The sequence below is a fragment of the Pituophis catenifer genome, unplaced genomic scaffold (genome assembly GCF_029215685.1).
Source record: "Pituophis catenifer annectens isolate HBS135680 unplaced genomic scaffold, rPitCat1.0.hap2 SCAF_1, whole genome shotgun sequence".
Classification (NCBI taxonomy): domain Eukaryota; kingdom Metazoa; phylum Chordata; class Lepidosauria; order Squamata; family Colubridae; genus Pituophis; species Pituophis catenifer.
In genome coordinates, this window is record NW_027256881.1 from 132106342 (window position 1) to 132250520 (window position 144179).

The window sequence follows — 144179 nt, forward strand, 5'->3', positions numbered from 1 at the left end:
TTTACACACAATCCTTTTAATATTTCACACTTATTTCTTAATCTCCATTGTTTTCTAAAGATGGACCAGATTATCATGTTTTATTTCCTTATTAATCATTTTAACATTTTAACAATATATTTCTTCAAATTTGTTTTCCACATCATTTTTTAAAAATAAAAGTATCTTATTCCATTTCAATTTCATTCAAATTTCCATTGCACCTTCTAAATAAATCCCTTCTAATTAAATCATTTTCTATTTCACAATTTATATCATCATATCCAATCATCTTCCCTCCTAAGTAAATAATTTCAAATTATCATTTTACATTTAAATAAACCTATCTTCCATTTCCATTTGATTTCCATTTCTTTTCATTTTATATTTCACAATTTTATCATCATTTCCAATCATCTTCTCCTCTAAGTAAATAAATTCAAACTATCATTTTACATTAACTTAAGTTCAAGTTTTTCCAATCCTAATATTAATACAATACTTGAGGGGCTGCCACAGAGAGGAGGGGGTCAAGCTGTTTTCCAAAGCACCTGAAGGCCAGACAAGGAATAATGGATGGAAACTAATCAAGGAGAGATTCAACCTAGAAATAAGGAGAACTTTTCTGACAGTGAGAATAGAATAGAATAGAATAGAATAGAATAGAATAGAATAGAATAGAATAGAATAGAATAGAATAGAATAGAATAGAATAACAGAGTTGAAAGGGACCTTGGAGGTCTTCTAATCCAACCCCCTGCCCAGGCAGGAAAGCCTACACCACTTCAGACCAATGGTTATCAAACATCTTCTTAAAAACTTCCAGTGTTGGCAAGTTGTTCCACTGATTAATTGTTCTAACTGTCAGGAAATTTCTCCTTAGTTCTAAGTTGCTTCTCTCCTTGATTATTTTCCACCCATTGCTTCATGACCTGCCCTCAGGTGCTTTGGAGAATTGCTTGACTCCCTCTTCTTTGTGGCAACCCCTGAGATATTGGAACATTGCTATCATGTCTCCCCTAGTCCTTCTCTTCATTAAACTAGACATACCCAGTTCCTGCAATCGTTCTTCATATGTTTTAGCCTCCAGTCCCCTAATCATCTTTGTTGCTCTTCTCTGCACTCTTTCTAGAGTCTCAACATCTGAATAATCAACAGTCTGAACAATCAACCAATGGAACAGCTTCCCTTTGGAAGTTGTGGGAGCTTCATCACTTGAGACTTTCAAGAGAAGATTGGGCTGCCATTTGTCAGAAATGGTATAGGGTCTCCTGCTTGGGGGGTTGGGGTTGGATTAGATGACCTATAATGTCCCTTCCAACTCTGTTAATCTGTTTAAATAATTCTGTTCAAGTCTGTTTTTAAAAAATTGATTGTAGATAACACGCAGGTCCAAGTCTTCTTCAGCCATAGAAGCTCTCTTAGGGCGAGACCTTTTCTCCCAGTCCAACCCTCCTCCTAAGGTGGTTGTTGTGGGAAAAGCAGGAAGAGGGAACACTATGTTTGCTGCTTGGTTTATAAAAAAGGCAGGATATAAATCAAATTAATCTCTCTATAATCAACTTTTTCAGGAGGGAGAGAGAATAATTAGAATTACTTATTTCTAAGCCTAATAATATCCAGAAGTCTAAGCTCAAGTACACTCCGAGGCAAACAAAATTTAAAATGTAATTCCCTTCCAGAAACTTGCAAATTTGGGGAAGGCGGCAGGGTTAAATGAAGAAACTTTGTAGTTAACTGCTTTAAATTTAGTCAGACCACTAGCCTAGATGGACCTTTGATCTGTATTTGCAATTCTTGTTCTTAAATATACACATTTTTCTTATTAGAGTGCTTTTCTATATTGCTTTAGGGTCCTCCGTTGTTTTTTTTTTATTATTTGATTTATATGCCGCCCTTCTCCGGAGACTCAGGGCAGTTTACAGTGCGTTAAGCAATAGCCTTCATACGTTTGTATATTTATACAAAGTCAGCTTATTGCCCCCACAAACTGGGTCCTCAATTTACCTACCTTAGAAAGGATGGAAGGCTGAGTCAACCTTGAGCCGGGTGAGATTCGATCTTACTTTAATTGCAGACAGCTGGTGTTAAATTACAGTGCTTCTGTCTGAGCTTCTGTTGAGCTAAACCAGGCTCCGTTATTTTGGGATGGGGCATAAATTCTTTAGGTAAAGGTAAAGGTTCCTCTCGCACATATGTGCTAGTCATATGGGGCGGTACTCATCTCTGTTTCAAAGCTGAAGAGCCAGCACTGTCCGAAGACGTCTCCGTGGTCATGTGGCCAGCCTGACTAAACACCAAAGGTGCATGGAACGCTGTTACCTTCCCACCAAAGGTGGTTCCTATTTTTCTACTTGCATTTTTTACGTGCTTTCGAACTGCTAGGTTGGCAGAAGCTGGGACAAGTAACGGGAGCTCACCCCGTTACGTGGCACTAGGGATTCGAACTGCTGATCTGCTGACCTTTCGATTGACAAGCTCAGCATCTTAGCCAATGAGCCACCGCGTCCCTTAAATAATTTAAATAATTTAAAGAAATTCTTTGTCCTGCTGCAAAAACAAAGTTCAAATCTTTGTGATCCAGCAAAATGAAATTTAATGTAGAGAAAAGCAAGGTTTTACACTTAGGCAAGGAAAATCAGAAGTACAGGTACAGACAAGGTGAAACCAGGCTTAGTGGCAGTAACTGCGAGAGGGATCTTGGAGACCTAGTGGACAACCTTTTAAAGGTGAGCTAACTGTGCAGCAGCCCCCCAAAAAGCCAATGCAATTCTAGGTTGCATTAACAAAGGGTTAATCAAGATCACATGAAGTACTAGTACCGCTCTACAAAGTCTGCATCCAGCTTTGGTCACCCCAATGCAAAAAAGATGTTGAGACCTTGGAAAGAGTTCAGACAAGAGCAACAAAAATGATTACGGGTCTAGAAGCTAAAACATAATAAGAACTATTATGGAACTGGGTATACCTAGTCTAGTGAAAAGAAGGACCAGGGATGACATGATAGCAGTCTTCCAATACTTGAAGATCTGCCACAAGGAAGAGGGGGCCAACTTATTTACCAAAGCACCTGAAGGCAGGACAAGAGACAATGAATGGAAATTAACCAAGGAGAGAAGCAACCTAGAAATAACTAGAAAATTCCTAACAGTGAAAACTATTAACCAGTGAAACAAATTTGCTTTAAGAAATTATGGGTGCCCCAACACCATAGATGGACAGCCATCTATCAGAAATAATATAGGTTTCCTGTGAGAGCAGGGGGTTGGACTAGATGACCTCCAAGGTCCCTTCCAAAACTGTTACTGTTACATATTGTTTCTTCAGCCCAGTATAGGAGTTTCCCACCACACACAGTTGTGAGAGGAACTCATTACTGGTTTGGAAAAATCAAGGGCAGATGCCAAAGATCTGATCCCTGTTTCTGCAGTCCCTCAAAGAAGTTCCCTTCCATGCCTGGAGGGGAAGGAACTCCTCTGAAGGGCTACAGAAAGGAAGCTTGGAGCCTTGGTGGCACAGTGGTTAGAGCACAGTACTGCAGGCTACCTCTGCTGAATCTCAGCTGCCTGCAACTTGGCGGTTCAAATCCCACCAGGCTCAAGGTTGACTTGGCCTTCCATCCTTCCGAGATGGGTAAAATGAGGACCCAGATTGTTGGGGGAAATATGCCTACTCTGTAAACCGCTTAGAGAGGGCTGTAAAGCACTGTAAAGTGGTATATAAATCTAAGTGCTATTGCTATTGCTATTGGATTTTGATGATCTGAGCTTTGCTTCTGCAGTCCATTGCAAGAATTCCCTTCCACACTTGGAGGCAGCTGCCTGCCCTCCTTCAACAGGCAGCTCTTTAGCTTTGTACACTTAAAGTCCTGTTGCTTAACATCAAACCAGGAGAGCCGAGATTGTCATCATTGACCAAAGCGGTCATGTGGGTGACTCAGTTTATGACCACTTTGCTCAATGACTGAAATTCCAATACCAATTGTGGTCATAAGTTGAGAACTACCGGTACAGCTCCTAAAATACCTATACAGGTTGTTCATATACCACTTAATGGCTTAAAAGAAGCATTCCCTGCTAAGGAAGAAGAATCAGAATGCCGTTCTAGCAATAAGTGTAATTTTAATATAACACTAGTTATATTTAAACTGTTTTTCTCATATGCAAATGTATGCAGATCTGTAGCATAATGCAAACCATGTTTACTGTCATAATTCCACATAATAGGACATTAGAAGGCATAATTCTAAGCACATTTACTCAAACATAAATATAACCCAGCTAATTTCTCTGCAGTAAGTATGTTTAGGATTGCAAGTTGAATAATTACTTAACTGAATAATTGACAAAATCCACAAGGTCACTTAACTTGATTTCTTTCCTCAGTGGTACAAGTCTGGGTACAGATGCCAAGTGGGGGTGGTCAAAAGAAGACACTATGTCCTCTGATGAAAGCATCCGGCCAAGTATTTTGCCTGTATATAGGTAGACCTTCTTTAGCAGCTAACCTTGTTTAACAACTATTATGATGGTGATGAAAATGTAACTTTGAGATCAATGCCCTCATTGACCGTCTTTGCAGGTCTGTAAAGCCAAGGAAAGCTGAAGTAAGACCATAAGCACAGTTGTGATTTCAGTTTGCACCGCTTTGCTTAACCACTGTAGTGTGGGTCCCAATTATGGTCACCAAACAAGAATTATCTGTCTGGAAAGGATCTGTGACAGCTGTAATAATGTCTGACTTTTGTCAGTATTTAAGTTTTTAGGTTCTAATGATTCAAGGCCATTACTCTATAGGCAGCGGTCAAGAGAATGCTGTCATATGGCTAAACCCACGGGGTAGTGGTAGATGATTCCTGGCAATTGGAGAAGGGGCAGATGGTTGAACTTGCTCTCCTAGACCAGTAGTGGGTTTCAATTTCAGTCACTACCGGTTCGCTCGTGGGCGTGCTCATGCGCGCAGGTGTGATGCTTCTGTGCATGCGCAGACGTCTAGGCAGGTGGGCGGAGCCTCCTGCCACTGCTGCTACCGGTTCGCCCGATCCAGGGAGAACCTGTAGCAACCCACCACTGTCCTAGACCCTGTATGACTGCTGCACGGAGACACCTTACTCAGATATCAATGCATGGATGCAGAGTTCCTTTGAGGGAGTGGGTACCTGGGGACACCTTCCTCAAGTATACGCGTCAAAGCATTTCATTTCACCGCTAAAGAAAAGCAAGGCCACTGGGAGCCCCAGTGAATCCCTCCCATGTCTTTGCTTTCCATTAGGCATGGACTTTATATAAATTTGCTAACATCTATCGCTTGTCTGAGGCTTATGAGACGAAAAGGAGGCTACTCACCCATTGTTTATTCCTGGGAGCTATTGCCACCTTGTGGGTGCTCATGTTTTTCTTGTTTCCTAAATCAGTTCTTAGGCAACTGGGCCAATCAGCCAAATGTCCCTGGTTATAACTAGCAGTTCGTTCCCAAAGTCTTAGAGACCTTTCCTATGGCTTGAAATCCATCACCTAGAGATGCCTGCCATTGAATTTGTAACTTGCTGGAGGCTTTTAACAGTGCATCCTTCCTGCCTGTCTCCTTTTTTAGGCTCAGAATGAACATGGTCAAAGCTTTCTTTTTTTCTTTTCGTTGGCGATGAATTTAAGGGATGAACTGGGCACTTTAAAAGCTTAAGACATCCACTGTATTCTTTAATGCAGATGGTCCTTGACTTACGACCATTTATTTAATGATGATTTGAAGTTATGGAAAAAGTGATTTACCACCCTTCTTCGAAATTACAATTGTCACACAACCTCCACAGCCACAAGATTGCAATTCAGGGCTGGGCAACTGGCTCACATTTATAACAGTTGTAATTACAATCGGTCATGTGATTGCAATTTGCAGGCTTCCCAGACAGCTTTCAACCAGCAAAGCCAATTGGGGAAGTATGTTTCATGTAAAGGTCATGTGATTTACTTGCTAGCCATGGTAAAAATGGTCATATCACTGGGTCCAGTCACACGATGTCTCACTTAACAACCACATCGCTTAGTGATTGAAATTACAGTCCCAACTGTGATCGGAAATCAAGGACTACCTATGCAGTACCTCCAAAACAGGGGTGAAATCCAGCAAGTTCTGACAGGTTCTGGAGAACCGGTAGCGTACATTTTGAGTAGTTCATAGAACCGGCAAATAACACCTCTGGTTGGCCCCAGAGTGGGGTGGGAATGGAGATTTTGCAATATCCTTCCCCCAGGAATGGGGAGGGAATGGGGATTTTGCAGTATCCTTCCCCTGGAGTGGGGTGGGAATGTAGATTTTGCAGTATCCTTCCCCTGCCATGCCCACCAAGCCACGCCCACCTAGCTACACCATGGCCACCAAGCCACGCCCATAGAACCGGTAATAAAAAAAATTGGATTTCACCACTGCTCCAAAATATTCTCTAAACTAGTGTAACCCCATCCATTTTGGCAGTGCAGACTTGCTGTAAAAAGCTTAATTAGGCTTTCATTCAGTCTGATGTGTGTTGTTCACCTGAGGCCTGTCATATACAGAGTGAATATTCAGCCATTGAGGTAAGACAATCTTCTATCTATTGAAGAGCACATCTGTACCTGACTACTTTGCTTTAGCTTACCTAGCCAGGATTTCTCAGACATCCAGAGATGATTCAGTTATCAATTAGGTTGAGGCCCTCTGGTTTAAGATTTGCTTTTTTTCTGTTAAAAAGAAAAGGAACACTGGAACATGGAAATGAAATAAAGCACCCAAACTAAAGTAAACAAAAAATGACACACAACTTGAATAATTTTTAGTAAAACAGACTGAGCAAATATCTCAATATCCTCCCGGGAGTTTGAAGCTTGGCCTGTTCTTACTTAAACAGGAGAGCCTGAAATCCACTCCTCCAAGTCGTCGTACATTGACACACATTCCCCCCCCCCCCCCGTGACCCTGTCAGAGTTGAGGCAAGATAAGCAGCACAGTTAAAACCAAGTCCAAGGACAACTGGCCAGGAAAGAATATGGAGTGATTGCCACTTTCAATTACTGTTGACATTTCTACATCTATTGAATGCCCGATGGGATCGTAAGAATATATTTTTAAAGCTCTGCATGCAACATTTGGATTGTAATCTGCATCCTTCTTGATATCCATCCCCTTAAAGATGATGCCGCACGCACCAAATCATTTCGTTTTTTGCAAATTGCTTGTGCAGCTTCCCCCATTTCTTTTGCAGTGGGAGGAGGAGGAGGAGGAAGAGGAAGAAGAGTGGACATGCAGATATGTCACCTCCTTCCTGGCCTATCTGAACTTGTTAAACTTTATGCAAATTCAAAACTGTCTGAAAGAAAACCAAACCCCAAACTGAGGGGGGGGAGGGGGAGATGAGGGGGAGAGAAAAAAAAAATCCCACATGAAATGTGCTGATAATTAAAATCCTCTGACAATTACATCATGCACTATCAGGCTTAGCCAGATCCATTACTCACGATCGGTGCCTTGGACAAAACAAAGCTGCCTCACTAGGGACTGTCAGCTGAGCAGATGCTCCTATAGAAGAAAGCAGCCAAGCCCTGTTTATGTAATATGAGAAACCCGGGATGCGAAGGCAAGATACTGCTTCAGCCTGTGGACTATTTGGAAGGGGACAGGGGTTAAAATGTTGGGAAAGCCCCATATTTGCTGTACGCGTGTGTGTCCTCTTCTCCTGGCACATTGTTATAAATATTTTGTGTGTGTGTGAAAAATAAACATGATTTTCTCTTACGCTCTACCTTGTTATCTGTTTGTCGGTTTTCACACCCAGGCTAACAGACAAAAGATACACACGTGCATTCTTAGAGGAGTTTTTTACAAGACGGCTTTTAATGGTTTATGACCTATTTCACTCTAACTGTGGTTACCCTTGCATGCATGAATGGCTATTTAGGTACTTTCCCACAAGGCTGGGGTCGGGGGGGGGGGACTTACAGCCTCAAAACAATGCTGGATATTTATGTCCACTGAGTCACTCCAAACCAGAAACCTCCTAGATGAGGAATCGGTCCATGAGAGGGGGCTTCACCCCCGGGGACCCTTCTTTCCTCAAAATATTATCCAGCTAGACCCTGAAGGAAGATTAGACTTGCATTTAGACTTGCATTGTACCTTATAATACTTGACGGATGTATCTTGTCTTGTTATGTACACTGAGAGCATATGCATCAAAGACAAATTCCTTTTGTGTCCAATCACACATGGCCAGTAAAGAATTCCATTCCATTCCATTCCATTCCATTCCATTCCATTCCATTCCATTCCATTTTATTCTATTCTATTCTTTTCTATTCTATTCTATTTGCTCAAACATGAATAAAACATCTCATGTGATCCCTGAATGTTTATGGCAGGTCTTCGGAAAGTGTAGCCCTTCTGCTGTTCTGACTGACAGATGTCTCTGCCCTTTAATATTGATCGTGTCAATCTCTTGATTGACATTTAGAGAGCCATTGGCAGTTGAATGAAATTTAAGGCAACCAATAAGTTGCCTAGGAACTATCCAATAGTTTAATCAATGAATGGTCTGTCTCTAAAGTGAAAAGAACCCACCAACAACCAACTCATTGACCCAGCACCTTCTGCAGGCTTCTCTATTGACTTCCACAAATCCCTCTCTTTGGCACTGTTATTGGAAATGGAAAGAAGGTTATTTGGATGTTAGATATTTTTCTAATAAATTTGAATTGGATATAGATTGGGTAGATCGCAGCCTAGGTCTCCCTTCCTTCCTTGCTTTCTTTCCTGCCTTCTAATAATTTCCACCCAACTTCTTCTAGCTGCATTTTTTTTCCTTTGTTAAAAGCTTCCAGGCTTCCAAATATACTCAGAATCTGAATATAATCAATGTTCCATAACAGAAGAACAATTGAAACTCTCATAATTCGTTTAACAGGGATGAATTTAATAGCTTTAATCTGTGTTATGAAAGAAAATCTTATGCCAGAAAAACATGATGGTTCAATGTTTTTTTTTAATCCAGGGCCATTCAAAATGCACGATCTGATTACTTCTCTTTAGGGCTTTTGTGTCTCAGACAAGGAGAAACAAATAAGGGGTCCCAGTTCTTCCATCAGATGTCTGTAACCTGGTCCCATGTTTTTTACCCATAGGAATTAAATTGACATGACACATTATGTCTTCATTTTTAACCATAGTCTGCATAAAACCTGGTTTATCTATCTCAAGGTGAGTAGAACCACGTTCTACCATTCAGATGGCAAAATGGAATAACAAGGGAGGGAGAGGACAGACAAATCACAAAACAAGGGTTGCACCTTCACCATGCAAACTCGATTCCTTTTGCAAGTGTGTTGTGATGTAACACACATATATAAGGAATGGAGCTTGCATTGCAAGAATTAACCAGCTTTGAAGCCTGAGCAATTTTTGTTAAATTTTGTTTTTATGATGCAGGCATAATGCTTTATGGAGAAGGAAAATAAGGACTTAGAGTTTTGGATCAAAAAGTATGACTTAAACTTTACATTTGGCTAATCAGAATTGGTTTGATTTTTGATTAACGTGTTGGACAAACCTTCATAGCTTGTAAATCTCGATTTATAGTTTGTGGAAATCTTATGGAAGACTGACCTGTGTGATTTCTTCAATTAAAAAGGTTAAACCGGTGCACCAAATGCAATCCTAGGATGCATTAACAAAGGGATAGAATCAAGATCACATGAAGTAGTAGCATCACTTTACAAATCCTTAGTAAGACAGCATCTGGAATATTGCATCCAGTTTTGGTCATCATACTATAAAAATAGGTTGAGACTTTGGAAAAAGTGCAGAAAAGTTCAACTTAGATGATTAGGGGCCTGGAGGCTAACATAATGATTGATTGCAGGTGTCAGACTTTGATGCTATCTCAAAATAAATGAATTTCCAAACTGCCAATCTTTAAGGAAATCTTCTCTTTATTTGAGCACAGCAACCGGATCATGATGCGGACAAGACTGACCTTTTGCCCCCCAATCCCTCCCTTTCCGATCCCCAATTATCTGCTTCTCATTGGCTATCTTCCAAGTCACTCCACTGACTTTTTGCCTCATCATTTCACAGGAATGTCCCCCCCCCCTTCATTTCCACGACGACCCAGCTTCAAAGGGATTTAGCAGGCAAAAGTTCAGGGCTTATCTCTCTCCTCTCTATGCCAGCGGTGAGACACTGACATCAGGAATTGGGTATGGCCAGTCTAGTGAAAAGAAGGACCAGGGGAGACATGATAGCAATGTTCCAATATTTGAGGTGCGGCCACAAAGAAAAGGGGATCAACCTATTTTCCAAAGCACCTAAAAGCAAGATAAAAAACAACTGGCAGAAAACAAAGAGAGATCCAACCTAGAACTAAGGAGAGTTTTTCTTAGAGTGAGAACAATCAACCAGTGGAACAGCTGGCCTTCAGAAGTTGTGGGTGCTCCATTACTGGAGGCTTTTAAGAAGAGACTGGACAGCCACATGTCTGAAATGGTATAAGGTCTCCTGCTTGAGCAGGAGGTTGGACTAGAAGACTGCCAAGGTCCCTTCCAACACTGATATTCTATGTTCTACTGTTATAGAACATAGAATATCACTGTTCATATATCACACTAAAACAAAAGCAAAATGAATTCATCTCAATAAATGCAAATCGATCTGTGTATGGTTTCAAAACAATTTTGAAAAAAAGTCCTCCAGACATTGTGTGAACAGAGTCACAACACCTCTGTGCGCATCGTGAAAGCAGCCTGGCTTTTTTCAAGCTTCCAAGGAGAACCTAGAAAGCCTTCAAAGCATGAGGATGCTTTAAAATAGTCCTGTGTTAAACTTAATATACATAAAGCTGTACAGGTAGTCTTTGCTTAACAATGATAATTGGGACTGGAACTTCCATTCAATGGGGTCATAAGGCATGATGTCATGTGACCATGCTGCTTAGCAACGGTAATTCTGGCAGACCCCCCCAGTGAACCTACATATTGAATATGTGAATGGAAGAGACTGTTCTGACAATTTAGGCTTTCTAAATGCTTAGAGTCCAACTCATAAAGGAGTCTCAACCATAAAACTTTGAAGCAAGGAAGATTTGCCTTGCTTCAAATCCTACCCATGGTACCTGGGTGGTAAAGTTGGGTTATTTATTTGTTTGTTTATTTATTTATTTATTTGTGACCCACCTCATATTTCAAGGCAATTCTGAGCAGATTAAGAAGGATGTGAAGGATTTCAACCTCTGAATGTCACAATAAAGCTATCTCTTTGACCATAAATAAACTTACCATACTTTTTGGAGTATAAGGTACACTCCCCCCCCCCCAAAGAAGGTGAAAATGTTGGTGCGTCTTATACAGCCGAATACAGCCATTTTTGACCTCCTGAAGCCCTGCCCCACATGTCCTATTTTTGCAGAAAATGTTTTTCACAAAAACAGGGCACGCAGAGGGTTTGGGAGACCTGCAGAGTGCTTCTGGGGGCTGTGGAGGGCAAAAATGCCCCCATTTTTGCAAAAAATGGGCCTGTTTTTGGCCTCCCAAACCCCCCACGCATCACATTTTTGCCCTCCCCAGCCCCCAGAAGCACTCTGCAGGCCTCCCAAACCCTCTGCACATCCGTTTTCATGAAAAACAGGATGCACAGAGGGTTTGGGAGGCCTGCAGAATGCTCCTGGGGGCCGGGGAGGGTAAAAATATTTTTTCTCTTGTTTACCTCTTCAAAATCTTGGTGCGTCTTATACACCAGTGCATCTTATAGTCCGAAAAATACGGTATATGGGAGCCTCTAACCCTACAAACAACTGTTGTAGGTTTTTTTTGGAAACCACTAAGCCATGATTGGTTTAATCAGTTATTGTCTGGGTCTGCAAAGGCTGCTTAGCCCAAACCAAATGAAGCATACTATGGAGTTAACATATTACCTAAGACCACTCAGTATGATGTAACAAATCCCCAAATCCATTTTTTGGAAATAAAATATATTTAGAGGACCAACCAACTCAAAGCCTACAAAACAACATGCCAGTTTTCATTTTGCTTTCCATTTCGTGACCTTTGGGCAGGCCTAATGAAAGTGTTTCCCTTAGGAAAGAATGTTGACATTTCCATTATGGCCAGCATAACTATCTTTGCCAGTTGTGTGAAATCAAAGTAATTGAATCTCATTTGGATCATCCATGAGTTCAGAGGATAGCTTGAGGCAACTCACAACGTGTTAGCCTCCCTCCTCCATCATCTGTAATACTTCTGATAAAGTAAAGGGGCAGGGGAGAACTTGCAGCTGCTAAAGTTTGGGAGCCACAAACTCAGTTCTCCTCTCCATTGTCCATGCTGTCTGAAGACTGATAACTTGCTGACATCTGGAAGGTCCAAATTCCCCACTCTTAGGGTAAGAAGAATTTGGTTTAATTTCAGCTCCTCTTTCGGGAGAATCCTTTTTCCACTGATCACTCCCAGCATGACTGACTTTTCAAGTGAGTCAGCTCTCATGACATAACCAAAGTATGACAGCTTCTATTTGGCGATCTTGGCTTCATGAGATACTTTTGCTGAGGTTCAGTCTAAGACTTCTTTGTTTGTTATTTTTGCAGTCCACGGGATGTGTAATAGTCACTGCCAGCTCCACAGTTCAAAGGCATCCAGCCTTCTCCTATCTGCCTTTTTCAAGTCCAAATTTCAGAGGCATCAGTAGCTGCGAAAGTAAGACATATAAATGTCTTACAAGTAAGTCATGAGGTAAACCTTTTAAGTTGTACTGATATAGCAAGATCATCTACAAGCTATTGAATGACAATCTGCATGAAACTTATATCTCATAATTAGACAACATATAATAATATAACATAAAGTTTAATTATACTATATTACAAATAAACGTAATACACTGTAGCCAGTTTGCTGATAGTGTTAAGGCACCAGGCTAGAAACTGGGAGACTGTGAGTTCTAGTCCCACTTTTGGGAGACAAAGCCAGCTGGGTGACCTTGGGCCAGTCACGATCTCTCAGTCCTGGAAAGAAGGATTTCTGAAGAAGCTGCTTCTGAAATCTTACTAAGAAAACTGCAGGGATGTCATTCCGTTATTCACCAGGGGTCAAGACTGACTCATTAGAAACTCTCCCTCCCCCAAATTATCTACACTTGATGGAGTGGTTACCACAAGCAGCACTACTGATTTCTTCTTACTTAGGTTTTATTATAAATGCTGCAATTTCTGTATATAAAGTACCCCTTGAGAGAGGTAAGTGCTTTTCATTTTGTTTGGCAATGGCTTCTATTTATATGACGAGAATGACAATTATAGGAGTAAGAAGTGCATGCTCTAATTTTAATGCACATTTTGAAAATAGTGCATTTTGACACAGCTAGCCCAAGATCCCTTTTAAAAAAAACTCCAACCTTTTCTATGTCCTTGGCATCTCTCTATCCCTCTGTTACTTTTCTCTCTGCTTTTTTCTATATTTTTTTTTCATTCATCTCCTCCACCATCCTTAGATATATTTACTAACAGCGACTCTAAATCAGGGGGCTCAGCTGAGGAGCATCAGTGCCAACACACTGTAAAATCATTTGGTTTGAGACTGCAAATTGGTCTCTATAAAATATGCACCTAGGCATTCAAAAACCTGTGAGAACAAGCAACAAACAAACAAACAAACAAACAAACAAACCATAATTAACACATCCTTGACAGGATTCCAGAGAGGTATCCTGTTAGTCTTTTGAAGAGACTCAACCAATTTATTATCCTATAAGCTTTAATTAGACTATAGTCTACAAACATTTCCATGGTAATAAATTTATTAAGATGTAGTCTTTCAAGGAATCTTTGTTGTTGCTATTGAGAAAAAGGAAAGCGGCATAAATACAAGGGTTACAGAGAGATGCTTTCTGATGGGTAGAACACAGAACAAGCAGCTAAACTTGAAAAACTATGGATATTCAAACACAGCAATTTGTGCTCATCTGATATCTTTCTGTTTTCAGTTCTTTGCCTTTGGATTGGAAAGAATTTGGTTTGCAAGGATGTATAAATTACCTGAGATATCAAATTATTTGTTCTCATATTTGTTGAATTATTTTACTCAACAAATATTGAGTAAAATAATTTATTCAAATTATAATAAAATGTGTTACCATGCTTCTTTTATTTGGAACTGAGTTGCATTAATCAGATTTTTTTTCTTCCAAATCTCAGAAATAGCCAATGTGCTACAGATGGGTACCATGAGCTACAGTTAAGCATGGGTCAACTCTGCCATTTCTCTTCCCTCTTGTTCACTTTTTCTATGTACAGGAAGCGTTAGCAATAATTGCTTTATAATATGTTTTGTTTTTTCTTTTCATACAGAAACAGGGCAGTTAGTTATTAGTATGAAATCTGTACAAAGGGTTATCCACCCAGCCCACTACAGTTGCCTACAGCTAAAAGCTGAGGAGATCCATTCGTTCTGTCCCCTTTTTTTCTTCTTTTTAATCTTGAACTGATGAACTGACATAAATAGGTCTGCTGAGAACAACATCCCTAGTCAGATCAAGATATTGTGCCAGCAGTGATTTCAGAAGATCTTCCTGGACTGGTTTGAAGTCACCACAAATTATTACAATTAACTGAACATTTGACTTGGTACTAAGACCGGACGCCTCCACTATTTCTCCCCCAGCAATAATTGGAGAATAAGTCTGACACAAGGGGATTTGGAGATTTGGTGGCCTTGCGTATCCCATACTAATATTGAAGGAAGGAAGTGGTTCTTTCCATTTTTTCTATTTGCTTCGAGGAGCAAAACTTTCTTTAACCTGGTGTCCTCATGATTCTCTGGAACCATATTTCACTCAAATTCCCATCCAGCACAGATAGGGAAGACTGAGCTAATCCAAGTTGGGATTTCTCCAGCACTATTTAAAAAAAAAATCTAAAATATCCTCTCCTGCTGGGGGCCATATTTTCAGCAAGATTTTTCCCTGTTTGTTTTCTTCCCCCCTTTTCTTTCACATTTCTCTACATAATTTATAATTAAATGTGTCATAGCACTGACCTACTTTTTGAAATATAATCCCTCTTTTTATTTAACATTCCTTGCTGATATTTATAAGCTTTTCTGGTGAAGGACAAATAGGAACCACAGGCTCTTTCCCTGCTGTTGCCCAGGCTATGGCAGAATTTGCAGATCAATGCATTTTGACATAAGAATAATCTCTAATGGATTTCTGTTACATCCCTACTGATACCTAGCACATACAGCTTACTCCTCATTCTCTCAAGGTTGGGTAGGACTTTCTTCTGCCTGAGGTATTGGAACAAACCTATTAATGTTTTTTTAAAAAAATATCTTCCCCACTACAAAGCTGAAAAAAAGTTGAACAATCATTCCGCCTCCACTTTCTGCAGCTCTCTTTCCTTCATCTTACATCTCTTATGGTTACTTCCTCATGCTGTGGAAATGTTTCAAGGATTCATTGCACTCCCTGGAAGTCCTTAATGGACTTTGCTTGTTGGAAGACATCTAGGAAGGTGGCAAATCTCTGGCAGATCACATCACTGCAAGAGGCCACAACTGTCGTAAATGTGAGCCAGTTGTCCAGAGCCAGAGTTACGTAACCACATGTATGGTGCAACTGTCATAACTTTGAGAACAGATCGTAAATCATTTTTTTCTAAGGCTGTCATAACTTTGAACCATTGTTAAAGTTGAGAACTGCCTGTAGTTTTATTCCAGTTTTACAAATTTCCATGGCTGAAAGTGAATTTGAACCTGGGTTTCCCTATCCTGAATTCACTATCCTAACCTCTTTTCTCTTTTCTTGCCTTCAGAGTCTCCAAGACCTGTATAATTCAGACAGTTTTGCATACAATTTTCACAGCTCGCTTCTTTATTTCTCCAGGGATCTTCACATTGCAAAAGCATCAGTTGAAAAAGAGAGTGTAATAATAAAAACAATAATAAAAACAATATGAAACTTCTTTTGAATCTCCTAAGAATCTCCTAAGAAGTCCAAGCAAGTCCATTGTTCTCAATTCTTCATCCATCATGTATTTTCTCATCTTGAAACCAAAAGGCTCTAACAAAATCCCGCTCAGGCGACATCAGCGTTAATAAATTGGTAACATAATGATCGGATATTATCCAGTGGATTCAGAACTTGACCTCTCATTCTGGAGATTTTATATTTATTACACTCTTCTTCAGGATTCCTTTCCCTTTCATAAAATAGAAATGATTCTGGGGGGAAATAATCTCTTGTGAATTCTCAGGATAAAATTATAAAATAAATGGCATCCATTATTAATGAAAAGCTTGGATAAAAATAACTTATTTTGCCTGAGGTTTTCAAGTGATTTAGTGGTACTTTTTTACATTAACCTGTCTAATTTTCAGTTCCCAAACCATCGCATTCACTTATACCCGTGATGGTGAACCTATGGCACTATAGCCATATCACTGGGCATGCGAGCTCAGCTCCGGCGCGCACATGCTCGCCGGCCAGCTGATTTTTGGGCCTTCTGGGCCTACCAGAAGCAGGGAAACAGGCAGTTTCCTGCCTCTAGAGGGCCTGGGGGGGGGAAGGCCCATTTTTCTTTCTCCCCTGGCTCCAGATCCTCTCTATGAGTCTAGGGAGGGAGAAAACAACCTTCCCCATCCCCTCGGAGGCCTTCCGGAGGCCAGAAACGGCCCGTTTCCCAATTTCCGGTTGGACAAGAAGTGATTTTTTTGCTGCCCCAGCCTCCAGACTCCTAGAGCCAGGGGAGAAAGAAAAATGGGCCTACAGGGCCATCATGTGCCAGGAGGGGGGGGGGCGCATGCGTTGGGGCAGGGCACATAGAATTATGGGTGTGGGCATGTGCGTGCACGAACCTCCCCCGCCTCCCCCTCCTGGCATGCGATGGCAAAAAGGTTAGCCATCACTGACTTATACAGTACAATTTGAACTTTCTAGAATCTTTATGCAGTTTGCTATTTCAACAGGATGAACAAAAAGGTATATATTAAAGATAACTGTGCAGGAAATTAGAGAAAAAAACTGTATACAATCACTTTACATTATGCAAAATCTACATGCTAAAGCTATTTTTTTTTTTGAAAAAATAATATTGCTAAATGATGTGGATTCTCTTTAAAATGTAAAAAGAAAAACAACAACTTGTGAAACAAAACTGGACAAATTTGTCCATCCCTATTATCTTTTCTGAACCCAAATCTTTGCCAGAGAATTTGAATATCCCCAAATCAGGCATAGCACAATTGCAATTCAAACCCAGTTCCATCCCTATTTCTTCCTGCCTATTCTGCCAAGCCAGGAACAGCTGTTTAATTGCTTGCCTTTCTGTGATTCCCATGTGCTTTTATCTCTCGGTGCTCCCGATACACATTTTACACTCGACCCACAATTTACATGACTGGTGGAGCAGAGCCAGAGGCCTCCTTGGGATTTGTGGCGCCCTTTAGACGCCGCTACAGTCACCTTGGTTTCTTGGAGCTCATCTGTGGAGGGCACTGCTGGCCAGTGTGTCATTTTACTCCAGTGTGAGTCGTGAATCCTTCAGCTGAGGCTAGGCTGTTTGGTGTGATTTTCATTTTATTGTTGTCCCTTAATTAAACAGAGAATGATGAATTGTTGATGTCAACGGTGCAGTCTACAAATGGGTACTTCCTGGTTCATTATCATTATCATACGACACATGAAAAGGATAAGAAGGACTAGATTAATGGAGCTCCGGACTGATCACAGCCTTGGCTATGAAGCTTCCAATAGCTGTAATCGAGGAGCCCGTCATAAACTCGGGCTAATCTGGTGAGCCACGACTGCTCAGCTATGACCAGAGAACCCTGGGCTGTTTTGATGACACCACCACCCTTTTCAACAGGACATATCAAACAGAAGATTAGTTATTGTTATGTAGAAAATAGATGATTAGCAGAGGGGTGATTTTTGGAAGGGACTCAGAGAGAAGTCTCCACAGAAAACAAAGAGGCTGACTGAAGCCATGTTTTATATGGAAAGCCACCTGAATTTCTGCCTCGGAATGTATTTACCTATCAGCATCTATGAGACTCATCCAAGCATTCTGACAAAACGACAGTCGCAAGCTTTTTATCACTTTGGTGTTGGGTGTGTGTGTGTGATGGAGGGGTGTGTGTGTGTGAGGGCCGAAGCCATGAAAATGTCATGCCATTAATGGGGAAAAGGCCCGAGATTCATTTTAGCACTGCTAACAGCAGGTCTGAAATGGTTTGAGGGAGGGGGTCAGGGTGGGACAGGGTCAAAACCAGGTCACAAAAAATGGAAGATTTGTTAAGGGTACCTTGAATCATCTTTTATATTTGTTGCAGCGTTTGTCAGTTTTTGTTCATCTGTTTAAGGCCATTGGGTGGGCCTCTTCCCTGTTGCATTGGTGTCTGTATGTATAATGTGTTTTATTAGTGTTGTATGTCAGTGATTCCATGACCTCTGTAGATGCCATACACAAAATAAAATAAATAAAATTCCCAGTTTCATCGAAGAACAACCTTAACATCACCCAGAAGAATATTGTTTTCTGCCATATCCCCATAATATAGCCTTCGTCTTCCCCAGCATCCAGGTGAGACCAGGCTCTAGTTGGCCGTAAGAGCAGCTGAGTTAAAATAATATTTTCCCTCTTAATCTGATAACATACAAGGGCAACCTCAAGGTGTGTAAAATCTATTAGGCTTTGTCACTCATCGCCTTGGAGAAATTTCAATAACTGTAGGCCAAGGAGGCAGGGTGGACTTGGCAGTGCAGAAAATAAATTTCAAGCTGACATAATTTTCTGCCATCTAAAGGGTAGTTTATAGCTTAGGTATATAAGCCTAAATGTTATTGATATACCAGTGGTTTACCACATCAACTCAGCAGTGGGAAAAGCCCTATGATATCCCAGGAATAGCCTTTATGGCATAAATGGAAAGGGTGAAAAGAAGAAGTGGCTCTTGTACCCATTCTTATATAACTGAAAGAATGGAGGTTAGTGTCACCTTAGCTCTGTTGCCTGTTGGAGACCCCTATCTGTCTGCAGATGTCCAGCAGCAATCCACTCTTGGCAGAAACCAAAGGGTGCACTGGAGGACAGGTGTCCAAATATCAGGCTTTGAAAGTCATTTAGATGTGCTTTAGACCTAGAATGAGCATAGCACCTCTTTCCTAACATGAAAGCAGACCAACATTTTTCCAGCTGCTGTTTGAAGTAATTCATTCGTTAGAGTTCCTCGCAAAGCAGGGAGTCCTCTTTTTCAGGCTCACACAGAATACTCAAGAAAGACTGGTTGCTTTTATTAATAGCAGAGAGGTGCTAAGCTTGCATGCTTCATGAAGTCCAAGGCATTTATAAGTCACTGTAGATATATAAACGCTGCTACCAGAGATATTGCTATCTTAACTGCACATTCACACAAATGGTAGAAAATTAGAACCAAGGAAGATTTCTATTAATATTTCAAGATCCATCAGTTAGAACAAGGTATGAAATAGCAATAAATAGGAGCAGAGAAAGGCACCCTGTGCAAGATGATGAGTGGGTAGGTAGGTAAGTAGGTAGGGATAGATAGATAGATAGATAGATAGATAGATAGATAGATAGATAGAGATAGATAGATCTACCAGACTAAAAACCAAGAGACTGTGAGTTCAGGTCTTGCCTTAGCCATGAAAGCCAGTTGGGTGACCTTGGGCCAGTCACTCTCTTTCAGCCCAGTTCACCTCACAGGATTGCTGCTGTGGGGAAAATAGGAGGAGGAAGGTGTATTGGAGATGTTTGCCACTTTGAGTTATTTGTGAAAATAATAAAGGTGGGGAATGAATGAATGAATGAATGAATGAATGAATGAACAAACAAACGAACAAATGAATATTATATTATCAGTTTCTATGTATGGGACAGTATGAGATTATGAATTGGAAAAAAGTGAAATAATCATGAATTGAACTGAATTGGAATTAGACTGAATCATTCATCCTTCTTTTTGGGCTACAGAGCCAATTCAACACTGCTCCTGACTATATACAGATCACAGATTTCACTGCACAGTTCTAAATCTACCCAATAAAGATCCTTCAAAATCTAGCCAAAGGCAACCAGTGAATATATTTAATATATTTATTTAGTAATATAATGATGAAAATCTTGAGGCTAAAAAATAGGCATAGTAGATTTTATCTTTAGTTTTTGTTTAACATGCTAATTTTCTTGCTACGGTTAAACAACTTTTGCTGATCTGTGCCAAAGAACTACTTATAGATTCCTAATTGTCTCCTGTTCCATTCAGTTTGAACCGAATTTTACTAACATTCGTAATCTCCGATGCGGTGAAGTACAATTATCAGAAATCTCTGGTTCCGATCCAACAGAAGGATCATAAAAGAATCAGAGTCATGAGCTCATCATACCCCCTCCTGTGTTCTTTAAAAAGGGGAATGTTTTGTTGTTTCAGCCAGGAAGGAAAAACAGAACAATCTGGATCTATTTCACCAATCTCTTCCCCAATCAGTGGGATTTGAAAGAGAGTAAGCACATTGTAGAATAATAATAATAATTTAAAAAATTATATAAGCTTGACATTTGTTCCCTATCCAGGCCATGGTACTTGTGGTTTATACGTTGAATCCTGTCCTTGTGCAGATAAATTCTCCAGCTGTATCAAAGGCTGAAGTCCGAGTGCAACCCATTCATGCCACTCACTTAAGGATTAAAGCTAGCTGTGGGAAGGGATGAACTGGCTCTGAATTTGTGCTATGTTCTGCGTGGCACTCTAAGTTGGTATCTCTCCTGTTTATTTTAATGAAGTTTGTATCCCCGGGTCCTTCAGGTAAATGAGATTGCAAGCAGTTATAATCATGACAGTCATTATGCCTTTGGAAGTCTTTTCTTGAATACATTATAGTGATTTAAATAAAAAAGCTATCTATTCAATCGATTTTCGTTTTCTTTTTCTCTTCCTCTCCTCTGCTTTCATCTTGCCTCCATGTTCTTTCCGCTAGAGAAACAAATTATTTTCATGATTCCCATACCAGATCCCAACTTATTAGGTTTGCAAACTGTCCCAAATGGAAACTGAGTCCAGTATCTGAACTCTCTACATAAATCTTACTGTTTTCAGCCTGCAAAGCCCAAATGTCTATCTCTTCAAAGACAGAGGAAAAATTATCTGAATCTGCAATCAGCCATCTGATTACCCATACTACAGGTTATTCCTCCAAAGGGATTTTTCAGGATGGGACAAGGATGGTCAGCAGTGTTACAGCATTAAGCCCTGCCCATTTTCTATGGGTATCATGATGTCACACACAGGGCTTATCTACTTTTATCATTCTGATGCAAACCACATGTTCTTGCAGATATTGTGGTATTCGTGCTATGCACTTACAGTCACAGTCTGATCCGTTGCTTTGAATGATCCTACAAGTCATGGAGGCATCATGAAAGCATTATCATTTTCTTCCTTTTCCTTAAGAAGGAGGACTTACAAAAATGGTGCAAGGTCTGAGGGACAAAATATATCAGGAGAAATTGGAGGAACTGAATATGTACAGCCTGGAGGACAGAAAAGAAAATGGGGGCATGATTGAAACCTTTAAACATATTACTAGCAATAGCACTTAGACTTATATACCGCTTCACATTTTTTCAGTCTTCTCTAAGCGGTTTACAGAGTCAGCATATTGCGCACTTTGTCCGCACTGGGTGCAAATAAGCAATATTTTCAATATTAAGCAAAAATCAAGAACGGGGGGGGGGGGGGATAACCTCAAACCTACAGGAGGGGAGTGCAAAACTAATTATCAACTGTCCAACTAGTGAACCCAAAACAAGGAAACACTCTTGGGAGCTTTGAATTCCCAAAAGTAAAACTTTATTGTATTCACCATGAAGAATCAAAACCAGCTCTGGTTTTTCTGCAGATATGCTTGCTTACTTAAACAATAGCTTCCCTTTCTCCCCACCCCTGGATGATCACATGGTCCAATTATGAGACATCCTTTTGTTATGGGAACACTCAATCTCTTTCTCAAGCACCTGCAGTTATAACCTTGATAGCTTCCAGGCTGTCATGATCTGTACACAACTTCTCAGCATTTCATTTCACCCTTCCCTCTCCCCAGTTTATTGGCAAGTTGAATGGTGATAGAGTTTGAAAGAAGCGAAGCGGTTCAATCTTGACAGTAATGTTATAAAGTATTACTTCACAGAAAGAGTAGTGGAAACTTGGAACAAACTTCCAGTGGAGTAGGAGTCAATCATCAGTAAATGGGTTTAAACTTGCTTGGGATAAGCATTTGTCCATCTGACAAAAATTAAAAATATAAAGGAAAGAAAAAAAATTCAAAGGGAAGACTCAATGGATCACTAGGTCTTTTTCTGCTATCAATTTCCCTTGTTTCCATGTTTCTATGAATTATATAATTTCTGGCCTTGGATCCAGCCTTATTATTTGAATCTCTAGTAAGGCCAGTGGACCAGAGCACTACTTACTATCTTCAATTTATTTCTCAGTTATTGTCTTTCCTGGCCAGAAATAGTCCAATTGCAGTTCTTCATATACTGGAAATCCCTAAACTGGATTTCTGCACTGCCTATATAGTTCCTAGTCCTTTTCTTATGACTGATCGCTTATCCCCAAAAGCTACATACTTCCTCCATAGTCACATGATTGCATTTTGGGCACTTGGCAACCGTGCACTTTTATGACCAATGCACTTTTATGATCATATGACCATGATTTATGAACTTTTTTTGCTGGTTTCTGGCAAATAAATGCCTATAAAAATGCCCTGATTTGTTTAACAGCTGTGGTGTTTGCTTAACAACCAACACAAAAAAGGCCATAAAATTGGATCCAGTTATGTGGGTGACTCAACTTACGATCATTATGACTTATGATGGAAGTTTGGGCTCCATTATATAGTAAGTTAAGGACAGGGGTGAAATGCTACTGGTTCGGACTGGTTCTCCCAAACTGGTTTTACTACCAGTTAGTAGTAAAACCAGTTCGGGAGAACCTATCTAAACCAATAGTAAAAAATGCTACCGATTCGGGCGAACCAGTATTTCCGACGATCAGCTGGTCGACGATTTATATTAGCTAGAATCATCAGATTTCCTCCTTTCTAGCTAATCTAAATTGCATGGCACAGCGGATTCCTCCCCCCTCGCTGTTCTACTTACCTTTGCAGACTCAGAAGCCTTCAAAATGTTCCTTTTTTAATGCTGCGTGGTAGCAGACTCACAGAACCGGTAGCAGACTTCAGAGGATTTCACCGCTGGTTAAGAACTACCTATACGTAGTTTTCCCTTGAAAATGGTTCATAGGTTCATTGGAGTTGGCTGGTACAATTCCACCTGGTGTGCCTAATTTGAACCATATTCAATCAGTCCTGGAAAAACTACCGATACATTGGTTGCCTATTTATGATTGAGAGCAATTCAGATTGTGAGGTTTCCTATTAAAAGCTTAAATGATTGGAGGACCCAAACATCTAAAAGCTTGCCATCCTTCATATTAATCTATTCTTGCAGAGCTATAAGGAAATCCATTTACAAAAAAAGAGCTTTGCATTTGGAATTCCTTCTTGTGGGAGATAAACTCGGTGGGGGTGCCATGGTCTTTTTAGGTTCCAGGCAAGTGCAGTACCTGGCTCATCCTGTGAGGCCTCCAAAACTAAGCAGAATTTGTCCTGGTTTGGACTTCTGTAGGATTCCTCCAGAGAAGAAAGCAAGGTGAAAAAACAAATCTTGAAACAAAACAATGACCAATTGTGTAGGTTTTGTAAAATATTAATTGATCATTCATATGGTGATGCTGAGTGGCATACTCAATGAAACAAACTCTTTATTTTTCCCAGGAAACTGCATGGATGTGTCCCGGATATTGAGCTTCACTTGAAGGTGCCTTTGCTTTTTCCACCCTAGTGTTTTTCTATTTCAATGTGCATTTTTAATTGGTTGAAATCACTTCTCTGCCTCCTATTCTTATTTTACAGTTTTAGCTTTCTTCTTGCTATACTAACCATTCAATCTATAACATTTTGAAATCCCTTTTGGATTTAAAAATCTTTTAAATAAATTAGTTCATACGTGCTTTGCATCGTAAGATTTAAAAGAGTTGACTGAACAGCTCTACCCAGTTTTAATAGTCACTTTTCTTAATTATTGGCAGTGATTTTAATACGGGGCAGAAATAAATGGATTTTTTAGATATTCTTTTCCATTTCAATTTGCGGCATTCGTGTGAAATTCTTTTTTTTTTTGAAAGGGCCTTTTGTACTCCAAACTGCACTTTTTAAAAGAGTAATTCCTTTGCTGTTCCTTTCCCTTGAAACCTTTTTTTCCGAACTTCCTTTTACCTGATATGTCTCATTAGCCTCGATGAATAATTCATCGGATGCAATGTGGAAAAAAATACTATTATTAAAGGTTTATCATTAAGTGCAAACATCGATACATGCTGGGAACATTGCTAGGTTTTATATGATTATTTCTTGAGTTCCGTGTCTGTGACTAATGTTTCAGGGCTGCAACTTTCAATGACTGCAATCGAGAAATAATGACTTTGTGTTTACAAGAAGTGAAGTGGAAACTTTAAAGCAGAAGAGGGAAGGAAACTATAACATGCAAATCAGTTCTCTAACTGTTAGATGCTTGGGCTATATTGCTGTATCTCTCTATCCAGCCACTGGGGCCATCCGTCATGTGATTCAGCCATGTGGAAATAAAAGAATGGTGGGCCCAAGACCAATGCTGTTGCCTTTCTGAATTCAAACAAGAAAACTATCCATTGATCCTCCTGGATCTAATGGATTTAACTATCTCTGCTGATCTTGATTGACAGGAAGAAGAGCCCATCTTTGCAATGCGTTTAATTATACATGGTGCTGGGGAAGGACGTCTGGAGAAAGAGATTATGCTTTGTTTTTATTTGAAAAGGAGCCTGCTGTTCCTTTCTGCCACAGTTCACAGAGTTATAGCACTGCATGTTTAATCTTTGTATGTACTACTTCATACCGTGACCTGGCAATTGCCCAGGGGTACTGCTACAACAAAGCAAATTCAAATGAAGCACAGAATTAGTCATGAGCTGTGATGATCAGAGTCATGCAAAAAAGCCCTGTGCTCCTCCTTTGCCAAAGACCAGGGGCAATTCTTTGAGGCCATTTTCCTTCTTTCGACAGCTGCTTTTCCATGACTCTTAATGGTTGTCAACCATACGCAATGTACCGGCCGACAGTAAATGATATAAAGAGGGAAGGGTTTTGCATTTTAGACTCTGTAAACTTACCTTGTTCAGAGATAGCCTTCTGGAAAAAGGGGGTTTAAAATGCTTTACCAAAACATGTGGAAAGGAAGGACAGTAGGCCCTATGCATATTTACCTATCGAAATATCCAGTGGGAATTTAAAAGCCTATTTTAAAAGAATGAAATATATTTTGATTGATTCATGTAAGATGCACTGGTTAAATTCAGAAGCTTGTGGTTAACTATATTGACAGCTTAAAGAAAAATGAACTGACATGAGAGGAGGAAAGAATCAGTACATCACAAATGATTTGCTCATGTTTGAAAACTAATTTTCTTCAAATTTAAACATAACTCCAGAAGAAATCCAGGTATGTCGTTGCATGCAACTTTATGTACTAGAAGCAATTCAGTATGCAATTTTAATAATTATTATTTTAACCTTCAGCTACATGCCATTTGTTTATATGCCACACTCTCTTTGGTATATACAACTTTCCAAAATACAATGTAAAATTTCTGAGTCATGAGTAAGGAATGGTGGCTCCTTATATTACTACTGATAAGGTAAGGATTGAAGCTGGAAATGTAATTGGTTTCTTACATTATTACTGTTTTCATGCATTATTATTGTCTATGTTGTAACTGAGTTTCTATTGATGGAAATTTCTATCTTGTTCACTCTATTTCTATCTCATTCATACTAAAGAATACATATTAAAGAATATGACATTTCAGGAAGGACTTCAATTTAGAATATTGGCCTTATAGATTTCAAGGGAAGGAAGGAAGGAAGGAAGGAAGGAAGGAAGGAAGGAAGGAAGGAAGGAAGGAAGGAAGGAAGGAAGGAAGGAAAGGAAGGAAGGAAATATAACTTTCAGAATTACTAAAACTACTGTTTCTATGCCGGAGCAATAAAAAAAAGTCAGTAAGAGTAAATATTAGAATTCAAACCACCATTCCATTATAGAATTCAAGGAAACACACTTTTCTCTTAAATCTTACACCAGCTGTAATTTAAGTTTTGCCTTAAAATATAACAAAAGAAATCCAATATAAATTATTTTAGGAAGACAGCAATACCATTAGACTCATAAATGATGTTAGGCCTAAATCATGTTTGCCGGTTCATAACACTTTTGGGTGGACATAATCCTAAAATACACTGTCTGCATTCTCTTTATCAGATTCAGTGTATAGAAAGGTCATCTTCTGATGACGTCTGACTTTGATCTTGGTTTTCTACTAATTAAAGCACCCTTCCCGTGGCTGCAGATCTGTCACACAAAGAGCTGCATTTTGCTTCTTTTAATCATCTTATTTAAGAATTAGAGACTGGGAAAGCGGTGTTCTCTATCACAAAAAGATGTATAACCATGAATCGCTTCTAAAGCAGCTGATGCAACTTCTGCAAATGTTTCCAAACAATTTCATTTACTGTTTCTCAGAATTTCTTGAATGGTATCACAAATTTGCAACAATTTCGCATTCAGCATCAGGAAATCACAGCTAATCCTCTGTCTCTAATCAAGTTACCCAGACTCATATTGCTAAATATCTGTTAGAAAATGCCCCAATTAAAAAAATGATAGAAGACCTGTATGTATGTATACGCACATGTATATATGTAAAGAAACATGTATATATGTATACGCACATGTGTATACATATATACACATGTATATATGTGTATGTGTGTGTATAATCTATTTGTTGTTTCTGTAATCCTGAAGTTAACTACTAATAAATGAACCACAGTAATTTTAACTAGTTTGAATAATAAAGGATACTATGAGCCCCCTTATTTGCAGAAATAGCTTTTTTGGGATGACAAAATTAAACAGCTTACTGAAATTTTACATGTGTACATAGTTACTTCCAGCTTACTGAGACTCTTGAGTTACAATTGAGCAAATATATAGGTGGTCCTCAATTTATGACTGTAATTCACAATTTTGGTTGTAAGTCATGACAGTCCTAAAATGGATCACTATCTGACTATGCCTAATTTTATGATTATTATTTTTGTAGTGGTTGTTAAATGAACACTGTGGTCATTAAGCTAACCCACTATAGGCATTTGTTGCCAGAAACCAGAAGCAAACCCTGGCAAAATTTCTGGCAAAAATGTTGTAAAATTGTGGTCAAATCAGGTTGTAAGTCCCTTTTTTGTTTTCTGTCTTAATGATGGCTAAGTGACTGGTCATAAGTCAAGCAGGATAGCACATTCCAGACTCTCTGAAATCCATGCCAAAGGCCTGGAACCTCCCAAAATCACATGAAAATGTTTGCATGATTTTCAGATGTTCTAGAGGCCACACAAGAGCAGGGCCCTCTTGTATAAGGGAGGCCTGGTACGTCACCGAACATAACATAGTGTGTCTCCTGTAATGCACATGTCATAGATTTGCCATCACTGTTATAACCTCTTCTCTTCTTATCTTTCTTGCTCCCTTTCTCTCTTCTGTTTTCTCTCATTAACAAAGGGATAGAATCAAGATCCCAAGAAGGCTTTGTAAGACCACAGTTTGAATTCTGTATCCAATTTTGGACACCACAATATAAAAAATATGTTGAGACTTTGACAGAGTGCAGAGAAGAGTGACAAAAATGATGGGGGTGGGTGGGTGTCTGAAGGCTAAAACATATGAAGAACAGTTGTAGGAATTGGGTATATCTAGTCTGGTGAAAAGAACGAAGGGTGACATGATAGCAGTGTTCCAGTGCCACAAAGAAGGGGAGGTTGAGCTTGTCGATCAGAAAGATCGGCAGTTCGGCGGTTCGAATCCCCAGTACAGGTCTCCTGCATGAGCAGGGGGTTGGACTAGAGTTGAACCCTTCCAATTCTGTTACTGTTACCTGTTTTTTAAAGAACAACAGCAAGAGAAGAAGTAACGAATGGAAACTAACCAAGGAGAGATCCAACCTAAAACTAAGGAGAATTTTCCTGACAATAAGAACAATCAACCAGTGGAACGGCTTGTCTTCAGAAGTTGTGACTGCTCCAACACTGGAAACTTTTAAGAAGAGACTGGACAGCCACTTGTCTAAAATGGTATAGGGCAGGGATGGGCAAATGTGGCTCTTTTATAACCTGTGGACTTCAACTCCCAGAATTCCTGAGCCAGCTTGGCTGGCTCAGGAATTCTGGGAGTTGAAGTCCACAGGTTGTAAAAGAGTCACATTTGCCCACCCCTGGTATAGGGTCTCCTGCTTGAGCAATAGGTTGGACTGGAAGACCTCCAAGGTCCCTTCTAACTCTGTTATTCTGTATTCCTCCATTTCTTTCACCCTTCCTTTCTGGGGCAACATATTGTACATTTTTTGCTGGCCACATGCTTGTAACATGCCACATACATTACTAACATAATAAAAGAAACAACATATATGGAATAAAGTTTCCTAGCTATAGCTGGAGCATATCACCACCTTGATAAAGGATTGGGACTGTCCATCCAACAAGCTGTTTATAATTAAAAACACATAAATCCTTTTTCTTTTTTAATGGTACAAAAGTAAAATATGTAGCTATATGTAAGCTTCTAAATTCTTCAGCATGAAACACACATGCTTGACTTCAAAGCGCTTCAGCCTTCCACACCAGGTACTTTAATTAAATGATATTTTCAGGAAGAATCTAACCAGGAGGAAAAGAGGGGAAAGGAAAAGGGGGGAGGAGGAGAGAAATCTTTACACAACTCGTCCAGGGATTAGTGATTTATATTGCCTTGAGCATCTCATAAAGGCATTTGATGAGGAAATCTCGTGTTTGTTTTTTATTCCCTTTGAAATGCAGCTTTGATTACCATTATTAAAGCAACACACAGCTTAATGGCTTAGCAGCAAGAGGAAAGTACAGTGGCTGGAGAGGAAAATATTTATTTGATCTATAAGACAAATACATCTATCGGTATAATATTTGGACAGTTGTGCAGTTTCAATAAGATTGTTGCAACTGATCCTTGACTCAGATCAATATTGTATGGAAATAGAGGAAAGCATTTCTTTTTCTGCAAAGGACAGTTCTTAATTTTGAATTTTATCTCATGGGTTCTACAGCTCCCAGTGTCTGACCCCTCAAAATCTTAGTGGGGAAGCCTTCCAAATAATGTGGCAGAGAAGCCTGCCAAGAGTAGGAAGGATGTGTAAAATATGAATGTGCATTGAAGATGTAACCTTGCCTATAAATGAAATATCTGCAAGCAAACAAAAAAGCTCAAGGACTCCATAAATGTGAATGTCCTACTAACGGGAAACCGCCATCTTGACTTCTGAAGGTGGATTTTAAGGACTAATCATCATATTGTAAAGATAAGTACACATTTCTGAAAGGGATTTGGAGGACGGATTCTCACAATAGCATCATTTTTCTACTGCAAAACTTGAATTGAAAAAAAAATCTATAGTACTGGGAGATAGCTAGGTTTTCAATTAGTTGAATTCCACCAATCAGGGTCTTCTCAGTAGCAAAGATATTGCATTTTTGAGGTGATTTCTCCTCTTAGATCTTATCCTAACCAATAGGGAATAACTGTTTGACGAGGTAATAACTGTAGGCACTTTGGGAAGGAGCAACCATGTCATCCTGAGCTTCAAGTTAGTGTAGAAGGAGAAATTGGAGCATAATCCTGCATACAGATTCATCTTCAGGAGAGCTGTTTTGAAGAAACCTAGAAAGCAGGTGGGATCTGGATCAAATTAGCTAGGTCAAAGAAAGCAGAGAGAGGTAGGAAATTTTTTAAAGATAAGACACTTCACATATAACTTTATGTGGGAAGTCACAGCATTGGAAACTGCCATAAATGCATAGGAAAGTTTCAACCAGATTTATAACAACCCAGAATACACTGCTGAATCAACAATAGATATGGAGAACCAGGTGGTGGACTCTTTCAAGGCTGTTCCCTATTTACACTTAAACCGCATACAAAGACTGGCAAGCTTTTGATCTTATGTCCTCATTATATTGCCTTCATCTCTTCCTTAGCTCACAATCGAGACAGGCTTAATTCTTAGCTGCTGCTTAGTTTTAAAGCATTTGCATTCTCTCCAGGGGTGGGTTCTACTTTGCTACTGGTTGATGATGTCAAGGTCAGGGGTGAAGCCTCCCACCGGTTTTACTACTGGTTCTATAAAACCGGTACGAACCGGGGGCAACCCACCACTGATTCTCTCCTAAACCAGCACCACCCTGCAACTCTTTGCAGTTGTTTAAAATCTGACACACATGGCTACTTGTTCTGTCAGTGGTACACTTGCAGTGTATGGAGATAGTTTGGCCCAGTTCAAGCAGCCCTTTCTCAGGCCTTCTCCTCTGCTTCCATTTCCCCATTCCCTTGTTTTCTCTTCCAGGTGAAAAGAACAGAGCCCAATGGCTGGTACCACTGCTCTTGAAACATCTTCTGAAGGAGCATGAAGCCCATTGTTGAAGCAAGCCTACCAAGCAGTTGGCTGGCAGTAGTTGGAGGAGCCCAACTACCTAGTACAGTATCCTACTTTACTGTTTGGCTTTCCCAGCTGTTAATGAGCTGTTCGAATAGCTAATTTTTGAAAAATTTGCAAAAAGGTTGAGCCTTGTTTGATCATTGTTTGATCACCCTTGTCCCTCCAGTGTCTGTTCCTGCTTTGGCATGTGTGGTAAAACAGAACAGCCAAGCCAATCACATGTCAAAATTCACAAGGGATCTAAAGCTCTATCACATCACAGCCCTATCTTATTGTCCTGGTTGCTGGGTGGATGCCTGTTGGCTAATGACATCCATAAAACAGGAGAGGGTGAATTGCTAGGCTTAACATCACCTGTGTATGAAATCAGGATGCTAACATTCAGCAGCAAGCTAAAAGAGAGCCAGTTACTTGCCCCAACTCCTGCCAACCTAGCTGTTCAAAAGCATGCAAATGCGAGTAGATAAATGGGTACCACTTTGGCGGGAAGGTTACTATGTTCCGTACTTTCATGCTGGCCATATGATGATGGAAATGTCTCTAGGATAACGCAGGCTCCCTCAGCTGAGGATTAGAGATGAGCACCACCCCCTAGCGTCAGTCACAACTGGACAGGGGAAACCTTTAAACTTTTTTTAGAGGCAGGTGGGGATCAGCAATAGGGATAACAAATCATGCAGGGACAATGTTCTATGAGCACAAGGTTAGACAGCTAGCATTTTGTTTATTGATTAAATTTATATGCTGCCCGTCTCATCCTGCAAATTGACTACTCAGCAATGGGGAAAGGCCCTCAGCATCCTTTTTCTAAAGACTTCAGGAAATGCAGGTCAGCTTTATAATGATGACAACGTTTTTCCCCTGCATAAATGCCAATTGGTATAGGTGGGCACTGAAAATTAGATTTCTGAAATAGTAATAATACAGTAATTGGAAAGAGAAGGAGGCAGATGAACTAAGCATCGCCTGATTTATTCCAAGTCAGAAGCAAAACTATAAAACTGTGGCAAAATAATTTCTTTCCTTTGAATGAGAAATTTATTTTTACTTATTTAATTTATTAAATTTATAAGTTGCCCAAAGTAACTCTGGAGAGCTATAATAATACAAAAATCACAAGAGGATTATATTTACGTTTCGTACTAAGAGAATGAGTGAGACTACTACAGATGGGCAATATGTCCTTATATTCTTTTATGAAATGATTCGCAATGAAATTATGTTCTGTCCATACTCAGAAGCACTTTTAATTTCAAAGCCTAGCACAATAAATGGTGCTGTATGCTAGCTCAGAAAAAGCAATTAAAACAACGAAAATAACAATCCTTTTAAATAAGTAAATCTGGACTCCCAACTACAGAACTCTTGTTATCCTGCCTTAATATTGATCACTAAAAGGCCTCTGTAGTGCAATTCACTTAAGAGTGCTAGATTCTACCTTGATTAAATATCCAGAAGAAAAGAACTCTTTACTTCTTTATGGTGCATGTGCACCGGCTAGCTGGTCTTTGGGTTTCCGGCGCTCCGGCATGTGTGTTCTGGTTTGGGCACTCGGTGCCGAAAAGGTTCGCCATCACTGTGTTATGGAATGCAGTGTTGTGTGATCCTTAGCTGAGAACATCAGTCCCAAATCATGTAACACAGGGGTCCCCAATCTCCAGTCTTGTTCTGCCCCCGTCTCACACATGCACACAAACAGACAGCCGGGGGTTAAATAAACTGGCAGACAACCAATTCTTCTGATAAGAAGCTTGGCAGCAACCCAGTAGCTGCTTGCCAAGAACTTTACTAATAAACAAAATACACACAGTCAAGAATTGTCCAGTTCGTAAAATAAATCCAAGACCGATAATGTTGTTTCCAAAGATGCAATGTAACTCGATAGTAGTTAGTTTTGTCCGTCACAGAGTCTGAATGGCCACCTCACCCCCTTTTATACCCTGTGGGGTGTGGTCCAGTGACTCAGCTTAATCTCTGGCACGCCTTTTCTTCTGTTGCACGCGCTTATCTCTGCGACGCTGCCGAGGATCCAGCCAAGACTCATTTCCCTCATCACTGTCCACCTGTGGCTGCATGGACGTGCTTGGCCCCGGCCCTATCTCTTGCCCTTCGGCAGACACTGAAGGCATTGCCAGAGAGGAGGGTCCTGGAGAGGGAGGCCTTGCCAACTCCTCTCCTTCACTCTCGGAGTCCTCTCCTGCCGATGACACCGGCTCAGGGAACGGAGCCACAACAAGTCTGTAGACCGGCACTAGGCCACGGCATGTCCGAAACTGGGCCATGCTAACAAGGAAAGCCTCATCTGCGGGATGCAGACAACTCCTGAAATCATGCCCCCTACAGTTCACGGAAAAAGCTTTCTCCATGGAACCAGACCCTGATGCCCAAAAGGTTGGGGGCTGCTGATGTAGCACATTCAGCATATGGGCAAAGGAGCAAAGGACTTAGATTGCTCCTGCAGACCCCCACTGGCTCCAGAAGTGAGACAAAAAGCGTGGATCCACTTTTCCCCCACGTTTCCTAGATGTGTAAAGACATGCATAAAGTGCATTCAAAAATAATTGTTGTGTTTTGGAGGTGGATGTCTACAGCTGGGTTTCTCAAAGATGTCTACTTCCTGACAGGGGGACTCAGCTCAAAATTCTGCAAGCAGCATGGCCAGAGCTGAGGACTGTGGGAGCAGAAATTTACCCATTCAGAAATGTCAACTCTGAGAAACATGGGTCTATGCCAGTGGTGAAATCTAAAATTTGTTACCACAGGTTCTGTGGGCATGGCTTGGTGGGGGAGGTTTAATGTGACTGGGTGGGCATGGCCAATTTTTTTTTCTTTTAAAACCATTTTTTCTAAAACCTCTTCAGCGAAGAGGTTGTAAAAAAATGCTTTCAAAAGGCTCTGTCGATCCCAGCTGAGTTGCCTGATCGGCAGAGGCTTTTTTTCTTTTAAAAGCCTCTGCCGATCAGGCAACTCAGCTTGGATCGTCAGATGACAATCCCTTTGACGATCCCAGCTGAACCGCGCGATCATCAGAGGCTTTTTTTTTTTAACTTTTAAAAGCATTTTTTTGGCCGAAGAGGTTGTAGAAAAAATGCTTTTAAAAATTAAAAGAAAAAGCTTCTGATGATTGTGCGACTCAGCTGGGCATGGGGGGGGCAAGGATTTTTGCTACCGGTTCTCCGAACTACCTGCCTCCATCGCTACCGGATCAAGCGATCCGGTCCGAAAGGGAGCATTTCACCCCTGGTCTATGCAATGTGATTCTGTGACAAATATGTGGCCATGCCGCAAACTGATTTCAAAAGGTAATTTGAAGGATGCTGGTATACCTTAAAGCAAACCCCAACCCTAGCACAGAATATACATATGTGGAATTTGTCCCAGTGGGGTCCATCTTCTCTCTTTCTCTGCCTCCTTCCCGCTCTCTTTTTCAAAAGCTTCTATGGCAGAGAAAGCTAAACTGGAAATCTATAGCTCTACTTAGCAGGGGTGAACTCTGGAAAGATATTCTGAGCTGATGAAGGAGCTTTCTTGAGTATCCTGAATAGCACCTCATATAAATGAGCCAATTATACAGTAATGCAGTGTGTTGTTGATTCAGAATTTAGGCACGATATTTTTTTAAAAAAATCCATGCATGCAAGGCCCCAGTTACTAGTCTGTTGCTGCTTTTTACACACCATGCTGTCAGATGAGGAAGACAGGAAGAAACCATATTGACATGTTTTATTGCTGCTTGGTAGCTAATTTCTTTATGCAATCATTGCTATTTAATGAGAAAATGGCCTTGTCTGGGGTTTAACGCTAAGGTGACCAATTGTCCTCCTTTAGGGAGGACAGTCCTTCTTTTGTAAGTTCTGTCCTCTCTTGAAAAGCGTCCTCCTACATGTCCTCCTTTTTGATATTTGAAGACTAATCTGTAAATCTCTGTATTTGATCGATGCCGATCCGATCCGTTGTGTGTGATGTGACGTATTTTATTTGACATGACGATTCATCAAAGCTTGGTACAGTGCAGCGAGACGTGATTATGAGATGCATGCGCTCCGCACAGGAGAATTGTTTTGAGAGAGTGCGCCACATGCAAGTGCTTTTTTACTTCTTACCGAAACACGACACGGTACACATGCACGCATTAGACTCATTGTTGCAATGAATAAAATGTTTCTTTTATTTACGATATTTTTTTCTTCAATTTATTTGTGTCCTTTCTCATTGTAAAAAAGTTGGTCACCTTATTAACGTGCACGCACACGCACACACACCCCTTCACACACAGAATTCTACTCACTTCCTTGGAACGTTAGAAAAGGTTTGCTTGCTGAAGGAACCACGCACAATTAATTTTCTTCTGAATGGTAGAAATTTATATTTGCTCCAGACAAACAGAAGCTGCTGCTCATGCAGGGTAGAGTTGCAGCAAGCAGAAACTGTGCAGTGCCCTGCAAGTAAGAGATTTATTTGGTAATAATCAGGGTGACACAGAACAAACCTGCGCTGACCCAGCTCTTGGCATGGTGTTTCATGATGTGACACTAAGGAATCTGGCTCATCTTGAGCTTCAATCTTTTTAGCCCGTACACATGATATGCAACTGACCCACTTCACTATCTGCACAGACAGTGGTGAAGTGAGGCATGTCAGGCCCACAGCCAAGAATGTAAAAGGAGCTAAGTGGTGTCCCCTTGAAATCAACTCCTTGCTGGGTTGGAGCTGTAAAGTTGCAGCAAATACAAGTACAGGAGAGAAAATTTCAGTACAGTGGGAAGCTTCTCCAGCTCAGACTGCGACTCCTTGCCACTGCCAACTCGCTGCGGCCTACTCACTATGGCCAGTTCACTGTGGGACAACTCGCTGCGGGACAATTCAACAATTTAATGTAATTATTTAAAAAAAATTTTTTTAAAAAAATTGTCATTCACATTTTATTTTGCCCTTCCTTTTGCATCATTTGTTTAATGATTCTATTCCACAATTTATTTGATATTAGTGTAACTTTTGTCCTGCAGTGAGTTGTCCCACAGCAAGTTGGCCATAGCGAGTTTTCCCATGGTGAGCTGGCCACAGTGAGTTAGCCATGGTGAGTTATCCTAGACCCTCTGCAGGTTGAGCTGAATTGGTTGTTGGAATTGCATGTGAAAAAGACATGCACCATTGCCAAGAGAACTGTCGTATAAGAGACAGCATAGCCCACAGCTGATAGTGGGCAGGGCAAGCAGCTCAGAAGGGACTAGAGATGGAGGTGGGAACTGTATTTTCAGACTTGCAAGATTCTGCCAATATAGTTTTCTTATAAAGTAGAATGAACTCATCTGGTTGGGATTCTTGTCTCGTCTGCTCCACAAGGCCAACAGTCATAGTTCCATTTCAAAACTTTTCAGTCTTCTGTAGTAGTCTGCTTGACATTTCAGGTCACTTTCCTACCAGGTGGTAAAATGAAGGAGACTTGTATAAATACATCCACAAAATAGCTGCTTGGAGCATTTTACTTTGACTGCTTGAGGATAGGAGGCATCCTCTCTGTAATATTTTTTCTGGTGATGCTCCTACTGATATCAGGCCAGGAAAGCTATTAAGTATTTTGTTGATTCAACTTTCCCCATTTTGGTTATGAAGAACCAAACTGGGTATGTCTAGTTATGAAAAGGACTAGGGGAGACATGATAGCAGTGTCCCAATATTTGAAGGGCTACCTCAAAGATGAGGAGGGTCAACCTATTTTACAAAGCACCAGAAGGCAAGACAAGAAATAATGGATGGAAACTACCTTCAGAAGTCATGGGTGCCCCATCACTGGAGGCCTTTAAGAAGAAATTAGACAGCCTCTTGTCTGAAATTTATTTATTTATTTATTTATTTAATATAATTTGTATGCTGCCCTATCTCAGTAGGACTCAGGGCGGCTCACAACAAATAAAAACAAACCCAATAAACATAAAATACATAAATATGCATACATAAAATACATAAATGTATGTATTACATCTCAGTCTACTGGTGATTGGTCCAAAGCCACTCAGCCTGCTTTCATGCCTAAAGCGGGACTAGAAATGGTATAGGGTTTCCTGCTGAAGTAGGAGGTTGAACTAGAATACTTCCAAGGTCCCTCCCAACCCTATTATTCTATGTACTATGGCCCCCTCTAAATGGGTTGGGATTTCATATCCTAGAGTTCTGAGTATTGCTTTGGCAGGCTTGGGATTCTGGGTTTTGTAGTCTTAATCTACTTGGTGAGGGCCAGGTTAGACAATGAGCTAAATAAGTGCCAAGGAGCTCAGTGGTGAAATCCGAACCGGTTTGCTGCCGGTTCGCTGGGCGCGCATGCACATTGTGCGCCAACCATGCGCTGTGTGTGCATTCGCACTACGTGCCAAATGCACACTCTGTGTGCATGCTCGCATGCGCAGTACGCACCAAAAGGAGGCTTGGGAAGGTAAGTAGAAGCAAGGGGAGGGGATCAGCTGTGGTGCGCGATTTAGCTTCGCTAGAAAGCAGGATTTCCTGCTTTCTAACAAAGCTAAACCCCGCTGCACAGCTGATCGTTGGAAATACCGGTTCGGAGGAACCGGTAGCATTTCACCCCTGGCTCAGCCTTGTATAAATTCACATCAGTGAATGTGAAAATGAGCTTGCATGTAAGTAGCAAAATGTTGCCACACAATCTTTTATGAGGCATTTCATCGAAATGGAATGCCTGTACTCTCATTAGCATCGAACAGGCTAAATTATCCTGTACAAGCTACGCAGATATCTTTTTTCTTTCCATTTTTGTCATAGAAATTATTTAACTTCTGAATCATAATGTTTAAATAATTACTTATCATAATTACTTTAGGCAATGAAAGATATTTATACCTTTTAAACACTGAATCCTTAATTAGCATATTTTCATTAATCAGAAAAGTGAATAATTAAAAAATGGGTAACCAATAAATTATACAGAAGAAGGCTTTGTCTGGAAATTATGTTTCATCTAGCCTCTACGCAGGAATCTATTGAACTTAATCCCAAGAAGCTGTGTTGTCTTCACTCGTGCAAACGATGGAGTCAAACATCCCACCCCTCCTCTTTTTCTTAAGTCATCTTACTCATGACTAATCAGCTGAAAATTAATATTAGGACTCCTGCTATTGTTTATTGTTTTCCAATTGACTATTTTGCAGAGTTTTTTCTCAGGCACCTAAATAAATATATATAGTTAACACTGGGTGACTGTTCACATATGCACAAAAGCCCTCTATCTCAGCAGGTTGTAGCATCTGGCTGACTTCTCTGGGCTTGGAAGATAAACAAGGTTGGGCCCCGTTAGTATTTGAAATTGACCAGGAATTGAGCAGAAAAACTAACACCTCCCATAAGACAATGACAAACCTTTGTAGGCCTGTGTCATGAAAACTGCATGGAGGTGACCATGTAGTTCAGCTTGAGTAAAAGGGTATTTTTATTTTTTTAAATATCCTCCCAAAAACTTAGAAATTGCCTGTGGTTCGAACCTACATTGGTCTGTCAACCAATGAGCCGAGGTGGCGCAGTGGTTAGAGTGCAGTGCTGCAGCTACTTCAACTGACTGCTAGTTCAGCAGATCAGTGGATCAAATCTCACCGGCTCAAGGTTGACTCAGACTTCCATCCTTCCGAGGTGGGTAAAATGGGTAAAAAAACCCAGGTTGTTGAGGGCAATATGCTATTTAGTATACTGTCTTTGGTGTAAGCTGCCCAGAGTCTTCAGAGAGTGGGCGGCATAGAAATATGAATAATAAAATAATAATAATAATAAAAACATGGAAAAAAAAATAAAGAAGGGGAGTGCCACTTCTATTTGTCTTCTATGGCTTCTTTCATTCTTCTGGAGGGCTTTATTTCTCAAGGAACTTTGAAGAGGTTATTGTTATATCCTTTGGGCAGCAGCATCTGGTTAATCTTTCCTGGGTTTATAAATTAAGTACGGTTGGGCCTGGTTAGTATGTGAATGGGAGACCACCCAGATATCACAGCTGTGGTGGGATTCAAATAATTTAACAACCAGTTCTCTGCTCTAATGACTGGACGGGTAGGTGTGGCTGAGTGGGCATGTGACTGGGTGGGTATAGCCAATTCAACATCACTCACGTCGAGGGGTGCCTCTCCTCGCCTGGCCTCTCCTCGCCACACCTAGCTCCCCCTCATCCCTCCCCTCCCAGCCACTCCTTGTTATGCCCAGTCTTGCCTTACCTCGCTAAGCCTCTCCTTACGTCCACAATTGAGCCCAAAATTTATGTTGCTAAGTGAGAAATTTATTAAGTAAATTTTGCCCAATTTCACAACTTTTCTTGCCACATTTTTTAATGCAGTAGTTACGTTAGTAACATGACTGTTAAGTGAATCTGGCCTCCCCATTGACTTTGCTTGTCAGAAGGTTGCAAAAGGGGATCACATGACCCTGGGAAACTACAACCGTCATAAATGTAAGACAGTTGTCAACCATCTGAATTTTGATCACGTGACCGTGGGGATGCTGCAATGGTCATAAGTGTGAAAAACAGTCATAAGTCACTTTTTTTCAGTGCCATTGTAACTTTGAACAGTCACTAAATGAACTGTTGTAAATCAAGGATTGCCTGTACAGAAATATAAAAAGCTTTGCTTGCAAAAAGCTGCCCTAAATATCAATCATTAGATTAGAAATGGGGGAACACACACTGAAGATCAATTACACAATGGAAACCTAGACCATTTTGTCCGAATACCTCCTTTTCATCAGCAATACCTACAAGCCAAAGTTACAAATCAGGCAGGGTGCCAGAGCATCTTGAGGAATTAAAATAGTTAAAACGCAACAATAACTATCAGCAGCCAACTCTTGCTTATAAAGTGAAACCGTTTAACAGAGAGGTCATTTAAGCTCTCCAGAAAGTGGGTGGGTATACTTGGGCTAAAAAATGCCGAGCTAAAGAGACAAATGAACAAAGCATATAGGGGACCCAGGTTCAAGTCTCTGCCCTCCCAAGCTTGTCAGGATCACAATAAAATTAGTACATACCACAGATATCTAAATAAACTTCAAGCCTAGTGCCATGTTACTAAGCCTTATTATCATGAGAGAAAACTAAAATGAATTGGAGGGAGGATCCACATCCTTACCTCCTTTTTTTTAAAAAAAAATATCTTAGTATCAGTGAGCAATCATGTGCCTTGGCCACTCTGAAGCAATGCAAGAGACTCCTGCCTCAAAGGTGCTTTTTCAAGAGGCAACTGGACTTTCTGGACATCTGTCTGTCAACCATCCATCTTTAAACAACCCTCAGTCATCTGCAAATGTATCCCTATCTAAGCACACTGAGTTTATTGGGTTTAATGATATTGATGGGACATTGGTCTTCTTATCCAATCAAGATGCTTGTTTGATTTACCTATCTTGATTTCTCTGAATAGCTTTGTTTCCTTTAGGTCTTGAAGATCCTCAAGAACTGTGTTGCCCAACCTGTGCAACTTCCAGATGTGTACACCAGCTCCTAGCATTTCCAAGACATAGTTGAGAATTGTGGAATTGAATCCTACAAGTTATCTACAGGTTAGTCTACAAATTATTATTATTCATTATTGATATTTATTAAATTGGTATCGCCACCCATCCCACAAAATGTGACCCTGACTGGTGTACAATCGCCCAGATTAATTAAAAGAAACAATAACAATATAAAAACATTATTATTATTATTTTAAAACTACTAAATAAACCCACAAAAAACAAGAGAGGGTAATGTTGGCTGTAAGAGAGCCATCACAAGTGCCCTGAGACCACCAGGTCTGAAGCCAGATTTTGAGGGACCTTTGGAATGTTGAGAAATGGAACCAACCTTATTTTGGGGGAAAATTCCACCAGGTTGGCACCACAGCAGAAAAGGTCCACCTCCTGGGACAGACCAAATGTAATTATCTGGCAGATGGGACAGTAGCATGCCTACTCTGCCAGATCTGGTGAGACAGATATAATTGGGGAGAGGCAGCCCCTCAGATAACCCATCCCCATGCTATAGAGTTAAAATCCAAATTGGACCAGGTGCTTAGCCCTATAAAGTAGTGGCCAAAATTGTGGAAACCTCTTGGGAAAAGTGTATTTTTGAGGTTTGATGGCTAATAACACCGCTTTTTTTTTGGCGTTTCAAGATAATCATATTCCACTGCTGGAATGGCCTGGGAATAGCCCAGACAATAACCCAATTGAAAATCTATGGAGCCGACTAAAGAAACTTGTTAGTCAGAAGCGACCCAACAATAAAACCCAGAAACAATCATTCAATCTTGGTTTCACATTAAAACAGCTGCAGAACTAAAAGATTTGGTTCACTCCATGGGAAGATGTTGTTTTAAGACCGTAATTCATGCTAAAAGTTACCCAACTAAGTATTAACTGACGTGATAATTTTTGTATATCTCATTTTTTCTATGTCACTTTTCTTCTTTATACTGTAACTGCTATTCTAAATCCTTCATAAAAGTTATTGCATTACATTCTTGATTAAGTTATCTTTCCATTGATATATAATTTTATGTTACTACTCCAAAAAAAGTGGTGCTATTAGCTAGTTTTAGAAAATACACTTCCCAAAAGGTTTCCACAATTTTGGCCACTACTGTAGAGGAATCCTATGTGTGCTTATTCTGAAATAAAACCCATTCTGTATGATGAATTCTATTCCCAGATGACATATTCATCTGAAAAAAGTCTTTTTTTCTTACTTCACTTTTAAAATGAAAGAGTCATGTCGAAAGTATAGTAAGGCAGGAGATCTTTGTTTTTATTTCTTTTCCTTTCTTTTTGCAAAAGATCATCTAAAATTTTTCTTCGGTAAAGATTAGTGCAGATATGACTGTTGCCTCAGAACCAATATTTTAATTTTATTTGAAGTAAAATTCTGAATACGTACATGCACACACACACTTATACAGAGTCCTATAGCTGTAGCTTCAGATGGATTTGCCAATACTTTGTAATCCAGAAAAAATAATGTTACAATGGACATTAGATCTAATATACTTTGCAAAGAAGTTTTAACTAGATTGGCTGAAAGCAGTGAACCTGGTCCAACCTGTGCCAACACAGCAGGGTGCAGAGAAACTTTCAGAATAATGATTTCCCATCATTTCTTTTATATAGACCGTCACATTATTAATGAAAGCTGTTGCAAGCCATTATATAAGCAGACATTTTAGCAAACTCTGCTGCTGATGGAAGTCAAACATAAACACCATAGGGCACTAACATAGCTGTTTCTTACTATTTATAAGAGCAGATTTCACTTAAAGACACAGAAAAATAGTTTCGGTTCAGAGAGAGTTGCATTTCGTGAACATACATATAAATATAAAGCCAATTATCGTCTGAATAATAACATTCAGTAATATTGAATATGACATATAAAAGGAAATGTTATTATTACCATTATTGCAATATCTCCCCCCATACCCCCGCCAGATGCAATATCTCCCCCCATACCATATGATGCATTGCAGGAACCTGGCTGACCCCTGATCTACTGTTGTTCCAGATAGTGACATGTACTGGACATTTGCAGATGGAAAGTCTAAAGTAATTTGCATAGTGCTGAACAAGTTCTTGCTAGATTTGGTGCAGTTTCCCCAGCTGCCTTTATTATACCCAAAACCTTGCTATTGACTTCTGTAGCAACATTAGATTTAGCAAGTTGTGTGGATCCTAACAGTGAAGGGAAATGCGGCAGAAAATCCATGTAGTTGTAGCTTGTTCAGATTATGGAGGCGCATCAGATGTATTTTTTTAAGAAAAAAAAAATCTGTGGTGCTTTTAGGAATTGTGCTTATATTTTAACATGTCCACAGGGTGAGTCATGGTAAAGATGTCATTTGAAATGTTATATAAACAATAAGCGTAAGCATGAATAAATGCAAGTAAAATGAAACATCAGGAAATTTGATCCAGGTTTTAATACTGGATGTTAGTAATACACCATTTTTAAATAGACTCAAGGACTGGCAATGCCTTGAACAAAATCAGGTCCATTTCTAAAAATGTAGGATATAGTTTTAACAATGTAAGATTGATGCATTAACATTGCTATATTAATTTCAAACCATTTGAAAAAAAAAATATTTTTTTTCCTTTCCTTTTTCTTTGGAGGCCTTCAGCTTCTGGCATTAAGGAATTCAGCGATGAACAGTGCAAACTTTCAGGAAGGGCAGGGTAAAAATACAATTTACCACGTAGGATAAAACAAAAGACTAAGGTTATTTTTAGGGAAGCAATTTCCTGTACATTCGGCATATGTTATTTTGCTTGCATATGGAACTTACTTCGAGCCAGCAAATTAAAATGCATTTTATCATAAATAGAGTGGTTGTATGTTCCTTTCCATTTTCACATAATAAATCTGTAAAACAAAGATGCTGAAGGAAGAAAAAAATGTCTTTCTTCCTCATGTTTTAAAAATAGAGTGCAAGATGTACAACCTTTGAAATGTTCTTCTTGTGTGTGCCTCTTAGCGGTATATTTCAATAAAATGTTATAACAATAAATAATTATAAGCCAATATTGTCATTAATATGCCGTATGGTTTGGGTTTTAATGGACAAGATCAACATTCTTATATTATTGGTAGGTGGAAGGAAATTATAATTAATATAAATAAAATGGGAAAATGGGGTAAGAGTTTTCATATCATCCCAAAATTACTTCATTGGTTGAATTCTTGAACTAAGAAAGCAAACTATTCTATTCTTCTATTAAGAAATAGAAAACTGGTAGTTACCATATTAATTATGACAAGAACAGAAACTCTTTTTAAGCAAGAAAAGAAATGTTCATCAATTGATCAATGTTTAAAATTAATAGGGAACTTATATATTTTCTAGATACAATTGAGAGAAATGGGACTTCAATGTTGTACAACATAACCTTCCCATTGCACCACCAGAAGAAAATGTTGATGAGCACTCATGTACCTTGTGGAATAGCATGGGAGGTGGTGTAGGAGTCAGTTTAAAGGGGCAGATTGGTCAAAGTAGCATCAGCCAGATAGCAACAGCACTTAGATTTATATACCGCTCCATAGTGCTTTACAGCCCTCTCTAAGTGGTTTACAGAGTTAGCCTATTGCCTCCAACAATCTGGGTCCTCATTTTATCAACCTTGGAAGGATGGAAGGCTGAGTCAACCTTGAGCCGGTCAGGATTGAACTCCTGGCAGTGGGCAGTCAGTCTGCAATACTGCATTCTAATCACTGCACTACCATGGCCACCACACCACACTGATGTTTCTTTAAATCTTAATGGTGAAAATGAATATAGAATTCTTGAGAAATGAACATTTCTCCTTCAGGCAGGGAAAAGAGAAATGTATCAGGAAATATTCTGAATTGTGTACAGGCCATTTACTATTTCTTAAATAATGTTTTTAAACTTTCCCTTGAAATCAATTATTTGATTTCTTCCATAGGTGGGACTGGGATATTGACAGTGCTGCATTACTTGACAGAAACCTGGACAATAGCTTGAAATTATCTATCTTTAACTATCTTTGATAGGGAGCCCCCCAGAGTTGGCTGAAAGATGGGCAGCCATGTAACTAATAAGTAAAATAAGTAAATCAAAATAAATTATCCAACGCAGAGCAACTGAGAGATTCTTAGGATTTTTTTCAAGACACTCAAGAGTTCCTTTGCAAAAGACTGGCATGCAAATGGAATTTATAAATATGCCAAACTCTACATTTGACTAGCTATGACATAGATGTGAATTGATTTTTGGACTGGTTTCAGGGCTAATGTTCAAGACCATCCACTGAAGCCTTCTAGCTATTTGTAGTGAGACACCATCCACTGTTTGGGGAATCTGCCATTTTATCTTTACTTGGCAAGTGATCAGGCCTTGGCTGAAATTGGATGCGTTTCCCTTTCTTCACCTTTGAATGTGGCCAAGAGATTTTTTTTAAAAAAAAAAGTCTTCAGCTGTTTCTAGGAAGACTGTTTTCAATTTCCTTTAGAAAAATGTCATCCATTGCTTTATTTCTTTAATGCATTGTTATTATTTGCTGCAGTAGGAACATTCAATGCCAACTGACAAGAATGCATATACATTTTTATGGTATATGAGCATGGCATTAGATGACAAAATCATTACTTTTTTGAACCACACTGACAATATCAGCACTGATTGTGCACCAGATCCCTTCTGCCAGGCAGAAGAATCTGGGAAACCCCTTTGTAAATTCCCTTTAATGCTCTGGAGCATGTATGGGCTATATACAGTCATAAACTATGTATGATCCTCCTAAGCTTTCCCTTGGGCTTGTTGTAGATGGGGAGAAGTCAAAAAGTATGCTACGTACAAGAAATATGATTCTGCCTAAACAAATAATTAAACTCTGACCACACCAAATATTCACCCGTTCTTCCATTATGATAGTAGGCAGAAAGCAAACACCTAACTGTGATTCAAAATTGTAAATTGAATTGGTGTCTGATATTTTTGCTGTCCTCCCTATTCTTCTTGAAATGTGGACTTCCTATCCTGAATGCTGGTATATATAATCTCAGAAGTACATTCATATCCTCAAATGGTACTAATTTTTGTAACACCACATTAACAAACTGACAGTTATCTAAGCAAAACAGAACATTAATAAAATAAGCCCATTATGTGTATATAAGCATTTCCTCATCCAGCATATCCTTCCAACATAATGGAATTGAAGACAGCCCTTTTGTAACATTCTCTGAGAATCCAGTAAACAGGAGAAAAAAAATTGAGTTAATTTCATCTTAAAATCATAAGAAATACTTGATTTAAAAACAAAAAGACTTTCCTGATTTACTAATACAGAATATTCTAACTCATTATTCAAAAGTTCTTGCAAATAACTAATATCCAGTTGAGTGATAATCTTTAACTCTTTATAGAATAATATCCTAGGTTTAGGAATTGTTAAAGCATATGCCAATACCAAAAATTGAGGAGTTTTACACAATATATTTGGTGCAAATTGCAACATCAACATTTTAGGCAATCTAGATACTCTAAATGTCCAATGATGAAAGTAAAAATTATAAAATTCAAAGAGAAGCCCCTATCATCATATGATAATCATAAGTGAAAGAAAACTAGGGATACTACAGATTCATCCTCTAAATAATGCTTAGTATTTTATGAAATTGAAAGTATTAGCATTGATATACCTCTAATTAAATATAAGAATCTTCAAATAATATTTGCTAGTATTATATTTATGCTTCCTTAAAACCTCACTGGAGCTCAAATAAAGAATCTTAGTTTGAGATAATTATTCCCAAAAATTCAAATGACCAATATTTGTACAACTTTGCATAAAACATTAGAATGCATAAGAAGTAGACAGAATTTATTGCAATTGACAATCTGATGTTACTGAACTCCCACCAGATCCTCCCATGATTCCCACTCCACCAGGCCAAAAACCTCTTCCTCACTTACCGTTTGAAGAGCTCCGATGCCTTCCAGAGTGCTGGAAGAGATTGCTTTATTGCATGGCCATGTGGTACGATTCTGCAAATGGCAGTGTTCTTTACAGCTGCTGGAAATAAGGTGGCCGCTTCTGGAATGGTGCCTTGCACCCAAGGGGCAAAGAGACCCTATCTGCTCTGCCAACATGGTCTGCACAAACCCTTAGGAAACCTTCAGGCCCCTGCTGCCTTAATGCAATTTACACAGTGCTGCAAAAGCTTTCTGCACCTTTCAGAAGTTTTCTACAGCACTGTGCAACTTTGTTTAGGTAAGAAAATGGAGCTGTTTGTCTGGTGGGACAAAATGACTGATGCATCTGTGTTGCTACCACATTGCCTGTCCTTCTTCTGCAACAGGAAATCTGGAAATCTTTAAAAGGTGTGTGATGAGTGGCAGGTGTGTTGGGAGCAGGCTCAAACCCTAACCCTAACCCAGCAGGACAGAATTGGGGGGGGGGAGAGAATTGGGGGGAGGGCACAGTCCCTGTGGTTGATTGTAAGGGTGAATGGCCATGGGGGCACTGCAGCAGCCATAACTTAGAAACAAATGTCATTTTGGGGGACTCTATCATAACTTTGAATGGCTTTTCAGTGACCAGTTATATTTCAAGGACTACCTATATAGGTTTCAGTATAGAGGCTGAAAAAGGCATAATTATGACTTCTCATAATATAGTGGCACAAAAATATTTTATAGCATTCCATAAAACAACTACCTGAGATAGCTACTTTTTCCGTTTTCATGAATGTAATTGTATTTCTTGAAAAGCTAAACAGCCAACTAAATAATGTGCGATCTAAGAAATATCTATATTATGTAAAAATGCATTAATTTCTTTCTCTATTACAATTGACTCAGTATATAATGTTGAAAGTTGATTTATAGAGCCTGAATCACTTTATATTTTACTCCAGATGTTCCTAATAATAGTAATTTTAAATGGCTGCAGTTGTTTCAGCCAAGAGGATAATAATCTGCCAGGCATTTTATCTCATTCTCAATATGTTTGCATTGTACAACTCAATAATTATTCTGTTTCAGGTGTTTGAAAGGAATTAAGCTCTCATAAGCTTTAGCACTTGTAAAAAGCTTTATCTAATTCTAGTGCAGGTCATTTTGCATATTCATCCAAAAGTTCTTTAATTCTTTTTGCCAGATTTTTTTTCTTTCTCTTTTTATATGAAGCATAAGCATTAACATTATAGGTAGGCATCAAAGACATACTGAATAACCAATACATTTGCATAATGCCTACTTATACAGGAAAAAAAATATCCATTAAGATTTATCTCTATGGCAAGAGAAGAAATTTATACCTTTGCATCCTTATGTGCTGAAATAGGAAACTCTTTAGATGCACGTGCAAACATTTGCATAACATGGTGTTTATGTATATGTTAACCATGTATAGATCAATCTGCCTCCCCAAAGTGCATCAATCCATCTGAAGGCTTTACAGAGATTGATGGCTCTGCCTTAAGAAAAGATGAGCTGGTAAACAACAAACACTGAGGACAGTGAGACATTCTGTTGCCTTGCTATCCAGCGACTTTCTACTACCCAGAGTGAAAAGCTGTTTTACTCCATGGCTTTGCTTCAAGTTGGAACTTTGGTTTTTAAGCTTTCAACAAAGCATCCTTCCAAAATATTTACAATCCCAGTTGCATATGGAGCCCCCGGCCTTCACATCAAAATTTAAAATGATGGCTTCCCATGGCATTCAAGTATACTTAACATTACCTACTGCCTTGGTGGGGGGGGAGTAGATATTGGAGATCAGTGATGGCACCCTCCTGGCTGTTCCTCCTGGGATTCCAAACTGTTCTTTTCTTTAAAAAGAGCCTCTCCCTAAAAGAGGCTATTGCCTTCAGAAGGCTGACGGTGTAGAGAGCAATCCAACCATCAGCAATCACATGCTCACATGCACCCAACTGGAGGCTGCATGTAAGAAGGAAAAGGCACCATCTTGTTCATCACTTTAGATAGTGATGAAAATTATCTTGTGCTGGTCAAATATAATAATATGCAGCAATAACCTTGGGAGGCAGGAAGGAGAGCCACAGACAAGGCAACCATCAGGAAAGAAGCAGTTGAGACCACAGAAGGAATGGAGGTGGCTGAATCTATAGAAGGAGTGAGGGCATGGCAAATCTCTCAGAAGGGACCCTTCCTTGTTTTTTGGACTATAAAGCAGGGGTGAAATTCAGCAGGTTCTGGAGAATCGGTAGCGGAAATTTTGTGTAGTTTGGAGAACTGGCAAATACTACCTCTGGCTGGCCCCAGGAGTGGGGAGGGAATGGGGATTTTGCAGTATCCTTCTCCTGGAGCGGGGTGGGAATGGAGACTTTGCAGTATCCTTCCCCTGCCACACCCACCAAACAACACCATGCCCACCAAGCCACACCCACAGAACCAGTAGTAAAAACATTTGAATTTCACCACTGCTATAAAGGTGACGGGAGGAGAGATATACCCCCAGACTTGCAAGATTCTGTTAATGTAACCATAGACTAAAGTTAAGAGTTAGTACTTCTGGATGTGCTTCTTCTCTGAACTGCTTTACAGGTTTGACACCGTCGCTCTGTCTACAAGGAGAGCTACTTGAGCTCTTTGCTGAGGGTCCTTCTGCCACATAGCCAGTCTAAAGCAACACCCTTTTCTTCTGTTGCGCCGAATTGCTTAGGCAACACTCTTGTATTACAAGTCCTGAAACTCCTAGGCAAGCAGTGCCCCGATAGACAGGAATGAAAGGCATGCAGACTTGTCTCTAGAAGGTATCAGCCAAATAATATTCATCTCAAAAGCCGAGTTGCCATCGCTGAGGTGAAATGGTGATATGTTGGAGGCATTGCTGCTGACATTGCACACAACTAATGAATGACAGTGCCAAAATGCCAGCATTTACCTTGTCACCACCAAAGAGTTACAATTAAATTGCCCCTTAAAAAAACTGACAAGTGATGAAAGAGGTTTTGATGAAGGTCATGAGTATCCAGGATTCCTATTCCCTTTGAGCACGGCTGTAATTTCTGATTTCCCACAGATGAAATGGCAAGACAAACACCCTCTCATATTCGAGAAGGTTTCCAAAAGAAATACTAGATTACAGAGACAGATTTTAGCATCAAAAGTGTAGCGTCAAGGCATGTAGTATTGCATATGAGATAGGAATGTTGCTCCAACTATTCTTTCCTGTATTTTCAAAGCCTTCCTTCACCTGTTTATATCTCTACAGATACATACTTACTTACCTTGGATTTCTGAAAATTGGAAATGAGCTGGGTGTTTCTTTGTTAGGAAAAAAGACAGTTGCCAAGCCTTTCAGGAATGTATGCAATTCTTTAACAAAGGCTCTCAAAGGAAAAGGAAATTGATTACTAAAATATTTTTCTTAACATATAAGGTTTAAAAGGTATAAATTGTTCTGGCACACTAAACAATTCTGCTTCCAGATTCCTTATGTAGTCTGATAACAGGCTTCTTACATAAACAAAGTTAACACAGTACACAGTACAGTATATAAAAAAAATACATTTAGGCTTTGCACTCTACCTTTAGAACCATTCAAATAGAAGTATCGTTACCAAAGCATGACATGTCATAATACTAGCATTTGAGGAAGAAAATCTTTGTGGGATTCTTTCAGGCAACAATCAGATGAGCTATTTATTTATTCATTCAGTTTGAGAAATTCCAATTTTTCTGGGTTTACTATCTTTTTTTGAGATATTAGATAGCAATAGCACTTAGACATAAATACCACTTCACAGTGTTTTACAGCCCACTCTAAGCGGTTTACAGAGTGAGTATATTGCTCCCAATAATCTGGGTTCTCATTTTACCGACCTTGGAAGGATGGAAGGCTGAGTTAGCCTTGAGCCTGGTTAGATTCGAACTGCCAAATTACAGGCATCTGGCAGTAAGCTGAAGTAGTATGCAGTACTACATTCTAACCACTGCACCACCACGGCTCAGTAATACTCCCAAAAAGATTATTTCTAAATCTCTAGTGTTTCTAAATGTAATTTCAGTTTCATTTCCAGGATGTGTGTTTTTTTGTTTTTTTTTTAGGAAGTGTGCCTTCTAGTTTCTGTTGACTTCTGGCAACTACTGCCACAACCATTATTGCAACCGCTACTTCAGTTTTCTTGGGAAGATTTTGGAAGTGGTTTGCCTCCTCAGGGCTAAGAGTGACTTGCCCAAGATCACCCAGTTGGATTTGTGTCTCAAGTGGGACTAGAACTCAGTCTCCCAGTTTCAATCTTGAGGCCTTATCCACTATAACAAACTGGCTCTCCAACCTAATTATGTATTCACCTGAATAAGAGGAGAGATAAAATGTTGATGTGTATAGTTACATACATATTGATATCCTGATTTGGTTGAAATGTTGGATTAAAAAAAAATAAACTTTGTGCAATCAAAATTTAAAACGTAAACATGAGCCAGCAGTGTGTGGCAGCAGCCAAAAAAGCTAGTACAGTCCTTGGTTGTATAAATGGAGGCATAGAATCAAAATCACGTGAAGTATTAGTACTGCTTTATAAATCCTTAGTAAGACCACACCTGAAATACTTCATCCAGTTTTGGTCACCACATTACAAAAAAGATGTTGAGACTTTGGAAAAAAGTGCAAAGAAGAGCAGCTAAGATGCCTAGAGACAAAAACATATGAAGACCGGTTGCAGGAATTGGCTATGGGCAGTCTAGAGAAAAGAAGGGGTGTCAAATTTGTGTCGTCACAGCGTCATCATGTGTTGTATCACAACTTCCCCCCCTTTGCTAAACCGGGTGTGGGCTTGGTCAGCGTGTGACACATCCAGCCCCAAGTTTGACACCCCTGGACCAGAATAACATGATAGCAATATTCCAATATTTGGTGACTGCCACAAAGAAGAGGAGATCAACTTATTTTCTAAATCATCAGAAGGCAAGACAAGAAACAATGGATGGAAGCTAATCAAGAAGAGAAGCAACCTGGAATTAAGGAGAAGCTTCTTAACAATGAGGACAATTAACCAGTAGAACAGCTTGCCTGCAGAAACTGTAGATGCTTCATCACTGGAGGTTTTTAAGAAAAGACTGGAATGTCACCTGTCTGAAATGGTGTAGGGTCTCCTGCTTGAGCAGGGGGTTAGACTAGAAGACCTCCAAAGTCCCTTCCAGTTCTATTCTGATTGAAATATTAAATAGCTGGAGGCTATTTGTTCTCTTTTTCTTCTTGTGCCATATCTATCAAAGAGACTAAAAAGATGTTGAGAGGGAAAACCATTTTGAATCAAACCCAGAATACATGGATATGGGATATATTCGCAATGGGCTTGGAATGGAAGGAGGACTACATTGCAATAAAAATATCATCAAGATAGTTGCCTTATACTTCAAAGCAGAAGTATAATTTATTCTTATTTGATTGTTTTTAAAAGAATCATCTGCATTGATAAAAATATAATCTTTGTTAACTGAGAAAAATATCAGAGGCCATCTTTTTGTGCTTGCTTATAAAGAAGTTGGATTTGTGGGTATGAGAGACTGGGCCCTGTATCTGCGTTCATGTTGTCCAGCTCGTCAACAAGCAAGCAGAAAATACTAATTCGTTATAAGAACTACCATAAATTCTGCACATATAGCCCTTGCATTTTGGCTTGATTCATCATTATAAGATCCATGCAGATAGACTGATTAGCTTACAAGAAAAAAAGAAAGGAAAGGAAAAAGAAAAAAGAAAAGAAAAAGAAGGAAGGAAGGAAGGAAGGAAGGAAGAAAGGAAGAAAAAGTTCCAGATAAAAGAGAAGCATCACCTAAATTCCACTCAGAAGGGAAAATCACTATGTCACTCTGATTCACTTTTTCTCTCTTCCCTTAAAAATTATGCTGCACTAAACAATAAGAACTAAAAGTCATAAAATAACCCATGGAAACATCATAAGATGTAGCAAAAGAAATAACTGTCATCTGCCATAAACTCCTTCTCTAGATGCCATATTCACATCTATAGCTTCTAGAGTGCCACTTGCCAGACATCTGAATTTTTAAAAGCAAACGAACAAACAAACAAACAAACAAACAAACAAACAAACAGCAAAGTTAAAAGTTAATGCAAATTAATGTAAAAAGAGCAAAAGAAAAGATGAAGAAATTAATTTCTCTGAAGCTAAGCTACCAGTTCTTCTTGGTAATTCAGTTTGTATGAACCTGGCCTATGAATGCTAGCTGGAGAATTTTGGGAGTTAAAGTCCATACATTTTAAATTTGCCTAGGTTGGGAAACACTGCTTTAGAGGAACATAAGAATGAAAGAATAACTTGTTCCCTATTGCCTTGCAGAACCAGCATCATGATATTATAAGGTGGGGGGGGGAGGATCTGGGTAAATGTCAAAAGAAAAGATGGGGAGTGAAGGCATCCATATGTGCAAACATCTGGGACAGCTTCATAGGAAGTAGAAAGAATGGAACAATTCTTAAAAAAGAAAAGCCAGGTACTCGTAGATTGATCCACAAGAGCCAGCCTTGGGAAGAATAAAAAGCAGGGGGATGACTAATCAGGTTTTTTGGTGGCCCTAGTCCCACATTGAGCCCAGCTACACTATAACCTTCCCCCCAGCAATTTGGATTGGCATTTATGAGCAGAAAGGAGACCATCAGCTGAGGCTGCAATGTGGAAGTCCTTTGAGACAGGGATGAAATCCAGCAGGTTCTGACAGGTTCTGGAGAACGGGTAGTAGAAATTTTGAGCAGTTCGGAGAACCGATAGCAGAAATTTTGAGTAGTTCAGAGAACCGGCAAATACCACCTCTGGCTGGCCCCAGAGTGGGGTGGGAATGGAGATTTTGCAGTATCCTTCCCCTGCCATGCCCACCAAGCCACACCACGCCCACCAAGCTATGCCCACAGAATTGGTAGTAAAAAAAATTGGATTTCACTACTGCTTTGAGAGGACAAAGCAGTTTCTTCATTATTAACTCTTATTTATATTTTGATATTGCCAGCCCCCAACTGTCAATGCAGTAGGCCAAGCTGTCTAAAGCAGAGCAAGTGAGGGAGCTTATAATATCCAAGTTAAACTTACTAAACTATATTTAATTTCCATAATTATTGAAATGTTAATTGGATGTGTTTCTTTAAATTAGAAAGTAAAGTAAGCCTTTGCTTCCTGCCTATCAAAGAATTTACTATATAATCCTTAGGGCCAGTTCTGTAGTCAGCCAGGCCTTTTCACTGGAATTATTTATTCCGAAAGCTTAGTCTGTGTGAAAAGTGAGACATGTCTCCAAATGTGACTATCCTTAATTTTAAAAACCCTACTCATTAATTTACAGTAATGAGATATAATGAATATTTATAGAAGGTTTTATCTATTACTATTAATTTGCCAAGATATGATATGGGTTCCCCCTTTTTTTCTGAATTAGTGACATGATGGCAGGGGATGGAATGAAAAGCTGATTAAACTAAAGACATCCCGATTCTATTTTAAAAACTAGCATTTTCCGGATACATGGAAATTTACTGGAAAATGCACTGAACCTTTCAAAGCATACTAAGAAATTCTTCATGCATATGTCCTTTTGTGATCCCAAGCATTATCATTTTTTATGCCACTAGACTTGAAATTTTGGGCTTAGACAACTTAGAATTTCGCTGTCTTCGGTCTGACCTAAGCGTAGTACATAAAATCATCTGCTACAATGTCCTACCAACTAATGAATGCTTCAGCTTCAACGGAAACAATACAAGAGCACACAATAGCTACAAACTCAAGGTAAACTGCTCCAAACTTAATTGCAGAAAATACGACTTCAGCAAGAGAGTGGTCAATGCCTGGAATGCACTACCTGACTCTGTGGTTTCTTCCCCAAACCCCCACAACTTTAACCTCAGACTGTCTACTGTTGACCTCACCTCATTCCTAAGAGGTCTGTAAGGGGCGTGCATAAGCGCACCAGCGTGCCTACCATCCCTGTCCTAATGTTTTCTTTTATTCGTAACCTTTTCATGTATTTATAGTTATGTTTACACTTGTATCTGTCATAAAATACAGGCTTGACGAAATAAATAAATAAATAAATAAAATCATTTCTTCCCTTACCCTTTTCTTGAGCACTTTTTTCTTCCCACAAATGTTCTTAGTGCTTTCTGGAAACCAGAAGTTTTCAGCTCTCTAGGTTACTGGTGAAGATCAAGGAAGAATTGATATGTATATGTACTGTGTGTGTGTGTGTGTGTGTGTGTGTGTGTGTGTGCATTTATGTGCTATTTGTATTCTGGGTCTCTCAGGAATACAGGTAGTCCTTGACTTACAACAGTTCATTTAATGTCCATTCGACGTTATAATGGCACAGAAAAAAGTGACTTATGACTGCTTTTCACACTTATGACCATTCCAGCATCCCCATGGTCATGTGATCAAAATTCAAATGCTTGGGAACTGACTCGTATTTATGATGGTTGCAGTGTCCCCCTTTTGCTATCTTCTGACATGCAAAGTCAATGGGGAAGCGCGAGTCACAACTGTGGCAAGAAAGGTGGTAAAATGGGGTAGAACTCACTTAACAAATGCCTTGCTTAACAATAGAACTTTTGGGTTCAATTGTGGCTGTACGTCGAGGACTACCTGTAACTTATAAAGGACCTCATTTTTAAATCAGTGGAAGGCTTGGTATTGCCAGAGCATAGCTCAGGGATGGCGAAACGTTTGGACGTGTCAAAATTTTGGAAAAATTACCTAATTTGATTCTGCTGGCATGTCACCCCTGTCAAACAAAAGAGAAACAATTCTCTATCCCTCACTCCCTGATCTTAGCTACCATTAACAGTGACAGCATTGAGGCTAGGTCTGAAGTAGATCCTTGGGCCTCAACCCTATCATCACTGCTGACACTCAAAAAGGCTGCCTTGCGCCATTCCCCAAAGTGTGTGAGTGCTCCCCAGGGCCTGCCGTGTGCCACTTACCTTCAGGTAGTGTTTTGTTTCAGTCTGACAGGTCCCTGCGGCCTACCCGAGGCTGTTCTGGGTTGCACAAGGCCTTTGATCTTGAAGCAGCTTTAGAGAATGCTCTTCTGTAGCCTTTGCCTGAAAGCATACCCCATTCTTTGGGGTATGTTTAGAGATTCTTGAAGCAATGCAAGAGACTTCTCACAACTTCCAAAGGGTTTGGAGGCCGCCCACCCCATCCTTATGTGGCCTTCACAGCCTCCACACTATTTTCAGAGGCTGTGGAGGCCGCATAAGGATGGGGTGGGTGGCCTCCACAGCCTCTGAAAATAGTGCAAGAATGAAGCATGCTTTTGAAATAGTTCTTGGATGCTGGTGAATGTTAGCATATATTAACCGTATCTGCATTGCACCTTAAACTGCTCCTGTCCTGTGCTCATGCCTGGCTGACTCTAATCCAAGTTAAGAAAATTTGTTTGGCCTTAGACACTTTGGCAAAATCTTACAAGGTGTTCAGTCTGGACTGTAAGCTAAAGTATCCTCTCACTGGATAATTCCCCTGCTCCTAGGCTCTCCTACCTTTCTCTTCCAGGAAAGGAGCGGGCCATTGCTTCCCTTCCTGTGGGCAGATCTTCATGAACCCATACCATTGTACAAGTGTTTGTGTAAATCTCTCTCTGTATACTTTAGAGTATCAAAAATGCTCACTTATGCAGACAGAAGAAAAAGAAGATAACCCACAATGGCATGTCAAAGTAGCAACAATGGTGCATTGGAATATCTGTGACAAATACTGTTTGCCTGCAAGCAAGCGACAAAGTGAGAGAAAAATGAAGAAATTAAAGTGCTCTGGGACTTTAGAATTCAAACTGACAAGCACCTGCCACATAACATCTCAGACCTAATAACTGTTGATAAGAAAGACAAAAAAGCCTGGATAGTGGACGCTGCAATATTTGGAAATAGCAGAAGAGAAAGAACTGGAGAAAATCACAAAATATAAAGGCCTGGGAATAGAAGTAGAACAATTGTGGCAAAAGAAAGCAAAGATAATGCCAATAGTAAGAGGTGCCTTGGGCGCAATCTCAAAACATCTGGAACACCACTTGAACACCACTGGCATTGACAAAATCACCATCAGTTCATTGCAAAAGGCAGCTTTATTTGGAATCTCCTATATCAGGGGTGTCAAACTCATGTTGTCACGTGATGTCTCACGACTTTTTTCTCATTCGCTAAACTGGGCGTGGGCGTGGCCAGCACATGACGCATCCAGCCTGTGGACCGCATGTTTGACAGCCCTGCCCTATATCCTGTGATGATTCCTTTAACACCATTAAACAAGAACATCTACCTATCTCAGATCCTTAGGAAGGGCTTGATAGGCAGATATAAATGCCAAGTCCAGTCTAAACATCTGGCTGACTGTGTGACCAAACCAAAATAATCACCTTTCTTATTAACCTGTTGGTCTCTAATGTTTTCTAGAGAAGACCCATAGCTAAGAATAGGAGGCCAAGTAGCAGTCATAAGACATGATGAAATGAACTCCACGGTCGTTAAATAAATCCGTTGTTTGATATGGTGTGCTTTTGCTGAAAACCAGAAATAACTTCCTGTTTGCAGCAAAACTGTCATAAAATGCAGTCGCAGTCAAGCTGTAAATGGCCATAAATGCAGTCATGTTGCTGAACAACCAACGTGGTCATGTAACCAGATAGGAGGGGTGACCCATCAGAACATCGGAACTGGGTCATAACTCCTTTTTTTTCCAGGCTTCAAACAATTGCTAAGCAACCAGTCATAAATTGAGGACTACCTATAACTGAAACCTACAACAGGAGATTTTACCATCTTCTAAACAATAATGTATGTTTAAATGAAAGGATCCTCTCCCCAATGTTTCTTAAAAATTATAAAATACCCAGAGAATGAGATAAAAATAGATGAACCTCTTTTGTAGGATTAGAACATTTCTGAGAAAGTGTAAGAGATTGTGAGGCATTATTTTACAAAATCAATCCTTGAGGCAACATTATTAAATATCCAGCAATCCTAAAAATGAACAGATCAGGGCTTTCTGAATTTATTACAGCTCAGGAAATCCCTGTTCCATTTTCTTTGTAGAAGGCATCCTTAGAGATCTAATTTACTGATGTCATAGTTCCTCCAGGAAAAGTAACCAGCAGCATACCTTCCACACTGCTCTGATTAACTTCCAATTAATTGAAAAGTGTTACGTCATTGCTGCTTGAGAGAAACGGTTTACCACTTGTTGAAAACTGATAGAGTAGGGAAGAGCTCTATAGGATGACCTGAGCATCTAGAAAGCAAAGGTGTAAGGTCACTTCTGAATTAATTGTTTACCAATCCTTAATCCAGAAGGGCTTTGAAGCATGAGCCAAAATTGCTTAATGAATGCCTGGAAATTTTCCACGAGGCTTATCCATTGCAGGTTTAACTTTCATTGAAGCTCAACCAAACCAGGAGTTAAGGAAGAATTCGTGTTAAGCCTATGGCAAGGAATATGAGCAATGCAAAGCACATATGCTGCATAACTTAATTTAAACATCTCTTAAAGATTGATTTGAAAATTAGAACCAAGTAATGAATGAGGAGAGGAAGAGAGAGCCAGGAGGTGGGAGGGGGCATATCCTGTTGCTTGTGGCATGGGGGGATGGAAACATTCCCTCCCTCGGCCCTAAATGAAATCATTTGAGAAAAAAGGCAGCAGATTTAAAATGAAGCAGACGTACTGTACAAAACAATGCCTTTGCAAATAGGACTTTAATGAATGTCGCCGGTGGAGGGACAGGCATAATGACACAGCTGCAGGGAAGTCATGTAGTTAGGGAGAGCCCTTCTAAATAGAGTCTCTCCAGCAATTTTTATGCTTTCTCTCATCTAATCTCCCATCACCAACATCAGGTCTGACATATTGATTTCTTGCAGGGAGGGGAAGAAAGAAGGGGGAGGAAATGGTAAGGTGTCCTGCCTTTGTCAAGCCAGGCCTCAGTTGCCAGGCAACATATGACCTGACTCACTGGAGATCGGTTTAGTGGCCCGACTCAGTGCCCCAATAGCCACCTGAGAATTTTTAAAGAAAACCATGGGCAGTGTTGAATTATTAATGCAATAAAGCAAGTGTTATGCCTCCTGTTTGCCACTGACAAGAGGACAGTGTTGGAACGGATTGATGGTTTCAAAGAAATGATGAGGCCGGGATCTTCATGCCAATTAAAAAATAGCACTGTGATCCCAATGATGGACAGACCGCACTTCCTTCTTAATGAAATTGCTTGCAATGGATGCGGTATCTGCTGGCTGCCGCCAGTTAAATATATTCTTCTGCAATGTGTGATTGACCTCCCAGACAGCTGCAAGATCAGTCCGTAAAGCTGACACAAGGCTACCTCGGAGGGAAAGGCACTCCAGTCAGGTATTTATATATCTCCATGTGTGAGTGTGCACATATGTATCTGCAGCCCTTTCTGTCTCTCTCTTAATAAAACATTAGGACTCATTAATACTTTTCTTCTTTTATCCCTAGAAGACTGAAAAGATTAATTAAGAAGACCGCATTACCACTGATTTATTAACCATTTATTAGAAATGTGGTGCGCTGAGTGACACAGAATATTGTCCTCATCCGTAGGGGTCTTTTTGGGGAGGTATGAAGCATTCAAAGGAACATTTTATATGTGAGTCAAACATTCAGAGGGATTATCTAAATTACGTGACCAGCCATGCTTTGCCTACTCATCTTTGGTCTTAGTTTGCTGCATCTGTTTTTGTAGCAATAAAGAGGGGAAAATAGTCTCTGTGTTTGTGTGGGGAGCAGTAGAGACACCTTATGTCTCATGGAAATGGCAGCAAGCAAATTGCTGTGGTGACTCACAAAGAGAAATGTGAGAAGTGGGAGGCAGGAACAGGGAAGAAAGAGTTCCCAGCAATGGGAAACCCTCCTTCCACCAACTCTCAAGGAAATGCTCCTGTCTTTATTGAGTGGCAGCTGCAGAAGTCATCCCAAACATCATGTCATTGTGGGAACCTAGCAGCCCCTCCTTAGTATGTGAATGAGGCCATGGATTTGCTTAGGCCCAGTAATTCTCCCTTCTTTGGTCCCCCCGCCCCTCCCTCTATCTCAGATATCATCTGACAAGCCAAGGAACCTATCCATGCTTATTTCTGGCAATCCTTCAATCTCTGAGAATAAGAGAAATTCACGTTCTAGGTCTAATAATGTTGTTTTATTTGCCTTAATGCAAGTAAGAGCTCATACTGTGTCCAGATCAGTTCTGAGAAGATAAATTGCTGAGCTACTGGAAAAATCAGTACTTAATTATGTGGAAATCATACTTGGGTGCAAGATGCTTCCTGCTGTGATTGTTTACCATCATCCGATGAGAATCCAGAGCAGCGGTACACAGGATATGACAATATGAACTCAGAGTCCAACTATATTCAGAGTGAGTGTTTTGAATGAAGCAGCTTTGTCTGCATGCCCTCTGTCAAGCATATATTTGAATTTGCTTTTAAGGGATCCTAATATCTTTATCCAGCCTTAAAAAGATGAACGAAACAGTGAGAAGCATAACACATGTGACGACAACAGCTAGTTCAGTAAAAAATTGGCAAAGGAAGCCTGATGGCTGCTTAATGCGTGCCTGACTGCATTTTGAATGTGATGGTTGTTTAGTATGCGAGATATGCTGACTTGAAAGATGCTTGTTTATACTGATATCTCCTTGTAGCAGATTCTGTGCTGAAATGACCAGATAAATGTTGCTTCCCGCATCGCTTTTTACAAATAAATATTGCTTTTCCCATAAAATGGGTTATTTTGAAAACCTAACCGATTGTTAATTTATAGAACTCTGAACAGGATTGACTTGTATTTGCATTTTCAAAATTCCCATGTTGATATATTTGTATGTGGCAGAAATGAACTTAGTTATATCCACAACATTATGATGGCATTGTTAATGAGAGAGTAAGAGCTAGGAAAGCATTTGGCTAGTAGTAAAATAATTTCAAATTATTCCATTTCAAATGGAAGTAAGATAGATATTAGATGTAATATATCTGATGTGTGATTGACCTTCTGACATTGATTTTAAAGTTTAAAAGCTGGTGGGGGTATGCACTGGTATGACTTCTGTTGAGGCGATGGGATGGTTGCAGGTTTTAACCTACAGTATATCATTAGCACTCAGTTTTCCCAATGCGCTATTAGTTCTAATTATAGATAGGGGCAAGAGACCTATTAACTCTGCTTTTCTTCCATGCACATGATTTTTTCTTTTCCTTTTTTTTTCTCTGTGTGCCTTTGGGTCAGCACTGACTTCTGGAGATTGTCTGGACTAATCTCTGCAGTTTTTCTCATCTCCCTGCCCCACTCCACATTTGCAAATCTGTTGCACAGAATCCTCAAAACTTTCAGAGCCAGCCTGGGGGATATGCAAGAGCAACACAGGAGAATGTGAGCTCTATTCCATTGCCAGATGCTGTTTCTTTCATTAAAACATTTGATAGCTAGAATTGTTTTTTTGTTTTTGTTTTTTTAAAGGGCATTTGGAGATCTGATTACAGATCTCACACATCTTTTCTGGTTTCTATTTCTGAATTAAATATCAGTTTATCCCATAAGCTACATTTAAAAAATAAATTGTCTATGATGCAGCAAGAATGTGAGAAAGTGTAGGGAAATGAAGCAAACCTTGTATATGTGTTGTTTGTCTGTCTGTCTGTCTGTCTATCTATCTATCTATCTATCTATCTATCTATCTATCTATCTATCTATCTATGTAGTTTTCATGCCGCCCATCTACTCTGCAAAGTGACTCTGACCCGGTTCACAAATTATAAAACAAGTAAAAATACTTAAAATATTAGAAAAAAATAAAACAACACAGATTAACATTATTAAGAACAAACCGCAATTACCCTGTTTTCCCCAAAATAAGACATTCCCTGATAATAAGCCCAATCGGGCTTTTGAGTGCATGGCAATAAGGCCAAGCGCTTATTTCAGGGTTCAAAAAAATATAAGACAGGGTCTTATTTTCAGGGAAACACGGTAAGAGAGCTAAGAGACAGATAGGACAGTATATATATATACATATTTTCGGAGTATAAGATACACCTTTTTCCCCCAAAAAAGAGGGTGAAAATCTGGGTGCGTCTTATACTCCGAATGTAGCCCCGCCCGGCTTCTCAAACAGAAGTTTCAGAGGCTGAAAAAAGCATCAGAAACAAAGCTTCAGAAAAGAAGCCCCCAAACAGAGCTTCAGAGACTTTTTTTCTGAAGCTGTTTCGGAGGCTTTCAGAAGCAGGAAAAAAAAGTTTTTTCTGAAACAGAATTTCAGAAGTTTCAGAGGCAGAAAAAAAAGCAAAAAAAAAAGCAAGACACAGAGCTCACAACCAAGGAACCTGTTGCTAAAATTCATCTCTGGGAACAGCTGATTGGGGATATTCCGGGAGGCTGATCTACCTGCCAATCAGTTTTTTTCTTATTTTCCTCCCCAAAAACTAAGGTGCATCTTATACTTCAGTGCGCCTTATACTCCGAAAAATACGGTAACTGGAAAAAGTTATATATTGTATTTAAAATACAAATAATCACAAATCTATTGATTATATATCAGCTTTTGGAGTAGAGCAAGACGAGACACCTCACTGGTCCAACAAACTAGATCTTATCATCTGGGCTCCCTAACTGGTTCACCAGAAGCTGCCTCCCTGCACAAAGCCATACCTGTATAGCAGAAAGAAAGCCAGGGTCTTTCTTTTCTTGTTATCCATATTTCTGTCTCACCCCAAAAATTAATGCCCAGAAAATGAGCACAATGATAAGAGGCATGCTGATGGCCTTGGAAAGCCAGAACACAATGACAAGAATGAAAAGATTCTTTTGACATTCATACAAACTCTTGTAGTTTGTTCACTATTAAACAGAACTATCTTTGTACATAAAAGAGAGCAGCTGAATAGAGAATAGCTGAATAAGTACAGAATCCTCTCTCTTTCATATGTGCCAGAGTGAGGGTTTTGTTCCCCATTAACATTCAACAGGGAGGTCTGAAACTCAGATACTAACCGATTTCGTTAATTAGGCTGGGTCAAACAAATCAAGCTATATTAGTTATATATAGTTGATATTACATACTAGACATAAACTAGGAAAACTAAATTTTAGTCTTTCCTTAGGCATGAAGGCCAGCTGGGTGGCTTTGGGACTGTCACTCTCTCTCAGCTCACAGGATTGTTGTGTGGGGAAAATGGGAGGTGGGTGCATTAGGTATGTATGGTGCTTTAGCTTGACCAAAATAAATGTGGGCAATCAATCGAACAATCAGTCTCCATTAAGATAAAGAAAGATGCTCTTGAATCAAGCTTGGCTCTTGGTGGCTGCATTCTTACAGTTTTCTTGGCATTATTAGGGAAGTGATTTGCCATTGCCTTTGCTCGGGATATTTCTTCCCTTCTTTCTAGTCTACTCAGCACCTCTGGAATTCATATAACCAAGTACTATCCAGGGCCAACCCTACTTAACTTTCAAGATCAGCCAAGGTCAACTAAGTGGCCAAAAAAAATCTGCCGATATTTCAAAAGCTAATAATAATACTTAACATGCATATAGGGCTTTTGTAGACATTCTGTGTGTAAAGTACACTGTAGATAATCTCACTAATCCTAGAGCTTTGTGCTGAACTTTGCAGAGTCACATTTTAAATTAAACCATGATGTTTCTTAATATAAATGAGGTATATCTGGACTCATTCATTCTCTGGCTGCTTGGTTTTACATTCCCTTATTCAATGGATTTTATTTTCTGGTAAAACAGAAACAATGATTTCCATAGGATTAATAAGAGCCTTATTAGGGATATTAATATTTCTATATCCACGTTCCGGTTCTAGACACATGTCATAAACTGCTGCAGTCCTGTCATGCAAGGAAACTATTATGTTTTCCCTAGTAACAGTTTCCATCATCTTTAGAGTCATATATAACTGTTCAACATAATAATAGCTGCAAGATCATTTATGTAGTGGAAGCTGTAAAAGCAAGGAGGATGCGATGCAGGTAGAAAAAAAACTGTTTTGAGTAAACTAAGAAAGAATTAAGGTCAAGAGTTTAACCATTCTTACAAAAAAAGCATATGTAGCTATGTCTGCTCCTTTTTCCAGAGGTTAAGAAATCAAAACAAGTACTGATTATTAACTTGCACACATTCAGCTGGTATTGCAAAGGAAGGCGGAAAAAGATGTTGATAAAAGTAGGATTAAGCAAGGAAACGGTCTTGTCCCTTAACCCCAAAACATACTAACAACTTGCATAGTTTATCTAATATATGGTACTCAAAAACATTTTATATATCTTTACATTAAAAATCTGGCCAAAGACCAGAAATTCTAGTGACATTTGCAACTTAATTTACTAATACAGTTGAATTACAGCATGTATTATATATTGTAGTATTAAGAAAGACAGTGCCAACCTTTTTTACTATCACTTATTGAAAATATGAAAATATCATTGATTATCAATAGATACAGCACAATAGGAACTGGGGATTATGATGGTGTTCCTAGATTTGTGTCCTATTATTCTATCCTTGCCACATACAACTGTGTATGATATTATACTAGGTATATTCGCACAAAGTTTTTGGACTTCTTGCTTTCTTTTGTGACAGCTTCTCCTGAGTGAAATGAAATGGGTCATTTGATTCATGCTGAAATTTGGCATGGAAAGTTGCAACATTGGCTTGTACCAGATGTCAGAAGATACGCTCACTGGGAGCAGCCATAGGATACAAAGTGAAATTGTCCACAACCATTTTGGCAGGCACTTTTGTAGAGAAGTCATAGCCTGGACCGACTTTAACATGTAAGGTTGGGTTGATCTAAATAAGGAATCTCCAAACTTGGCAACTTTTAAGACTTGTGGACTTCAACTCCCAGAATTCCCCAGGTACCTACCAGGGGTAGGTTCTAATTTTTTTTACTACAGGTTCTGTGGGCGTGGCTTATTTTGTGGGTGTGGCTTGGTGGGGGGTTAATGTGACTGGGTAGATGTGGCCAACTTTTTTTTTTTTACTTTTAAAAGCATTTTTTCTACAATCTTAAGAGGTTGCAGAAAAAAAATGCTTTTAGGAGCCTCTGACGATCAGGCAACTCAGCTGGGATCACCAGAGGTTTTTAAAGGCATTTTTTTTTCTACAACCTCTTCGGCTGAAGAGGTTGCAGAAAAAAATGCTTTCAGAAGCCTCTGACGATCCCAGCTGAGCTGCGTGATCATCAGAAGCTTTTTTTTTTTACTTTTAAAAGCATTTTTTCGGCTAAAGAGGTTGTAGAAAAAATGCTTTTAAAAGTAAAAAAAAAAAAGCCTCTGATGAGGTGGGCGGGGTAAGCGAGCAGCAACTGGGCCGGGGACCGGTTCGGGGGCATGGCCAGCCAATGTTATTACTGGTTCTCCAAACTACTACAAATTTTTACTACCGGTTCTTGTGAACCGGTGCGAACCGGGAGCAACCCACCACTGGTACCTATGCAGAAAAGCAGGCAAAGATTTGCATTAAAAAAAAAAGAACTAGTGTTTGAATACAGTTGATAATAAACAATCAAATAGCAAACACTACTTATTTCCTTTCTGCATTTAATCGTCCACCTCCCACCCCTCCCAGGACAACTCAAAGCAACCTATTTAGCATCATAACAACCCTTCTTTTAGTCCAAGAGCAGTCAGGCTTTTGTGAGGCCAGAACAACACATGTGATGCTTTCCAACACAGCAGAATTATGGAAATAAATGATATAAATAAGGTTTAAGTTTCTGTATATCTGTGAATCTTCTTTCTGCTAATCAGTGGGATAATTGTAAAAAACAAAAACAAAAAAAAACCAACCTGAATCAAATGGGACCACATTTGATGAGGAGAGAGAAACCAACAGAAGAAAGACTGAGTTTTAAAAAGGCCTGGATCAGAATGAGGGTTGCAAAGAAAAAAAACATTCCCTGGTTGCATCTGTATGCAAGAGGCAATTAGTGCCTCGGAATGCTGCCAAGTCCTCCATTCTACACCCCCTCCTTCTTCCCAGTCATGTGACTCAGAGGCAGTGTGCTTTCACTCCACCCTCTGCTTCTCCTTGCATACAAACACACCCAGATGCAACCTAAGGAGATAACAGAAACACACATGCACCCATCTTGATTAGACTCACATATACACACAAAAGCAACATGTATGCATGCACCTTAATTAGTCCCTGAGGAGAAATAAATTCTCTCTCTCTCCCCCCTCCCTCCCTCCCTCTCTCCCTCCTCCCTCTCTCTCTCTCTCTTGTGTGTGTGTTTAAAGATAGAGTTTTCATTAAATTTTTCCTACATGTTGAAAAAAAATAATTCTGTTAATATTCACAAATGTTGTCTTAATATTCTAGATAGTCAGAGTTATGTGCAATTTTAAGCTTTCCTTTTTGTTGAATGAAAGACGAGTGTTTTTACTTTTATTTTTGAGTTGATTCTTCCTGGGTAGCGGTGAATGAAATAACTAAAAACATGTGAAGTAAGATATTAAAGATTAAAATGGGCCTACAAATGATGTTTAGAAATGATTAGTTACTCATTACCGTGTTTCCCTGAAAATAAGACCCTGTCTTATATTTTTTTGAAACCTGAAATAAGCACTTGGCCTTATTGCCATGCACTTAAAAGCCCAATTGGGCTTATTATCAGGGGATGTCTTATTTTGGCGGAAACAGGGTAGAACTATAATTTTAAAAAATGTAGAAGAAAATGCTAGGTATGTTGCTTTGAGTTCCTGAATGTAAAATATCGTTATTGCCACCATCATCCAAGAATTGCAATAACAATAGCACTTAGACTTATCTACATCTTCACAGCCCTCTCTAAGTGGTTTACAGAGTCAGCATATTGCCCCCCAACAATCTAGGTCCTATTTTACCAACTTTGAAAGGATGGAAGGCTGAGTCAATCTTGAGCTGATGAGGATCGAACTGCTGGCAGTTAGCACAATTAGTCTGCAACATTGCATTCTAACCACTGCTCCACCACAGCTGAAGAACTGTTATTTCACGTGAAAAAGAAGAACAAAAATAATCCAATCCTTCCAAATATTGTGCTTCTTTGTATAATATTTAAATAGTTATCCTTTCCTTGGTAAGATTTTCCCACAATACCACACTACATAATGCATTCCTTTCATTAATCTACAAGTGTCCAATAGGACACCCAATAAATGCTACCTGAATCTACAAAATGTGAATGTTCAATTCATGCAACATGTATAGCTACATTTGAACCGATGAAGATTGGTGGGGTACATTGTTGGCCCACAGAAGGTTAAACAGTTGAAATCATGGATTAGAAAATTATGTTTCATATTATATACACAACATTAATTTTGACAACAATTTTAACAATCTTTTGAGAAAACATTTAGAACTTCCTTCTGCTTTTGTTTATACCTCGGCATACATCGAAGTTACCATTTAGGACAGGAGGGATGTTGTGTAGTCCTAAAAGTCTGAAGCTTGATCCAACAGACTTTGAAGTCTCCTTGATTGATGTGGGAAAAAGAACCACATCCTTAAATCTCGCATAGTGAAATCATCAAGATCTCATGTATAATCTCCAGTCCTATTACTATTTTTCATCTGATGTGAGATCATTCAGCACAGAAGAACTCAAAGCTTGATTTGATTCAATAATTCCTTCAGTAGTCTGCACTGTGCATCTTTGATCTGATATATATCTAAGCTGTCTACCTAGACTTTCAGATTTTAAAACTTATTTTGATCCTTTGCTTAGTAGCTTGGCTCTTTGCTCTCATAACATTGAGCTACATTAACATCTTAAATGGAGGAATTAAGACTTTTCAATAGATAGTCCTTTGTAGACACAAGAATTGTTGTAGGAATTCTTCTGGGAATGATTTAAATGAAAAGGTGTGTGCCACTTCTGAGAGAAGCTTTATCAAGGTTGGTAAACAAGTAGCATACTCACTACTGCTTTCAACTGGCTAAGTGAGGGTGTTAGTTGTTACAGTGTGCATAGTGTACATATGAGAGAGATAGTATATTTTCCCTTCCTATTGTAAAACTTCAGAGGTTTTATAATAATGTCAGTTGATATACATCTTCCCAAATGGGTTTTTACAGTAGTCATATACTTGGGGTATCTTCACATGAACACATTTTCTCCTCCCCAATTTCTCAAAAATTATTTGAATTGTATTTATATTTATATTTATTCTTACTTTTGCTGATCTCAAAACACTAGAAAAAAAATAATGTCTTACTCTGAGCCACCCCAGATCTCGGAATAATGGAAAACCCCTCTGCCTTGTGTGAACAAAGGCATAAAGATATATTATACAGCTCACCATCCATTTATTTTACCTGTGTTTATCCATGTGGTCCAATGGAAAATAATCAGATAAACAATCAGGGTGGTTTCTATCACAGGTGTGACAGAAATAAATTGCTTGCTCATCAGCCAAACAAAAATGATGGCATGAGATCATATAAATAGAGAGATGATTCTAGAGCAGCATGAAACTTCTGCACTGACATGTTCATTACACAATGCATCACCACTCCAAGATCTTTTTCCTGTTTACTTATCATTAGCTCACACCCCATTAGTGTATGTGTGAAGTTAAAGTTTTGTGTTTGTTCACCTATTCTAATGTGCAGGAAAAGGAGATATTTTGGAACACTTTTTCTTTATTATTTCCTTTAAATAATCTAATTTGTTTTAGGAAGGAAACTTATAACAAATTCATTCTCTGGCAATGAGAGTTCATGTCCCTGGAATGATTTTAGCTTGTATCTATTAGGAAGAAAATATATCTTCATTTTAAGTATTTATGATTTTATGTGTGTGCAAAAATGATGCATTGCTTAAATTGAACTGTAGACCTACAATCATCATGACCACAAGACAGGTTGATTCTAAAGATACTGAAAGCACAATTGCAAACAATTTCACTAAGGACAAAAAGAATATATACAACAGATCCGGATATACAGAGATGGTGTTAGAAAGGTTAAAGCTCAAAATAAGCTATGGATGGCAGAAGATGCAGAGAACAAGACAGATACATTCAAAATAAAAAGAGAAAAGAAGCCGTGTACAAGTTCCTCTGTGAAGATGGCAAATGCTAACAGATAACAATGATAGAAAAAAATAGAGAACAATTCAACTGTTATGCTAACTCCTACAACAAGAGAATACACATTCCATCAGACAATTGTGAAAAATAGAATAAGTGAACATAAGGAATAAGAAAACAACATAAATGCGGAGTTCTTCATTAAGAAACAGAAATCAAATGCACATATACAGAATGAAAAAAAGATTGGCTAGTAATGTTATTTATGAGTTGAGTCTTGGAATAGCTGTTGATGACAAACTGATTTTGGACATATCAGTAAGAGAAATTCCACAGGTATATTGAAGACGTTTTGCTCTCATTCATTGGCTATTCGGACAGAGACTAGCAAGCCATCGGATGAGAATGCTTTAAATGAGATTCCTGATTTAAAGGGGGGTTGGATTCATTGGTATAAATGCTCCCTTTCATCTGTATAATTCTGATTTCTAACCCTCTTCTTACTTTTTCAGACAGTATTGATAGGTGGATACTGGGAAACAAAATATTATTATAGGCATATATTATAGGCTATTGTATAAGGAAAGACTGAGGCCTAGCAATAATAATGTGCAATGTGTAACAGGTGAATTAAGCTGTTTCTCATTTGGTGATGAAAGTCATGCAGCTTCCACATATTCAGGGATATTCCCCCTTTTATTTTACAGGTTTCAAGATAACAGTCAAATTTAAGCACCAAAAGTTATATCTACCGATAATGACTGAATCCTTTAAAAAAAACTACGGATCTTTGATAGAATATCTATTGACTGTCTCACCACAAAAAAGAACTGGAATTTGTTCTCCCAAAGATAGTTTTCCGATCATCATGATGTTCAGTGATTAAACTAAATGTAAAATGACTGGTCTTTTTAGTAGCATATATAAGATATTTTAAGCATATACCTGACATATGTCCTAAAATGTGATTACCAGCAAATCTATTTAAAAAAGTAAAATATCTTTCTTTGTAAAATCATTGACTGATGTCAGTGATTTTCTCCACAGAAACCTGGAGTGTCTGGGCAATAAAATGCCATTTGGTAGAAGAAAGGTATGCATTCCCACACACTATTGATGGGTAAAAGAGAAGATAAAATATGACTTCAGAAGCTTATTCAAAGGAAGCCCATCAAGTCAGAGTCCTCAACTTGGATTTAAAGCCAGAGGTAAAGGCAATTCTACACCAAGAGCAGCAAATAAAAAGGTACTTTAAAAGTGTAGGTTTAAAAGCAAAACATGAAAGGCCTTCTTTTCATGTAACAGAACAATCTACATTATGAGCAGCATTTTGAAGTACACATCAAACCTATTCCTCTCCCCTTTATCCTTTTTAATCTCTACCAGATGCACTTTCTTTAAATTCAGGTTTTACATTCCTAACCACAACTTGCCTGAACACACTGGATAGAGCACTGAAAGAAACAGTAGTGTTTCCCCTTTTACTTTCTTACTTTAAAAACTGCCCATTGAAGGCTTAAACTTCTTAAATGTCTCTGCTTTGGAGGATTGTATTAATTTATTTTGAACTTTAATTCAGACAAGTCTCTGCTCCCTAAGGAAGAATCTAGTAATACTAAATTGGTGTGATAAAAAGATGACTTTTTTGTGGCATCATCCAGCAATTGTTAAGCAAAAGGTCGTTAGTATAATTTCTGATTTTTAACAGGAAATGTATAGTGTATAATATACATTCATTTTAATTTTCTTGGGTACCAACAATGGTAAGAAATTTAAACAATACAGTCAAAAGATGAACAGAGGTAGATGCAAGCATTTCATTGCATTGCATTGCATTGCATTGCATCTACCTTTGTTCATCTTTTGACTGTATTGTTTAAATTATTAAAAGGGACTAACTGTTTTAAATGGTAAGAAAGTAAAAAGGATAGTTGTCTTCCATTTAAGCTTTATTCTTAATTACCTCATGGAAAAGATTATGGAAGTGGGTTGACTATGGCCCTAGGATTACGTGGCTGTTGCCCATCCAAACACTAATGAGGCCTGAACCTGCTTAGTTTCATAGAATAACATGAAAGTTCCCACAAAATGAACCACATACTGCCACTTGAGTGTTTTCTAGAAGATACTGTATATTGTATGTACACGTTTTTTTAAAAAATAAAGACTTTGCAACTGAAAGCAAATACATGTATTTGAGACTGATGTGTAGCCTGAGTTTTCAAAATTTTCCATGATGTTAGGCTTTATTATTTTCCATTAGAGGTCTCCTCCACATACATAAACATGACCTCTCCTACTCCATTCCTGTCCTATTTGGAAAATAATAACACAAATTTATTTTTATTACCCTTCATGACAGTTTAGACCAGTCTTTCCCAGCTTTTTCAGAGTTGGGACTGAGTCCTGAAGTTCCTGGTTAACAGATACAGTGGAATGCATCAGTGGCCTTGAAGACAGAGAAAGAAAGATGCTGCCTAGGAAACAAATCGGATAAGAGGGGCAAAAGCCCACAATTGCTTACTGACCGCAGAAAGAAATTGAGAAGGGACTCGCCCTAATAGATCAGGCAGTTAAAAATGGCAGGCAGAAGTTTATACTTTCAGACTTGAAAGGTTGATGTCAGTCCTCCCAGAGAAACCAGTTAGGAAACAGAACTAGATGAACTAATGCTACTATATTGTAAGACTACATCACAGAATTTTGCAAATATCTGACCTTTTTGCTCTCAGCACTGAGTCTTCCTCCTTCCACTCTTTTATTTTTTTTTTCAGCTTGCTGTTTCTGTGTATTGGAAAAAAAAAAACGGAATTGAAGCAATAGTTTTTCTTTTTGTGGAACGAATAATTGTTCCACACCAGAAAAATTGCTCTCTGCCAGAATATTTTGAAATAGAAAGAATAGGAGCTTTATGTTCCCCACTTCTGTCCTCTCTGCCTCTCAATACTGCATGTGTGCATTTCTCTTTGTATTTATATGTATGCATTCATGTGTATCTGTATATCTATATATGTGTATGTGAGTCCACATATACACCGTTGCACGGTGTGTGCGTAAAGGCCTCCTAAGAGACATATGGAGTATTCCTATAGTTCTTCCTCCTCCCCCCCTTGCTCCTTCGTGTTTCTAATTCGTGGGCAAAGACCATTTGCCTTTTCCCAGCATGCCTCTCTTCCTTATACCAGGGAGTTAGCCTGAGGCCATACCTATATATCTGATCCATGCATAATGAAGCGTGAAGCTGCCAATTGTCAAGAGCATCTGCTGTGTCAGAGACTGATAGGCGTTTCATTTGCTGAACTCCCCAGGGCCCACCATGTATCTCAGGGTTCACGTCAAATTTATTTTAGGCCCTCTGCAAAACTCCCACCCCTCAACTGAGGAGCAGTGTTGGCGCTCTAGTCTGAAAGAGTTTTAAATGTAATTTGCCAGAGAGTAAGAGCTTGGGCACCCATTGTAGATGAAGGCTTGCATGGGAAATGAAGGAATATTAAAAGGCTTGTGCACAGCAGCTGCGCGAGGCTTTCAGCACCAGATGACAGTAGCTTTTGCCTCGTCTAATCGGAGCTGGATTCTAATAAGACCTCTGGTTAATAAGCAGGCTGCTTTGCATATGGGGCCGTTGCAATACTGCTGGGCTGTGCACCAAGCACTCGTGCATTTTGCAAAGCTTAGGACAATTCTCTTGTATTCTGTTATGAAAGAGAAAAACCTCTACATGGTTGGCAGAAGGGCAGATTAATCTGATGAACAGCAGGGCCCAAATTCTGTGCTCTTTTGAAATCTAAGCAGGGAGTAATGAACCCGAAGTAATTGCTTAAAACTCCTGAAAATATGATCGTACCACTTTAGTCAATTGAACGCTGTAGGGTTACCCAAATATGCTTCTACAGTAGATGGGTATATATTGTTTTATACATGAATATGTGCTAGGCTGACTTCTCTGCATTTGTAGTAGACCTTTTATATAGGTTTGGCCCATATATTAGAAGACAGCATTTTTCTCAGAGAAGCTGTCTTGTTTTTTATATTCATTTATTTAACAGAATAGCAGAATGAGAGAGAAAACCAACCAGTGAAATATACAGGTATTTGAAAATACATGAAAGAATGATATTAAAGTATTTACTTTATCATATGCTGCTGCTTCTAATATTAGAAGCTTTGTTGTTAAGCATGCAATGCATAGCTGTCAGCCCTATTAGACAGGCCAGACCAGGAAACTAACTCCACAAAAAGGCTAAAACTACTTGAGATTGGCTCTAATAACAGAATCTTGCAATTGTGCTGAACCTCCTTATCTCCCGCCTTCTTATATTCTACCATAGTGTTTTTCAAAGATTTGTGGACTTCGGTTCCCAGAATTCCTCAGCCAGCCTGCTGTAGTGAATGGCAGCATTTGTTCGAGCCACTTCCAAATGTTATCTCATTGTCCGAAATTAAGAAAAGTGTTTCAATTCCTTTTCCCTGTAAAACAGCAGATATAAGTAGAATTATACATTTATCTCTTATTCTATGATTATAATATCTCTCTCTTCTTTCGATAAATTATCCTGTCTAATCATCAAAACCCTAACTCATAACTTCATTTTTTCATTTTTATGCAAAAAGTCCATGAGGAGTTTCCAAACAGCAATAAATAAAAATTGACATTTTTCTGATCAAAAAAGTCAATGTGTCTCAGCAAGTTTCATCATCTTCATCAACCATTACTCCATTGTAGCTATTGCCTGATCTTTCCATCTTTGTGAACATAATAATTTCGCTTCATCATCACGTACAAAAAAACATTTCTATGATTTTTTCCCAATTGTTTGTCCATCAGTCCCAAAAGAAAAGCATCTGATTTTAATTGCATATTCATTTTTAAAATTCTCTGAAATGTGTGTATTTGAATCCAGAATTTTCGAACTTTTTCAGGTATCCATCAAATATGATAAAATGTCCCATATTGTTGGCCTGCTTTTCTAGATCTGTGTATGAATAATGAATAGGTCCAGGGCTGCACTTAGAAATATTGTTCACCCAATGGAACTAACCAATGACTATATCATAATATTTTTATTTGAAATAGTATTTTTATTATGCTTATAAATATGTGAGCTTTTAGAGTGTTTTTAACCAATTTTTAAAAGTTATTACTTATTTGTAATTAATATTTGCTTACTGTAAGGACCATCATATGTGTATGTATTGCTTCACTTATCTTTTTGCTTTTCCTCAGTGTCTATCAGGAATACCCAGCCAATGGCCTTCCTACAGAGGCCATTCTACAAACTGCCACCACTCTTACAATCTTAGAGTGTCTATACATGTATAAAGTGTTTGGAACATTCAGCATGATTATGAAAGTAGTTATATCCTATGAATACCAATGTCCACCCCACAACCCTTATTTTTTTATTCTGAATCTTTTATACAGTAATTCTGCTGTGTTGTCTCAGATAATATAGGCTTTCACTCCATTTGTCTGTGTATGATACACATATGATGATGATCATTCCATATATTTATATATTTACACATATGATATATATTTACAGATATGATGAGTTGCAAAAATGAGTTGCAAAAATGAGCAAAAGATTTTAAGGCTCTTGCTTTACTTCTGCTGGTGTGCTGCCAGGTTTAATACAAGCCATTATGTACATTTAATACATTCTCATTATGAAGTCACCCATGGTGAAGAGGCAATACTTACTCATGGAGGAAGACAGTAGTACTGCTCCAGCAGTTATATTAACACTGGGGTTGCAGCCATACCTTTGCAGCAGGAAGCAAAGCTCAAAAAGGGAGTGAGAAGTAGTAAGCCATTAAATACATAAGGACAGAAAAGCAAATACAGCTAACTCTTCTTTCCACTCATTATACCATTATATCATCCATACATTTCTATCTTTGCAAACTATCCTTCTGTTGTGTTTCTTACATTCTCATTTTTTTCTTTTAAGCACTCAATCCATTCATTCAATTAATCCATTTAATTCCCCTCAATCCATTGATTCTTCCTATTTATTTCTTTGTGTCTTGCCATTATTATTTATAACTCAAGGCAGCATATCCAACATCTTCCTCCTCCTATTTTCACCTCAACAATAATCCTGTGAGTTGGGCTGAGAGAGAGTGTCTGTCCCAAAGTCATCTAGCTGGTTTTCATGGCTAAGGTGGGACTAGAACTCATGATCTTCCACTTTCTAGTGCAATGCCTTAAACAAAAACCACTAGACCAGAGGTGGAGAACTATGACCTTTTTACAATCTGTGAATTTCAACTCCCAGAATTCCTGAGGCAGTGTGGCTGGCTCAGGAATTCTGGGAGTTGAAGTCCATAAGTCATAAAAAGGCCATAGTTCCCTACCCCTGCACTAGACCAAACTACAGTACAGAGGTTTCTGAAGTGTCGTCTCAACCCAATGGGATTGGCCTACCTCACTTGCTCCAGCAGAAGAGGCCTACTTTAGATTTCAGCTGGCAGGATCTAGAAGAAACTTTCTTGCTGCTCCCCTCCTCGGTCCTTTGTAATATTCTCCCCCTTGAAATGAGGTCAGCCCCACATTCCTGCTCTTATGAAAGAGCATCCTATGCTGATTATGGTGTAGGAAGTTAGCACCCACCCCTCTCCTAGAAAAATGAAATATTCTAGGAAATATTAAAAAGGCAGAATATTATACCACCCTGGATGAGAAATGGAGAAACTTGTTTTTTAGGCAGGAAGCAGACTCAGTCTTAATAGCTCCCACACGCTCAATAGCCCACAGCAGATGTCAGCACTTAAGATATAAAGAGATAGCTAGGTCTATTCATAAGCAAATGCCCTCCACCCAAAATCCAACAAAGGTAGGATTAGTCCTCAGCCATAATAGGAATTTCCCCAACCCTCTTCATTACATCATCACCCAGCAAGATTCAACCAGGCTTGGACTCAAAAGACAACCTACAAAGTTACCCCTCCATGGCCCCATGGGAGTCTGACAAACAATCAGAATACAAGCTCAAATTCAAAGCCCAACAGAGGGTATAAATCTATCTCCCTCTCTCACTCATGTGCTTTTTTGTCCAGGACCTCAAAACCATGTGGTCCTGTCCACCATTAAACCATCATTTCAAACAGTCTCCATGTTTCCAGTGTCTTTCTTCCCACTTGGAACTGAACCCAGATGGACATTTCTTCCAAGAATGGCTAATAGGGTAAAGAGAAGATCCCCACCAAGATCTCTTGGTTTTTAGTATTTTGTTTAATCTTAATTTTAATTATTTTGTATCTTTTCCGCACAGAGTCACTGCAACACTGAGATGGATGGAATATGGGCACGCACACACACTCTGTTTTATAATTTGAGTCTGATTCATTTTTTTCTGTTTAACCAGGTTTTTTATTTAGTCCCATTCATTCATACCCACACCCATTTGTTCTCGACTATATCTTTTTCGTTTGTTTGTTTGTTGTACTTCATTGATTTATTCAGTTCCTCATTTCTACTGAATTCAATTTGCTTTTACCCAACTCTTACAACCATATAGCTAGTAGGGAGAAACACACTCTTATACAAATCTATTTTCAAACACTCTTTCCTTACAACAGACCACATACTATTTCCCTATCTTTCTATCAGGATCTGCATGTCTTAATATTTTTCACTGACCTCATTTTCAGTAAACACACCTAGTAACATACTCATCTAGATGCATTTTTTTAAACCACAGCCTCTTTCACTTCATCATTCCATGGTGCATCCTACTAACATAATTCCATGCACTTCTGTGATTATCACATAATGATTTTCATTTTGTTCCAAGCAGTTTCCATATCCTCTTTCCTTACATCAATTTCCTATTAATTCTGATGGGAAATTAATCCTTCTTTTAATATCTCTAATACAAGAGCTGTTTTTCTTCTTCACCTCTTTCCTTTTCCTCCATTTCCATTTTCCCATCAACTTAGACTCTTGACAGCCACAATGCTCACACAATTCTATGCAAATCAGAATCTGTAAACTATAGACACCCTTTGCAAATCTGTGTCCCCATTCTACCAACATGGAGGTACTTGCTGTGCACTGACACACACTTGGGATATAATTATGCCGAGTCTCTTTCCAAAATGAAGTGCACAGAACAGGCTCCTTTAGGTTTAATTTGCTTTGTTATTTGCATCTACTTTCTGCCAATGAATTTGAAATATTTCAATTTTAAATGGAGGATAGCTGTGTGAATTGCCAGTAAAAGAAATACATTCTGTTTGAGGTAATTTAAAATGATTTACATTAAGTGAAAAAGAAAGGTGCTTTCTATCTTCCTTATCCCACCCACCAACTCTTTCTTTAGGTCAAATTTTTTTGACATTGTTACAATATAAATACAAAGTTTAGTGCTATTAATAATATTTTTATCCCAATAGGATTTTTTTTCTGGAAACTGTCACATCATTTAATTTCTGCAGAAGAAATCATTTGTCTTCGGTTACTATTAAGTTTTTTAAAAGTTTCTGAATGTTGTTTAAAAAATGAGGCACTCCTGAAGAGTTTTCTACTTTTAATTTTTATTTTTTGGGGGAAATACTTAGGTGAAATATATATTTAGTTAGATAGATATTTAGATAGATAGATGGATGGATGGATGGATGGATGGATGGATGGATGGATGGATGGATAGATAGATAGATAGATAGATAGATAGATAGATAGATAGATAGATCAACAATTGTCAGAATATTTAGTTATCTTTATAAAAGATAACTTCCCTTCTTATTGGAAGAATCTAGAGCTAGTTGACCTATTCAAGGGTCTCCACAAAAAATAAAAGCCTTAATAGTTCATTCATTTCAGTATTCATGTTGCAACATAAGCTTTTAAAAGGTTACAGATTTTGTTTGAATACCATTGTATGTGATTCAAACATCTACACCTGCAAGATGTGTGGAGTTGTTATAAGGGGAATAATTTGCAGCACAAAATCAATAAATGCCTAATTATCCACATTTAAATAGGCAATTATTCATATTCTACCTAGATAAAATTCATCTGATTAAAACCTAGCAAAATGTCCCTCAAGCTACTACATGTTGTTCTGTTTTGTTCCAAAGAAGAGACAATTTATTTTAATGTAGAGGTACAAGTTAATAAGCTATCATTACAAGCATCACTTTACCTGTTTTGTGACCCATTCCCTGGTGTGGTATTAACAAGTGGAATTTAGAAGTTTGATTCTTAGACTGCAATCAGGAGACGGGGCATTAAGATTTAATCTTGACATTGAAGGCATACTATTGAGTGAACTTAGTCTATTAAAAAATCAGAAGCACTAAAGTTGCTTACTAACAGGTTTTTCTGCACACATTGAGCTCTTTATTCAAAATGCATTCTGATTTCCTTATATGGATAAAAAAGTCTGTTAATTTAAAAGATTTTGAGATTAAGGATAATTAGGAGCATTCAAAGATATACAAAGAGAAAGAAACATGCATTTTGAAATATGGATGAGCCATCTTACTTGCATTTCAAAATGAAGTGGCCATTTTAGTTGCTGTAAATCAAAGCAAACTTTTTTAATAGGAGGAATTACCAGGTGTCTAATGTAGGCCAGAATTGAGAAAGCTGTGGATCTTAGTTTTTTTAGAGAAGATATGGGGGTATAGCTCTATAGCACTTTCCTAATTGGTACTTTGTGACATGTAGGATTTTTGATGTCATTATCTCCAACTATAACTTCTACCTGTTGCAAATAACTGGAATGACAAGTTGAAGAAGGTGGCTCCAGGGAGTGAAGACCTTCCTAGTGTTATTTCACACTCTTGTCTTCTTTTCTTTGCAGTCTAATTGCGAGTATCGAACATTTTCCTGTTTAAAATTTGAAGAGGAAAACGGTAGAAAGGGGAATAGACTGGGGATAGCCACATGACCTGCTTGTTTAGGCCTGAAGCAGAGGTGGTATTCAGCAGGTTCTGACCAGTTCTGGAGGACCGGTAGCAGAAATTTTGAGTAGTTTGGAGAACCGGCAAACACCACCTCTGATTGGCCCGGCCTCCATCTATTCTCTGCCTCCCAAGTCCCAGCTGATCAGGAGGAAATGGGAATTTTGCAGTAACCTTTCCCTGAAGTGGGGAGGGAATGGAGATTTTACAGTATCCTTCCCCTGCCACACCCACCAAGACATGCCCACCAAATCATGCCCACCAAATCATGCCCACCAAACCATGCCCACCAAACCGGTAATAAATTTTTTTGAATCCCACCACTGGCCTGAAGATGACTCACTAGACTTTACCTGAGGGTCTAAGCCTATGATGTTATTCCTGGCCCATCAGGGACACTTTCTGCATGGCTCTCCTTATTGGACTTACTGCAGTCTTTTCCATTTCTGGCGGCAGAAGCCACGCTAAGTGGTCAATCTGCATTGAATTGTTCTAAGGTACATTTAGGGCCAAGGTACGCTCTGGCTCCTCCTTGCCATCTAAAGCTACTGCAGTCATAGCTACCTTCTGGTTCCTGGCTACTGTTTTTTCAAAGCCACTTGCCGTTTGGCCACAATAGAATCATGAGGGCAGCATTGCATAAAAATTCTATGGCTTCTGCTTCTCTTTCCAACCCTTGAGCAGTAATAAAAAGAGGGAGAGGAGGAGGGAAGCTGGTCTGTTGGGTGCCATTCTCCCAACAATAAAAAGAACCATGGAAAAGAGTCGGTGGTAGTAAATCTCCTGCAGGCAATTTCTTGATATTCATGGAATGAGGTTAGTGGCAGCAGAGGAACTGTTCTCCCTCATCTCATTCCCACTGTAGATTAGCCTTACCTCAGGAGTCAGCCTGCAGAAGCACTTTCCCTGTGGTACAGCTGGCTGCCAGGCCCCCAACAGTTTGGTTGCAGGAGTACCTAGGTGGGGGTAAGTTATTCTACATGTCTCTAACCTTTTTCTGGAAGATTACCAGGCAAGTGTCATCTTAATATGTGTAGTCACCTTCTAAAAAATCACTGGGTAAGAGCAACCTGTCATGGAATAGGGATGGGAAGCCAGTATAGCTTTTCACTGTCCCCCGCATGGATAACAACACCTCACTGCTGGTTGTGGGAGAGTTTGGTGGGATTTCAGCGCTGTACAAAGAATAGTTGGTGTCTTTTTCTTTCATTGCTTGTGGATAAAGAAAACACGACCCCCCGTGCTTCACTTTACTATCTCAATAATTTTTAATTCAGCTTTTATCCACACTGTCTAGTTTCCTGCCTCACCTGACCTTTTATATTAAAAAAAAAGTATTTTAAAAGTAAAGATTGGTATGTTGCACAGCAAAATGTCAGTCTCCTGGCTCTGGGATCCCCTTGTGATGCCTTAGGTTCTTTTGCAATTGCTTCCAACTGTTAAGCATTCTGCTGCTTAGTTTAAAATATGCACCTTTGGCAAGAAGGTGTTCCACATTATACAGGGAGCAGAGAGCGAAATGGAGTAGCATCTTGTAACTCTTAGCTATGCATCAATTTTTCAATTCCACTATGTTCTGATATTTGTCTTATAAATGCAAAGTTTGAGAGAAAATATATTTCAAAATGCATTAATAGAAAATCATGCAGAAATACATATACCAAGATAAAATAGTTTAAATTACATTACACTATTTACTTAAAGGCATTTATGTATGTGTTACAATAGTGAGGCAATGCTTAAGTAATAAGTCCACATCTAAAATCACTCATAGATAGAACCAGGAGTGAGGGAGGCATTCTAGATCATGTTCAGAGCTTTCATACTGAATTAGATCTACAGTGCTAAAGCAGTTCTCTGCTGGCAGAGAAGATCTAAAGAAATCAACATTGCAGAATATCCACAGAGCTTTGAGTGAAAACATGCTCTGCAAGGCCAACAAGTTAACATTACGAGGGGGAGAAACTTCAGAGTCCAAAGGCTTCATGAGGCAGTCAATATGGAAGTCCATCAAAGATTGAGCTGCCTTACTCTGAAGTGCAGTTTGTGTCCCGAACCATATGATTTACTAGATTATATAATTTAATTATCTTTGGCCTTTGATGTAGAAACCACAAACAGGCTGCAGTTCCTCAAATAGCTTTTTTCAAGCTATAAAAGAAGCAGGTGGTATATTACTGAGGCTGAAATTACATTTGATGCTAACTCACCAGTTTGTACTGATTTCCTGCATGGATTTTTTTCATGTCTTTACTTCTCCCTCCTCCTCTTTTTTCCCCATTTGACAAACCACAGGTCTGTAATGAGTTTCAGATTTTTTATATAGATTTGTATACATTTAAAACATGCACACTCACAAAGTAAGACACATTTTGCCTCCGGGAGTTGCTTGGAATTCTATGCACTATATCATGGATGCTTCTGGTGATTGTCCAAGATGATTGTGTTAAACTATTGACAACCATCAGGCAATTGTCTACATCCACCCATATATTTTCTTCCTTTTCTTTTGTTCTCTCACAACCGATATGTGAGGATTTATCAAACAGAGATATAAAAGAATACCTGCAGTATTGGGAGCCATTCAATGCATTTGTCAGTGGCCTTTATTCACAGCTTCAATCTGTATTAATCAGCAGCCAATTCTGCTGTAATCTAATATGTAATGACTCAGATGTATGGCTTTTTGATTTCAAAGATTATCTACCCTTCCTTGAGTTGGTATGAGATTTACTGCCTCATGGTTTTAATCTCTCTCCTACTTCTATTGAATTGTTTGAAATCTCTGTTGAATGGTGCTGGTCCTGTTAATGCATTTGCATCAGGATTCAGTGTTCTCACGTGGCTTTCCTTCCTTCCTCTTCTTCTCACCACCATCCAATGGGAGAAACATCCACCAGTCATGATATTCCAGCAGGAATAGGATGGTTCATCAGATCTAGCTTCCTTCTTGGTCCCTCTTCCTAATTCTTAAATAATTCCTCCTAACATCAGTTGAATAAAGTCAGAAAGGGAACTGGGTCACAAGCAGCACTTTTAATTAAGATTTCTCTTCCCTTCCACTTCCTTCTGAGGTAAACAGCAAATCCAGACTTCTGTGCTCAGTTTGGGAGGCAACAGGGGATGTCCCCTCATTGTTTCTCTGTTGCAGCTGATGTTGATATATCATTGTGATATCTGTTCTGACCTAGGCTTCCTGAGACAGTAAAAAGCACACAATTAGTCCCAAAAACCCTCTTTTTATTTCAACGGCTGTGAATTATGTTCATTCACAGCTCGTAATGAGTCACAAATAGTTTGTAAAGAGTCCGACAGAAGTCTGCCACAGTCTTTCGGGATAAGGCTGATAAGAACCAACTTTTATCTCCCTTGACATGCTGCCAAAGACCTAATTGACAATTAGGTTTGTAAGGCCACATGGAGCACATAGTCAAAACGGAGCTTTAGAATTTAAACCGACCAGAAACAACAAAGTTGCTTCCTGCAAAGGCTCACATACCTTTGCTCCTCCTTTATGTTTTATGGGAGGGACCAATCATCTCCAAGCCCTACTCCCAAGTTGTCCCTTTTGTCTTAACTGTTCTTGCCTTCTGGCAGCTCTGCGCATGCGCGCACTGGAAACAGGCTCCCCCTGTTCCTCTGCCTCGCTATGTCCGACTCTGGAGGCTCCGGAGGCAGCACATAACTCCCAGATAGCCCTGGACCCCTCTCTGCCTCTGACACAGAGCCCTTGTTTGAGCTTTTCCCAGACTCCAGGACTGGCCAATGTTCCTCCCCAACCTCCTCACTGTCCAACTCTGTTGCCAGCTCCACAGGCTGCCAGCGGACCACAACAATACCATTTTATTGCTGCACCATCCCAATGTTCACCTATTTCAGCCTTGCACTGAAGCAGTAAAAGACGTGGTGCTTAAACACTGCACATTGCTGAAATATTCAGTTCTGCAAAATGCTGGTAGAGACAAAGAGACTGACTGGATACCAGAATAATGGAAGTAGAGAGGGCATCCCCAGATCAGAGAGAAACAGCCCCACAAATGCCGTTCTGATCCCACTTGCTACAGGTCATCTCAAACATAATGAATGGCAGGGTTTACACACTTGGTGGCTGGCTGGTTTGGCAGGCTGGAAAAACACTGCTTTAAAAGCAGTATACTCAGGGACAACTAAAGCCTGTCTCATTCATGGGCTGGGCCTGAGATGATGACAGTATTCTGGAAAATTGGCAGAAAAACGGTTTCCGGGATATTTTTATGTTGTGGTTAGGTGGAAGTGGGAAAAGGTTATGTGGGAAATGGACTGCTGGATTGTCTATGTTTAATTGCAGTGGGCAGGGAATATTTGTGTGGAAAAATCTATCATCCAATCTCTCCAAAGATTCCACACACACACACACACCCCCGTGGCTTTTGTTTTTCTCTCTTTGATTAAAAGTTGCATTTTTAAAACATTCATTTCAAATTCATTTTAGCTTCCTTTACTTTTGCAAAATGGTGGAGAATGCTAGTGTTAATCTTTCTTCCCCTCGTCTCCATTCTTTCCAATTCTCTGACCATCCCTGCTTCTTATTCTGGAAAGCTCCACAAAAGACATTTCCTTGTGGCGGTTCTTCCTGTCACTCAACTGAAGCATGGGAAGCTGGAAAGCTAAAACTATTGGATGATTTCATTTTAATTAAGAATAAGCACATTTGCACTGCAAAATCAAATTATATTTTATAACCAGAAATAACAAGTGGACATATTTAACCATATTTATGCTTATTCCATCTTTCTTAATCTCAATGCTGTTCAAATCATACCACAGGACAAAAGAGGTCCCATTTCAAGTGCCAAATTAGACCCCAAATTATATTACAAGGTACACTAAGTCCCATTGCCTATGCTAGGAAATCTCTTTCACCCATGAAACAGAAGAAGTCTCAAATGGAATGAGACTTCCTGTTGGGTGAGCATGTTCTCAGTTTCCTTGTGGAAATTTGTTTCCTTTCATAAGTGTAACTAATCAAAGCCACTTGAACAAATCTTGAATTTGTCTTTCCCACCACTTCTGCACATTGGGCACTGGGTGCTCAAACTGCAAGAATATGTCTGTAAAGTAATTTACTACATAAAAATCTGATCCCCAGTTTCTAATTCATTCCAGGTCATGGCACTTCAATGTTTGTTGAAGATGCAACTTTTATTCCTTTATTCTGGGAGGGAGGAGGGGGGGGAAATACTTTAATTTTTAAAAAAGTTCTACCTGGTTTTGAAAGCATTTTTTTCCATAGTAAGTAAAGGTTTTAATCAGTCTACTGTTTCAACTATATTGGTAAAATAAGATGTAGAGTCTATCAAAATGCATGAAAAGTATTGGTTTAGTTGTGGGTATGGTTCCTTCTCAGAAAAAAAACAGTCAATCAGCTTCTGAGGTTAGCCTGCAACCAATGAAATGATCTAGCTTAAATGGACATAAACACTTGAAGCGACATAGTCGCTTTGGAAGTAGAGCAGAAAACCACTTCCCAAGATTGCTTTAAAATTGGGAATTAATAGACGATGATGTCTGTTTCAACCAGAAATGATTGCCTGCATGTTTTGGTAATGGGCAACTGGGCAGTGTGGATAAATTATTGAAAAAATCTTCAGGAAGTTTGTTTGTTTGTTTGTTTGTTTGTTTGTTTGTTTGTTTGTTTGTTTTTGTCACCTTTCAGAACCATCCATATCCCTCACAAAGGGACTCTGAGTGGTATATAATAAAACAGTTAAAGTTTAAACAGTTAAAGGTACAATGAAAACCCAACTATGTTTGTTTTTCTTTTCATATTCTTTGTTTTTAAATATTCAATGAGTTTATTTGATTATTCTTCCCTCTTCATAGATTCCCTGCCCCTGCCTCCCTACCCCATTGGTATTGATAAATTTATGCCACTAGTAAAATGATGCTGATCTTGCAGGGGGAATATATTTTGTTTGGTAATAAAACACACCCATCAGACTATCTTCTTTTTCCTTTTGATCTTTTTTTATGACTACCCCAAGAGGAATGTACTTGAATTCTTATCCCAGTTTAATGTGTTGCTGTAATCAGCCTTACACTCCATCATAACTTGAAAGTTTTCAGTGAAGTAATACCTCTTGCAAGTCTTGATTTATGTTTAATAACATTCTTATCATGAAAATAGTCAAAACTTTATTATTTGTGTACACTTTCCTTTAAATCATGTTTATTAATGATGCCTGGTGATGAAACATAGCATTTAACACCTCTTCTTTCTTTTCCTTCTAGTCCTACATTTTATATTTTTCAGTATTTTAGAGTTTGTAATTTCCTAATCTGTTGCCAGCCATGACAGAATGTACAGTAAATGTTTTCAATCTCATCATGAAAGCTTTAGGTTTCATAAAAAAAAAAAAAGAAATATAATAAATGCCGGTTTAGTAATATATGAACATCTTGAACTGCATGCTGTGATTTGAACCCCAAAGTGCAGATAAGCAAGTTATATCTGTGTTGTTGAATTATAGGATTTCTGGATCAGTTTTGTGAATGTTAATTCTGAGTAAGGAAACCTCTCCCCCCCCGCCCCCCATTCATACTGCTATATCTGCATGTAGTGTTGAAATTTAATATGTAATTGAATGTAAGTTAGGGATCAACATGAATTCTGTCCAGGATTCTTTTTTCCATTCAGAGAATCTGGTCATGATGGATGCTAGTGAAATGAATTATCAATAGCTTTCCATTTCTCCAAGGAAAGATGTCTAGAGGGATTTTACATCCAGGGTTTTATTTACTATATAAGCCTAACGTCTGACAATTCCTCTCCTTTTTTAACATTTAAACAATTTGCATACCATTAGCAATTTGAATACTATCCAGATTTGTTTTGAAAAATATACGTTCTTTCTTTGAGCATCTCGGAATGGAGTGAAACCATAAAGGTTCCACCAATCTTTTTAGTTATGCCCCTGCACACTTGTTTCGCTTCAAGCATCTGATTTTGGTCTTATTTAAGACATGAATTTCCCTTTTATTGAATGCAAATGTGATTTCCAGAATAAGGACGTGGGACTCCAAATATGATTTTCCCAAATAATGTTGTGAGTTTGTATTTATGACATAATTATCAATTTCATATTGGGAGACATGATCATATTGACCAAGATCTTGGACTGAATAATAGTACTGCTTGCAAATTGTTTTCTTTCCTACCACTTCTTCCCGCATACCCATTTCCTACTGATATCCTCAGAAGTTGTTCCTGAAATGTAAATAATGTGTTATGCAGGAACTGAACCTGGCTGTAATAAGCCTCCATTTAGGCTTCTTTTTGTCCTTGGAATCTTTGGATCAGGTGTGAAATCCAGCAGGTTCTGACAGGTTCTGGAGAACCGATAGCAGAAATTTTGAGTAGTTCAGAGAACTGGCAAATGCCACCTCTGGCTGACCCCAGAGTGGGGTGGGAATGGAGATTTTGCAATATCCTTCCCCCAGGAGTGGGGAGGGAATGGGGATTTTGCACTATCCTTCCCCTGCCACACCCACCAAGTCACACCACACCCACCAAGCCACGCCCACAGAACCAGTAGTAAAAAAATTTGGATTTCACCACTGCTTTTGATTTTATAAAGGAGAATGTTACTGTATTAAAATGTGTTAACATCAGAAACAATGACTTGCATTTACAAATGATTAAATCAAAACACATTCTGTCAGGTTTTATCTATCATATGAACTAGAGGGGATTGAAATGATAGGCCACTCAAAGCTAATTTTATAGACCATAACTGTCAGTAAAAATGCTGAATAATTTAAAATTGATCTTTCGCAGAAAGATTCTGCAAGTATGGAAGAACATGATCCTCTAAAGCAATCACATAGTAATCACTACTTAATTTTTTCAAAATAAATATCTCAGACCTAATACTTGTCGGGTGCTATTATTCTTTCTCTGGAGCAAGGAAAATAATATTTAATTTCCTCTTGATAGTTCAGCTCTATATTTATAGTGGATTATAAACAGACAAGATAAATATCCTCTATTATGAAAACTACTAATATCACATATTGAAAATAAACCTCCATTCCTGCAGAGGGTTTAGCTGTTGGCAGGAGAGAAAAGATATTTTTCTCCTCTAGACTGCCAGACCCTGCAAGGAGCTCTATTTTTGACTTCAGACTTTCTAGGACTGCTGAAAATAAAATAAAGTAGGCTTTTATGCTGAGGCTGGAAATGTTACTGTTTATTCTGCTGCCCTTTTATTCTGGACTTCTCTAAACTTCAGCCCTGAAAGGACCACTTAGAATTTCTGATGTCCTTGAAAAAATAGAACTTGTTTTGAATAAGTGACATTTGTTCAGATCAGTTAGATTTTGTCTCAAGGATTTTGTTCTTAGTTTCCACCACCCCTCAGGGATGGGTTTTACTTGCCTTTGCTACTGGGTTGTGCGCACGCCCCGTCTGCACATGTGCAGAAGCTTATGTGCATGCACAGATCATATTTGATGACGTCTGGGCTGGTGGGTGGAGCCTCCCACTACCGCTGCTACCAATTCGCCCTAATCAGGGCAAACCGGTAGCAACCCACCACTGCCCCCCCTGTATTAAACACCTTATTATTTAGGATTACAGCCAAATATCTTTCATTTACATACATGAGCCACGGTGACGCAGTGATTAGAGTGCAGTACTGCAGGCTACTTCTGCTGATCACCGGCTGCCAGCAGTTTGGCAGATCAAATCTCACCAGGCTCAAGATTGACTCAGCCTTCCATCCTTCCGAGGTCAGTAAAATGAGGGCCCAGATTGTTGGGGGCAATATGCTGGCTCTGTAAACCACTTAAAGAGGGCTGTAAAAGACTATGAAAGCGGTATATAAGTCTAAGTGCTATTGCTTTTTAATTCGAAGTTACAAACACATAGAAAAAAGTGACTTATGACTATTTCTTCTAGTGATGACCATTATAGCATCTCTGTGGTCACGGGATCAAAATTCGGGCACTTGGCAACTGGCATATATTTATGACAGTTGCAGTGTCCTGGGATCATATGATCCCCTTTTGCGACCTTCTGACAAGCAAAGTCAATGGGAAAGGAAGATTCACTTAACAACCATGTTACAAACTGAACAACTGCAGTGATTCACTTAAGAACTAGCAAGAAAGATTGTAAAATGGGGCAAAACTCACGTAACAACTGTCTTGCTTAGCTCATTTATGATTGTAAGTCGAGGTCTACTGTAGAAGGTTGATCTCTCCCTGGATTTCAATATTGATTGGGTTTTCAGATGTACAAAGAGCAGTGTGTTTTCCTGGGGTCTGTTTTAAAATTGCTTAAAATAATTGGAATTTGAGTTGCGTGGTTTTTAGATGGTTTATTGAACACCAAGTGCAGTCTATTTTGATAGACACCAAGCATATTTACAATAATTAAACCAGGAATGAGGAACGGAGTACTGAAGTACATATCTCGGCAAATATATTATATGGGTCACAGTGGGGGATTCTGGGAACTATAGTCCAATGATATTTGCACTCTCCAAGTTTCCTTTATCAGGAATTTCTAATCCTGTCAACTTTAAGACACATGGATTTCAACTCCAGAATTTCCCAGCCAGACATGCTGCCTGGGGAATTCTGGGGATTGAAATCCACACGTCCTAAAGTTGCCAAGATTGGTAACCCTTGTCCTATGTAATAAACCATGATTACTCATGCTGCAGGTTTCATGAGTAACAGGACCTAAATAAGTAAATTAAGGTAGAAAGCGAACAGCTCTCATATTCAGTTATGCCACAGATTTTAGCTCATGCAGTAATCTATAGTGCACTTCCCTAATTCCTGTATGAGCAGGAAGATAGCAGAAAGTGCACAAAGGCTTAGTGGAGAACTGAATATTAAAAAGACATATATTAGCGGTGGAAAGAGGAGCAGATCACCACAGAAGAGCATGACAGCTTGCCTGGATTTGTAGAGATGTTGCTGAGTTTTCATTACAGTAAAAAAAAAAAAAAGAAAAAAAAGCTGCCAATGCAGCCATCTTATATTGTCTAGTATCAAAGCCAGCTCTGTGAATGGCACAGATTGCAAATTATCAAGTTGAACCTGTAAGCCTGACAGATGTGCTTTGGTTGATGATACCTTACCCCTTACATTACTTTCAGATTATCCACCGCGCATCCTGCTGAAAGTGATTGGAAAGGTGTCTTTTATTCATTTCACACTGAAACCAAATGCCAGAAAATGTTGCTCTGCTGGATATAAATAATTCTCAACAATTAGCTCTGACTGTATAACAGCAAATGCCAAGTTTCTTTAGTTGATAATCAATATGCTTTGGCTTTCGGGCCAACATTGAAAAACAAAAACAAGCAAAAGACACAAGTTGTGTTGGGCAGCAGTTGTAAAGTATTGTTGTGAATATAAAGTATCAGTAAAGATAATTTGCCTCTTAAAATAACTGCCATGCAGAAACTATGGTAATCCCACACTCATCCTTTTTTGAAGGAAGAGTAGCATTTACAAGTAATAAATGAATATACTAAGTACACCTCTTTCCTCTTTCCCTCTTGAAAAGAATCAAGGACTCATTGTTTAAAAAATTTCTTGTGTGATAAACCAATTTGGAATTTGCACAGGAAGAAGAATTCAAACAATTTGATGGTGGAGAACCATGACCCCTGCAGCTCCATTATCATTGCATTGATGGAGAAAAAAGCACCCGTGTTTGTGCATGGAGAAAAGGGAATATCTTTTTTCAAGGTGGTGGGGGGGAGGATTTTCTGTCCACAGATTAGGTTTGGTCAACAAGGATCTCTTGCTCTTGTTGGCCAAAGCTAACCTATGGGCAGAAAATTCCTCATCAGTAACAAGCATTGGGGGACGCAGTGGCTCAGTGGCTAAGACGCTGAGCTTGTAAGTCGAAATGTCGGCAGTTCAGCAGTTCAAATTCGTAGCGCCGCGTAACGGGGTGAGCTCCCATTACTTGTCCCAGCTTCTGCCAACCTAGCAGTTCAAAAGCACGTAAAAAATGCAAGTGGAAAAATAGGGACCACCTTTGGTGGGAAGGTAACAGTGTTCCAGGCGCCTTTGGCATTTAGTCATGCCAGCCACATGAGCATGGAGACATCTTCGGACAGCACTGGCTCTTCGGCTTTGTAACGGAGATGAGCACCGCCCCCTAGAGTTGGGAACTACTAGCATATATGTGCGAGGGGAACCTTTACCTTAACAAGCATTAAATTATTGAAGTACTAGGCTACATCAACAGAGGAATAGCATCATGATCACAAGAAGTGATAGTACCTTTTTATACCGTACCAGGGAAACCACACTTGCAATACTGCATCCAGTTTTGGGTTGCCACAATACAAAAAAGATGTTGAGAAAAAGTAGAAAAAGTGCACAGAAAAAGCAACAAAAGTGATTAGTGGACTGGAGGCTAAATAGTATGTTAAATGGGAACTTGGGGGAACTAGGTATGCCTAGTCTAACAAAGGAAGGGCGGGGGTGATACGATAGCAACCTTCCAGTACTTGAGGGGCTGTCACACCGAAGAGGGTGTTGATCTATTCTCCAAAGGTGCTAAGGGCAGAACAAGAAGTAACTGATGAAAGACTTTCAAAGAGAGATCCGACCTAGAATTAAGGAGAAATTTCCTGACAGAACAATTAATCAGTGGAATGGCTTGCCTTTCTAATCATATGAAGGCACTTATCATAGGAGGCTTTCAAGAAGAGATTGGACAGTCATTCATCCAGAATGGTATAATTCTGCTTGAGGGGTGGTGGTGTGGTTTGGACTAGAAGACCTCCAAGGTCTTTTCAATCTTGTTATTCTATGTTCTATTTTCTTTTTCTGAATACCAACTGAGGCTCCCCAAATCATGCTTATCTTCTCACATCTTGGAAAACAAATTTACCTAGACTTGAAAAATATTAAGCATTTCAAAATGCTTTACAGATAGTATTTGACTTACCACCACAATTGGGACCAGAATTTTTGTTGCTAAGCAGAATGGCTGTATTGGTATTGCCACAATTTTACAAGCTTTTTTTTTTTTTTTTTTTGCCACAGTTATTAAGCAAATCCAGCTTTCTCCATTGACCTTACTTGTGGGAAGCTGGCTGGGAAAGTTACATGACCTTGGGATCCTGCAACCATAGTAAATAAATGCTAATTGTCAAGCACCCAATTTTTAACCACATGACTGTGGGGATGTTACAATGGTTATATGTGTGAGGACCAGTCATCCCAAAGATACTTTTTTCAAAAGGCAACTGGACTTTGTTTTTCCTTGAAGATTTTTTGAAGCAAAACATCTTCAAAAAAAAACAATGCCTAGTTGCTTTTTGGAAAAGTACCTTTGGGACAACCATGACCTGGATGACTGAAAATTTCCATAGACCAGTCATAAGCCACTTTTTCCAGGGTCATTGTAATTTGAATGATCACTAAACAAATGGTTGTAAGTCAAAGACTACTTGTATTTTTCTATAAATAGAATAGAATAGAATAGAATAGAATAGAATAGAATAGAATAGAATAGAATAGAATAGAATAGAATAGAATAGAATAGAATAGAATTCTTTATTGGCCAAGTATGATTGGACACACAAGGAATTTGTCTTGGGTGCATATGCTTTCAGTGTACATAAAAAGAAAAGATACATTCATCAAGAATCATAAGGTACAACACTTAATGATAGTCATAGGGTACAAATAAGCAATCGAATCATACTAGGAAACAATCAATATAAATCTTAAGGATACCAGCAGCACAGTCATACAATCATAAGTGGGAGGAGATGGGTGATAGGAACGATGAGAAGATTAATAGTAATAGTAATGCAGACTTAGTGAATAGTTTGACAGTGTTGAGGGAATTATTTGTTTAGCAGAGTGATGGCATTCGAGAAAAATGTTACATTTGAATATTTTAAAATGTTGTGGAGCAGTTTTCAGCTCACTTCTAAATGTAACCCACATAAATTTTTCTTGGGAGCAAAATATTCAGACGGGTGGTATCACCTTCCTGTGTCCTCATGAAAAAAAAAAGAGGGGTTCTGTCGTTGTAACCTGATTGGCTGTCCAGTTGATGTGTGAGACATAATGAAATCCAAGATCATGAACAGCTGCTTAAAAGTAGTTTATTTTCCACCCAAGCCTCAAGGTCTGCTTCCAAGACTCAGGGGTCACAGATATGGTGATGAGTAACACTGTGCAGTATTTACAAAGTATCCTGTTACAGCTTCTCTCCATCTAAAACATCTGGGAAGAACTCAGTGGGAGCTGACAAAAGTTGGCTTTTCACCATATTTCCTGAAAATATTTAATGGATCCAAAGAGAAGATGAAAGGCTTGTATCAAATTAGGCTTTTTTTTTTTATCCACACTTTGCTTGCATTCATGTATCAGAAAGTGAAACCCCAGCCAGAGCTCATGGCCAAGAAACAAACTGATATAAATAGCTCATATGTGGCAGATCTGTTCAACAGTACACCTAAAATTATAAATGCCTTCCAGACAAGTAGGACTGAAGAAAAAGTTTTGTAGGAAACAACAGATTCCTGCACAGTGTTGTTTACTGCCAAGTTGCAAAGCAAGATCAGAAAGAGAAAATTGCTAAAGGAAAGCAGCAAGAGAGGCTACTTCTTATTCTCTCCCATAAAATTTTTTGATAGTAAATAAATAAACCGTTTCCACACAAGTGAGGAAGTTGAAAAACCATCCTTTGTTATTTGGTGTAGATAGAGAGGGTAACCGTAAACCATTGATTTTATTTTTATTTATTAGACTTTTATCCTTTATTATTTTACAAGTAAATCAAGGCAGCGGACATACCTAATACTCCTTGTTGCTCCTATTTCCACCCCCCCAAAACAATCCTGTGAGGTAGGTTGGGCTGAGAGAAAAGGATTGGCCCAAAGCAGTGGTGAAATCCATTTTTTTTTTTACTACTGGTTCTGTGGGCATGGCTTGGTGGGCGTAGTGTGGCTTGGTGGGAGTGGCAGGGGAAGGATACTGCAAAATCACCATTCCTTCCCCACTCCTGGGAGAAAGATATTGCAAAATCTCCATTCCCACCCCACTCTGGGGCCAGCCAGAGGTGGCATTTGCCGGTTCTCTGAACTACTCAAAATTTCCGCTACCGGTTCTCCAGAACCTGTCAGGACCTGCTGGATTTCACCCCTGGCCCAAAGTCATCCAACCGGCTTTTATGTCTAAAGTAGAACTAGAAGTCACATTCTCCTGGTTTCTAAGCCACCCATTTATGTGCTGAATCATGGTTGTTTTTCAAAGTGTTTTTATCCAAGTTCACCAGAAAGGAAAGGATTATCCATACTAATTACCTTGTTACTGATACCTTTCCTGTCTCCTGTTGCAGTCCTTTAATGTGTCTCCCGAATCTACTGCAGGAGATTATGAGCATGTGATTAAATGGAAGGAGGAGGAGAATTCAATTCTCTTGTGTAAGCAAAGGTTTAGACATGTGGCATTTACTTTCAGAATCTGAATTATTCTAAAATATTCTAATATAAACACAACACGATTGGCACTTAAAACAACAATATTTGTATATGAAAAAAATCATCTGCAAGTCATTGCCTAGGTAATGGGATGTTTTTCTTGGAAAACTTTAATCTGTTGGAAACATTTTTTTTACATAGAAACAGGGGCTTCAGGTAACTTCAGCAGCCATGCTCTAAGTAGCCATAAATCTGTCACAGATATTGGCAGTGAAAAAGTTGGAATTGTCATCACTTCAGGGACTGTACCTTTGCTGCAAAAGGGGTTCTTGTTCCTTCCCTTTTTTATACAGTTTTCCAGTTACGGTCGCCACCTTCTGCTCCCATGGACTACAGGCTGTACTGCATTTAGCGTAACCCTACACCAGTGATGACCAACCTTGGCAATTTAGGACTTGTGGACTTCAACTCCCAGAATTCCCCAGCCAGCATGGCTTAAATTTTCCAAGATTGAACACTCCTGCCCTGCACAGAGATGTCTGCTCTTGCAAACATGTTCTGTGATCCCTCAAAGACATGGTGATGTAGTTAAGGGAGAAAAAAATTAAGAATCTTCCTTAATTCTGCCTCCTTCCAACCTACCAATATGACAGCTTCTTTCCTCAAAGGCTGTTTTGCAGAAGTTCCACAGATAGAGACATGTAGAACATAGACTAATAGGGCTGGAAAGCACCTTGGAGGTCTTCTAGTCCAACCCCCTGCTCAAGCAGGAGACCCTATATCAGTGATGGCTAACCTTTTCCGGACCGAGTGCCCAAAGCGCGTGCGTGTGCACTCAAATGCGTGCGTGTGCCCGAACCCCCAAAATGCAATGTGCGGATGGGCCCCGTGCATGTGCCCTGCCCCCCACATGCACATGTGGGCCACACACACACGTTACACCCTCCCTCACATGCTCGCATGCCCCTCCCACATGCACCCCCCGCACATGCATGCATGTCCCCCACATGCCCCATCCCCATGCATGCGTGGCAGAGACCTGAAGACCAGCTGGCCGGCAGGAGGCGCACATGCATGCACACCAGAGCTGAACTGGGGCGACGGCTCACGTGCCATAGGTTCGCCATCATGACCCTATATCATTCTAGATGAATGGCTGTCCCTGCTGTACTTTTAGACCACCTTCCATCACATAGCTCCCAGCGACTGGTAAGATCCCACAGAGTTGGTCTCCTCCGGGTCCCATCAGCTAAACAATGCCGGCTGGCGGGCCCGTGGGGGAAGGCCTTCTCTGTGGCTGCCCCAGCTCTCTGGAACCAGTTACCTTCTGAGATCCGGACCGCCCCCACCCTATTGGCCTTCCGGAAAGTGGTGAAGACCTGGCTTTTCCGGCAGGCCTGGGGCCATTGATCTCGCTGTTGCAATCTTGCGACATCCGGCCATGAATGGTATGCATGGGCTTTTAATATTTTTAAAATGTTTTTATAATGTTTTTTAATAATTTTTCTATGTTCATTGTTCACATTATTTTTGCTGTAAGCCTCCCAGAGTCCCTTGGGAGTTGGGCGGCATAGAAATGCAATAAATTAAATTAAATTGCTACAGTCCTATGCTCATGGCGGTTTAAATCTAAGCCAGATGAAGAAAAAGGTGGCTAAACTAAGATGGTTTGGCAACATTTTGGAAAGGATATAGACCAGACTGTAGGCTACTATGTTGTCTCTTTGGATACACACATACAATGTACATATTGGGTATTTTAGGTATTATCTACATGCAGGGTCAACAATCAGATTTAAAATAAAAAATTTTCAGTAAGTTTTTCATGGTCTATATTATAGTCTTATTTTGATAGCACCATTTGGTCTTGTGGTTCAGATGCTGGCCTAGAAATTGGGACGCTGCGAGTTCTAGTCCCGCCTTAGGCATGAAAGTCAGCTGGGTGACTTTGGGCCAATCACTCCTTCTTAGCCTGCAACATTAGGCTTGGATGATAAGTTGGTCGGTCAGTTTCTGTTCAACCAATGGATCGACAATTGGTTGATCTGAAAAAAAGGAGACCCTGAGCTTATGGGAAAATGCTAGGAGGGAAAAAAAATAGCATAAAGCAGTTAGAATTCCTGTTTCGCAGACAAAGCATCCCTTGTTTTAATAGAAGAAATCGTACTCATTTGCAGTTACAATGGTGATGAAAACATAACTTTGCAACCAATCCTTGCATTTACAATCTGTAAAGAAAGGGAAGCTGAAGTGAGATTGCAAGCACAGAGTCAGTTTCACTTAACAACCACTTCACTTAACAACCAAGTTGCTGATCTCAATTGTAGTTATTGAGCTAAAATCAGTAGCTCAGCTGACCTGTGGGCTCTTAGTGCTCTATGTTGTTTCCTTACCAATGTTTCATTACCAGGCTAGCATCATCATCATATGATAACATCATCATACAAAGGAGTGGGGAGTTTGCTGCCTGTTTATACCTGTATTTGTCCTGCCAGGCTTTGTGGAAATGTAAGTTCTTCACTTGATGGTTCCTTGATTACTTCCCAGCCATTTACCTGGTATTATTTCCTGTTGTTTAAGTGTTGGCTGCTGAAAGAGAAGCATCCTAGATTATTTGTTTTCCTCCTAGGCTTTTGATCGTATCTTTTCAATGGCATGTAAATGGGATTTATCTCTACGTATTTAATGATGGCTTATTTGTCTGAATACCAGCTTCTAGAAATCACATAGCATTTTTGGATTTAATTTGATCTAAAATATAAACAGTTTCTCAGTTGACACTTTGGTTAAATCTGTCTGTATGTCCACCTCCAATTTGAAACTCAGAAGAATTTTTTTTTCTTTCCCCTGAGATTCCTTTGCTTTTTAAATAATAGCAGAAGCAATGAACAATTGGACCCTTGCACTTGATTTATGTTTATTTCACTACTGATTTATTCAGGAAGTGAGTTTCAAGAACTTATACAAACTTAAGGTAAACCACTCCAAACTCGATTGCAGAAAATATGACTTCAGCAACAGAGTGATCAATGCCTGGAATGCACTACTTGACTCTGTGGTTTCTTCCCCAAACCCCCAAAACTTTATCCTTAAACTGTCTACTGTCGACCTCACCCCACTCCTAAGAAGTCTTTAAGGGGTATGCATAAGTGCACCAACGTTCCTAATGTTCCCTTTTATTTGTATCCATCTCATGAATTATGCCTATACTTATATATATATTGTCTAATACATGCTTGATGAAATAAATAAATAAAATAAATAAATAAATAAAAACTTGAATTTCAGTCTGGACTTTGCCAACATTTTAACATTTTATGTCAAGAAGCACGTAGATGAATGTTATCTTTTCTTTAAGGTATGTCTTGCAAGCTTCTCTGAATGGGATGCATGTGAGACATTTCCATTCATTAAAAAGAAGCTAATGAATGAGAATTGTTTCTGAGTGTGCCTTTGATTATGTATTCTGCCAGAACTCTATGAAACCAAACTGTGTTTTAAAAGTACAGAATTTAACAGTAGTTTGTCACACTTGTTGTACACTTGAAAAATAACGACTTGGCAAATGGTATCTATTACAAACTAATGTGATAGTTTCTACAGGTAACAGACAGTGACCTCCCTGCCGCGTCTGTAATGAATATGACGTGGTGTCAAAGTTACAATTAAATACAGCACAACGCAGATCAGGTCTTCCAAATGTTAATCTCATTATCAGCTTCCCTGAGCTGCTTGCCAGAGAAAGTAACAGCCATTACAGCTTTGCTGCTCTTCCAATCAGGATATTAAATTAATCAGTATGATCCTGACACAAATATGGTCAATGCAGTTAATCTTACTCTGCACATAGCACAACGGAAGAGGACTGGAATATAGGGAGGAAGCTGTTATTTGCAGGGCACGTTTCCTTGCAAATGTATTATTGTAGGGCAGGGGTGTCAAACTGGTGGCCTGAGGGCCAGATGCATCACACATAGGCCATGCCTACCCCTACACCGCAAAGGGAAAAAACCTAGCGAAATGTCACGTGATGGTAATGTGATAGTATTATGAGTTTGACATCTGTGTTGTAGGGTGTTAACTAGTGGAAAGAGTTTGCAAAACCTGGATAAAAGTTCTGAATCAGAATTGTCTGTTCAGATGGCAATGATGCTACTGCTTCCTGTTCATTCAGTTGCCTTCTCGTGGCCTCTAAATCATTTTCTGCCATCTGAGTTTAAATGCCTCTCCTTCTTCCTCCTCCTCTCTCTTGCTCTCTACATCATGGCTGGCTAATGAGAGAGAAGATTATTTGGGTTAGATGGACAGTTGATGTATAAACTCAGAGACCAACCAACAGAATATAGCAATTAGATTCTTTTCCCCTTATAACAGTAGATCCAAATATAAACATTCTCCTACATCTCTTTTTGCCAATTCTTGCTCAACCTGGGGAAAGTAGATTTGCTTTCATTTGTTTTATGAAAGGAAATGGATTATTGAGAAAATTCCCATGAGCATTTGGTGAAATTCCTGAACATCTTTAGTGATGAGCGGTTGAACGTCTTTCACTATATAGTACTTTCTCCAATATTCTGCAACTTCCTCAACTTCCACTGCTTTCTAGGGAATAGGTATCCTAAGGGAATGTCTCCCCTTGAGTTCTTCCAAGCTGAAAAATGGAAGCAACCAGGGAATAAACGGAAAGATGTGTAACAGAAAACAACATTATCAATAACAACTTGCTCCACCACCTTGTAGCAATAGAGTAAGTCCAAAAATATCACCCAGATATTTTTTTTTCCAAAAGAAAATTAGCCAGACTGAAAACAAGATAGAAAAATAGAAATTTGTCGTGCAGGGCAAGAAAAGTGTGGATTCCATAGCTGAGTATCTGAGCTTCTGTATATGTTTTCTTGCTTATCTCTAGTGCTCTTTTGTCCTCTCTTTCCTTCTCATTCTTCTTTTCAAGGTTTCAGCTGAAAGCTGACAAGGAGAAAAATAAAAATGGAGAGAAAAGAGAAAAGAGAAAGACCAAGAGGGGACAAGAGAATGAGAGAGAAAAGAAAACTGAATAAGAGAGCGGGATGAACAGGGTGAAAGGGAAAATATTTAGGAACATGTCACCCAGTAGTTCCTTTTTCTTGTACTAAAATACAAAAGAACAGTAGTACATTTCTTTCTTTTTAATGACAGTGACCTTAAAGCAATTGTAAAGAGGAATTGCAGGCAGAGAAAAAAAACCAGTTCCATCTTATATAAATTCCTTAATCTACAATTCTGTATCTTTAGGAATAAGAAGACAGCTTGACAGAAACCTCTACTTTGTTTTCCCGTAATAACTGCTATTTTTCCATATTTCTGTCAACCTCGATAATAGACAGAATAAATGAGCAAAATATACACATAGGAGTTGAGTCTAGAATATATGCAGCAGTGGTTATAAATAATAGAATTACAGCCTATATTTGCTAAAAAATGCATGTCCTTATAGCCTGCCATGCATTGCAGTCTTCAAACTGTTTAACTTTACAGTAGTTCCATCAGTTGTCATTAGAAATGTTCACTAAAAAATGAATCCAAAGATTGTTACCATGTAGAGCTGATGTGTGTGTGTGTTTATATAACACACAAAGGCCATTGTGTAGCAATAATAATCAATATTCATGTGAACCCTTTAATAATTTATTATGATAAATATTTATACAACATACATGATGGGGGTGATATAAATGTTTTAATGCATCACTGCATCACTGCATTATTTAGGAGCGATAAGACCACAACTAAGTTGAGTGTGTCATCCAAAGTGTGTCCTGCAAGAACTTTGACATTGTAGAGCTTTTTGCATATGGCCTGTGTGCTCTCAAGGAGAAAGAATCTGATAAAGATTTTCATCTACTGATAGTTAGCTAGGTCACAGCTGTATCCTTGAAGTTGTACGGGGAAACCTCTCTCTCCCCTGTGATTTGAACTTTTGCTACCATAGTCTTTTGCATTCCACGAGATTTTAATGAAATTGGTTTCTAAAAATGAGAGAGAACACTGACATCTGTAGGAATGTGGACTGATGTGCTTCTTATCTCTGTTATCTCAGTTCTTGATTTTTCTGAATTAATTCAAATAAAGATTATAACACCTGGGCCAAAGAGATAATTTGAGTATCTAAAGAACCCAGAAGAGTCTTATAATTTACGCAATCATCATGAAATATAGAGATTTAGGATTACCTAAGACTGTTTATAGCTGTTTTTAGAGAGACATTGGTATTCCAGATGAAAAACCCAAGTGCCAGGAAATATGATCTATTCAAATCAGGGGAATTTCCAGATCAAAAAAAGAAAAGAAAAATTGCAGCAGAGCCAGGACTTAACAAGCTATAGATCACAAATGGTAAGATACATGTTCCTTCACATCCAGTAAAATATCAAAGCTTTTTTTTTTCTTTGATGAACTTGCTTATTCTTACCATTTAACACTTACGAAGGTCAAACATTCAAGGCAGGGGTGAAATCCAGGAAGTTCTAACAGGTTCTGGAGAACTGGTACCAGAAATTTTGAGCAGTTCGGAGAACCGACAAATACCAACTCTGGCTGGCCCCAGAGTGGGGTGGGAATGGAGATTTTGCAGTATCCTTCCCCTGGAGTGGGGTAAGAATGGAGATTTTTGCAATATCCTTCTCCTGCCCCACCCATCAAGCCACACCCACAGAACCAGTAGGGAAAAAAATTAGATTTCACCCCGATTCAAGGATGTGGCCAACCATATGCAATTGATGACTTGCCTCTTTTTAATTGCACTGCAACATCATCTTCATCTAAATCTTCATCTAAATAAATCTTCATCTAAATAAAATTAATAAAATAAATCTTGATTATTCTTTTAATCCCATTCTTCCCATGAACACCTATGAATGATAAATTATTGATCATATCTCTGCTACTATTTGAAAGCCAGTTTGGTTGTAGTGGTTAGGACACCAGGTTGCAAGCCGGGAGACAAAGTACGAGACCTGCCTTAGGCACAAGTCCCTCTGGGTGACCTTGGATCACTCGGTCTCTCTGAGCCCTGGGGAGAAAGCAGTGGCAAAATATTTCTTAAACTGACGTCAAGAAAACATATTACACAGGATAGTTGCAGGCTGATTTGAAGGCAAACACACACATATTTCAACAACCTCTATAACCCAGTGTTACTATTCTTAGAATCAAGTGGCTTGATAAAACCGAGCACTTTTTATTTTAAAAACACAGTGGATTTTTTTTTCGTAGCCTCCTTCTACATTTATTAAAGGTGTCTCTGCGCTTCTCTGCTTCCTTTCTCTGCATCGCAAAGCCTTGTTTGTGTCAAACCTCTGCAGCAATGCCTCCTGCATTTCTGCTTTCTTTTATATTTCTGTAATTGCATGACAGTTGAGGGTACCTGCCACCTATAAGACAAAGCTGTATTTAAACAATCACATGGCCCAATAACTGCTGATGCCAATATTTTGTAAGAGCCCTAGAAACATAATTCTGATATCTTTGCCTTCAAATCCCCCAGGCTTGAGTTCATTTTTTAAATTATAACTGAGGATATGGCATTTCTCTGAGGTGACAGGCAAGCAGCAGGATAAGATGAATATGTATAGCATATCTGGAAAAAAAAATTAACGGGGCCAGCCACTCCAGTGACCCTCTTACTTAGGCTGTCATTGACAAGTGTGACAGAAGGGTTCTGTAAAACCTGAGTCTTTATGACAGAGTTTTCTCTCAATCAGCTTATACACTATATGCACGTCCACGATTTAAAAGCACTGCAACACAACTGGATAATTAATCGGTAATTCGCCAGTGCCGGCATAAAACAATATTTGAGCTGATCATCAATTCAGATCCTTGCAGCCCCTGTTTAAATCATACAGATCATTTGTAGTTGAGAAAAAAATCCCTACCATGCTAGACATCACAGGGTATGGCACCCCTGGAAACCTTTTTTTTTTTTAAATTAAATTTTATTTATTTAAAAATACAAACAAAACAAAACAAGTAACAACAAAACATACAGAACATATAAACAAAAATTCAATATACATCTTATCAAAGTTGTTGCAACTGTAATCTATGTTCTTATTTGTGCTTTTGACTCCTCCGTGTTTTGGTCTATTCTCTTATGTCTATCTTTGTAGTTCATTGTTAACCTGCATTAGTGGTTTGTGACCCTATATTAGGTCATTCCAGTTACTTCCTAATCTTTTTTTCCTCTTCTATCTTCCAACCAAATGTACCACTTTTCCCATACTAAATAATAGTCATGTTCCTCTTTTTCTTGTAGTTCCTTTGTGAGTCTGTCCATTTCTGCACATTCCATGATTGTATTAATTACTCTATTTTCTGTTGGTATATCATTACTCTTCCAATTTTGTGCAAAAATTATTCATGCTGCTGTTATTATATGAAGGATTAAATACTTTATTTCCTTTTCGTATTGTCCATTTATTATACCTAGTAGAAAGGTTTCTGGCCTCATTTCTATTCTTTGTTGTGCTATTTCTTCTATTTGTGTTCTAATCATTTGCCAGTTTTGTTTTGCCTTTGGGCAGATCCACCACATGTGATAGTAGGTTCCTTTATGGAGTTTGCATTTCCAGCATGTTGGGGAGGTGTTGGGGAACATTCTTGCCAGTCTGGCCAGTGGGAGATGCCACCTATAAAACATTTTGTGCAGGTTTTCTTTATAGGGTACAGACATTGTTAATTTGTAATTTATTGTCCATAATTTTTCCCATTTGTCCAATTCAATATTATAGCCAAAATTCTTTGCCCAAATTATCATGTTTTCTTTGACCACCTCTTCTAATTTATATCCTCGTAAATAATTATAAACTTTTTTTATCAATTTGTCCTGTGATCCTTGTAAAATTTTATCTAATTCGTATTGGCCCTTTTGGAATCCAAATTAAACCGAATCTTTCTTATACCTTGATTTTATTTGTAAGTATGGCCACCAGTCAATGTCTGTACCCATCTCCTTCAATTCTTCTCTTGTTCTTAGTTCCCCTTGGTTATTTAGCAATTCTTTATAAGTTTTCATTTTGGTGGTATCCATGGCATTTGGGTAAATCTGGGCTTCCATGGTCGATAACCATTCCGGAATTTTATTGTAGTGTGTTTTTTTAATGCCCTGCCATGTCTGATATAATGCTTGTCTGAGAATATGCCTCTGGAGATATCCATGTCGTTTATCGGTGCCCTCCCATAGAAATGCGTGCCATCCTCGTTGTAGATTGAATCCTTCTAAATTTAGTAATCTTTTATTTTTAAGTTCCATCCATTCCTTGATCCAAATCAGTGCTGATGCTTTATAATATGTTTCCCAGTCCGGTAGTGCTAGTCCTCCTCTTTCTCTTGTATCTTGTAGGTGTTTTATTTTAATTCTTGTTTTCTTCCCTTGCCAGATGTAGTCTGCTATTAATTTATTGAAATCTTTAAATAAATTCTTCCCCGGTTTTATTGGGATCACTTGAAATAAATATAGAATTCTAGGTAGGACATTCATTTTAATTAAAGCGATCTTTCCCAAAAGAGATAGTTGTAGTTTTTTCCAAATTTCTAAGTCTTTTTTAATTTGTCTTGTCAATTTATCGTAATTGTCTTCTCTAATTGATATGCTTTTATTAGTGAGCCATATTCCTAGGTATTTTACCTTCTTTGTTGTTTGTATACCTAATTCGTCTTCTAGTTCCTTTTCTTGTTGATTGGTGAGATTTTTCGTTAGTGCCTTTGTTTTTTGTTTGTTGATTTTGAGTCCGGCTACTCTCCCATATTTTTCTATTTTATCTAATAATTTAGTGCTGGTTGTTATTGGCTGTAAGTGAGCAGGATGGGCACAAATGTCTTCTTGTTTTTAAATGCCTCTTGCAAAAAGTTGTCTTTTTAATACACACAAGACACCCCTTTTTTAAAAAAAGCCAATCCCTTCACCAAGCTCCTTGCTCTCCATTGCTCAACTATTCCAGATTTAATTGTTGCACTGAAAACGGTCTCAGGGCTGACCATTTTGAACACTATTTTCCATAGAATATTGGCTTGGATACGTAACATCAATAGACATGACGTTCTGTTATTCAAAGCGGTTCCTAATTTTTGCATTAGTTTGCTCTGTGCTTCTAATTTCTAACTTCCTGCAAATGCATTGCAGATATATTATCTTCCTCACTGGAATTAAAGTGCAGCTGTAGCTGTTCAGTCATCCATAAACATCTCTCTCTCTCTCTCTCCCCCTCCCTCCCTCCCTCCCTCCCTCTCTCTCTCTCAGGTAACAGAAGCAGGCTGAATTTTTTTTTGTTCTGTGTATTCCCAACTCTAAGCCTAATTTTAGATGTTAGCTCTCGACAGCATCTAGGCAATCTGTTTCCAGTCATGCTTGTGTCTGTTTCCAAGTGGAGTGCTGTCTTAATAGTGGGATGAGTTCAAACTCCACCACTGACCATGTGACTTTGTTAACTGGTCCTTCAAATGATGGTAATTTCTGTTTTGGCATTCTATCTCCTAAGGAGAAAGCACTGTTTCAGGTTGTGCTTATGGTGTATGTGCTTATGATGCCTTGCCTTTCAAGCTCTTATGATGGGGGGACGCCTGACAATACTGTGTACGGGAGGGTGGGGGGGCTTGGAAATCCATGAGAGTACATCATCATGGTGAGACACATTCAGACGGGAAGAAATGTACATTGGATAAGAAATTCAGAGAACAAGACAAGGCACCATCAAGTACACCTTGACTGGAAGAGAGGTTTCTGTTCTTCCTCTATTTGCCAAATGTTGATCAGTTGCTAGATTTGTGCAAACCTTTACAGACTTTACAAATGTATACAGGTAGTCTTTGAATTATGATCATGATTGGTCATAAGCAAGGTGATTGGTCATAAGCAAGGTGATTCAGTGAGTTGAGCCTGATTTTACAACCTTTGTTTTGCCAACGGTTGTTAAACAAATTACTGCACTTAAGTAAATCACACAATTGTTAAGCAAATCTGGCTTCCCCCATTGATTTTGCTTGGAAGCTGTTGGGAAGGTCGCAAATGGTGATCATGTGACCCCAGGATACTGCAACTGCTGTAAATACATGTGGTTGCCAAGTGCCAAAATTTTGATCACGTGACTATGGGGATGCCACAATACTCAGAACTGAGAGGATGGGTTGTAAATCACTTTTTTCAGTGCTGTTGCGAATGGTTGTAAGTCAAAGACCTGCTGTCAACTTTTCCTTGCTCATCATATCCTAGAGCCGTGATGGCAAAACTATGGCACGCGTGCCACAAGTGGCATGCAGAGCCCTCTCTCCCAGCTCAGCTCGACCGCGCAAGTGCGCATACCTTCTGCCAGCCAGCCGGTTTTCGGTCCCTGCCATGCATGCATGCTGTGTGGGGCGCATGCACAGGGGGCATGGGGATCACGTGTACATGCACGAGGTGGGTGGGCATGCATTGCATTATGGGTGTGTGCGCGCGCACATGCATGCTTTTGGCACTTGGTGCTGAAAAGTTTAGCTGTCACTGTCCTAGAGTCTGCTAATGGTCAAAACAACTCGAATCAGCCCTTACTGTGTTTAAGGGGAATCGGAAGAGCCGGAAGAAAAGAAAAGATGGTCACTTGAAAGAGTCTGTCATGTACCTGTTTCCCCGAAAATAAGACCTATCCCGAAAATAAGCCCTAACATGTTTTTACTGTGCACCAAATATAAGCCTTACCCCCAAAATAAGCCCTACTTAAGAGCCTCCTGCCCCACCACAATCAAGCAGAAGAAGTCGGCCTCCTGTACATGGGGGGGGGAATAAGACTCCCCCCCCCAAAAAAAAAATAAGCCCTGGTGCATATTTTGAGGCCCAAAAGACCGAGTCTTATTTTCGGGGAAACACAGCTGGTAAATTTCCTTCTAGAGTACAAAGAACACGCGTGGAGAAAGGATAGGAGAAGAAGATGTTCCAGCATTGGCCCATCTACTTGAGCACAACCTCTTAATGTGTAGAACCTCATTCTCAGCTTCCTCCCATGGTTCTGTTTTATTTTTGAACTTGTTGGCTAACATTCCAAGGTTGTTGTCATTAAAAGGTATTGACTCTTTTATTTCTACTGCTATATACTCAATATGGTTTTATCTAGCTGGGTAATATGTTGGTTCAACCTTCTTCAATCTGATGCCTATCATACCGGTTGGATGTTTACCTGCATTTTTATGAGATGATAATAATGGGAATAGGAGTCTAACATAGATGGTAGGCAACCCTTGCTGATGCCAACATTTCAAAAAACGTTGCTACCACTATTTAAATAGAAACATTTTTCTCTCTTCCCTTTTCCGATATCTAAAACAAGCTCCTTCATCCTGATTCACAAAGAGGTGTGGCAGGATTTGGGGCAGCTCAAAATTTCTTGGATGTCTGAATTCCAGTCTGAATATTATGACTCTCAAAAACACTTTGAAGGCAATCTGTGACTGTCTTCAGCTGCTAACTTGAAATGCTGAGAACAAGGAACAAATTTTTGTCCAACATTAAAGCTACTAATGGTGCTTCAACAACAACAAAAATTCTTTATAGTCAAACAAACGGGAGAGGGAAGGAAGAGAGATGAATCTAGACAGTCTGGCATTTCTATAGTGAGGCTCCTAGTGAGGCTGGAGAGAAGGAGGAAACCATCAAAACTCAGGTTCACCCCAGCTAACGGCTGAATTGGGACTGTAAAGCTATCAGGCTAAAAAAATTTTTACAAGACACAAAGCTCAGGAGTAAGAAGTATGAGCCAGGTGTTCCTTCTAATGGATGAAACAGAACCACAAAACAAAACAAAACAAAACAAAACAAAACAAAACAAAACAAAACAAAACAAAACAAAACAAAACAAAACAAAACAAAACAAAACCCACAACCAGTCTTTGCAGCAGTTATAAGCAGATGTGAATCAGGTCTCAAACCTTGGCCTTGTAAGAACATAAAAATTTGGAGTTACCATACTTTCAAAATGGCAAGAATCCTCAGGTAAAAGTGACTTTAAAGAAAGTCAAATCAGGCTATTTTATAACACTGAAAGCTCAAAGCTCTTTACTGCCATTTTCTTTATGACCTGCAGAAAATGGCACGGGAGGTACTACTGTTCTGGTTAGGTCTTCTTCCATTAGCAAAAAGAGATTCCCCCACACATTTGCAAGTGGTACCTACATATTGTTATGGCAGAGTGTCAGATCCTAGAATCATTAGGTGCCCTCCCATATCAGTCTAAGGCTAAGCAGATGCTAATCCTCCTCCCCCACTCCTTTTAAAAGCAGATCTGGGAATCAGCATTTTAATGTCAACTCCCACCTTACATCTGATGTAGCATCATCAAGGACTTTGCAAGGAATCAGAATGGTGTCTCCCATCCCATCTGTTATTGCCAATTGCTATTACCACATCTCCTAGTTTGGATGCCCTAAGGAAAAAAGGAGGCCCAGGCTGGGACACTTTATCAAACCAGGAACACGTTCTGCCCCAGAGGCATAAAGCTATCCCCCCCATCTCCAGATTTTTACATACTATTAAGTATGTGTTAAAACATACTTGCTGTAACTAGAGAGCAATCATAACTGCCTCAAACTATATGTTGTGGGAACAGTTCTGCATATTACATCAGTGTTTCTTCATTGGCAATGAAGTTTTTAAGATTTACCTTCCAGTGTCTTTGAGTTTACATCACAACTCTTATGAATGCTTGCTGTTATTTATGGATGAGTGAGTCAGGGATTTTCCTTATGCTCAGAATAAGTTCTTAGTGCTTTGAAACATGTATGTTTCTGATTAGAAAAGAGGAGGAAACGACAGATGGTTTTACTGAGTGGACAGTTCTCTGAATTTAAAAAGAAACGTTTTGAAAGCCTACATTATCTTGAAATATGTGGCTTGGCAATTGGGCATAAAAATATTTAGATACATAGCTACGCAAATATCTGTGTATATTCTCCCTGGAAGTGATTATTTTTTAATAAATATTACATAAAAGGTTCCATTATTTGTAATTTGGAGAGAGAGAGAAGTGCATGGTGCACTCCAAAACTTAAAAATAACTCCAATGCAAAAGAGTAGAGAAAATTTGTCTATACTGTAGCTCTGCAGGTGTAGATTAATATTACTATGGCCAATGTCTCAGCAATGTCCTAGTCTCAAAGAGGATTGCCATTTGGAGAGGGATGCAATAAGGCAAATAAATGATTTCTTCTCTATCTCCGATTAAATTCATGTGCTTGGGAGAGTTTCCTTTTAACGTTACAGTTAGGGAGAAGGGTGAGGAGCTCAGAGAAGGAGAAGAAAACTCTCTTCTTTGAGTTAGTTCCTTGTAAAGACAAGCTGTGGGATCCTTATTGGCCACTTTCTGGTCTGTTGATACAAAATGGTTGGCTGGGGAATTACAAGAGTTCCCCCTTTTATCATTTGTGTCTATTTGCTTTGCAAAACTGAGATCTGGGTAAGAAGGCTCAGAGGAGTACTGTGTGGCCCAACTGCACCTCCTGTTCCTTTGTGTCCCACTGATGGAGAACAAGAAGATTGTGGCCAATAGGAATCCTTTCTCTCTTCATATTTCCTAAAATCAAGCACTGATTTTCAGTACTTGTAGATACTTATATATGGTACTGGCAATGTGGGTGCACTGAATGCAAACCTCCCTGCCTGAATTAGCCTGCCTGAATTAGCCTGTCTAAGACACTGAGTTTGTCGATCAGAAAGATCAGCAGTTCGAATCAATGGTGGGTTGCCCCCGGTTCAGACCGGTTTGCAAGAACTGGTAGTAAAACCGGCAGGAGGCTCCACCCACCAACCCTGATGTCATCAGGAAGCTTCTGCGCATGTGTAGAAGCGCGCACAGCCCTGTTGCAAACCAGTAGTACAGGTAAGTACAACTCATCCCTGGTTCAAATATCTAGTACAGGTCTTCTGCATGAGCAGGGGGTTGGATTAGATGACCTCCAAGGTTCCTTCCAAATCTGTTACTGTTACTGTTACTGAATTGACAAAGGAAGTTCTAAGCCTGTTGGTCTAGACCCCAGAATGATGGTTGCAAGATTTCAATATTCTCGCCACAACTACAACGTTTGGCAAAGTTCTTGATTTTAGGAAGTATATATGGAGAAAGGATTCCTATTGGCCACAATGGTCTTGCTCCCCACTGGTGCGGCAGCCATGACAACATGTGTCAGTGACATTTTCCCAACACATGTGGCAAGACACACTCTAGATTTATGCTTCCCCCCCACCCTACTGGACAGAAGGACAGAGGTCCAAAACTGCTGATTCAAGGTATTGATAGTAACTTAGAAAGGCCTTCACACTTTGAAGCCAATAGAGGTGGTTTTCAGCAGGTTCTGACCGGTTCTGGAGAATCGGTAGCGGAAATTTTGAGTAGTTCGGAGAACCGGTAGTAAAAATTCTGACTGGCCCCGCCCCCATCTTTTCTCTGCCTCCCAAGTCCCAGCTGATTGGGAGGAAGTGGGGATTTTGCAGTAACCATCCGCTGGAGTGGGGTGGGAATGGAGATTTTACAGTATCCTTCCCCTGCCACGCCCACCAAGCCACACCCACAGAACCGGTAGTAAAAAATCTTGAAACACACCACTGGAAGCCAAGTATCTGAAGGAACTTCTTTTCCCAAATATTCATACGTAGATATCCAGAAGTCATCTTTAAGGGTCTGCTCTAGTTTTCCCTCCCAGGATGAGAAGTGGGCAGAGGCTACCAGGAACCAGACCTTCTCAGTGGTTGCCCTCAGTCTCTAGAATGCTGTTAATATATTGTTTAGTGCTTCAGGGCAAGCACAATTTTATTATCCTGGTCTCTTTCTCCCATTTTATTTAGCTATGGGAAAGTTGCATCAACTTAGTTCTAGTTCCGTGAAGACATAATCAAAAATTGCATGCATGCTACCTGGGAGTAAACTATGTTCAAAATAAGGAATTATTAACAGCCGAATCAGAGATGATTGCAATTATTATGCACACCATTGTTGTGGTTGTTACATAAATAGCAGCCGCAGGGATGTTTGAATATGGGAAGGAAACTTAACTCTTTCTCTCCTTGTAGATCTGTCAAAACAACATTTCCGCTTCTCTGAAATGCACCTATTTTTAAAAGGCAATCGTTTCACTAGAGAAAAATATTTGAAGTCTCCTTCATCATGGTCTTGAGTTTGCTTTTTCCATAGGTGCTATTTATATTATTTAAAAGTATCTGTTAATGGTATTTACACAATTATTCTTGTATCTAGTTAGGCCTCTGATAGATGAACTTATGCTTAAGGAATCCTCCTCATCAGTTCAAAATGCAGCATCTCAGTGAAGTAAGAAATAGAAAATACACAGCAACTATTCCTTGGCCCAGTAATGCATAAGATCCCATAAAGTCATATTTACAATGTAGTACCTAGCCTTCTGCCATTTATTTATAAAACCTTTGAAGTGACTTATTATTTATAACAGTTGACAATTGCCATCAAACATGTCATGGAATATGACCTTCCCTTCCCCTTTATAAGAAAGCTGGCCTGGTGCATTAAGAATATTAAACATCATTGCATAAAACTGAGGTAATGTCGAGATTAAAAATGTGGTATAGTTAATCTTCAAACATTTATTTGTTTTCTCTAAATGAGCAAGGCTTAATACAAATTAGAATTTCAGTTATGATAAAAACAGCTTCTAGTACCGTGTGTGTGTGTGTGTGTGTGTGTGTGTGTGTGTGTGTGTGTGTAGGTAGTCCTCATTTTGCATCAAAATTGGGACCAATAATTGGGACCACAAAGTGGTCGCTAAGGGAAACGGCAACTGTGCGAATGATCTTACTTCAGTTTTCTTTTTATAACCTGCAAAGGTTGAAATTGTGAGGATTGCTCACAAAGTTACTTTTTCATCATTGCTGCAACTGTGAATGGCCACTAAATGAGGTAGTTGCTAAAACGAGGACTACCATAATTCACTATTTGCAAAAGCATATCAAGTGCATCACAGAGTAATCATTGACCAGTACCCAATATATCTAAGCAGGAACAGCTGCTTCCTATTCTGCTGTCATAGGATTCACTCCTCATATTTTACTTTCTTCATGTGGAGCTGAGATTCATTTCAGGAAGACACCAGATACTTCCTCCCTGATCAAATTTTGTAGGATAACTTACCATCAATTGATTATCCCCTACAGGCATGATCAGAGTGGACGATATCCCCATATTTTTCGACACATGTTCCTAAGATCATTGTCATGAATCCTTTTCCAAGTCAACAATGAGATTCAATGGTGGATCATTAGAAAACTCAGCATTTCAATGGTATCTTCCATTTGCAGAACACCCTTAGCCTTGCCACAGTCTGCTTTCTTAGTTCCATATCTGTATTTTGAGCAATTGATTCATTCTGTCTTGTGGGCATACTGCCGACAATTGAAACCTCTTGTTTATATTTATTTTACTGCACAATTGTATTTTTAAAACTACTTTTAATCTCCACAGTTACTTGCTCAATAACTCTTGAGTATGTGTTGCCTTGATCTGCTATTGAATATTCTGTCTGTGCTGTTCTACTGCATGTTTATTCTGTTTTAACTGTGGTGTGTTGATTTTACTTTATATTTGTTAATGCTTCTGTCATTCCGTTCCTCACCCTATAGGGTAGCTCATATGCTATATAAATAAAGGAAAAAACCCAAAGGAAAATGGGATGTTGATATTGATGTTTTTTTTAAAAATGCAAACCTACCTTCTTTCTCCTCCTCTTCCTTGTTTTCCATACAATTCTCAACGGAATCCTTTTCTTATCTTCAGGTTCTCAGAGATCAAAGAACTTCAATCACTCTGTTCCTTGGGTATGTGATATAATAGCAGTATTAATAATAATAAAAATAACACCACGAATTTGGTTGAACGTTGTATTCAATGTGCACAGGCTATGTAGGTTTAACTCTGAACCTGGCAGTTTATATTTGTACACAATATAATGTCATAAAACACTCACCAGCCTCTTCAGTAGAGTCAGAACAATATCTGGCATAATGAAGTACAGTACCAGTGGGTACCAAATTACATCTTAGAGATTTCGTTAGTCATCCTTTATGAAGCAAATGTAAAACTGTAGCGCCGTTACTGACAGACTCTATAATTCAGCTGTCTGCTGCTTTATCATTGCTCTCAGTAGGTCTCTGAAGAATAATTCTGTATGCATGTTTCTGACTGATAATCAAACTCACAACGGTCCCTAATTGGGTTTTTCAGGGTGCGGAGAAGTGCCTGTATTAGCTTGGCAGATGTCCCAACCAATGTTAAATGAAAAGCACAAACATAACAGATTTCTTTTATATATTTTTTTTTTCTGTTGGAAAACTGTAAGTGCTTTTTTTCCAAGTTATACGAATATATTTAAAAAGAACAAAGACTCAAGTAGCGCACATGTGCACTGTTGCATAAAATATCTATGCAGGCCAGGAACAAACAAACAAGGAGAATTAAATAGAAACATGAAAAGGTTACTAACAGGCTAGATTACTTTCTTGTTTACACCAATATGAATTAGAAATAACGGTCCTGAAATCAGATTGCTCTTAACTGAAAAACCACACGAAAAATGTGTTCGTTATAGCAGCAAGAGTGGCTTCAAACTCCTTCTCTCCTTTGGTTCCTGCGTCAACCATCTAAGTGAGCTGATTAAAGAAAGTCTTTTAAATTAATTAAACATTCCATTAAAATAAGTATTCCTCTAGACCCTTTTCATTTTGGTTATCAAACTCTACAGAATCAATGGAGCGGAGTGTCGACTCTTTCCTCTGTTGAAAGAATCAATCATTTTCACCAGCTGCCTGGCACTTTTGGGCTTCTCTTTGTATGAAGTAAAATCCTCCTTGTGAAGGACAGTATTTAATGGAAGTTCAGAAAAGCTAGCCTCTCAATGGAGGTCACAGCTAGATTAAAGAATCTGGGGAGCCAGGTTTGAAGACCCCACCCTATCCTAATTTAACACTTCCAGTGGATCAGTGGTGGGTTGCCTCCAGTTTGGACTGGTTCACAAGAACTGGTAGTAAAACCAGCAGGAGGCTCCGCCCACTGACCCCGAATACATCAGGACGTTTCTGCGCATGTGCAGAAGCTTCTGCACATGTGTGCGCACGACCCCATTGCGAACTGGTAGTAATGGTAAGTAGAATCCACCTCTGCAGTGGATGCTTCCAAATGAGATGGGAGAGGAAAAGGGAAAGGCACCCTGATTTAAAGGCCGCAGTCCTTTGCATTGGCAAAATTGTGTGTGAGAAAAGAACAGCACTGCTTTCATCATCAGAGCCAGTTTGGTCTAGTGGTTAAGGCACCAGGTTAGAAAACAGGAGACTGTGAGTTCTAGTCCCACCTTAGCCACGAAAGCCAGCTTGGGTGACTTTGGGCTAGTCACTCTCTCTCAGTTCAACTCCATCACCAGATTGTTGTTGAGGTGAAAATAGGAGGAGGAAGGCCTGTTGGATACATTCGCCATCTTAAATTATTTGTAAAAATAATAATTTATTTTATTTTATTTTATATTGGATTTCTATACCGCCCTTCTCCCTGAGGACTCAGGGCGGTGTACAGCCAGATTAAAAAACATGCAGAACAAATATTAAAAACAATTAAAAGATATATAAATTTGGCCCAATTAAAACTCATTACCAATTAAAAACGTTTAAAACATTTAAAAAACAGTTAAAATTTCATCTTAAGCCAGCCCGGCTTGTTTAAATAAATGGGTTTTAAGGGCGCGACGGAAGGCACTGAGGTCTTGGATTCTCCGTATCTCTGGGGGGAGCTGATTCCAGAGGGTAGGTGCCCCCACAGAGAAGGCTCTCCCCCTGGGGGTCACCAGCCTACATTGTCTGGCTGATGGCACCCCGAGGAGGCCCTCTCTGTGGGAGCGCACGGGTCGATGGGAGGTCGTTGGTAGCAGCAGGCGGTCTCGAAGATAGCTAGGCCCTATGCCATGGAGCGCTTTAAAGGTGATAACCAACACCTTGAAGCGCACCCGGAAGACAACTGGGAGCCAGTGCAGCTCGCGCAGGAGCGGTGTTACATGGGAGCGCCATGCTGCTCCCGTCACTACCCGCGCTGCTGCGTTCTGGACCAGCTGGAGCCTCCGGGTGCTCCTCAAGGGGAGCCCCATGTAGAGAGCGTTGCAATAGTCAAGGCGAGAGGTGACGAGGGCGTGAGTGACTGTGCACAGGGAATCCCGATCAAGAAAGGGCCGCAACTGGCGAATCAGGCGAACCTGACAAAAGGTCCCCCTGGTTACAGCCGTCAGATGTTCCTCCAAGGACAGCTGCATATCCAGGAGGACTCCCAGATTGCGAGCCCTCTCTGTGGGGGCCAATGACTCGCCCCCAATAGTCAGTGATGGAGTCAACTGACTATATCGGGATGCCGGGAGCCACAGCCACTCAGTCTTGGAAGGGTTGAGCTTGAGCCTGTTCCTCCCCATCCAGATCCGTACAGCCTCCAGGCACTGGGACATCACTTCAAGGGCATCGTTGGGGTGGCCTGGGGTGGAGATGTACAGCTGGGTGTCATCAGCGTACTGGTGGTATCTCACCCCAAAGCCACGGATGATCTCACCCAGCGGCTTCACATAAATGTTGAACAGGAGAGGCGAGAGGACCGATCCCTGCGGCACTCCACAAATGAGAGGCCTCGAGGTCGACCTCTGCCCCCCTGCCAACACAAACACAAAATAAAGGCAGGATATAAACAAACAAACTTGCTTTGGTGAAAGATCTCATTAGCTGTGGATTAATATGAAACTAGGTTTACCTACAGATGGACTGGTCTGCTTAGAAACCCTGTTGGCCCCATCTACTAACTGGAGCTGTGTTAAGTGAAGGGTGAACCTGCCTGCCCAAAAAAAACCCCACTGGCGCCAGGTGAACACAAAGCTGTCTTTGGGATGGCGCACCTGAAGCAAGGAGACCTCTTCATTTTTGTGTTCTCAGATCACTCACCCCTGGCCATCAGCAATCCATCCCTGTGCTTCAGGACCTTAATGTTTCTGTGGCTCAATGCAGTTGCATGTCCTGCAAGCTCCTACAACTAGCCTTGACAGCCTTATTTTTTATGGTCATCCACAAAGTGACTTATGAACATTTTCCACCCCTACAACCATCGCAGCATCACCATAGTCATGAGATCAAAATTCAGATGCTTGGCAATTGGTTCATATTTATGATTGTAGCAGTGTCCAAGGGTCATGTGATAATTTTTGTGACCTGACAAGCAAAGTCCATGGGGAAGCCAGGTTCACTTAACAACTGTGTTACTAACCTCACAACTTCAGCGATTCACTTTACAACTATGGCAAGAAAGGTCATAAAATGGGGCAAAACTCACTTAACTGTCTCACTTGGCAGCAGAAATTTTGCACTCAGTTGTGGTTGTAAGTCAAGGATATTGTTTTTGTTATTTAACATTTCATTATTTTGTTTAAATAAAAGGTTTTCCTACAGTGGATTCTCCTCACTCATCTTAACTGTCTTGCACTAGAAAGATGAAGAGTTTTCTGTTTGTAGACAAAATGAACTTTCCTAAATTAGATTTCTTCAATATCTTCATCGATGATTTATATGATGGAATAGAAGGGGAACTCGTCAAATTTGCAGGCAACACTAAGCTTAAAATTACCAACCACCAACTGACCAATGCCATCCCTGCTGAGGAGGATGCCAGAGGAGCTGAATCATTTCTTTGCTCGCTTTGAAGGGGAGACATCAGAGACAGCTAAAGTACAGCCACCAGCCCATTGAAGCCCCCACCTTATTGTGGAGGAACAGGAGGTGAGGAGCATTCTGAGGGCTGTGGACCCTAGAAAGGCTGCCAGTCCTGATGGTATCTCTGGCCGAGTCCTTAAAGACTGTGCTGATCAGTTGGCTGGAGTCTTTACCAGAATCTTCAGTCGGTCTTTATCCCAGTCCACTATTCCATCTTGTTTGAAGGCTTCCACCATTGTTCCGCTGTCAAAGAAGTTCCCAATCAATAACCTCAATAATTACTGACCAGTGGCTTTCACTCCTATCATCGTGAAGTGCTTTGAGAAATTGGTCTGCTAGAGCATCATTTCTGGTTTTCCGCATACATTTGATCAACACCAGTTTGCATACAGAAAAAATAGATCTACAGAGGATGCTATAGCCATTACTCTTCACACTGCTCTGACTCATTTGGAACAGCGGGGGGGGGGCAGGCTACATGAGACTACTTTTTGTAGATTTTAGCTCTGCATTTAACACAATACTTCCACATAGACTAGTGTCTAAACTTATGGATCTTGGATTTTCTTATTCAATCTGCCTTTGGATTATGGATTTTCTCTCTGGCCACTCTCAGAGGGTCAAATTAGGTAATCATATCTCTTCAACCCTTATTCTTAACACTTATACACCACAGGGTTGCATGTTGAGTCCCTTACTCTATACTCTTTATGTGCATGACTGCATTCCCACTCACGGTAGTTTATGTTTATGTTTATGTTTATTATATTTGTATACCGCCCTTCTCCCGAAGGACTCGAGGCGGTGAACAGCCAGCAGATAAAATACAAAAGATACAAAATTTAAAAGAATATTAAAATCCAATTAAATTAATTTGGCCCACAGTTAAAATACCCCTATATTAAAACCCATAATTTAACAATTTAAAATTAAAACAATTTTAAAAAGTTAGGTCAAGTCAGCCCGGCTTGATGAAACAGAAACGTCTTTAGGGCACGGCAGAAAGTGCGCAGATCCGGGATCCGCTGTATCTCCGGGGGCAGCTCGTTCCAGAGGATAGGTGCCCCCACAGAGAAGGCTCTCCCCCTGGGGGCCGCCAGCTGGCATTGTTTGGCTGACGGCACCCTGAGGAGCCCCTCTCTGTGGGAGCGTACTGTCGGTGGGAGGCCGACCAGTACATTTAGTAATTTAGTAATACTATTGCTAAATTTGCAGATGATACAACAGTGGTGGGACTCATCTCTGAGGGGGGGGGATGAGTCTGCCTATCGAGATGAGGTGGACCAGTTGCTTTCGTGGTGTGGAAACAATAACTTGGTCCTTAACACCAATAAGACAAAGGAGCTTATAGTGGACTATAGAAGGAACAGATCAGACATCCAGCCCTTGCTTATCAATGGAGACCGAGTGGAGCTAGTGGCCAGTTTTAAGTTTCTGGGTGTTATCATAAAAGAGGACCTGATCTGGGGCACTCACATTGCAGCACTGGTCAAAAGGGCCCAGCAGAGATTATATTACCTGAGACTTCTCAGGAAACAAGAACTGAATGAAAAACTGCTGGTGACCTTCTACCACTGCACCATAGAAAGTATTTTAACTTACTGCATCTGTGTACGATTTGCCAATTGCACAATGGCAGATAGGACAGCACTCCAGAGGGTCAACGTCATTGCCCAGAGAATCATTGGTTGCCCTCCCCCCTCTTCGGAAGAGCTTTATAGCTCCCACTGCCTTAAGAAAGTTCAAAACATTCTTAAAGATCCATCTCATCCTGGGCACCTTTTTTTTTTTTTTTGAACTTTTACCATCTGGCAGATGGTACAGGATAATAAAAACAAGGACAAATATACTGAAAAACAGCTTCTATCCCAGGACAATAACTATATTGAATTCTACTGTATAGTGCAATATTAATGCAATATTGGATTTTCAATTCAATTGCATAGAATGTAAAGGATGTGTGTTTGTGTTATATACACTGAAGATGGCATTTAATTTCATTGTATGAGGTGCAATGACAATAAAGTAAACTTAACTTAACTTAACTTAACTTAACTTAACTTAACTTAACTTAACTTAACTTAACTTAACTTAACTTAACTTAACTTAACTTAACTTAACTTAAGCTTGCAGGAATAGCCAAGACTGCAAAAGATAGGCTCAAGATGCAGAAGAATTGTGACAGATTTGAACACTATAACAAAATGAAAGTCAATGGTTAGAAAAATAAGGTTCTACATTTAGGCAAGAAAAGCTAAATGCAGGTATAGAATAGCTGGTACCTGGCTCAATAGCAGTAACTGCAAGAGAGATCTTGGAGTCCTAGTGGACAATCACTTAAATATGAGTTAGCAGTGAATTGCAGCTGCCAAAAGAGCCAACACAGTTCTAGGCTGCATCAACAGAGAGATGTAATCAAGATCATGTGAAGTATTAATACCACTTTATAATGCTTTAGTAAGACCACACTGGGAATATTGCATCCAGTTTTGATCGCCACAAAGATGTTTAGACTCTAGAAAGAATGCAGAGAACAGCAGCAAAGATGATTAGGGGACTGGAGACTAAAACTTATGAAGAACATTTACTGGAATTGGGCATAGCTAGTCTAATGAAAAGAAGGACTAGGGGTGACATGATAACAGTGTGGCAATATTTGAGGGGCTGCCACAAGGAAGAGGAATTCAATTTATTCTCCAAAGCACCTGAAAACAGGACAAGCAATGAATGGAAACTAATTAAGGAGAGAACCAGCCTAGAACTAAGGAGAAATTTCCTGATTAAACAATTAATCAGTAGAACAACTTGACTCCAGAAGTTGTGGGTGGTCCAACACTGCAGGTTATAAAGAAGACATTGAACAACCATTTGTTTGGAACAATATAGGGTGTCTTGCTTGAGCAGGGGGTTGGACTAGAAGACCTCTGAGGTCCCTTTTCACTCTGTTATTCTGTTATTTATAGCCTTCAAGCCACCACCACCATTATCATATTAATTATGACCGTTTTAACTTATTTGGCCTTGAAAGAAATCAGCACTGGACTCCTATAGTATGTTATTGCAATGCAAAAAAGCTGTTTGGAATGGAAGGTAGGTAGCTGATCACCGAGATACTTTACCATGGTTGTTTTCTCTCCTCCTTTTGTTTTTTTAGAGAATAAAATTAAGCTTCAGAATATCCTTTTCAGTAAGTTACTTATAACATTAATTCCCTCCTCTTTTAATTCTGATAAAAGAGAATGTATGTAGTTCATGATTGAACTGTTAAGACTGATGATGTTAGCTAGTTGGGTAATGAAACCTCTGCAAGGAAACAACCAAACTCAGGGAGCCACAAGGACTCCAATCTTTTAATTTTCAAATAATCTACTTTTCAAATAATCACATCTTTTCTAACAGGATAGAAAGAGTCTATTTAGAAGTTTGTGTTCTATAAATGTATACTAGTCAAAAGAGAATCTTCAATTTCAGTGTGTCTCCTATTTCTGAAGGATGCCCCCTTGATTTTGTCGCGCATTTCATTTGGAAAATTAATCATCTCTGAATTCTTTATGTACCATTTCCCTCATTTGCATTGGGCTGATAATACAAGCCTTTTTCTTCTGAGAGCAAGAATTAGCCCCCCTAAGCAGGTAATTAGCTTGCTTAGGGAAAGAGTGAAAGGGAGTGGGTGGGTGAATGTATGCATGCGAGGCCTTCCCTGACTCCCTCTTTGCACCTGCTCATCCCTAGACTATCTGATGTCAGCACCGAAGGCCTGAAAAGATTGTATGCTTGAGTTCACTTAAATGGGAGGCAGCAGCTCCATGTGATCAGAGATTGCAATAAAGCAGGGCTCCTGATTAGGCACAGGGTTCTGTTCCTATTTCACTGAGGATAAATAAAACTCTAATTCTGCCTCCTTGCTCAATGGAAGAAGGTTGATGGCTGAAGGCGCTTCCAGACCAATTTCTCTCCAAAGCAGCCACTTTAAGACCAAGCAGTAAAAAAAACCCCTACACTTTAATCACTGACTTAATTTACTTACCATAATTTTCAGAGTATAAGATGCGTGCAGAGGCTGAAAATGTGACACGCGGAGGCTGAAAACACGACGCATGGAGGCGGTGATTGGCGGCGATGTGCTGTGACGATCCCGGCAGTCTGGAACGGGTCTAAAACGGTGTGTGTGGCGGCCAAAAATGCGACACACAGAGGTGGTGATGGGCTGTGGAGAACCCTCAGCCTGGAACAACTGATTGGCGGTATTCTGGGAGGCTGATCCAACTGCCAATGAGCTGCTTGTGCTGAATCAGCTGTGATAACATGCTGAAGATCAGGCTGTTTGCTGTTTGCTGCAAGGATGCTAGCCAGATGAATACTGATGGATACTGGTAGGCAGAGGCAGAATTTTTTTTTCTTGTTTTCCTCTCCAAAAACTGTAAGTATAGTGTATAAGTGTGTCTTATACTCCAGAGCATCTTATACTCCGAAAAATACGGTATTTGTTAAAAACATTTGCTGCCCATCTCCCTTCCATGCTGAATCTTATCTCCAGATGCCAATGATCTGGAAGCACCCAATATTACTTTATAAGCATTCCATACAATCAAACGAGAAATTAAAAGAACTGTGCAGATTTAAGCACAGTTCTAACCATACCATCATAGTGAATGTTGTGTGCATAAGATAATGATAGACAAAAAAATCTCAGAGTTCCTTGGAGAATGAACTAAAAAACCGTCAGAGAACTTTTCTTTTAGCCGAGGAGTCAGGAAACATGCAGAGATTGCTGCTTCTGCAGAGGGAGATACAAACCACCTACAAGCTCCATAGAGTGAAAGACAGCATTTAAGTTAATTTTATGGAGATTTCAAGTGAGCCAGAATCATTGACTGATGTCCTGGGATCATACAAGTCTAGAACTGCATAGAGTCCTCAGATACAGGTGGTCTAAATGGATGTAACATGTTAACTAAGGGCAGAACTTGTATGAAGGACCTTATTATGTCTATCTTGTTTTTTCCCCTCACACAAGGAAGGTACATGGCATATTAATTAGATAACCATGCCTCCCAATTTTGCAGGGAGGGAAGCACACAGATATTAGGAGTATCAAAAGGAACAATTATTTTTTTAAAAAAATAACATAACATTTCTGCCACTTTAATTCATAAACAGATCCAGAGCCGCTGACCAAGTAATGGAAAGGCTTCTTCCAATCCCAAATGGCTGAAGATCCAGCTGAAAGGATGTTTGCATGATGTGTGAACAAGTGAATTAGATTAAGCTACAGGTCCTGCCTCTGTCATCACTATGTTTAGTGTTTTTCTACTCAACCTCTGTCCCTCTCTGTGTCAAAGAAAGAAGAGAGGGCTAAACAAGCTCTAAATCCAGCATAATCTGGGCAGTAGCAATATTGGAGAAGAACAGTGCTAGCATCCTTCTGCTACTTTGTTGTGTTTAATACATGGGGGAAAAAAATGTGATCGGGGTTGTGAAAGGAGCCATTTTCTATAGTTCTGTAGCCTGAGATATTTTTTATTTAATGTTAACGGTGAAGACAAGAAACATCTGTGAGGTTTTTCCCAGAGGTCTGTGTGTCTTTATAATATATACAGAAGCTGATGTTTTTGTCACATTTATTTATTTTTATTTATCCTGCCTTTATTATTTCTATAATAACACAAGGCAGTGAACATACATAATATTCCATCTTCCCCTTATTTTCCTCACAACAACAACAGCCTATGAGGTGGTTTGTGCTGAGAGACAGTGACTGGACCAAAGTCACAGGCCTAAAGTGAAATTAGAACTCATCGTCTTCAGGTTTCTAGGCCAGCACCTTAACCACTAAACCATACTGGCTATATCCTGCTTTTCTGTCTAAAATTCTAACTAGTATATCAATTGACTAATCCTCAGAAATATTGTAAAGGAGGTTAGGTTTTGAGCCAAAAGGAATCTAATGACCTTCACGGCTGAGTGGGAATTTAATTTTTTCTCCAGGCCTTTTTGAGTGCACTAACCACTACACTTCCTAGCCTGAGATCCTCCAGAATGGTTTTTATCTCCACCTTGTTTCTTATCTTATCTTTAAAAAACAGGCCAAATCAACCTAATAACTGTGCAGATGAACAGATCTGCATCCCCTTTCAGTCCCCTACATGACCGTGGGTCCATTATTCTACTTCATTATGCATTGTCTCAAGTGACAAAGGGGAAGCACGCAGTAATTTTGATCTTTCCCTATTCCCCAGCTTGCAAGAAATGATTTGCATAACACTTGATAATAGCCACTTCACTGTCTTTATCTGCTGCCAATGGAAGCTTTATAAGCTGGTGTTGGAGTGAATGCATCCTCTAGAAAGCTCTAATGCTTGAACTTCACGGGTGCTGTAAGACTTATCGCAACGTCTACTATCTGGGGAGTATATAAGGCTAGACCTTAAGTTTTAAAATGGCATGAATAGGCAAGGCATTAGATACCCAAGGACCACTTCCATTTATACGTAATTGTTCAGGCTAACCAAAGGCAAAATAGTTCAGTTCTTTCAAAGCGCAGCCTGGAGTCTAGAGTGATTTCCTTAATCAAATGCTAACAACTTGGTTGAAATTGGTGCAATTAGGTGACAAGGCCTATTGTACGTTCCCACCAAACAAAAAAAAAATCAGTATAAAATGGTTTTGGGGGCTGAAATAATTAATAAATCAACTTTTTTTTAACTTTTAGAGCGCCAGCTGAGAATGGAGAACAGGAACATCTCACTCTGCGAATACAGGGCGCTCCCTCTTTTTCAGTCTTTCTTTCCAGCGTGACTAATTGACGACTGTGTAGATTTTTTTCATTTTGTTTTGTTTTTATTTATTTATTTATTTATTTTAAAGGGAAGGAGAATGAAAGGACTGGGATTGGCTCTGGTCCCATGACCGCAACGTTGCTGGAGCTTAGCCATCTGTCACAGCTGCTGCTTGCTTTAGCTGCCACTCTAATTGACAATGAACCCAGAGACCTGTAATAATTGTGGCTGCTCTGTGACTTCGGCAGGTAATGCCTCTCTTTGAGCATCTATCAAGCCCCATCTGTGCCCTCCAGCCCTGCCTTTCTCACGTGGGGCTCTAAACTTTTCCAGATGAGAGATGTAGTCTCAATTCTAGAAAGGGAGAAATCATCTCGCTAGAAAGCTAAGCAGTTCTCAAACTTGTCCTTCAAGTCTTCATGCACAATCAGCATCCTGTATTTTGCTCCCTGTATCATTTCTCCTTCAAACTGGTGAAAGGGAATTTGCCTTTGGAACGGATTTCAAAGGAGAAAAAAACTTGAGGCGGGGTGGGGGGTGGGGGTTGCCCAGTCTTTAATATCTCCAGCAATCTGCCACTTCCCTAGCTTCCCATGCTAGGATTCCAGGTCAAAGGAAGTCAGGTTGGATGCCACAAAGAAGAAGGAGTCAAACTATTCTCCAAAGCACCTGAGGGTAGAACAAGAAGCAATGGGTGGAAACTAATCAAGGAGAGAAACAACTTCGAACTAAGGAGGAATTTCCTGACAGTTAGAACAATTAATAAGTGGAACAACTTGCCTGCAGAAGTTGTGAATGCTCCAACACTGGAAATTTTTAAGAAGATGTTGGATAACCATTTGTCTGAAGTGGTGTAGGGTTTCTTGCCTGGGCAGGGGGTTGGACTAGAAGACCTCCAAGGTCCCTTCCAACTCTGTTATCCTATCCAATCCTATCCTATCCTATCCTATCCTATCCTATCCTATCCTATCCTATCCTATCCTATCCTATTCCTCCTGCCGGTGGGCTTTATTCAGAATGGGAAGTGTGGTCAGCCAGGGAGGCTTCAGAGTAGCAGGAAGCAAAGCAGCACCACTTAGGAGCATCTTCTAATACCTTACTTTGAGCAATAAAACCCCGCCAAGAGAAAAGCTCAAATATACTGAGATCAAGGAAGAAAAAGAGCGAAGCCACGGTCAGAGAAAGCCAACATATTTTGGCATAGCATCAATACTATGAATAGCTGTAGCATTAATAGCATTTCAAAAAAATCCCCCTCAATCTAGTGACTCCAGATGTTGGGCTACATCTTTCATCACAGCTCAATATAATTGGAGGAAATTCCTGAAACCAAGAAGGCAAACCTCAGTAATCCGATTCAATAGGAGGCAGATTCAGGCTAAACCTATTTTGAAAGCTCTCTGAGATCAGATCAAAGTATTTTTAGGTATTCTAGGATTATCTGTCCTGACCATGAGAGGCCAACATCAAAACAGGTAAAACTCTTTTCCATCATCTGCTACCTGTAGAGGACTACAGAGGTACTCTGGGGGGAAAAAAAACATTTGCAGCCGTTAGAAAAACACCAGCTTAGAAGTTTCCTGGAAAAACAGGAGGTAATGAGGAATAAACTCAAGACTGGCCCTCCTTGACTCTTTTAGGTATAAAAGGAAACAGAGAAAAATTGTCAGCTGTACAAGATTCTGTTATAGCCTATATCAGAAAAGCATCTTCCAGTATTTCTCATGAGGTCTACTTCCTGATCGGTCTACCTCAAAGGGCTGATACTTCAGAATTTGACCATGAACGGACAGAAAGAGCTATTCATTTATTAATTCATTCAATTTAATTTGTACAAATAGCCCGAGGAAGAATGTAACTTAGTAACTAAAAGGCTTAATCGCCTTAAATATTGTCTACCTTCACATAGGGGTAGATGAGGCTATTTTTTCCCATTGCACATCTTTATTATTGCTAGCTCAGAGAAGTGGGAAGGAAAGGAAAGGAATGGGATGCAGAAGCATTTCTGTGATTGAGTGATTGATTGAATTGTACCGTGTCCTGATTTTAGATCAAAAAAAGGAGGGTTTTCAAACAGTTGGTCCTCTCTTATTTTACTTAAACATGCATTAGTGAACCAGTAAACATCCACTGTTTTTTAAAAAAACAAAAATCTAAATCAATAACTCTACAGAACACATTCCTGCAGTATGAGACAATAATCTGGTCCAGGAATCAATGCATGCAAGTGGCAACTCCATCACTAGCTTTCTGCTACTTTCCAGAATGATTGTAAGTATATTCTAAGCACCATAAGTCTGGGTTATGACTTTCCTGTGTCATTGTTCTCCCCACCCGAGGCACTCAAAGAGAAAGAACATGTGTCCATTATTAGAGTTCTCTTTCCCCACAGCATTTTGTTAGAGATTATAAAACAAGTAAAAAATTAGAACACCTGAGGACATGAGGCTTTAGCAATATCTTTTGATATTTCTTTTATCGTACTTGATATAAGTTTAACTTGCTGCTAGGGGGGGAGAAGTCTTGAATACGTTAAATCCAGCAGTAACACATGCAGTGCTTTATTTAAACAATCACATTATGTAGAAATTAAATCCTTCAAATCAGGGGTGAAATGCTCTGAAGTCTGCTACCGGTTCGCTTTGCTACCGGTTTGTTTTGCGCGTGTATGCGTGGTGTGCACCAAACATGTGCTTCATGTGCACATATATGGTGCACGCCAAATGCACGCTTCATGTGCACATGCACAGTGCGCACAAAACACACTTCACACACTTCATGTGTATGTGTGCGGTGCACACCAAACATGCGCTTCATGCGTGGTGCACACCAAATGCATGCTTGACACACATGTGCACCACATGCGCTATCACGCAGTGCTGAAAAAGGATTAAGAAGCCATTTCTGAGTCTGCAAAGGTAAGTAGAACAGCAAGGGGGGGAAACAGCTGTGTCGCGCGATTTAGATTCACTAGAAAGCAGGATTTCCTGCTTTCTAGCAAATATAAATTGTGCGGCATAGCTGATCGTCGGAAATACCAGTTTGCCCGAACTGGTAGCATTTTTTTTACTATTGGTTCACCCGAACTGGTAGCATTTATTACTACCGGTTCGGGCGAACTGGTCCGAACCGGTAGCATTTCACTCCTGCTTCAAATTATGCTTCTGTTGAGTTCCAAAAATTCAGAGGGGCACTGAAAGATATAGTAACAGGAAAAGTGAATGGACTTACTCTGTTTGCACATCTTTTGTAAGGTGCAGTTTCAAAGCCATTGTGAACATCACATGTCTCTGTTATCCAAATGCCAGCTCTAATTTGATATTAGTATCTCAATGGGATTAAGAGGAAAATCTAAATAATATTGATTCAGAATCTGTATATCAGCAAAAGTAACTTGAAAAGTGAAACTTTTAAACATATTGACACATTTGCTTTAAAAATGAATTTAAATTAGTTTCACCAATGACTGAATTTTTTTTTTTTTTAGGAAAATAAGATCTATTTTGTATAGGTACTGTACATATATGGCCATTTGCAACATATGTCACTTATACCGCCCTTGTGTACCACCAGATCATATATCAATAAGATGAAAATAAATCTTGTATACAAGAAGATGGTAAGAGAACACCCGTCTGATTTTGATGAATATAAATCATTGTGACCTGATGGATTAGATCCCATAGTTTTGAAGGAGCTGGTGGATGTCATCTCAGAACCATTGTACCATATCTTTAAAAAATCCTGGAGCACCAGGGATCTACCAAAGGATTGGAAAAGAGCTGATGTGGTTCCCATTTTCAAAAAAAAAAAAAAAAAAGGGGTGGGGGCGGGGGCAGATCCAGGAAACTATAGACTAATCAGCCTAACATCAATACCTGGGAAGATACTGGGAAAAAAATAATCAAAAACCATCTATGAACATCTAAAAACAAAATAAGGTTATCACTAGTAGCCAGCAAAGAGTTGTTAAAAACAGATCATGCCAAAACAATTTTAATTCATTCTTTGACAAAGTGACTAAATTAGTAGACCAGCGAAATGCTGTGGATATAGTATAATTAGATTTCAACAAAGCATTTGACAAAGTAGACCACAACCTACTTCTTGGTAAACTAGAAAAATGTGGGATAGACAGCATCATCACCAGATGGATTTGTAACTGGCTGACAAACTGCTCTAAATGAGTCGTCCGTAATAGTACTACATTAAGGAGGAAGTAAGCAGTGGAGAACCAAAAGTTTCTGTCTTGGGCCAGTACTCTTCAATATCTTCATAAATGACTTAGAAGGGGAACTCATCAAATGTGCAGATGACACTAAGCTGGCAGGAATAGCCAACACCCAAGAAGACAAGCTCAGGATCCAAAAGGATCTTGACAGACTTGAACAACGGGCCCTATAGAACAACATGAAATGTAATATGGAGAAAACACCTAGGCAGGAAAAACCAAAGGCACAAGTACAGATTAGGCAAAACCTGTTTCACAAACAGTAACTGTGAGAGGGATCTTGGAGTCCTAGTGGGTGATCACTTAAACATGAGCCAGCAGTCTGCAGCCGTTGCCAAAAAAGCTAAAACAATCCTTGGTTGTATAAACAGAGACATAGAATCCAAATCACATGAACTATTAGTATCACTTTATAAAGTCTTAGTAAGGCCACACCTGGAGTATTGCATCCAGTTTTGGTCACCACATTACAAAAATGATGTTGAGATTTTGGGAAAAATTGGTCGCGTTGGTTGATGATCTCTGGAGGGCTCGGGATAGGGGTTGCTCCTCTGTTCTGGTCCTGTTACATCTCTCAGCGGCTTTTGATACCATCAACCATGGTATCATGCTGCACCGGCTGGAAGAGTTGGGGGTGGGAGGCACCGTGTTGCGGTGGTTCTCCTCCTTTCTCTCCAACCGGTCGCAGTTTGTGTTGGCAGGGGGGCAGAGGTCAACCTCGAGGCCTCTCATCTGTGGAGTGCCGCAGGGATCGGTCCTCTCGCCCCTTCTGTTCAACATTTATGTGAAGCCGCTGGGCGAGATCATCCGTGGCTTTGGGGTGAGATACCACCAATACGCTGATGACACCCAGCTGTACATCTACACCCCAGGCCACCCCAATGATGCCCTTGAAGTGATGTCCCAGTGCCTGGAGTCTGTGCAGATCTGGATGGGGAGGAACAGGCTCAAGCTCAACCCTTCCAAGACAGAGTGGCTGTGGCTCCCGGCATCCCGATATAGTCAGTTGACTCCATCACTGACTATTGGGGGCGAGTCTTTGGCCCCCACAGAGAGGGCTCGCAATCTGGGAGTCCTCCTGGATATGCAGCTGTCCTTGGAGGAACATCTGACGGCTGTAACCAGGGGGACCTTTTGTCAGGTTCGCCTGATTCGTCAGTTGCGGCCCTTTCTTGATCGGGATTCCCTGTGCACAGTCACTCATGCCCTCGTCACCTCTCGCCTTGACTACTGCAATGCTCTCTACATGGGGCTCCCCTTGAAGAGCACCCGGAGGCTCCAACTGGTCCAGAACGCAGCAGTGCGGGTAGTGACGGGAGCAGCATAGTGCTCCCATGTAACACCGCTCCTGCGCGAGCTGCACTGGCTTCCAGTGGTCTTCCGGGTATGCTTCAAGGTGTTGGTCATCACCTTTAAAGCGCTCCATGGCATAGGGCCTAGCTATCTTCGAGACCGCCTGCTGCTACCGACGACCTCCCATCGACCCGTGCGCTCCCACAGAGAGGGCCTCCTCAGGGTGCCATCAGCCAAACAATGTAGGCTGGTGACCCCCAGGGGGAGGACCTTCTCTATGGGGGCACCTACCCTCTGGGATCAGTTGCCCCAGAGATAAGGAGAATCCAAGACCTCAGTGCCTTCTGTCGTGCCCTTAAAACCCACTTTTTCCAGCAAGCCGGGCTGGCTTAAGAAATTTTTAAATGTTTTAATTGGTTTGTGATTTTTAATTTTGGGGCCAAATTTATATATATTTTAATTGTTTTTTAATATTTGTATTTCATGTTCTTAATTCTGGCTGTACACCACCCTGAGTCCTCAGGGAGAAGGGCAGTATATAAATTGGAAATAAAATAAAATAAAAATAAAAAATAAAAATGCAAAAAAGAGCAACTAGGATGATTAAAGTTCTGAAGACAAAAACATATGATGAACGGTTGTAGAAATGGGTATGACCAATCTACTAGAGAAAAGAAGGACATGATAGCAGTATTCCAGTATTTGAGGGGTTGCCACAAAGAAGAGTGGGTCAACTTATTTTCCAAAGCACCAGATGGCAAGACAAGAAACAATGGAGGGAATCTAATCAAGGAGAGAAGCAACCTGGAATTAAGGAGACACTTCCTAACAGTGAGTACAATTTACCAGTGGAACAGTTTGCCTTCAGAAGTTGTGGGTGCTTCATCATTGGAGGGTTTAAAAAAAAAAAAAAGACTGGACAGCCACTATCTGAAATGGTATAGGGCCGTGATGGCGAACCTATGGCACGCATGCCACAGGTGGCTGTGGAGCCATATCTGTGGGCACGTGAGTGTTGCCCTAGCTCAGCTGCAGCATGCACACGCACACTGGCCAGCTGATTTTCGGGCCTTTTGAGCCCACCAGAAGTGAGGAAACTGATTGTTTCCAGCCTCCAGAGGGCCTCCAGGGGATGGGAAAGGCCATTTTTGCCCTCCCCAGGCTCCAAGAATGCCTCTGGAGCCTGGGGAGGGTGAAAATGGGTCTACCAGGCCCACCAATATCCTTTTCGCCATTGCGTGCCAAAAGCGGGAGGACTGCGGAGGGGTCGTGCACGCATGCACGGGGGAGCGGGGTGCAGGGGGGGCATTCAATTATGGGTGTGGGCATGCTCACGTGCAACAGCCCCCCCCCCGTGTTCCCCCCGCTTTTGGCACGCAACTGCAAAAAGGTTAGCCATCACTAGTATAGGATCTCCTGCTTGAGCAGGGATAACTAGAAGACCTCCAGGATCCCTTCCAGTTCTATACTGATTGATGATAATAGTATTAGTAATAAAAGTAATAACAGTGATTGTGATTATTATTATTATTAACCATATAATATTAATCATAGAAAACAAAATAATAAAATCTAACTCAGTAACAAGAGCGATTTAATGACTCTTAACTTCAGCATCTGAGTTTTAATTTTTGAAACATCTATTATTGATCAAGGAAGATTAGTTTCTATGATCAAGGAAGATTAGTTTCTATGGTTTCCGTGGTAAGTGGATCCAATGATCAGTATCTTAAGAACATTTAAAATCCTTCTGGAACTCTAAATGCTGCTTTGAATTTGATTAGAATAATATAAATAGGCATGAAGTCACATTTCCCTGGTCAAAGCAATTTGGTGCTATCTTCTTTGCAGAGTCTTAAGGGAATTCTGAGCATTTGTATGCCAATTCAAAGGAAGCCACTTAAAGAGAAACACATTTCTGATGCAAAACATGCTACAGATAGTTTTACATGAGGAAATTAAAACAACTAAAACTCAGTTCATTACTACTAAAACTCAGTAATGATTACTCTGGGCCTGTATGGTTGATTAAGCATTTACAGAGTGTAAAAACAAAAGAAATATAGACGTGCGAGTCCTGAAACACAAAGAGATGTTTGGAAAAGACCAAGGATTCCATTTCAATATTTATCAATCACATAAGATCCACACATGAAGTCCAGTTAAAATGATTTATTGCTAATCATGCCTATGCAGGGGATTCATCTCAACTAACAGTCAGCATCTGCTTGAGGTTCAATAAGGGGCAACTGAATTCGGGGGTGGTAGGGGTGGGGGCAGTGGTGGGTTTCAAATTTTTTTTACTATCGGTTCTGTGGGTGTGGCTTGGTGGGTGTGGCTTGGTTGGCATGGTAGGGGAAGGATACTGTAAAATCTCCATTCCCACCCCTCTCCAGGGGAAGGATACTGTAAAATCTCCATTCCCACCCCTCTCCAGGGGAAGGATACTGTAAAATCTCCATTCCCACCCCACTCCAGGGGAAGGATACTGTAAAAACTCCATTCCCTCCCCAATCCAGGGGAAGGTTACTGCAAAATTCCCATTTCCTCCCGATCAGCTGGGACTTGGGAGGCAGAGAATAGATGGTGGTGGGGCCAGTCAGAAGTTTTACTACCGGTTCTCTGAACTACTCAAAATTTCCACTACCGGTTCTCCAGAACTGGTCAGAACCTGCTGAAACCCACGTCTGGGTGGGGGTGATGGACTTAGTTTGTTTGTGGCAATGTAGAGTGATCCCTCTAGACTGATCCCTCTTTTAACTCCACCCCCAAATTCTGCACCCTTTCTTCTATTGCATTATAGCTAGAGAACTACAATGTTGCTTCTTACTCAACAAAGCATTGTTCAGGAGGTATTAAATATGCAACTGAGGGAAGATAAGAAACCTGTGAAAGCAAACAACCAAGGTCAGAACAAAGAGCAAAAAACACGCACAGATGTAAACTCTCCATTCCCCTCCGTTCCCCCTCCCCGAGAAATGATCTCTTCTCAGCCTGTTAGGATGAACAGGCACGAAGAAGAGACCAAAGGTTTCAACTTCAGGGCAGTTTAAGGCTCAAAGTTAGTAGGTGCTGGTTTCCTGCAGCAGCTCTGCTTACATTTCTTCTAGTATTTGCAATAAAAAAAAACTGCTTATGAAAGTTATATTGTTCATTTTATTTTATTATTTTTATTCGTTAAATTTGTATGCCGCCCATCTCATTAAGCAATTCTGAGCAGCTGAAAATAGCAATAGCACTTAGACTTATATACTGCTTCATAGTGCTTTTACAGCCCTCTCTAAGCACTTTACAGAGTCAGCATATTGCCCACAACAATCTGGGTTCTCATTTTACCCACCTCGGAAGGATGGAAGGCTGAGTCAACCTTAAGCCTGGTAAGATTTGAACTGCCAAATTGCAGAAGTAGTCAGCAGTCAGCAGAAGTAGCCTGCAGTACTAACTGCACTGTAACCACTACGCCACCGCGGCTCATAATTTTATGTAAATAGTGATATAAAACAATTTAAACATCAAATTATTAAAACACTGGACATCAGAGTTAAAACAAAGTGAATAAAGTCCATGGCTTAGGACCTGGTTATTTACAGGACTGCCTACTACCACAAACAGCCTCCCACCAGCCGGTACACTCTCATAGAGAGGGGCTCCTCCATGTGCCGTCAGCCAAGCAGTGTCGACTGGCGGCCCCCAGGGGGAGGGCCTTCTCTGTGGGGGCACCCACTATCTGGAACGAGCTCCCCCCGGAGACACGGAGGATCCCGGATCTGCGCACTTTCCGCCGTGCTCTTAAGACTCTCCTATTCCAGCAAGCCTGCTTGGCCTAATTTTCTCCCCTTTCTTTTAAATTTTTAAATTGGAATTTTAATTTGTTTTAAATTATTGGGATTTTTAATTGTCTTGGACTAAATTATTTAATTTGGTTTTAATTATGTTTCTAACTTTTGTATTTATGTATTTTATTTTGTGCCTGTTCACCGCCCTGAGTCCTTCAGGAGTAGGGCGGTATATAAATTTAATAAAACATAAACATAAACATAAACATAAACATAAAGGAATGCATAAATGGGTTGAAGGTGGGAAATGGGATGTTCTTTGAATATCAAGATATAGTGATATATAACAGTATATTCAAGCTATATCCTTGAACCTTTACCTTCATATCTGAGTAATGGTCTGGGTGTCCGAGGAGATCTGAAAAATTAGGAAAAATTTTCAGATGCTGAAATAAGAGCTTGGGAAGGGAAAAGATGTTGGATTTGAGTGTTGTGTTTTGAAGTATGTGTGTAAGAAGGGTTACTGGTGTTGAAGAGCAGTGTTTAATTCTTGCCTCTGCTGCAGTTATGAAGTTCCTTAGATGATTTTTTTGGGCAATCATTTTCTTTGCCTACCTTACCCCACAAGGAGCTGCAGGGAGAAAATTAATGGCAGGATCTATGGGTATGGCCTGAACACCTTAGAAGAATAAATTAAACAATGTTTTGACAGAATATAATATGTTGGAATATAATATGTTTTAACACCAAGCTTTAGTGAGCCAAAAGTAGGAGAGTGGCTCCTTATATGCTGTCCACTCCTGTAGAGGGAAGAGGGAATGGTCTTGAAGGATAAAAGGAACAACAGCTCCCAAGGCAATGGTCAGGAAAGAGGGGTCTGAGTACAGGCCAAGAAAGTAACCAGAGAAAACATCCCAGACAATCCTCTCTATTTCATGAAAAGATAAAAGGAGACAGGAGAAGCATATTCAAAATTCTGTCACTGTAGATGTTCCAATAAAAGTCCCATGATCTACATGGGATTGGTTTCTTAGTCTGGTTATATCTGTAGATTGATACTCCTCCTTTATTCATATGGGAAGTGATGATTTGGTGTTGCACCTCATTTAATGAGGTGGAAGAGCATGTGTGAGAGAATAGAAATCCAGACTTCTCTTTGTATTGGTACCAATTATCCACAAATAATTGGTCCTGACTTTGGTGCATAAATACTGCTGTGTAACTGACTTTGGTGCGTAAATACTGCTGCTGCGTAAAGACATCTGGAACAGCAGAAGAAATCAAACATTGACATGGGATTCTCAAAAGTTCCCTAAAGAAGAAGAAAAATGAGGAAATCAGCATTAAATCCACTAGGAAACAAGTCAGCAATGAAAGATATGAAACAGAGAAAGTTGAGACTTTGGGGAACCGAAGAATCTTTGACCAAGTTTAGGTTACACATGAAAAACCCAAGAAATCTATTAAAGGCAGAAGGAGTGTATTCCAAGAAAGAATAAAAAGTACAATTTTGATTCTAATGAATCAAATGAATCAAAACTGCAATATTCCGGTTGATAATATTATTTTTCCTATTAAAACATACATATATTGTGCCAGCTTCCACAAGGAACATGCACATGTATCTGTTAGAATAAACCACTCCTTCTAAATTTCATTCTTTCTTCTCAAATGTTTGCGATATTTTGAAGATAAAAGTATTAAATTACATAAATATTTCTCTTTGATAAGACACGAATTGTTGCAACTATATTTTGCAATCTGTATATCTCTACTTATAATAAGTAGCCTTTAGAGCAGATCTGTTTAGTTGGTGTAGCAAGCAATCCACTACAGAAGTTCTTGATACTGTCCTTGTCAGGCTTCAAGAACCAAGAAATTACTTCTCCTGGAATTACTTCTGAGCAGTTTACTTTATTGTTCCTCACCTATAGACAGATATCTGGCCAAACTATAAGCAACTATTTGCATCACTATATTCTTACTCTGAGAATTGCTAGGGAGGAGCCTTCTTAACTCTTCTTTCTCCTGACCAAATTATCTAAGCTTCACTGTCCCTTTGTGGTCTAGAGTGCAGCCCCTCCCTCCTGGGAATCCAGACTACATTCCATCACAGTCCTCCTATTAATCACATGACCAAAAGGGAGATGTTAGAATATATGGTGTCTATCTGATTCCACTTCCAACGACGTTGGGTGAAGCTGGGGAAAAGAACAACTATAAAGGCAAACAGTTGTGATAAGTTCAATAACTAGGTTAGTATTGCTAAAAGTATACTAGTATTACCATACCACATATTAATGTAAGAACTTGTGATATGACTTTACAATACATGCAACACTATTCAACAATATTGAAAATTACTATGGGTAAGGTCTAGTTTAATGTGCATTGATTGCACTCCTGGTCTGTTCAAGCAAGCATATGCACCACTTAATAATGTTGCAAAAAATAATAAAGCCTGGTGTTGATTTATTAAACATCAGCAACGATCAAGAACAGTTCATTGACACAATGGGACATAAAGGAAAAGCAGGAACAGACATAAGCAAGAGGTTAGTGGTTAAAAAGGTCAGAAGGCTTAAATCAAATATCTATACTAAAGGCACAAAACTTTCCCAGGACACATGAAATAGTATTGTGGATAATTAGCCTGGACAGCCGCATTCACACTTTTATGTAGAATAACAGCAGCAGAATTCAGATGGAAAGTAGGACACCAGGTGACCCACTCCTCTATTCTACACCATGAAGGAAACAATTGGTGGATGGGGATGATGTATCTGCCACAAAAGACATTAGTTAAAGAATAGCTAGTAGCTCTATGTGAGAATGTTTTTGTAAAAAGAAAGACGGGAAGATTATTACTACAAAGTGTAACAGGAATTGGAGGGTGACATATGGTGTCTCTTCCAGGCAGTCCACCATTTATAGACCAAATTCAGAAGACCTCTCCTGTAAAGCCAGAGTACTGTCTGCAGCCCTGGGAATACAGAATAGAGGACTATCATTAAACAAGGAATTAATATGCCTTGTTTGTTTCCTTACTAGCACTGGATTGTATAATTTTAATTTCCATGCAATTATTTTAATAAAAGAACACACATTTTGCACGTTGCATCATGTGTGAAACTGCTGTTTAGAAAGATAACTCTTTGTGCAAAGAATGTAAACGTTTGTTATAAAGAAGTTCTGAATGCGTAAAATATAAAAAGAGAGCAAAGGGAGAGATACCCATGCAGAATAAGCACACCACCATCTGCATGGATTAGGGGCTCTGATGGCATCTGTCAGCGGGCACTATTGAAGCCCTTGTTTTGTGTGTGACTTTGTCTTTTCTTGCCCCCACTTCATGTTACAATGAGGCTATTCTTCTCTAGGAGACCACAGGAGTCTGTGTGGTCGCTACTTGTAGTACTTAAGTCCTCTGAATGGCAAGTGTTTTGGGCTTTCTTTTTCTTTTTTTGCAAGCATCCAACCCTTCCTTATAGCAGGAGTAGTTGGAATCTAGGCCAACCCACTTTGTGAACTACCAAGAGGAACACAGCTCCCAATGCAAATGTGAGGGATCTCACGAAGATTGATGGTTTGTTGAGGGCGCTTCCAAGAAAAGGCAGCATGCAAGGATGCAATCAAGTTAAATCTTTATTTAGAAATGAAGTAGAGAAAATGAGTTCCCTGGCATGGAGGCATCCATGCCTGGATTGAGCCCATGGATCAGTCCCGTAGGAAACTAGAACAAGAGCCAAAGAGCAGCCCCTGTGCAGGGGTTCTTATGGGGGCCCTTGGCCCCTCCCTTACCAAGGTGTGTGAGGGGGCTGGAGGGCCATTAACTCTCCTCAATGGGGCTGCAGGGGCCGGAGCCCCTTGACCCACCAGTGGGATCAAAAGTGCCTCTTTGCTCCCATCTGGTGGCCTTTTAAGAAACTGCTATGGCTGGCACAAAACACCTAACAGAAAGCCATTTAGTTAGTATTCCCCAAAACAAGTCTGTATATTGCAATCAGCTTGCCCAAAGAAGTAACAAATTCCTTTCGTTACTTAGGGTCCCATCTGCAAAGTGACAGCAGCATTAATGAGGTAGTGCACATGAGGGTGAATGCAACATAGCTAGGGTGGAAAGAGATTAACAGAGTGCTCTTTGATAGGTTTAAATATGCTCCTAAAATCAAAAGTATATTAAATGATGCTCTGCCCAGTAGCACCATAGAGCTCAGAGTGCTGGCCAATCACCAAAAGTGCTGAGAGCCCTTTACAAGCCATGGAGATATACATGCTCCATTGGTGATTCAGTGTTTCCCTTTTTGATTATGTCAGCAGTGATACAGTCTGGCCACAGATGGGAGTTCTACCAATAAGAGAGAAAATGCGGGAAAAACACCTATGGGGCTATGGCCACATTCCCCAAGCAACATCCCACAGTGTTGCCTGCACACCTAGCATTTTAACATGATGGCAAATGCCTGTTTGCAAGACCAAAGAAAAGCTTGCAGGACACAATTAATGCAGACATGAAAAGAAATCAATAGGATGTGGTTGCTGCATTTGATCGGTGAAATGGTGCTTGTTGATTCAAAAAGTGGAGTCTGTACCTGAAGGAAAATACTAGAGAAGAGGAGGGGGGAGGGGGAGGAGGCTAAATGTAGTTTTTAGAGTTTCCATCTATTATTGATTTGCTAATACTTTATCTTCTCAATTCCATTGACTTCCTTTGACTGAAAGCACCATGCTAAAAAAAGTAAGAAAACAACATCTATTTGATGGTTCCATAATCTTTGATTTGTGTGTTTGCTTGTTGTCTTTTCTTGAAAGAATCTCTTGTTCGCTTGTTGTTTACTTTCAACCTCCTGAGGTGCTTGACGGTAAAGAACAGGACTAGCAGACAAAAGTGGTGATACCACCATCAACAGATTGTGTGGAACTGTATTTGCTGGAGATTTAACCAGCACATTCAAGCTGTCATAGATGGTATTTCTTCTCCAGTGAAGAGATCTTTTGATATGTCCAAACATTTAGAGAGGGAAAGATATTTTGCTGCTCATTCTCAAATTAATAACTTTGGTCATGTGTAATATTTAGACAAGCAGTAATTTCTGGTACATTGAAATTTCTCAATGTCATCTATGACTCTAGAGAAAAAAAAAGATGATTTGAGAAAGATAATCTTAAATGTAACTTAATAGAATATAGGAAAAAATATTTATCCCTTTCCCCTTTCCTTCCAGTGACAACTGGGACTCAGGGTGGATTCATGAAATTTTTAATGTGAATATGTTGCCAGCAGGTCATTTCATTATCCTACTGCCAAATGGTAAATTGGTAGTGTGAAAGCATCCATACATTCAAAAGCCTCATGTAAAAAGCCTCATCCTAAAACTGTGACTCTCAATCTTTTGCATCTTTTGACCTATCAATCACTCTGGCACAGAACTTCCATCCCTGTATGTTAGAAATAAAATGTTCACTTTTCCCAAGAAGGGTATTTATATGCTTCGAGGCATCCTATTATTATAATTCTTATGTTTGGTAAGTTTTATGATACCCTGCATCATGCCTGCTAATAAATCAGAATCAGACATTGAGTTTTTCACTTATACAGTATGCCAATATAAGTAAAAAAAATACTTACTGATGCTTCTCATCCCCCCCCCCCAAGGATTTTACCTCCAACATTAAAGAGTATGATCTAACAATTTGCATATTTGAAGACCTTTCCAAGTACGGTCTAATACAGACATGGCTTGAACATCAAGTAATGTTTTTATCAAAGAGGAAGAGAGGGAGGGGGGAGGAGGAGGAGGAGGAGGAGGAGGAGGAGGAGGAGGAGGAGAAGAAGGAGAAGGAGAAGGAGAAGGAGAAGGAGAAGGAGAAGGAGAAGGAGAAGGAGAAGGAGAAGGAGAAGAATTATGAATGCAAAAGCCCTTGGTGTCATGCAATGCCTTGCCCTATAGATGCGGAAAGGACAACCATATACGATTGAGGTGGTTCTTTCAGCATCCATGGCTATGAAGGAGATCATAATGCACTCAGTTCTCAACTTCTGGGCATTCAGATATGCTTGATATTATAAGTCTAGAAGGGTGTCTTGACAAAGTGTTGCATAAGGTGGTCCAGGTCTGTAAAATATATAAGCTAAAGCTCAATGTTGTCCTGCAACAAAGAACACAAATCCTGTGTCCATGGCAACTGAAAATGCCATTTGAAAGAGCAGGAAAATCCATAGGTAGGCACCCATTAAGGCATTAGGAGCACATCCAGTATGCAACCATTGGATTCAACTGGAGTGGCAGCTGCCTGAACCTTTTTCAACTCAGTTTTTTTTCTTGCAAACAGGCGCACCCTTTGGCTGGGCAATTGTGACACTTATAAGTCATTATATTTCAACTGGTGTACATGTTTTTATGCTGATTAATTATTTTTCTGCACCTGCATTTGTATTTTTTTTTCCTTCAGAGGGGATGCTTTTATTATATTTTTTCAGATAAAGAGATAAAAAACAAAAAACTAGTAATTAAAGTAGAAAAAAACAACACCGTGATGCATTTTGAAAATTTCTTTTCCTTTTGCAGTCCAAAATTTTCCAGGCCTTACTATTAGCTTGCACATGAGCCTTTTAGCTACCCTACTCCTATCTAACCTGATTCTGCATGCCGCCAGTGGTACTTGCTATCCCAGAAAATCCTTTGATACTCATGATTTGCAGATCATAGTTACTTGTTCTGTAAACAGTAGCATCTGCAAAATTCCACAGGAACAATCTGAACACTTGTCGGCTTTTCTTGGTTTCCAAAGCTTCAGTCATATGATTCAAATGAGTCTATGCTGCTATTTTGAGACAAATATGATTTCTGAGTTGTTGTTATAAAAGATGCAATTACTGCATGTGCAAAGAACCTTGTACTGGATCATTGAACCTTGTACTGGATCACTGAAAGCAGCCTATAAAAGTCAGGTTCTATAACTATTCCAGAATGTGGAAATGTTTTTCAGGTCACATAAGATTTGCAACACATGTATAGATATACCTTTATTAAGGCAGAGTAACCTGAGCCTTTTACACATTAGAGAAGTCTGTGTTTAAATTGGGACATTTAAATTATCGTACAATCAGCTGTAGGAGGATGGGGAAACTTCAGTTAGGTGGTTCAATTCCATGCTGCTGTACCAACCCAATGAATTGTAGTAGTAGTAGTAGTGAAAATCACAAAATACAGAGACCTGCAGATCAGGGATGAAATGCTCCTGGTTCAGACCGGATTGCCTGATCTGGTAGCGATGGCGGCAGGTGGTTTGGAGAACTGGTAGCATAAATCCCTGTGCCACCCCGCCCCCATGCCCAGCTGAGCCACGCGATCATCAGAGGCTGTTTTTTTACTTTTAAAAGCATTTTTTCTACAACCTTTTCAACTGAAAAAATGCTTTTAAAAGTAAAAAAAAAAAAAAAGCCTCTGTTGATCACATGGCTCAGCTGGGATCGTCAGAGACTTCTAAAAGCATTTTTTTCTGCAACCTCTTAAGGTTGTAGAAAAAATGCTTTTAAAAGTAAAAAAAAAAAAAGTTGGCCACGCTTACCCAGTCACATTACCACCACCCCCACTAAGCCACGCCCACAGAACCGGTAGTAACAAATTTTAGATTTCATCCCTGCTGCAGTTAGAAATAGAATGACTGTGGCAAAAGAAAACAGAGACACTGTCAATAGTAATAGGTGCCTTTCTATTATTCTATTATTCTATTAATTTAATTTGTATACCGCCCTTCTCCCAGAAGGGACTCAGGGCGGTGAACAGCCAAAATTAAAAAACATACAAATGCAAAAGTTATGCAAAGCCTTGGGTGCAGTCCCAACTACCTGGAGCACCATGAACACCATCGGTATTGACAAAATCACCATCAATCAATTGCAAAAGGCAGCTTTACTTGGAACACCCTACATCCTGAGATGATATATTTAACACCATCAAACAACATTTGCCTATCCAGATCCTGGGGAAGGACTCAATGAATTGAATAAAAATGCCAATACAGTTTAAACATCTGGCTGACTGTGTGACCAACCATAATAGCAATATTAATGATTTAATATTGTTTAATCAAATATAATTGATGGTTTTGGCAATCTAATTTCACTAAGACTTTGTTATTATACTTAATTTGAATATGAATTACCATGTACATTTCAGCTTCATATTTCCTTTATTGCATGCTTCCATTGACTTTCTTAAATACTCAAGAGTAGAAACTTGAGGCACATATTAAAAAAATGTGTGAATTTATTATTGCATAGGTGCAAATCTATTTTTCATATAAGAAAATTATAGCTATCTATAGCTTCCATTAGGGATGCAGTGGCTCAGTGGCTAAGATGCTGAGCTTGTCGATCGAAAGGTTGGAAGTTCAGCGGTTCGAATCCCTAGTGCCGCGTAACAGGTTGAGCTCCTGTTACTTGTCCCAGCTTCTGCCAAACTAGCAGTTCAAAAGCATGTAAAAAAGTAGAAAAATAAGGACCACCTTTGCTGGGAAGGTAACAGCATTCCATGTGCCTTTGTCATTTAGTCATGCTGGCCACATGACCACGGATACGTCTTTGGACAGCGCTGGCTCTTTGGCTTTGAAACAGAGATGAGCACCACCCCCTAGAGTCGGGAACGACTAGCACATATGTGTGAGAGGAACCTTTACCTTTACCTTATAGCTCCCATAGGTTATCCAGAGCTAAAATCACCTCAAAGGAAGATCACTGATCTACCAACATGGGAATCTGGAGTTGAGATTGCCCACTGCAGAATGCATCATTTCTTTCTTTTCCTGTGACTCTTGGCTGGTGTGAAAGGACAGGCATTTAAGTCAGCAAAATCTTTTGATCCTCCCACCCTCTGCTGTAGTGTCTTGAACAGCCTTGAACTGATAAGAGTTTTCTGAGAGCATCCCCTCGTCTTGATATGCTACCAACTGAGGTCCAATCAAAAACGTAATGTGGGATGCTCATTGCCACCTCTTCATTTTACCCCATAGACCACCTTCCATTCACTATATACATAAATATCAGATATATTGTTTATACATATGTATTTTGGACTCCAGCCTACCACCCATTATTGCATGAAGCCTTTAGGGGCAAAATTATTTTCCCATCTCTGGCTACGAATGTATGAGTGGGGGCCATAATAACCTTGTTGAGCATCAAAGAAGCATAATTTCCCCCAGGATTCTTACAGCTTTTTCTCCCCACTTTGCACAGCAGCATTAACATTTCTGTTGTAGCAGGTTTAAGCCACAAGTGACTGCTACTTACTTCTGAACGGAGGAATTGGGTTTTCTCTTATGCTTAATTACATGCCAAAATAGCAATAGCATTTAGACTTATATATTGCTTCACAAAGGGATGCAGTGGCTCAGTGGCTAAGATGCTGAGCTTGTTGATTGAAAGGTCAGCAGTTCAGCGGTTCGAATCCCTAATGCCATGGAACAGGTTGAGCTCCCGTTACTTGTCCTAGCTTCTGCCAACCTAGCAGTTCAAAAGCACGTAAAAAATGCAAGTAGAAAAATAGGGACCACCTTTGCTGGGAAGGTAAAACCTTTGGTGTTTAGTCCTGCCAGCCACGTGATCACGGAGACGTCAGACAGCGCTGGCTCTTCAGCTTTGAAACGGAGATGAGCTCAGCCCCCTAGAGTCGGGAATGACTAGCACATATGTGCGAGGGGAACCTTTACCTTTACCTTACCGCTTCACAGTGCTTTACAGCCCTCTCTGAGCAATTTACAGAGTCAGTATATTGCCCCCAACAATCTGAAACCTCATTTTACCCACCTCAGAAGGATGGAAGGCTGAGTTAATCTGTTTAGCAAACTGGGAAGTTCCTGGTTTGTTGCCCTGAGATGATGGTGCTCCTTCTGAGAGGCCAAGCATTATGGTAGGTACCATTCTCATGCTAAAGAGCATTTTAGCGATCTCCACAAGGAACTTTTATTTAAATGATCTCTGCTTACGAACCATTTCTTGGCTCACAATCAAAACCAAACTGACCAACTCCTGGAAAATATTTGTCTCATGCTGATAAAAAAAAAAAAAAACCATTCTACTTCCCAAAGACTCTATTTAATGGTTTTTCGGGGGGGGGGGGGAAACAACAACCCCACACTATTGCTAACATTCAACGTTTAGGGAAGCATGATGTTACCTCTGCACAATTTAACACCCTACTGAACTGAGTGTCGCCCAGCTTTGTCCTGTGATCTATCAGGTTTCAAATCTCTTCCTTTTGCATTTCCATGCAGCAAAACCAGACATTGCTTCCACTCCCAATGGATTGTGACAGTGGGTGGGCCGTTGTCGATGCCAGATCTACAATTCCAACAATTTCTTGAATTTCTGATAAGACAGTAATCGACTTCTCTCAGAAGGACACCCCCTATTTGGCAGCTCCGTTGAGTGGCTGTATACGCTCGCTTTGCTTGCAAGGAGTTTTATTTGGCCTCCAAAACTGATAAGTTGCTGGTTAAACATCTGCAGAAGATAGGAAAAAAAGGTGGGTGGGGTGGAATTCTATGTGCTACAAATTATGCATAAATAGCCAGATTTCAGAACAAAGTTAACTGCTTGCAATTTGCAAAACAGTGGCGTTTTGTCATTTTTTATTTATGGAATGCATTGAAATGTAGATGGAAATGTACCACGTGCTGAAAAGAAATCCTATAAACAATCCTCCTCTGGATCTTTAAAACCATTAACCATATGGCAAGAGAGAGACTAGAAAGAGACAGCGCCTCTTCTAGGCTCCATCCCTTTCCTCCAAACAGACTTGATGGGCCTCCTTGGCAGTTATTTTTCACATACGGTGCATTCAGTTTCACTGACTTCTCAGGATAAGCTAAATAAAACTGGAAAGAAGAACTGGGGGTGGGGGTGGGGGGAGAGAGAAGCTGCATATATTTTGACTTCTAGCAAACCGACATGAAATGTTTATGTTTAAAGGCCCCTCTAGGGCAAGAACTTTCCCAGGCACACCATATAGGCATAATCACCCAATTTCAAGGAAGATTAAATAGGCACATCAGGATTTTTGAAATGTGATCGTAACACATGTCTTTGGGGAACCGGTGGCACTGGAAGTTTGCCATCAGGGATTCCTCTTTAACAAATCTAGGTTTGCCTGTCTGCTGAGGCCTACCTTTTCTAGCATGCTGAACTTGCTTAGAGTAGTGAGAGAAGATTCAGTCATCAGATGAAGCCTGAAGAATCACTCTGTGTCTTTAGCTCAAAGAGGGGACCTGGCTTTTTTTTTACCTATTCCCTAGTGCAAGGGACTTCAACCTTAGCAACTTTAAGACCTGTGGACTTCAACTCCCAGAATTCCTCAGCCAGCAAAACAAAGCTGGCTGAGGAATTCTGGGAGTTGAAGTCCAGGTCTTAAAGTTGCCATGGTTGGAGACCCCTGCCTAGTACACTGTTTTCCATCCACATTCTTTACATGTGTTGGGCCTGGCACAACCTAATTCCAATAGCCATCCTGACTAGGAATGTTGGAAACCCTCAAAATATTGAGAGCACCAAGTTGGAGAAAGCCAAACTATTGTATGTTTGTGTATTTACATATTTGATTTGGCATTCAGGCATTCCTGTAGTCCCTGCTAACTGGATTATTCAAAGCACTGTGGAGATGATGCTATTCGCTCCAACAATGTGGCTTGTTGGAGAGGTTTCATTCCTCAAAGCTCTTTTTTTAATACAGTAAACCCATCCAGATTGAGAGATTATTCCACTTCTTGCAAGGGAGCCAGTCGTGGCAGGATTATAAGCATAACAAGCATAGTGCCATCTCCATCACTTATTGTATGGACTTTCCTGTAGATTCAGCCAACCAGAGTTTTCTGAAGCTTCCCATTCTGGGTGAAGTGAGAGGAATGGGAATCCATTGAGATATGATGTATTTAATGTCAGGAATGACTACCTTAGTTTAGAGAGGTGTATATTGTTTTTACCTGTTCTGTTTGTCTTGTTTTGACTGTAGCTGCCTCAAGTCTTAGGAAGTATGCAGTTTTTATACAAACCAATAAACAAGGAATACAAATCCCAGAATCCCAATTTTTGAATGCCAGGTAATTCAGAGTCTTTTTTATATGCCACCAGGCTCAAAATCTTGGGATTAGACAATTTAGAATTATGCCGCCTTCGGTCTGACCTAAGCATAGTACACAAAATTATCTGCTACAACGTCCTATCTGTCAATGAGTACTTCAGTTTCAACCACAACAATACACGAGCAAACAATAGATACAAATTTAAGGTAAACCGCTCCAAACTTGATTGTAGAAAATACGACTTCAGCAACAGAGTGGTCAATGCCTGGAATGCATTATCTGACTCTGTGGTTACTTCCCCAAACCCCAAAAACTTTAACCTTAGACTGTCTACTGTTGACCTCACCCCATTCCTAAGACATCTGTAAGGGGCGTGCATAAACGCACCAACGTGCCCACCGTCCCTGTCCTAATGTCCCCTTTTATATGTATCCTTATCCTGTATTCATAATCATGTTTATACTTATATCTGTTATTTTATACATATTTGACAAACAAACAAACAAATAAATAGGCGGCCAAAACTGGTTGCAATATTCCAAGTGTGGTCTTACCAAGGCATTATAAAGTGGTACTAACATACTGTATCTCATGATCTTGATTTTATCCTTCTGTTAATGCAGCCTATGACTGCATTGGCTCTTTTGGCAGCTGCAGCACACTGCTGGCTCATATTTAAGTGACTGTCCACTAGGACTCCAAGATTCCTCTTGCAGTTACTACTATTGAGCCAGGTACCACCTATTCTATACCTGTGCATTTGGATTTTCTTGCCTAAATATAGAACCTTATTTTTCTCATCACTGAATTTCATTTTGTTAAATAAGGCCAAGTATTCAAGTCTCTAAAGATCCTTCTGTATGTTGAGCCTATCTTTTGGAATGATGGCTATTCCTGCCAGCTGGGTGTCATCTGCAAATTTGATGAGTTCCCCTTTTATCCCATCTAAATCATCAATGAAGATATTGCAAAGTACTGGGTCTAAGACAGAGCCTTGGGGCATCCCACTGCATATATGTAATTGAAGAAAAGCAAGTTTTACTTATAAATGGGGCAATGCCGCACTAGATTAGCTCAGAAGGAACTAGAAAAGATTGTAAGATATTGGAAGACAACAAATAGAATACAGAGATTAAGTTTTCCTTATAATTACTGGAGCATTGGGAGCTATCACAATAGAACTGTCAAAACAGCTGGAACAATTAGAATTATTTCACTTTTATCACATTCAATTTATAAAGATCAGTTTTGCTTACAGCTAGGTAGATATTATAGTGGTATTGGGACAATTCATAGAAGATGGAATAAAACTTGAATTACTAGCATTTCCTGAGTATTCTTGTAAAAGAATGAATGAACGAACAAATGAATGAATGAATGAACAAACAAATGAATGAATGAATAAAAAATAATAAATTTTCTATCTGCTACTAGGAATTCTCCCATTTCTTTTTTAGTTTATATTTCCCTTTATAATAATGATGTTAGATATATTTTATGTCACAACAAATTCACTTCAGCTTTTGCAGTCTCAAACAAGATCTGATTGTATTCATTAGATTATGTTAGATTCAAATACTGCTTTAAATTAGTTTCAGATGGTTCAGATATATCCATCCATGAGTGCTCTTTTACTGTTTCAGAATCACAGCTGTTGGAAGTA